Source organism: Marmota marmota, unplaced genomic scaffold (assembly GCF_001458135.2).
Source record: "Marmota marmota marmota unplaced genomic scaffold, marMar, whole genome shotgun sequence".
In the NCBI taxonomy this organism is placed as follows: domain Eukaryota; kingdom Metazoa; phylum Chordata; class Mammalia; order Rodentia; family Sciuridae; genus Marmota; species Marmota marmota.
In genome coordinates this window covers 9,637,297-9,757,352 of record NW_026000169.1, presented here as the reverse complement: position 1 = coordinate 9,757,352, position 120,056 = coordinate 9,637,297, and the positions used below count along the sequence as shown (strand labels likewise).

At 33.5% G+C, this 120,056-nt stretch overlaps 1 protein-coding gene across 1 annotated transcript; it reads left to right on the top strand.

The window, feature by feature from the left end:
• Positions 1-17,131: 17,131 nt before the first annotated feature.
• C2cd5 (C2 calcium dependent domain containing 5) lies at positions 17,132-109,647 on the top strand. Its single transcript, XM_048787188.1, is given in 28 exon segments — positions 17,132-17,329; positions 17,493-17,611; positions 28,859-28,945; positions 32,672-32,843; positions 35,169-35,264; positions 37,377-37,532; positions 38,565-38,763; positions 43,225-43,349; positions 49,456-49,541; positions 50,107-50,139; positions 55,777-55,885; positions 58,528-58,593; positions 68,295-68,409; positions 71,736-71,831; positions 75,387-75,578; positions 78,708-78,951; positions 86,310-86,468; positions 87,651-87,714; positions 88,103-88,164; positions 88,392-88,490; positions 89,140-89,229; positions 89,982-90,069; positions 91,123-91,209; positions 99,978-100,028; positions 100,892-100,993; positions 102,314-102,504; positions 104,542-104,688; positions 108,336-109,647. Coding segments are annotated over 28 exon segments (3,306 nt in total). The 5' UTR covers positions 17,132-17,190; the 3' UTR covers positions 108,468-109,647.
• The last annotated feature ends 10,409 nt before the right edge of the window (positions 109,648-120,056 follow it).

Below are 120,056 nucleotides of genomic sequence, written 5' to 3'. Positions count from 1 at the left end.
AAAAAAAAAAAAAAAAAAAATATATATATATATATATATATATATATATATATATATATATTAATCTTTGAAGTGCTGAGGATCAAATCCAAGGACTCAAATATTAGGCAAGTACTCTACCATTGAGTTACATTCCCAGCCCCAAAATATGTTTTTATTTTTAAGTGACACATAATAATTATACATATTTATGGGCTGCAGTGTAACATTTCAATACATTATGCAATGTATATTGATCAGATCAGGGTAACAGGCATATCTATTGCCTCAGACATTTATCATTTCTTTGCATTGGTACATTCAAAACCTTTTCTAATAGCTATTTTGAAATATTCAATTAATTATTGTCAACTATAGTTACCCTACTGTGAACATGTGGTATTTGTTTTTCTGTGTCTTATGTCTTATTTCACTTAACAGTTATTTTTGCAGTTTCTGAGTTTGGATTGATCGACCTAGGAAACTCAGTAAAGGGTACATAGAACCTGGGTGTTGGGGTGTGTAACTATTCCAGAGGCTGAGGCAGAAGAATTGCTTGAGCATTAGAATTCAGGCCAGATTGGGCCAGATAGTGAGAGTAGGTCAAAAAAAAGAAAAGAAAAAAAAAAAGGACATTGGACCTTTCTCTATTATTTCTCATAACTGCATGTGGGTTTAATAATTTCACCTCACAATTAAAATTTAATTTTAAAATATCCATTTGTTGATGACATATTACATATAGATGCCACATGTCAGGCGTCTAGAAATTAGGCAATAGCCTTGCTTTTAAAAAAATGGAAGCATGGGAAAGGTGAGGATGTGGCTCGGTGGTAGAGTGCTTGACTAGTCTAGCATGCTTGAAGCCCTGGGTTCAATTCCCAGCACCACAAAGTTTAAAGACTAGAAGCATGGGACCGGGGCTTGGGGTGTAGCTCAATGGCAGGAGTACTTAGCAATCATAAGGCCCTAGGTTTGATCCCCAGCACCAAAACACAAACCAAGAACACCATGAGTGGAGGCAGTATAGAATTGAAAGCCTGAGTAACCTAAGCAAGGAATAAAAGGTGAGTAAAAACTAGATAGGCCAGGTTTAGTGGCATACACCTGAAACCCCAGCTACTTGCAAAGCTGAGGCAGGAGGATCACAGGTTTCAGGCCAGCCTGGCAACTTAGTAAGACCCTGTCTCAAAATAAAATTAAAAAATCTGGAGATGTAGCTCATTGGCAGAACGCTGACCTAGCATTTCCAAGGCCATGGGTTCAATCCTGGTAACATAAAGGACAAACAAATAAAAAATCTCTAGATAGGCTCTTCTTCAGTTTATTTGGCAGTTTTTAGATTTCACCTAATTGGTGTTTTGTACTATTTTTTTTTTTTAAATATTTATTTCTTAGTTATCGGCGGACACACATCTTTGTTTGTATGTGGTGCTGAGGATCGAACCCGGGCCGCACGCATGCCAGGCAAGCGCGCTACCGCTTGAGCCACATCCCCAGCCCGTAATTGGTGTTTTGGCTATGCATATTTTAGAATCTGTGCCTCATTTAGAATATTAGAAATCCAAAGTTTCCATAATATTATATAGAAACTAGACAATAATTTTAAGCAAAAACATTGTGCTTTTATAATCACTTAGGGAATGATTTTTAAAAAAGATTCTGAGGAGCAAGATATTTATTTTCTCCTAGATACCATTTTTTAAGATTGCTGTCATCACCATGTGACTACAAAAGCCCATCAATGTGTTCTTTAAAGATAGGCTAGATCCTGGGTAAGGTGAGAATAGTACTGTAACAAGCCCTTGGTTCAGTTAATTATGATTTATCCTGGAAAAACTATTTAGGGATGGGGATATAACACTTGTCAAGCATGCATAAGGCCCTGGGTTCAATTCCCAGCACTGTCCCAAAGAAAAACTACTTAAAATAACTATTATATTTTAGCTTGATACATAGTGGAACAACAAAATAAAAGTATCATATTCTCCGATTAGCTTCAATTCCTAACTTGTGTGGACAGAAAATAACAACTTTGAGAAAATGGTTCATTTGGAGCCAACACAAATGACCCATCCCCTGGGAACACAAACTCAAGTTAACAACATAAGCTTCCAAAGGACATGGTTTCCCAAAGACCCAGTTCTTCCATGAAGAGATTACACGAGACTTTTACAGTCTCAAGAAAATAGGAGAGGTCAGCAGGTGAACTACAAAAAAGTGGGGAAATGGACCACATTCAGATGTTGTTTTCAAAAAAGCAGGGTAATTTCCTACAGGATTCTGGTGTTGTCTCTTCCCAGCCTTAAGATTGGGAGGGGCCAGAAGTCAATCAAGCTTAGCATACATTTATCCAGTGTTCACAAAAATGATAGATCCAACACAGAGGTGATTATAAATGGCTGTTAAAGGGGCCTAAAATGGCCCAATACAAGTCACGTTTCTTAATTTACAACAACTTCATCCGTCCATGAGGTCTTGATGCTCTAATTACTAAATTTCAAACAACCTCAAAGTTCCCAAATACAAATAAGCTTGCTTCATTTGACACCAAGTCAAAACTTTCCAGGCAAGTTCCAGATGCCACCTGCCAGCTCTTTTTTCCTTCTTAGTTATTAAACACTCATATTTGGTTAGTCTAAGACTATAATAATTAAGATCATTGACAAAGGTGACCTCACTCTGCTAATTCCTCCTTTTTTTCCCATAAAATTTCATAAAATCCTCAGGAAACATTTCAAGCCATCATGTATGAGCCAGAAGAACAAAAGGCAGAGCAAATTGTGGATGACAAGGGCCCTTGGAGCATTCATGTGCCATGTGACAATCTCTCATTTATCTGGAAAGTACCCCAAAGCTAGGATAATCTGATTTAAAAAAAAAACAATTTTTAAAAATAATAACAAGGCTAGCTGGGTGTGGTGGCACATCTCTGAAGTCCCAGATGGGAGGCTGAGGCAGGAGGATCAGTTGGGCCTATGAGTTCAAGACTAGTTTGGCCAACATTGTGAGACTACATCTCAAACAAACAAACTAACAAACAAACAAACAAACAAACAAAAAACCCAAAATAAAAGAACAATGATAACAAAGTCTAGGAGGAAAGGATGAAGAGTATTTTGTTTTTATATCTTATTCTTTTACCATGAAATTTTCGTATGCATTTAACATTTCTATTAGGAATTAAAGAAAGCTTACCTCTTAAGGCCCTAAATAAAATTTTAAAAATTTAATTTTATGTCATTTTACGCACCCAAACAGAGGGAGGTAACATTGCAAGGAAAGACATGACTAGGTCATGACTCTGGATCCTCACCATAGATGAAATTCTCAAACTCTGGAAACAATTAAGGCAAGAAATTTCACCAGCAGACTGTATTTGCTCTATTGGAATGCTGCCTGAGAACATCATGTGAGAGCAAATCTATCCCACCACAGGATGACAGGCTATGCAGAGGAGACTTGAAACCCCTACTTGACCAGTGTAGCCAAAACACCAGACATGTAAGGCCATATCCCAGCCTAGTCAACCCTCTATGTATTTGCTGATACATGAATGGGTAAAGCTGACAGAGCAACTGCCACCAACCCACACAAATGTGAGTGCAATAAATACTGTTAAGTCACTAAGTTTTGATGTGGTCAAAAGAAATCAGAATAGTTGGGGAGGATTTCATGGAACTCAATATGTACAAAACTGGACTCATTTTTTCAGATTTTACTTTTTTCTAGAAATACAATCACCATGTCTTCTTTATTCTCTTTCAAAACAGAGGCATGTTTTCTTCTTAATCTTCTTTATTTTCTCCTCTCTACAGTATCCAAATCTCAGCAATTTTTCCTTCCATTTATACTGTTGCCACATTTGTGTTAATTTAATAACTAACTAAACTACAACAATGATTCTCTGCTTTCCATCTTGAATTTATCTTGAATTCTCATGTAACTGTCATCATAGTAAAATATTGTTCTAATTAGGCTTCTTTCCATGCAAAATCCTTAAATGGCTTCCTCAGCCTTATCTATTGAATCATCTCCCTCCTAATTTTGTCTGTCATATATATTTCCAGGCATAACCTAGCTTTCTTCAAAGTTATCACTTTTTTCCACAAACCCAAACTCCAGTCAAATTAGTATTGTCAGTTTTTTCTAGACTGTGCCATATAAGTATTCTTTATTTTTGGGGGGAGGCAGGTACTAGGGATTGAACTCAGGGGCACTCAGCCACTGAGCTACATCTCCAGCCATTTTTTATATTTTATTATTTTATTTAGAGACAGGATCTCTCTAAGTTGCTGTAGGCCTCGCTTTTACTGAGGCTGGCTTCAAACTCTCAATCCTCCTGCCTTAGTCTCCTAAGCCTCTGGGATTACAGGCATGTGCCACTGCACCTGGCAATAAAAGCATTCTTTAATTTTTTTTTTTTTTGGTTGTAGATAGACACAATACCTTTTATTTTGGTTATTTATTTTTATGTGGTGCTGTGGGTCAAACCCAGTGCCTCATACATGCAAGGCAAGTGCTCTGCCACTGAGCCACAATTCCAGCCCCAGTAAAAGTATTTAAAAAAAAATATTTTTGCTCTTAATTTTTTCACAGCAGAATTCTCACTGGCTAGATCTTGGAAATCCAAAAATGTCTAATTCAAATTCTGTCTTTCGCGTCTCTGTGTGTGTGTGTGTCTCTCTCTCTCACAGGGAATAGTACCTGAACCTGGGAGTGATGGTAGGGGGTCTACCATTGAGCCACATCCCCAGCACTTTTCTTTTTGAATTTGTATTTTGAGACAGGGTCTGGCTAAATTGCTGAGGCTGGCATCAAACTTGCCAATCTCCTACTTTTGCCTCCCAAGTAGTTGGAATCACAGGTGTGTACCATTGCACCTATTTTTTAAAATTTATTTTTTCCTGTTTTTTTTTTTTTTTTCTTCTTCCAGTTGTAGGGATAAAACCCAGGACCTCCTTCAAGCTAGGAAAGTGAGCTAATCTTTCAGCCCTCAAATGATAACTTCCACCTGAGGCTTTTACCCTGTTTATTCCCACATTATTTTTTGAATGATTTAGTATTTATAAACCATTCAGTTAAAACTTAACATTAAGTCATTTTTTATACTTACTTTTTTTTAATGGGTAGATGTTTTAGTCATGCACCTAAGTTGCAAACATCTTGAGACTAAGTGCACATCTTTTATTTATTTATTTATTTTTAAAGAGAGAGAATTTTAATTTTTTTAGTTTTTCTTTTTATTTTGGCAGACACAACATCTTTATTTGTATGTGGTGTTGAGGATCGAACCCAGGCCGCACGCATGCCAGGCGAGCGCACTACTGCTTGAGCCACATCCCTAGCCCCAAGTGCACATCTTATACCTTGTATAATGTGTAAAATATTGTTAGTAAATGTAATTATATTGGAAAGGGCCGTAAGATTTTGGTAGAATTTGAGGAGGTGGTGAGAAAAGGGGCACTCTAAACTAGGAGAAAAAGAGCAACAATGAGAAAATGCATGGTTTGTTTCAGAGATGAGAAAGATAAAATCTAATAATGAGTCAATTTATCTCCTTAACAAGGACTCAAGAACAAGAAGCACTCAGCTATCATTCTTCCTCTTGCTTATTTTTCTCCAAGTTACAATAAACTTCATTTTTTAAAAAAAATTTTTAGTTGTAGATGGACACAATACTTTTATTTTATTTATTTTTGTGGTGCTGAGAATTGAACTCAGTGTCCCATACATGCCAGGTAAGTGCTCTACCACAAAGCCACAACCTGAGCCCACAACAAACCTCATTTTTGTCTCAGAACTTTTTACACTTGTAGCAGATATGATCACCGAAATAAAATTTTAAATTAGACTTTGCTTACATGTTACAGGAAGAGAGAGGAGTGTCCACAAAACAGAAAAATTATCACCTCAATTCAGTTCTGTAACATAAAATTATAGGATCTATTTGATATCTAAGACCCTCCTGCTAGAGTTGCTTTGTGGTTAGAGGGAAGGAAATGCTTCAGAATGCCAAGAGGAGTGGGAGAAGGGTGAATCCTTTGTCAGAAGTTCCTAAAAGGTTTGCAAAAGGAGTGACTATAATTAAAAGAGCCAAAAATTGGTCAAGTAAAGCACTGAGAAATTATTATTTAGGTGAAAACTTTACTTTCTTTACCAACCTTTGCCTTCATTCAACAAATTCATGTATTTGACAACATTCCTTATACTAAATGAACAAAAATTATAAACACAAAAGTTGCAAAATAAGAATAAGAAAAAAAATCTATATATCATGGTAATACTGTCCCAAAGAAAGCTGATGTAGCTATATTAGCACTAGTAATGTGTACTTTAGGCAAAAAAAAAAAAAAAAAAAATAGCCTAAATAGCTGAAAAGAAGAAAATTTTAAAGAAAACTTTTATTATGTATCTAAACATATTAGAAGTTAAAGTAACTATACTACTTTTATGCCTAAGAAGCTTAACAATAGGTATCAAATATCTAGTCAAGATTAAAATTTCATTGATCTAGGGGTATATCTCAGTGATAGATTACTTGCCTGAAATGTGTAAAGCCCTGGGTTCCACCCATGGCATCACCAAAACAAAGAAAGAAAGAAACAAACAAAAACCCTGATTGTTTCAGAAATGCTGTTTGTTAACATAAGGGTCCAATCAGACTCATCCAATACATTTGGTTGAATCAAGTCTTAAATCTTTCAAATGTATGACATTTCTTGGCTTCATTTTTCTTGTAATATGTTTCAGAAACAGTCATTTGTTCCTTACAAGTGACCCTATTTTAGATTTTCCTGATTTCATCCCCATTCTTATTGAACATTGTCTTTTCTATAAAATTGATAATGAGGGATAGAGGTTTGATCAGACTCAGGTTCAATTTTTTTTTTCAGGAATATTTCATATGAGGTGTTATGTAAGTCTTATTGCATCAATTCAGGTGACAAATAAACTTGATTGTTTTTATTTTTGTGATGCCAGTAAATATTGATCATGATTGCTTTACCCCAAGATTTCATTAGGAGTGACAGATTAGTGATACTTTTATTTGGCATTCCTTATTCATTTATTAACTGGAAAATTTCTATATAGAGAAAATTTCTCATCAACTGTACCTCAGGTCACCCTGCAGTACAGTTCTTTCAGGAAAAGCAAAATAAATGCTTGATTTATTCTCTTTACATATTCCCCTAGACTATTGAGTCCCAATAATCCAATTGTAAATTGGTAACACTGTAAATTGAAACTGCATTTAATAAATCTAACCTATTGAACTCCAGAGCTTAGCAATACAGTATACTGTAGAGTATTGGTTGTTTATCCTTGTGATCGAATGGCAGACAGGCAGTTATGACTTACTACTACTGCCCAGAATTATGAGAGACTATTATAGGGTATATCACTAAGCTTGGAAAAGATCAAAATTCAAAATGCAAAGTATGGTGTCCACTGAATGCATATCATTATCTCATGACATCAAAATATTCCAAGTTCAAATACTGAAACCTGGACCATCTATATTTAGTTTTTGTTTTTAGACTAATGTGTTGCTGTCCTCGCATTGTCTAGAGGGATCAGTGAGTTTTGTTTGATTAAATTTTTTCTGTTATTGTTGTTAATATTATTAAGGGCTCTGAATTTTTCCAAATTTGATGTGTTCTGATTTGTTGCAATACTGATCTTGAGGCTCAAATTGTTCCATCTTAGGCCACAGGGAGCCTCTTTTACTGGATCCTAAATCACTGTTATGACCCCAGAAATCTTTCACAGATAACTTGCTTTCAATTATGACTAGTGCTCTTACTCCAGACCTACAGTTAACTATTTGTCTAGGAAGTTGTCTTGGTTCTTTTCAGTGAAAAATGGTATTTAGAGTACAGACCACAACCTTGGTTCATTGGCATTGCTTGGTTAAAATTTCTATGGCATTTGAATGGACAGAGTTAGAAAAAACTTTTTATTATTTTTTTTTATTTATTTATTTTTTTAAAATATTTATTTATTTATTTTTAGTTTTCGGCCGACACAACATTTTTGTTTGTATGTGGTGCTGAGGATTGAACCCGGGGCGCACGCATGCCAGGCGAGCGCGCTACCGCTTGAGCCACATCCCCAGCCCAGAAAAAACTTTTTAAAGATAAAATAGATTATAAATTCATACTATTCATACTGATACCTTTAACCATGAATTAGGATTACTATACTATATTTTTAAAATTTTATACTGTATTTGTTTTCATTCTTATCATGAAAATCTTAGTTTCTGATGAAATTGAAATACATGTTTTCTCTCAATATACATATATCTATAGAACCACATAAAATATAGACCTATATATGTAGCTATACATACATTATTTCAGATATGTAATACCAAAATTATTACTAACAATATTATTAATATTGTTACAAAAAAGTTTAAGATAGCTTTGCATTTTTTTTTTCTTTAGGATATTTTCCATTAGGGATGTATAAACACATTCCTATGTTCTAAAGGTACTTGAAATAATTCTTTTTTGTATGGCAAATTTTCCATCTCTCAGCAAGTGTGGTGGCAAACCTCTATAACCCCAGCTACTTGGAAGGCTGAAGCAGGAGGATTGCAAGTTTAAGCCTATACTTGGCAATTTAGTGAGCCCCTGTCTCCAAATAAAAAAATAAAAAGGGGTTAGGGGAATAGATCAGTGGTAGAGTGCCCTTCCCTTGGGTTCAAACCCCAGTTCTGCCAAACAAAACAAAACAAACAACAACAACATCAACAAAACTTTCTTTCTGCAAATTGGGTTTATTTATTTATTTATTTTCAAGCAATCTTTTTGCTTTATTTTACTTCATATTTATGTAAATCATTTATATAGTTCCAAAGTAGATGCTACAGAACAAGATATACTCAGAAAAGTTGACCTTTATTCTTAACCTTTGTCCTCTCTACCTGTAAATAGTTAAACATTTTTATTTATCCTTTATTTATTTATTTATTTATTTTTTTAGTTATTGGCAGACACAACATCTTTGTTGGTATGTGGTGCTGAGGATCGAACCCGGGCCGCACGCATGCCAGACGAGCGTGCTACCACTTGAGCCACATCCCCAGCCCCTTTATCCTTTATTTAAAAATGATATATCAATATATATTATTTTTTCTCCTTTCTTAATTAAAAGATGCATGTTTTCTTTTCCTCAACATATATTTTTTCTAATTATGCTTGTTTTTTAATGTTTAACTAGTATATCCTGGTGATTATTCTATAGTGATATGTAAATATAGTCTTTATTAATGTTTTAGCTGTGTAGACTATTCAAATATGCAAAATAATGGTTTATTTAGTCTTTTTATGGTAGGCATATGTATTGGTTCTGGTCTTCTGCTGCTTCAAAGAGTGTTGCCACAACTACACTGTGTATACAACTTTTTGTGCTTTTATGTTGGTGTTTCTTTGGGACAGATTTTTGGAATTTTGGGGTCAAGCACAAATCCATTTCCAATTGTGCTAGATGTTATCAAATTCTCCTTAATAAGGGGTGTATTATTTTGCCTTCCCAGCAGAAATATTTGAGGGTATTTATGTCCCCATAGCTTTGTCAACTGAGGATGCTGTCAAACTTTTGGATTTTCACATGATATGAAAGAAATGACAAGTCATTATGGCATCATTTTGCATCTTTCTTATTATGCATCTCTACATATGGCAAAGAACATTTGACTTTCTTTTCTATGAACCATTTATTTATATTTCCTTTTCTTTCTCTCTCCTCTTTCTGCTAGGGACTGAACCCAGAGCTAAGCAAATGTTCTATCACTCAGCAACACCCCAACTCTATCTTGTATATTTTTTTAAAAGGATTGTAACTACTTTAGAATCTCTTTACAGGGGCTGGGGATGTGGCTCAAGCTGTAGCGCGCTCGCCTGGCATGCATGCGGCCAGGGTTCGATCCTCAGCACCACATACAAACAAAGATGCTGTGCCCGCCGAAAACTAAAAAATAAATATTAAGAAAAAATTCTCTCTCACTATCTCTCTGTCTCTCACTCTCTCTTTAAAAAAAAAAAAAGAATCTCTTTATATATCCGGACTACTACTTCTTTGTAATAGAAATTCCAAGTGTGACAATGCAAGGAACACATTAATTTTTTTCTTTTTCCCTATGGGGTTCCAGTTATCCTGGTATTTATTTATTCAATCTCAGGGATTGAACCTGAGAGCACTTAACCATTGAGCAACATCTCCAGCCTTTTTTTATATTTTATTTAGAGACAGGGTCTCACTGAATTACTTAATGCCTTGCTAAATAGCTGAGGCTGGCTTTGAACTTGTGATCTTCCTGCCTTAGCCTCCCTTGCTGCTGCGATTACAGGTGTGTGCCATCATATCTGGCTCTGGTTTTCATTATTTAAGGAAAGGTACATGGTGTTTTTTTTTTTTTTCCTGTTACCACCAAAATAGCTGGAATAGTAGGAGAGTCATGAGAAATAAAGCTAGTTAAAAAAAGGCAGGTGCCAGATCATGTAGAATCCTAAGGTCTACATTAGAAATTTTAGTTTTATTTTTGCTGTGTTTTTATTTGTTTGTTTTGTTTATTTGACACAGGGTCTTCTTACATATCATTGCCCAGGTTGGCTTCAAACTCTTGGACTGAAAAAGATACTCCTGCCTCAGCCTCCTAAGTAGCTGGAAATATAGGCATATGCCACCATGCCTGGCTTTTTAAAAGTTTATTTATTTTTTTCTTTATGTAGTTCTAGAGATTAAAACCACGGCCTCACACATGCTAGGCAATCACTCTACCATTGAGCTATACTCTAGCTAGTTTTATCTTAATAGCAGTAGACACAGAAAAGTTTTAAACGGGAAATATACCTACAGGGATATTTGAGGAAATTTCCCCTAGCTGGAGGTAACAATACTGGGTTTCTTGGCTCAAATAAGGTGCAAGACACAAAGAAGTGACTGAAGTACTGGGGTATGTGGCGGAATTTATACTTGGGATACTTATTCAGTCTCAACATTTTTAATATTAAAAGACATGTAATTGTCTTTCTGATTCTAACATGGTTCCTATAAATATTCCTACTTAAAGCTAACATTTCAGCTTTTCCTTATCTGAAGTTCAGTAGCTGCCTACCTGTATGGTACATAATATGTCAATCTACTTTCTCCTCTGGGAAGCAACACAATCTCAAGCAAGGTTAGAAACCTCTTATGCAGTTCTCTGGAAAGACTGAGTGGATACCACATCACCTGGTCTGTATAGGCAGACTGGCCATGGACTCAGCTCACTTTTGTTCTTCCAATCGATTGTAGCAATTTGTAACTGTCCACTTGTCTGCAGATAATGTCTTTAAATAATGTTAGCCTGGGAGCCATAATAAACTGCTCATTACAAATTTAGCAAATATATCTAGTTTTGCTTTCCAAGATACATTTGATATATTATCGGTCCATTCCTCTAACAATAGGAAAATGCTGGAAGTTAACAAATGAGTTGAGAAATTATGTGTCAATTTAATTAATCTAATTAATGTTACAGCTAGTGCTTCTTGAAGATAATGGCCTATAGAACTATAAAACTCTAAAACCATTAGTGTCAGCTAATAGGCAAAGGAAAAATGGTCTGTATAACATGAGAAACATTGTTGGGTTAAAATTTTGAAGTCAGGAGTTTAACTCAGATCCATGAACTGAGGTGAATAGAATCTGTTCAATTTGCAGATAATGTTAAAATCAAATAGAAGAATATAACCCTAGGTGACAAGTTGGAGAATCCACAGAATATGACTTTAAACGATCCCAAAAAGCAAAGCGAAATAATCAATCTTACTTTTGACTGATATTTGTCTTCTGAAGTTTTGAACATTTTTTACATTTTCTTATAAAGAAAGTTCTGAAAAGGGAATATCCCTGATCTTTGGGGAAAAAAATCCTAAAGAAAGCAATATACATTATCTATTTATAAAGATCCCTTGGACTACTTTGTGGTGAATGGATTAGAGGGCAAAAGTGGTAGTGGGAATACCACTGCTAGGTAATAGAAAACGGTGGATAATAGATGAATTTGAAAGATCTTTAGGAATTATAAACAATAGAATTTGGTGATTAATGGGTGTCAGGGGTGAGGAAAAGGAATAGTCAAATATAACGGTCAATTGTGCCGTGTTTTCCACAAAGTCCTTCTGTTAGTCAGTTAGCTTTTCATTGCGGTGACAAAAATACATGACAAGAACAACTTAGACAATGAAAAGTTTATTTTGGCTCATGGTTTCAGAGGTCCAGTGTATGGTCAGCTGACTCCAAGTTGGGGCAGAACATCGTAGCAGAAGGGTACTGTGGAGGAAAACTCTGCTCATGATGGCTGTGTGTGGGGGGAACCTCAGGGAAGTTGAAGCCTTCCAAGGTACACCAACCAGTGACCAGCTCCTCCAGCCATACCCAACCTGCCTATAGTTACCACATAGTTATAGTCAGTCTGTTCAAACTAAGATGGACTGATTAGGTTGCAGCTCTCATAATCTAATCATTTCACTTCTGAATATTCCTACATTAACACAAGAGCTTTTAGGGAACAACTCATATCCAAACCACAATAGCCTTTAAGTAGTCATAAATGGAAAATTCTAGGCTTTGTAGTATAGTCACTGATTTATTTTGCTTTTTCATTACTATGACCAAAAGACCTGACAAGAACAATTTTAAGGAGGAAAAGTTTATTTTGGCTCACAGTTTGAGAGCTCTCAGTCCATAGATAGCCAAATATATTCTTTGGGGCCTGAGGTGAGGTATAAAAGCAGCTAGGAACCAGGCACCAGGAAGCAGAGATAGAGCTCTCCTTACAACAAAATATAAACGGTAAAGGCACACCCCCATCAACCCACTTCCTTCAGCCACACCCTACCTACCTAGAGTTACCATCTAGTTAATCCATTCAAGTGAGTTAATGCACTGATTAGGTTAAGGCTCTCATAACCTGATCATTTCACCTTTAAGCTTTCTTGCATTGTCTCACACATGAGCTTTTTGGAGATATCTAATATCTAAACCATTAGGCCACTAATAAGGGGATCTTATCCTTGTGCTGGAACAATGAGGAAGTGCCTGCCCATTACATCTGGGTACTATGGCTCACTGAGTGCATTGATAGGTACTGATGTAAGGTAATGTGTTCTGCCTTAATAATCTTCCAATCTGGAGAGTATTTTATTAGATGTGGTTCTTATGCCCATCATACATTAGGCATGCCACAAGAGAACCAATTAGACATAAAAAAACCAATAGAAGATGAGTCTACCTAGCTGCCTACTTATCTCAATTTTAATTTTTACACAGCTGATTTCTTACTTTAGCAATAAATCAAAGCAAAAGTAACTGAACTGGGGGTTATGGATATGGCTCAGTGGTACAGTGCTTGCCTAGCATGCACAAGGTGCTGGTTTTGATGCCTAGTGCTGCCAAAAAAGAAAAAAGAAACAAAACAAAAAAACTGAATTGAGTTTAGCTTGTTGTTTGTATGTATCTACTCTTAAACTTAAATCAGTGAGTTTCTGGTTTGAGCAATTGACTATGTAGATGGTGAAGTTCAGTTTTGGACATTCTGTCTTTGAGGTCTCTTTGATAATTCAAATAGAAATAGGATCAAAATCCCACAAGAGATTATGGATTAAAAATAAAAATTGAGAGTTCTAAGCTAAATATTTCAAAATTGGAATCAATGGCATGGATGAGATCACCTAGGGAGAGAGTATAGTTAGAAGAGAATATGTCCAGGAAATGAACCTGAGAAAAACATATATTAAATACTTAAGGATACTGAATAGGCTGAAAAGACAGAAGTATATACCAGAATAGTAAGAGAAGCATGGTGTCTAAATAACAGGAGGAAGACTATTTTAAGTGGAACATGGTCAAGAGTGTGAAATGCTACTGAGAGTCATGTAAAATGAAAACTGAAAGTGTCCACTGGATTTAGCAACAGAGGTTATTGATGGCATTAGTCTGAACTGTTTTGGTACAGTGGTGGTGGTTAACTCTGAATATAAATAGTTGTTTCAGGTCTGTCTGGGAGGTGAAGAGAGGGCACTAAATACAGACAATCCTTGAGAAATTTAACTTTAAAGTGATGAAGAGAGTTTAAAAGCAACATTTTAGGAAGACAGAAAAGAGGAGAGAGCAAAGTAGTAATAGTTGGTTAATTTCTACTCAATTTAATGCATAAGAATTTGTTCACTGCACAAAGGGCACCGGGTAAAGAACTGAAAATTGAGAGATGAGTAAGAAGCAATCCTTTCCCTCAAGGTGGTCAAAAATTAGTAGGGGCAGGTTAAAGATGGATAATTACTACAAGGGAAGATGCTTTAGATTAAGTAGCAGCATAGGCAGGAATGGAGTATCTTTATTAGGAAGGAAATCAGAAGATGTAGAAGTGATGTTTGAACTGAGTTTTGAATTCATATGCATTAGTAAAATGACTTTGAGGAAGATATTCCAGGCAGAGGGAAAAGCATAGTTTACTGGAAAACTATATGCAGCCTTTAAAGAGCATGGATTCTTGGAATTATTGCCTAGATTTAAATCTTGCCTCCCTCATTATCAGCTCTGGGGCCTTGGGAAATCACATCTTTGCAAAGCTGCAGTTTACTCATCTATAAAATGAAGACTCAATCCTTGAGTTAAAAAACAAAAAGAAAAGAAGGAAGGCTGATAATTCCTATCTCATAGGATTTTAGAATGGCTACAAAGCTGCTGAGAGCTCTGAATTAAATATCTGGCATATAGAAAACATTCAATATGCAATAACTCATAATTATAGGATCTAAAATGCAAGAATAAGGGCAGGGTCTGAAGCTAAAGAAGGTAATCAGAGGTCAGATCATGATAGATTTGTCAGGAAGGACAGCACTGTTCCCAGCATTAATTAAAACAAACTAGTGCAATTATTAGGAAACAGTTAAACTAAAGTCAGGCTTAATTCCATTAAAAAACAGTATTCAGGAAGTTTCTTAATTATAATCTTCTGCTGATGAAGCCTAAGGCAACAGGTATGTACCTTATAGTCTAATTAGGAAGCCAAAGTTGCTAACCTTTCATTGTGCAATTTGCAAATATATTTTACATTACAACATCTTGTAATACAGTGCATTATTTTCCATAAGATTATTGCTAAACTTCAGTTTTCTTATATTTTTCCCAATGTTTTTTAAAAATGAACTAGTAACATGATGATTCTATGATTTCATTATATTAGAAAAAGCTAGTTCATGGGTTAGGGATGTAGTAGTGTAGCCTAGCATGTGTGAGGCCCTGGGTTCATTCCACCCCCAATTTCAAGGGAAAAAAAAAATTGTACCCTACCACAAAAACAACAAACACTGATCACATAGGGCAGGCCAATTTTTTGCATTTGGCAGAGGCATTTTAAGGGTAGTCAGACTGCAGCAAAAGCTACAGTTGGATCTAGGGAAATTTGCAAGAAAATTGGGGCCTCTTATCTTTTTGTAATAGTTTGAATGGACAAAGGTTTCATACTACAAAATCAATAATTTATCCTTTAGATTTTTTAAAAAAATATTTATTTTTTAGTTGTAGTTGGACACAATACCTTTATTTTTACTTACTTATTTTTATGTGGTGCTGAGCATCCAACTCAGGGTCTCCCATGTGCAAGGCGAATGCTCCACCACCAGTGAGCCACAACCCCAGCCCTATCCTTTAGATTTTTATTTTGAGCAAGTTGTTTTTCTCTTTGAGATAGTTCAACTTCTCACTCATGTTAACAGTATTCCTTCTGTAGGAGCAATTTCTGTCTTGAAAACATTTCTGGGTTACTAATGCTTGGAGTGCAGAACTCTATAGAACATTTTTCTTTCTTTTTTGGGTACTGAGGATAGAACCCAGAGGCACTCTACCACTGAACCACATCCCCAGCCCTTTTTATTTTTTGAGTCAGGGTCTCACTAAGTTGAGTAGGGCCTCACCAACTTGCTAAGGCTGGCCTCGAACTTGTGATCCTCTAGCCTCAGGCTCTTGAGTCGCTAAGATTACATAAACTCGCCACCACGCCAGTTGAGTATTTTTGAAGTTAAAAAGATCATGGGGGTATAGTTCAGTGGTAGAATGCTTACCTAGCTGTCTAGCACTTGCACGGACCTGGATTCAACCCCAGCGTAGGGGGGCCTGCGAGGCAAAAAAAAAAAAAAAATTATGCTGCTGATATCTTCATTTAGAAAACGTTAGTTCCTGATGATTCCTGTGTTATATATCTTTCCACAAGCATTTTTAATACTGATTTGGGCATTTGATATGAAGTATATTGTTAATGCTGGTTTTGTTATTTGGTATGAAGTGATTTTATTGTCTGGTTCCTGTGCCTCAATTTCCCTTATCGTTTTCTGATCCTCTGGACCTATAAATAATACGTCACTTTAGTACGTTCACGTATATGTAATTGGGTCAATTCTGAAAGATGTAATGGCTCTTCGGGTTCATTTCTCATGAACCCAAGTACAGTTGACTGTACTTTCCCAAGGCAGGTCTTCCCTTTCCGCTCCTAGGTTCTTGATAACCACACTGAGATGATCTATGCGTGCAGGGGTCTTTTCAGGGACTCTGGATTTTAGAGTGTTCCCTTCCCATTCCTCGCCCAAGGTAACATCTATGATCCAGTACACAGTACAAGCGCGGATGGCTGAACCAAACATTTCGGGAAACAATACTACCTGATATTTCTTTATTTCACAGAAAACTGAATCTAATCACACGCACCTGTACGCCTTCCACGTAGGAACCAGCTAGATTGGTTTTACCAACCACTAACGGGTGTTTAAAAGGCAGGCTCCTCTAGCAATCTTCACTGCAGCTAAGTCTGTCACAGCCCTTCCAGAAAGAGGCGCTTATGGCTTGCCAAGCCGCCGCTCACTGGAGGACGCGGGGTTCTCTGCCGGTTAGCAGCGCGGCACCCCACACAACGCGACGCGCTACTCGGTGAATGATGCAGGATTCGACCCGTTTCCCTGCCCTCCCGCTTCCTCGACGTCAGTCCCGCCCCCTTAATCTTTTCCTGGCGAATTTTAATTTCTCCTCCGCCAAGCGGGCAGAGCGCCGAAAGATCGATGCTGCCTCCACGCTCCGAGAGCCGCCATCTTTTTTTTTTTTTTTGGGCGGGGGAGGGGGGAATGGCAGGAGAAATACTTGTAGGTGCCGCACAGGCTCAACGGGATGCTGACTGGGTTTAGCTTCTTCTTTTCCCAGCACTGTTGTACCAGACCGGCAGAATCCACCAAGGTCCTCTCTCTGACTACCTCTCCGGAAAGAGGCCTCAGCGCCCGCGCGACACAACCGCGTTTTCTGTCCCACAGTGAGTGCAGCGCGGCGGCGCGGTACCCGTGCGCGCCTCCGCGCGCCCTCTGCTGTCAGTTGCCCCGCGCGTTCCCGCCGGCGCGCGCGCCGCTCCCCACACGCCCGCGCCCCTCCCCCGCCCGCCGGGCTCTCGGCGCAGGCTCGCTTGTTTGTTTCTGCAGGAGCTCAAGGAGAGGCCGAAGCCGAGACGATGCCTGGGAAGCTGAAGGTGAAAATCGTGGCCGGGCGCCATTTGCCAGTGATGGACCGTGCTAGTGACCTGACTGATGCCTTCGTGGAGGTTGGTGCAAGGTCTTGCCCCTCAAAATCCAGAGAACGCCAAGCCCAGTGAAGGATCTACCCACCTGCTCCCAACCCCTCAGTCCATTCCCTTTCCACTGCCCTGCTGTCGTGCTTGTCCAGACCTCCCTAGAGGGATGTCCGCCGAGGCCGAAGCCCATGTGATGGGTGCATGGCTGGCCGCAGTCCGCGGTACACCCCGCCGCGCGGAGAGGTTCTTACTGCTCTGCATGCCGGGTGACCCTAATGTCTGGACTCACAACAGGCCACCTGCCAGTCAGCACAGATCCCAAGGCGTGGCCGCGCGGCCACGGAAACACAAGCACGTCCTTCTCTAGGGGAAGGATGACTTTTGGCGCCTGTGTGATGGACCTCTGCGTGAGAATGTACATACAGCCCTTTATGGGCATTCCGAGTCCTATCCTACATTGTAGGATATCCACCTTTAGCCTGACATTTTCAGAACTATCAGTGTAAGTTCCAAACACAACTGGAACACTTTCTCTCTTGTATAGACTGGTAGGTCTGACGAGCTGTTTCAAGTGTAAATTTAGTGCCTTGAGGTAGGAAGTCATTAAGTGCTATGGATTTAAATTACAAAATTGCTTTTTAAATCTAATGATTAGTTTAAAAGTCATGCAAATTAGTGCAGGCGTACAGCCTGGAAAGTAATAAACCAGAGGCTGAAAGAAGCCAAGAAAATATTGCAATAAAAGTCGACGTGATGAGCCAAAGGATTACAGCAATAATCGTTTAGGCTATTAATGCTTAAAGTTAATAGATACATGATAATATACAGCCTGATTTCATCTCAATATAAAATATTTTTTGTATTCCTTAAATGTTCTCTCACCACTGTAGTTTACCTCTACTTGTCATGGTAATTCTTAATCCCAACTTCTTATTCATTTGAAAAAATTCTGTATGCTTTTGGCTAGATGTTAGGTAATAGGGATACACAGATAACCAAAGCATACTTTTTCCACACATTTTAGTAACTAATAGGTAACATGAATTGTATTTCATTATTGCCATATCTGTGCTAAGTACTTTTTAATTATTATCCCATATTACAGATGAGGTAACTGAGGCCCAGGGATGATAATATATTGCATAAGATTACTTAGCTTGTAAATCTCCATAGCCTGGCAATCATTTCTCCTAACCACTACGCTATTACTGCCTCTCCACGCAAGATGAAGAGTGTTAAATTCAAATATGGCAACTTAATTCTGTCTCTGAAGGTTTAGGAAAACTTGTAAGGAACTGACATTTGAAGCAACACTTGAATTGGGCCTTGAGGGACACCCAGAATTTTTACTGTACAGAAGGAATACAAAGACAAGAATGTGACACCTGGTATATTCAGGGAACCATCTTAATTTGAGATGTGTCTGGAATAAAAGGGGTATGTGAGTTTGAGGGTTTGAGGCTGGGCTGGTAGGTTTGAGTCAAATCTAATTTCCTATGATATTTTTCCTTTATAAATAGGCAGTGGTAAGCCAGGGGAGCTTTTTCAGTGGAAATAAAAGATTATATTTGTATTAGGTTGTTTCTCTTGGGGATTACCTGAATTTATTGATTTATTATTTATGGTGCTGGGGATGAAACCCAGGGCCTCGTGCATGCTAGGCGAGTGCTATGTCACAGAGCTCTATTCCTAGCCTGATAGGTCCTTGATGTACTGGACCGATGTGAAGCAGGAAAAGCAGTTAAGAAGATGGTAAAATTGTCAAGGCAATATGTGGAAATGGGAATAGATTAGTAAAGATTTGAGAATATTTTTGAGATTAAAATTCTTAGGCCTTGAAAACTGGATTTTGCTGGTGAGGGGGGAGATCAGGTTCAAGGGTGACTCATTAATTTCATTGTTCAATAAATAGTTGTTAAGTGTCAGCAATTTGCTAGTCCCTGTGATCCTTACTGGTCTAGCTGATATATGACAGTGAACAAGACAGACTTTTTTCTTGCTTTTAAGGGACTTATTTTTGTGACTGAGACAGACATTTAAAAAGCAAAGAAATTATTAAATATATGATTATAAACTGTGGTGAGTACCGTAAAGAAACAATAAAAAGGGAATAATAGGGAACATTTACCTTAGGTTGAATAAAATCAGTCTGAGTGTCAGGCAAGCAAAGACCGATTGAATGAAAAGGAGCCAACGGGAGTGCGTGTGTGTAAGCATAAGCATAAGGCAAGGGGACAGAAGAGAAGCTGGAAAAGGAGGAAAAAAGAGTCCCAGAAGAGGGAGGACGCTGAGGAGACTGGTGTGTTGTAGGAAGTGAAGGAGCATGTTTATGGCAGTCATGTTGTGAGTAAAGGGGAGAATGGTATAAGATAAAGTTGGAAAGTTGGTCAAGTAGCCATGATTAGGATTTGGAATTTTATTTTATGTTCTTTTGTGGTACTGGGAAGTGAACCAGCGGCACTCTACCACATTTCTAGCCCTTTTATTTTGATAGAATCTCACTAAGTTGCAGAGGCTAGCCTTGAACTTGTGATCCTTCTGCCTAGCTTCAGAGTTGCTGAAATTACAGGCCTATGCCACACACCAGGCTTGGAATTTTATTCTAATTTTAATCAGAAGCAGTTAAGCGAGCCTTTTTTTGCTATGTAGGGAATGGATTGAAGGGAAAACAGTGGAGGCAGGCACCTCGCTGTGAGATTCTGAAATAGTTCAAATAACAAGGTAATGTTTTGGTAGTGGAGAGAAGTGGATAAATTCCAGATATATTTTGAAAGTAGACTAGAGAAGTTGTTGATAGATTGGAGTCATGGAGAAAGGAAAGGAAGATTGAAATATGATTCCTAGCTTTCTGGAGTCAGTGGGGTAATATTTTGAGATGCTGCAGGGATGATAGAGACACATTGGAGATAATCAGTTTCCATTTGGGCATGTTAGAGTGGGATTGTCTTTAGGACCTTTCTTTGTGATTGTAAAGGAGGCAATTGGATTTGTTACTCTGGTATTCTAAAGAGAGGTCCTGGTTAAAAGTGTTTCTCAACCTTTGAGACTTAGTACCCCCTTAATATAATAGATATTTTGATGTCTACTCTTAATATTCTGGCATGATTTTCATAGCTAATATAATTTATCTGTGCTCATAATAAAAAAATCAATGCAGTGCTTCGATCATAGTATGACAGAGAAATAAAGGTATTTTTTAATGATTTCAATATTGAAATATTTGTCCATAAGCATAATAGAAAACAGGAAGTAATCAGATTGAGTCAGTGGATATTTATTGAACCCTTGTATGCATCAGACACTGTAGTGGGCAGTAAATAAAGTGAAAACTACTTTGCTCATAGAACTTACCTTTTCGTGGGAGGGGGAAGTGCATAAAAAATATAAGTAAAAGATGCAGTATGCTAGATGGTAAGAGTGTGCCCTGGAGAAAATAGAGCTGGAACATTCGATGGAGATTGCCTTACTTATGTGTAAAATCAAATGACTGCCCTTCGTGGAGTGAGGCAGAGGTGTAGTTCTGGCATCTCATAGATCTTCATTGCTACTGGTTATCTGATTTTCCAAAATACTCAACTCATGGAGAAGAACCAGAGTTGTCTCTTGATTATATGATGGCTTTAGTTTCTAAAACTATACTTTGATCTGTAAAACTGAGTTAAGTTCTAGGTAGATTTCTTAGTCATGTGCCTATGTGGTGGGACATTTAAATGTCATGACATGGGACAAATCTTCATTGTTGTGACTTTTGCCTTGTAGGACTCCTTCTATCTCTAGTCCTTTCTCATTAACTACTACTATTGTTTCCCCCAAAACACTACTAGAATTTCTAAAGCTTTCTTAGAAGTTGATTTTTTTCCTTTTGGCAAACTTCTAACTCTTAGGGAAGAGAAAAGTGAGATGGATCCTTGAAAAAAATATCAAGAGGTATATTAGAGGATGACTAGAGAAAGGAAGCTGAGATTGTCAGGCAGTGGGTGGGCAGGGGGCAAGGTGGGGGGAGAAAAATAAGGAAGTAAGTCCTAAAAGGCCAGAGGAAGTTTCTAGAAAGAAGAAACACTCATCTGTCAGATGGCACTGAGAAATCAAATAAGAGAACATAGAAATCATTGGATTGGACAATATAGAGGTTGTTATTGATCTTGATGAAAGACTTGATGAGGATGAAGCCCACACTGTAATGAGTTAGAACTAAAGTATGTAAGAAATAAGGAAATAGAAATAACAGGAGTAGGCAACTGTTTCAAGAAATATGGGTATGAAGGGAGAAATAAAAAATACTGTGGTACCTAAGTATGTAGGTTTTAGATATTTTAAAACATGTTAGAAAATACTAGAACATATTTGTGTTATAATAGGAATAATCCAGCAGAAAGGGGAAAATTAAAGCAGGAAAAAGGGGATAAAAAGGATTACCACATAATAAGGGGATAAATTTTGTAATATAGGCTATAAGTAATATAAGCTCACAGGAAAGGGAGATAATGAATCCTAGGCTGGCTCGCTCTCTCTCTCTCTCTCTCTCTCTTTTTTTTTCTGAAGAGGGAATCTTCCTGTGTTGCCTAGGCTGCCCTAAACTCCTGGGCTTAAGTGATTCTCCCTCCTCAGTCTTCCAGGCTACAGGTACATGCCACCAGGCCTGGCTAGTTAAAAGAAATCTTTATGCTGGGACTGTAGGATGGTAAAATTTCCATAGGCAGAAAGAAAAAGGAGCATTTTCAGATGAATAGGATGAGCCTGGTAAAAGCAAAAGGAGGAAGAGAGCACATGTAATTGAAAGAAGGGTTCTGTCAAATAGAAGTGGAAATAAAAGCAGTTAAAGTGGATACAGAGTGCTGAGTAGTCTGATAATCAGAGTAAGAAGATTGTGTAATAGAAGCTTTCTTAGCCAACTTCCATTGACTGACTCATTGCAGTCTCCAGTGCTCTGCATGTCTTCCATCAAGCATATTCTTAGATCCCCCCATATCATTAGATTACTCTAAAGAGAGTGTGCCCCCATAAGTTGGCTGATATACTTTACCCAGAAGTGGTTGTGTTTATTCCCAAATCTGTTTATGTCACTTGTTAGCAAATCTGTTTATATCAACCGTTGTTATTGTAATTAATTTAAACCTTATATAAATTGGTAGAATTCAGTTAATAAGGCTATGTAAAGACTTATAGAAATAGTCTATAAAAATTGATGTTGAATTAGGTGGAGAAAAGATTATGAAAAATATAGGATGCCACCCCCATCTAGTGTGGGAGGCTGAACTAAAGTCACTCGTGTGAACTTGGGGTGACACAAAATACCATACAGACACAAAATACCTTTTATATGAGCTTCAGGATGTCTTCCTTGTCTCCCGGGCTCAGGATCCCCAAAATAGGGCAAGAGAAGGTCACCAGAGGCTGATGAGAGAGAGAGGCGGGGGTAGGGGGAGAGGGCATGCATGTTTGCAAGGGGGCTTTTATTTGGCCGGGGTGGGGGGGTGGATGCTGTTTCTTAGAACATTCTATCCAAAAAAGGCAGAAGGGGTAGGATTACAAAGGAACAGGTGAGTGTAACTCAACCCCAGGGGTGACGCCTACACCTGGACCCACGCCTTGTTATCTGATCTGGGGTAACTGCCCAAGTTACTTCGGACTTATAGTCCTTAAAGTCGTGTTCATCCAGGGCTGTCCCCACTATAGGATACTTTATTATTATTATTTTTTTTACAAGTGATTTAAAATTCTGTCACTTTACAAACCCAAACCAGAAAGCACAGATGACATGAATGTGGTTTATGCAAAAAAAAGATATAGAAATCTATAGTGGACCTGTAAAAGAAGAGGCCTTTGCTTGTGTTAGAAGGCAGGAATGAATGTTTACATATTTTATATTAACATGTTTCAGCTTGTATTACAATTTTATTATATTATTATTTGGTACAGAGGATTGAACCCGGGGCGCTTAACCACTGAGCCACATCCCTAGCCCTTATTTATTTATTTATTAGTTGTAGTTGGACACAATACCTTTATTTATTTGTTTGTGTGGTGCTGAGGATCAAACCCAGGGCCTTGCACAAGCTAGGCGAGTGCTCTACCACTGAGCCACAACCCTAGCCCCCTTTTTTATTCATTTTTTTTTTAAATATTTTTTAGTTGTAGTTGGACACAATATCTTTATTTTATTTATTTATTTTTATGTGGTGCTCAGGATTGAACCCAGGGCCTCGCACGTGCTACGTGAGTGCTCTACCGCTGAGCCAGAACCTCAGCCCCCCTTTTTTATTTTTAAAAAATTTTTTGTAGTTATAGATGAATCGAGTGCCTTTACTTTGTTTTATTTTTATGTGGTGCTAAGGATCACACATACAAGGCAAGTGCTGTAGCCCCAGACTCCCTGCCCTTTTTTAATTTTTCATTTTGATACAGGGTCTTGCTGGGTTGCTGAGACTGGCTTTGAACTTGCTATCCTCCTACCTCAGCCTCCCAAGCCACTGGATTACAGATGTGTGCCACTGTGCCTGGCTTGTATTGTTTTTTAACGATTCTCTGGTTTAATCAAGTTGCTTGAGTAACTGGTTAAGTTCTGGTACTGGTTGATTGAGAATTTTTACTCTTTATGAATGTGAGGAGTTTGGGGAGCCAGTGAAGACCAGTAGTACTTAAAGATGATTCTTGCAGGAATCTTTAGGAAGAGTAAAATGGGGTTCTGAACAAGGGAATAATTAATGAAATATATCTCTATTAATGTGCATGTTACAAACTGTTTGGCTAAACTATGTTGTTACTTTGTGTTTATCTAGGAGCTTTTGAAGGAATACTCAGAGGGAAAGAAATTAATATTTAATGAATATTTTCTCTGTATCAAACATTTTGCTAGGTTTCTACATGCATTATCTCATATAATGCTCCCAGCAACCCTGCTTTTCAGAGGAGAAAGTAGATTTAAATAGCAGGTTAAATAACTTTCTCAAGGTAATTTAGCTAATGAGTGGGAAAAGAGAATGCCTTACTTTACTGGTGGAATCTGCATTAAAATTCCTGATGTTCTTTAACAAAGTTGGAAGACATTTAATTACTGAGTAATAAAATATCCTTTGAATTGAATAAGGCTAAATGAAATGTGATTCTCCTTTACTAGTAGAAAAAAATCATTACATTTTGGCAGAATGCATACTCTAGACTTTTTCTTTTTCTGAAATCTTGTTTTTTGTTTGTTTGATGTAGTTTGGGAACTATCAGATCTTTATCTAGAATGCACTGTTGTAAAAAAAGTTCAATATAGCAGAGCTATGGTGAGGAACAAAAGAGGGTGCTGAACTTAAAACATGATTTGCTTTTTTGGTGAATCAAACCCTTAAGTGTATTTATTTAGCATTTTAATGTTTTTATAATCCTAACAACATTTTACTTCAAAAGTTTTAGGTAAATTAAACAATAATTTATCCCAATAAAATATGTAAGATGTTCCTTAATTTATGATGGGATCTTATTTCAAAAAACCCATGGTAAATTGACAGTATTGTAAATTAAAAGTGTGCATTTAATACACTTAAACTACTAAATATCAGGGTTGGGGATGCAGCTCAGTAGTGGGTCACACATGCCAGACCCTGGTTTAATCCTCAGCACCACAAAACAAAACAACAAAAAAAACCCAATGACCAACCGTTATATCTTAGTCTAGCCTTCTAGCCTTCTGAACCCTTCTTTCAATTACATGTTCAGAACACTTATATTAGCCTATAGTTGGGCAAAATCATCTAACAAAAAGCCTATTTTATGGTAAAATGTTGGATATCTCATGTAATATATTGAATGCTGTACTGAAAGTGAAAAGCAGAGTGGCTGTATGGGTATGCTTTTGCACCATTGTGAAGTTGAAAAATTCTAAATTGAGATTAAAAACGATGGAATATTCTAAGTTTGGAGACTGGCTGTATTTCCTTCATGCCTTGAGTATTGAAATATAATGAAAATTAGATTAGTGAGTAAGCAAAAACCTCTCCCTAAGTTTCTTTTCCCCTGTTGAGTTTCATTTCTTTAACATTGTGATTTGAAAAGAAAAAAAATATGTAGTACGTGAATACCTCCCATTAAAAAGCATTTGAACACTCAGAAATATAATTTGGAAATTCTTATTCTTCAGGGAGAATTGCTGTTTTTTCTTTGGCTTGTGTTTGTATACCCTCCCTCTTCTTATTTATTTATTTATTTATTATTTATTTAGTGCCAGGAATTGAACCCAGGGGCACTCAGCCCCTGAGCCACATCTCCAATCCTTTTTTTTTTTTTTTATTTTGAGATAGGGTCACGCTGATCTGCTTAGGGACTTACTAAGGTCCGAGGCTGACTTGAACTCAAGATCTTCCTGATTTAGCCTCCTAAGCCGGTAGGATTACAGGCTTGCACCACTGCACCCGGCCCTTCCTCTTCTTTAAAAAAAATTACTTTTATATGCATATCACCTTTTTAGAAAGAGATGTAATTAAATTTTACATATTTTTCTGCTTGTTTTATCCCTTTTTCTGTCATTTATATCTTACTATGACAGTATATATAATCAACTCCATTTTTTAATTGGGATGCATATGATTTATTTAATTACTTTCTTTTTGGATGACTATTTAAGTTTTTATATTTTGGGGGAGGGCAATTTCTGTGGAAGTACTTCTCTAAGTTAAATTCCTGGAATTGGATCTGGAATTATATAATTTGATTAGAATAATGTTATTGCCATTTGAGTTTTTAATTTCCAATATTTTGGATTTTAAAATGATACATTAAAAATAGGTAATACATATTTATGGTTCATAATTCAAAAGATACAAAATGGGTCAACTTTCATTTTTACTGCCTTTACTTTAACCAACCCATTAATCTCTTTCTTATGTCATCATTAAATTTTCTTGTAAGTCCTTCTAGAAATAATCTGTATACTTTAATGTTTTTCATTTTTCTCTCCCCAAAGAATGCTATATGCACCATTCTGCAGTATAAAGTTTTTGTTTGTTTGTTTATTGAACTGAGGGCTTTTGGCATGCTAGAGAAGCAGCCTACCATTGAGCTAGCTACATCCCCAGCTCTATTTTATTTTGACCTCTGTTTCTTATCAGTATATAGGGAGCTGTTTTATTCTTCTATTTAGTACTTCATTTTGTGGCCAGGCTGTGGTTAACTCAGTCATTTCCAAATTAATGAATATTTAGATTGTTTCCAATATTTTGCTACTATAATGCTGATATGTATTATGCACCTCTTAAGCTCTCAAGAAATAGAATTGAGAGCTTAAAAGACATGGACATTTAAAATTTTGGTATATGTTAAACTGTTCTCTGTACAGACTTCTAAATTATACTTGCATCAGAAAATTATGAGAGTGCCTCATCAACATTGTTTTCAAACCATTTGATCTTTGCCAGCCTAAGTAAAAATGTTTTAATTTCCATATCTCTACAATGAGGTTGGTTATCTTATTTGTGGCAGGAGGTGGGAGTTGGGGGTGGTTCCTGGGAACTGAACCCAGGAGCACTTTACCACTGAGCTACATCCCTAGCCCTCAATTCTTTTTATTTTTTATTTTGGAGACAGGGCCTGGCTAGGTTGCCCAGACTGGTCTCAAATTTGTGATCCTCCTGCCCTAGACTCAACATGCTGGGAATATAGGTTGAGCCACCACAACCTGCTCTTATTTGTCTTTGGCTTCATGATTCTTTTTTTTTTTTTTTTGTGGTGCTGGGGATTGAATCTAGGGCCTTGGGCATGCGAGGCAAGTACTCTACCAAATGAACTATATCCCTGGCCCTGGCTTCATGATATTCTTTACCATGCAAGAAACTGCTATTTTTATTTGCTCTTTTTAATTCTTTTATACCCCTAATCAAACTGCTTATGTGCCAAATGGTTTATATCATGATAAATCAAACTAAATGATAAAATAATAGAAATATTCAGAGAAGAAAAATAATTGGAGTTTTAGATATTTTGCTTTTGGAAATTTTTTGGACCAATTAATATCAGCAATTATAATTTTTACCTGATTGAACCAGCATTTACAAAGCATATACACTGTGCCAAACTGCTGTGACCAAAGTGAATAATCCTTAGTGTATTTTGAGATTAGGAAAAATAATTGATGATGATAACTGAAGGAATCAGGGAAAGAGTTTGAAGAGATCAAATGTAGAAAAGGGAGGCAAGTGAAGAAGTAATTGTCTAACTGTTTTGCTCTTCAGCATCTTGACCACTTCCAAATCTGGTCTGAGGTTTCACAATCACCATTCTTTTTTTTTTTTTTAAGAGAGAGAGAGAATTTTAATATTTATTTTTAGTTTTCGGCAGACACAACATCTTTGTATGTGGTGCTGAGGATCGAACCCGGACCGCACGCATGCCAGGCGAGCGCGCTACCGCTTGAGCCACATCCCCAGCCCAATCACCATTCTTTGATGGAAACAAATCCCAGGGATTTTAACTTACTTTTATTCCTTCTTTATTTCCTTATTTACTTATTTTTGGGTCTTTGGGATTCAGTGCTTGCCAAGATTGTCTATGAAATAAGATAAGTCTCCTTACTCAACCCCTTTCATTTTCCCTGAAGATAGGAACATAAAACATAATAGTTTATTGCCTATCATATTGTGTGAGTACAGATAAGGGGTTAAGAAAATAACAAATATGGGTAAGTTAGAAAATAGAAAGAAATATTACTAAATTTTTCTAATAACGGGCTGTGCTTCTGGATTCTCTTGCTGAGAAAAGAGGATAGTGAGCTGGTCTTTACCTCTTGATTTTTATTTTAGCATGTCATCTCTCCTTAAGATTTTTCTTCTGTTTGGGGGTGAGGACCTTATTTATGCAGGGAAACTGCTTTACTACTGAGCAGTCAGTCTAGGACTTTCCTCTTTTTTTTTTTTTGTGGTGCTGGGAATTGAACACAGGGTCTTGTGCATGCATGCACAATCACAACTGAGCTAATTCTCCAGCCCAGGACTGTCCTCTTTCATCTCAGCATATTTAGTGACCGCACTAACCCCTTCCTCCATGCCAATAAAATGATCTATGATCTATGTTTTGTTTTTTCCTGTGCAGCTAGCTGGTCAAGCAGAGCAATGGAAATTAGGTGAATCTGCAAGCACCTTGTCAGAGCATACCTTTTTCCTCTTGGCTTAGGGGATAGTTGGCTTTTTTTCCCCTCTATGCTTAATTTTTCTCCCCTTGCTTGGCTGACATTAACATTTACTTTTTTCCACATTTCTGATGTCTATTCACATTTCTGAATGGTTTCTTATTTGTATTTAGGTAAAATTTGGTAATACCACCTTTAAAACAGATGTATACCTCAAGTCACTCAATCCACAGTGGAACTCAGAATGGTTTAAGTTTGAGGTAAGTTCTTAAATGCCCATGTTTTTTGAGTATATATTTTCTTAAGTGACTCTTTTCCTTTAGGAATGATAAAAGTATCTTTCATTTCAGGCATAGTAGATTTTCTACAGTATAAGAATATTTCTATTTCTGCCTCACTAGGAACACTGAGTTTTTACCTTAAAAAAAATATAGTATATGGTAATGCAGATGGAAAAAAAAAGCCTTAAAGTGTATTATTTTATTATTATTATTTTTTTTTGGATTTTAGCATATATAAAGAAGTACTTAAGAACAACATACACAATATTTTTTTGTGCCATTTTAGCCATTTTAAAGTATACAATTCAGTAGCATTAATTACGTGCCCAGTATTGTACAACCACCATCACTATTTCCAAAATACTTTTATACCCTGAATAGGAATTCTGTGCCTACTAAGCAGTAACTCACTAGTTCCTTTTCCTCAGACTTTAGTAACTTATCTATATTCTATCTTTTTGAATTAGCTTATGTTAGACTCTTCATTTAAGTGGAATCATAATATTTGTCCCTTTTTATTTGGTTCTTTCATTTCCTTATGTTTTCAAGGATCATTCACATTGTGGCAGGTAGCAGAATATTATTTTTTTAAGCTAATATTTCACTGTATTTGTGAATTTTGTTTATTAATTTTTTTGCAGTGCTGGGGATTGAACCCAAGACCTTCTGTAAACCAAGTGCTACTGTACACCCTGAGCTACATCCCCAGCCCTTTTAAAAATTTTTATTTTGAGACAGAATCTCATTAAGTTGTATAGGCTGGCCTTGAACTTGGGATCCTCTTGCCTTAGCCTCTCAGGTCACTGGAATTACAGGTGTATGCCATGATACCACTGCCCCCTCCCCCAGTTTTTTTTTTAATGGAGTTATTTATATTTTTGTTGTTGATATGTAGAAGTTCACTATACTAAATATCAACTCCTTATCAGGTAAATAACTTGTGAATTTTTTCTCCCATTTTAATAGGTTGTCTTTTTACTTTATTGACACTACCATTTGTATAAAAGTTTTTTATTTTGTTGAAATTTGAGGTATTTTTTGTTGTTGTTGCTTGTGCTTCCCTGATCCATTCCCTATGTTTTTTCCTGAGAGTTTTATGGTTTCAACTCTTATACATAGGTTGTTGATCCATTTTGAGTTCGTTTTTATAATAGCTTGAGGTAAGAGGCCAACTTTATTCTTTTATACAAAGAAGTCCAGTTGTTTCAACATCATTTGTTGAAGAAACTGTTCTTTTCCCGTCCTTCTCAGAAATCAATTTAAAGGGCGCGTGTGAGGTACAGACCACACTTATTGGTAGAGTGGCTGTGAGTTGGTGAGGGGTAACTTGGCTATCCCAACTGTATACCAAAAGGATGCAGTTGTAGAAACTATTATTCCTAATCTCCCAATGGCTTTTATCCAAAGGTTTCCAGCCAGATGGATCTTTCTAAGGAAGAAAATTTCTAGTTCCCATTAACTCCAACTCTTTTAAAAATAGAGTTCCATATTGTTTGGATAACATTGGTTTGGAAGTCAGTAAATTATTGTAAACTGTTTTCAACTTTACCTTTGAGATAAGTTAAAACAAATTAGTTGTACATAGAAGTATGGGAGCTATTCCATTGATCTATATGTCTGTCCCTATGTCATTACCATATTGTTTTGATTACTGGAGCTTTGTAATTAAGTTTTTAAATCAGGAAGTGAGCCTCCAACTTTTCTTTTCATGTTTAGTTGATTTTTTTTTTTTGTCATGAACTGTTTTGTCTCTGCATTTTTTCTTGTGGATATGTACAGATTTTCTTTTTAGCTGTTTTCAAAATGCCATTTTATATTTTGAAAAATGCATTATTGCACACATTCAATCTGTACCATTTTCAACTACATTATTAAGATAAAATGTGGACTATGTAAGTCAAAGAAAGTGAGCAGAGAAACTTGCTTACATGATTTCAGATTTATAAAATTATGAAGTGCATCTTTCTTGTCCTAGAAAAACATTTGAATACTTACATAGGTTTATTTTGAGACTTCCTTCTTTGAGACTTCCTCCTTTCTTATAACCTAGAAACGGTTAAAAAATATTAATTAATTACATTGTTATTGGAAAGCTAGGAGGAGGAAGGCTTCATGTGTTAGTTTTTATGATGCTAAGAAATTATCATTTTAGAAAATACCATTTTATTTTGTTGATGATTCAATACTGTTAATTTTTAAGGCTAAGGAATACTTCAGCAGCTTATTTTAAACAATATAGGTTCTATGGTATTCCCTATAATCTCAGCTACTAATGAGCTGAGATGGGAGGATTGTGTGAATGAAGCTACTATCCTGGGTAACATAGCAAGACCCTGTCTTAAAAAAAAAAAGTGTGTTTGTGTTTATTTGTAGTTTTTCTGAAGTAAGAGATTTTTAAAATATTAATGGTTTCAGAAACTATAGTCACCAGCCATTTTCTTTACAATTTAAATTGCTATTTTGACTAGTGCTTCTAGTTAATAGCATATATGATATCAAGAATATGCATAAACTTTGTGTTTATAGTTGATGTTATAAAGTTCTTTTTTTTAACTGTTGTTTATTTGTGTATGTTTTGAACACTCAAATATCTTAAAGTAGATGTTTTCTCTCATATAAAAGAAATGTTGAGACGGTCAGTATATAGCTTCATGTAGACATTTTAGATTCAAGACCCTTTCTGTCTTTTCTTCATCATCCATTCATGAGAATCATGTGACTTTAATTATTTTTTTGTATTTTTTATTGGTACATTATAATTGAACATAAAAGTGGGATTTGTTGTTACATATTTGTCTATGCACACAATATAACAGTATAATTTGGGCAGTTTCACTCCCTAGTACCTCTACTTTCCCTCCCTCTTGTCCCCCTTTCCTCTACTGGTCTCCCTTATCTTTTTATGAGAGTTTGCTGTGCTTTTCCCCACATTTTTCCTCTTTAGCTTCCACATATGAGAGAAAACATATGACCATTGACTTTCTGAGTTTGGCTTATTTCACTTCACATAATGCTCTCTCAAGTTCCATCCATTTTTCTGCAAATGACATGATTTCATTCTTCCTTTGGGTGAATAGAATGCCATTGTGTATGCGCACTTTGGCTTGTCTTCAAAGTGACTCAGAGTCACTTCAGGTTCCAAGTTAGCAGCTGGAGTTCCAGGCATCTTCCTAGTGTTCTAGGCTGGCAGAAGAAGGTAGAGAAATGGGGAGTACTGGAGGGACCAGTGAATTAACGTGCACTTTGAGCTGAGCAAACCCTTTGTTTGTTTGTTTTGTTTTGGTACTAGGGATTGAACCCAGGGCCTAGCACATGGTATGCAAGTGCTCTACCACTGAGCTATAACCCTAATCTCTAATTCCTAATCCTTGACATCATACTGTTTTTATGTGTGTACTAATCTCTTTTTATCTTTGTGCTTAGATATCTATTCTTTTACAGAAATAAGTCATTTTTAGCCAGGCAGAGTGGCGCACATTTGTAATCTCAGCAACTCAAGAGGTTGAGGCAGGAGGATATCAAGTTCAAAGCCAGTCTTGTCTCAGAACATTTTGAAAAATGACTCGCCCAGGGTTAGAGAGCCCCCGAGTTCATTCCTCAGTGCTAAAAAAAATTTTAAAAAGTCATTGTTTTCATTTGGTATATGTATTCATTTGTGATAGTTAAGATTTTAAAATTAGATTTAATTTCAAGGTATACTTTTAGGTGGATGATGAAGATTTACAAGATGAACCTTTACAGATCACAGTTCTTGACCATGATACTTACAGTGCAAATGATGCCATTGGTAAAGTGTACATTGATATTGATCCTTTACTGTACAGTGAGGCTGCAACAGTCATCTCAGGATGGTTTCCAATTTATGACACTATACATGGTAAGGAGTAATAATTTAAGAAATATCATAAAATTAATGTTTTATATTTATTCTTAAAGACTTTACTGCTACATGGTTTTAAAATGTATATCTTACATGCCTTTTTAAAAATAGACAGGTAGAAAAGTAATAGTAAAATATTGTTCATAGAATTTTTACTCCTGATCGGAAATTAAAATTATGCCTGCAAAATTTGTGCAACATAGTAAGTAAATGCATTATTTAAAAATTATCTTGAGGTACTGGGATGTAACTCAGTGGTAGAGTGTCTAGTATGCATGAGGGCCTGGGTTTGATTCCTAACACCTCAAAAAAGAAAATTAATTTTGCTGGTACTCTGTTTCTAAAACACATTTTCAAACTCATAATATTTGCTTATAAAATCTTAAAAAGTTTTTTTGTTGTTAAAGCAGGGTTTTCAAAGTATACTGTAAGAATAATTAAGGGTCTCCAAAAATGCTTTCATAGGGTCTGTGAGTTGAGAACTATTTTTAGCATAATATTCATACATATTTACTACATTTATTCTCACTTTATTCCAAGAATACAGTGGAATTTTCTGGAAGTTTTTCTGACATTTGATGTTACCACCAACTGAATGCAGAGCAGAAATGAGAATCTGTGTTATCATTAAGTAAATTATAGGTATTTGAAAAATGTAACAATACTTCTCTTAATACTAATTTTTTTTAGTATTAAGTGATCCCCAGCGTTGCAAAATAAATGAATGAATGAGTAAATAAGTAAGGGCAAATATAGAACCTGAGTTATACAGTCAGAAAAAAAAGAACACGTTTTCAGAATACAGTGCAACAAATGTGCATGATATATTATGGATTACAGAATGCATGTTATAAAGCATTCATTATATGATGATCTCAAAGTTGTTTAGAACCCAAAGAATTATATTTATATGATATCATTGGAGAAATTTGCAGAATTCATTATCAAATGTTTATCCTAGATAATTACTTTTCTGGATTATTTTTCTTGTTTGCCTCCCCTCCGCTTTTTTTTTTTTAACTTTTCCCCTATTTTCTATAACATACATATATAATACACGTACACACACAGACACACACACATATTTCCTTTATAAACAGAAATCTAGTCATCTTTTATGTTACCAATTAAGAAAATATACTGATATACTGCCAGTTGTGGTCTTATGAGCCTTTAGTTTCAGCTTCTCAGGAGTTTGAGGCAGAAGTTCATACTCCTTGAACCTAGGAGTATGAGACCAGCCTAGGCAAAACAGGAAGACCCTGTGGTGAAAATTAAATGAATAAATTAAAAAAAAAAAGAGGCTGAAATACTAATCTGGACTTGGATTAAAGGTAGTAAATAGCTATATAAATGAATAAATTTCCCCACCATTTACTATTAAATATTGTTTATAGGGAGTTAAATATGTTTATGGGCTCTTTGTTAGAAATACAATCTTATGATTTCAATAGATAAATTAATAAATGACTTTTCTTAGAAGGCCCTCTGCCATAAGTGAATTTGAAGTCAAACAGTCAAGTGAAAATATTTAGTAAATATTTAGAGCTAAGAGCTGGATCATTCTTTTTTATTAGACTATGTTTTGAAAACCCTTATTTTTGGAATTTTAAAATTGGTGTATTTTAATTATTTACAATAGTGGGATTCATTATGCCATATTGTACATGCACATAGAATAATTTGATCAATATCATATTTTCAAAATTTTTTAGTTAGCTTATTTGAAATTTTATTCATTGAAGTGAATACAACTTCTGTTGAATTATAATCTTGCATTAAGTGTTAAGAGTATATACTCTGAAATCATAAAGATCTTACTTAAATCCTGGAATCTTTCACTAACTAGCTAATGACACTGAATACATTATTTAATTTTTATTAATTACATGTTTCTTTCTCTGTAAAATGGGTATGGTACTATGACAGAAATTACCTTTTTGGGTTGATGTGAATACAGTGAGATACTATATGAAAAACATTTAATATGCCATCTGTCAGTACTCAGCAAATGTTATCACCACCATCGTTATCATCATCGTTGTCATTGTCATCAATTTAAATGGGATTCTTCTCCATTCAGTCTTAGTTCAAATAAATGCAGACTTTTGGTAATAGTGAAAATTATTCATTCTTGTGCATAGGTGTTCTGCTTCAGAAAATACAAGAAAACCACTGATAATGAAAGTAATTAAGATACAAAGTTAACATTATTATTATAATTTATACATTATTTTGAAACCATTAATTGCATCTGTTTGCTTCATTATTTATTGTACACTATTTTCTTAAGGTATATTGATTTTCCTTTTGAATATGTAGGTATCCGTGGAGAAATCAATGTAGTTGTCAAAGTAGACCTCTTCAATGATTTAAATCGATTTAGACAGTCATCGTGTGGAGTCAAATTCTTTTGCAGTAAGTAAATATATTGTCTTATTTAACAGGAAATTTAATGATTTTTAAATGTAGAAAAATTCAATTAATATTTTAGAAGGCTAATAAAAATGGTGTACTTTGATTTTAATACTAAAGAAAAAATTGTTAATTTTCCAGAAACAATTACTGTAGCTCTCTGGCTATTTATTTGATTTAAGAGTAAATGTTATCTAATTTTTACAAGTTTATTGAAATTTATTTTTGAAAAATCCAGTAATGTTTTATTGTAGTATAGGTCACTGAAGGATAGGAGCAGAACATTTTAGCCAAGCACTGTGGTACAAACCCATATCACATAGGCTTTTGCGAGTATGAAGCCCCAAGAACTCCTTGAAATATATGAGTCTGGCCTGTGCAAATTTGGGCATCTTCTAGCCAATCCTTATTAGTAGGGTTGAGAACCACTAGGTAGTTGATTATCTTTGATACATGAATGCTGTTTTAATATACTAGTTTGGTGTAGATGTTCTAAGATTCTACCCCTTAAGATCTTACATAAATTCAATGACATTTTATTTAAATATATATATATATATATATATATATATCTTTTTTTTTTTCAACACAATGCCTTTATTTATTTATTTTTTATGTGGTGCTGAGAATGGAACCTGGGTCCCGCCCGTGCTACGCGAGCGCTCTACCGCTGAGCCGCAATCCCAGCCCTGACATTTTACTTAAATGAGTCTTAAGTGAGCACATATTAAACAAGTCGATTATATAGAGCAATGACTGTTGGACCAGTTGACTATATGACCATGGATTATTAGAAACTACAGGGCTATTTGACTCCTTTGGTTATATCAGAAATGTAGTGGTCTAATTCTTAAAACTGCAGTATGTGGTATACAGAAGAACTTCTGCCAGGGACCCTGAATAATTTGTCTTAATAATAAACTAGTTAACTATAATTTTGATTTTTTTTTTTGCCATGTCACTGTACTTTTAATTCAATATTAGATTCATCACATTTTGTGATTCCCTTCCTGTGTATGTTTTTTATTTTTATTTTTTAAATAATTTTAATTTTTTAAAAATTTTAAAATTCTAAATTTGTTATATACAACAGCGGAATTCATTACATTTCATATTACACATAGAGCACAATTTTCATATCTCTGGTTGTATACAAAGTACCTTCACATCCTTCATGTCTTTTACCTTGTGATAAACAGAAGCTCTAATAGATAGTTTGTTTTAACATGTACTTTGGATAATGATGTTCATCTCATTCCACCATCATTTCTATGCCCATGCCCCTTCCCTTCCCCTCCCACCCCTTTACCCTATTTAGAGTTTGTCTATTCCTCCCATGCTCCCCCTCCATACTCCACTATGAATCAGCCTCTTTATATCAGAGAAAACATTCGGCATTTGGTTTTTTGGGATTGGCTAACTTCACTTAGCATTATCTTCTCTGACTCCATCCATTTATTTAATTTTGATTTTAAAACTTAAATTTATTTTAACTGATGTATAAAATGTATAAATTGTACAGGTTTTTGGAATACCATGATATTTTGATTTTTAAAACTTTATATGATATGGAGTGTTACTTAAGGTCTCTAGCTGTTTTCTTTTGTTTTTCTTCTTCTTTTATTTTTCAGTAGTACTGGGGAATCAAACCCAGAGCTTCATAGTTAGGCACTCTACCACTGAGCTACATCCTCAGTCCTCCTTTTTTTTGAAGTTTGAGGCGGGGTCTCACTAAGTTGCCCAAAGTTGCCTTGAACTTGGCAATCTTCTTACCTCAGCTCCACAAGTAGCTGGGACAACAGGCATGCACTACCAGGCCTCGCTCTGTAGGTATTTTCTTAATTGTAAAAGTACAATTCATATTTATCAGGCTTACATGAAAAAGTGAGGTGTGTCATGAGAGAAAAGTTATTTGTAAGATTAAAATGTGTCTTAGAAGACTTTTTAATTGGGAATATTATAATTACACTAGTAATTACATAATTACATTGAGATCATCATAATATAAAAGATGTTTTTGTATATCCAAAAGGTAAGAACTTTGACATGCATTTTTTTAAATTCATTTTTACCTTGTGATAAACAGAAGCTCTAATAGATAGTTTGTTTTAACAGCAACGTCTATTCCAAAGTGCTATAGAGCTGTGATAATTCATGGATTTGTAGAAGAACTTGTAGTCAACGAAGACCCAGAATATCAATGGATCGATCGAATTCGTACACCAAGGGCATCAAATGAGGCTAGACAGAGACTCATTTCTTTAATGTCAGGTATAAATAAAATAATTTCATTTTGATTAATACTGAGTTTTTGCTTTCCTTTTGTAATGAAGGCTAAGATTTTAGGTGACTGATTCCCTACTCTTGGCCCCATCCCGCTGAACATTTTTAACAAGTGGAAATCTGAATCAGAAGCTTGTAGTAAACTAGGTAATGAAAGGAAATTGTGTTATTGAAGTGGGGTAGTGGGTGGAAAGAGCCCTGAGTTAGGAGGTTCAGGAAGGAGTCCTGAGCAGGAAACTGGATTTTAGTTTTCTTTCCTCTAGCATTGGTTTATAGTCAGAACTTAAGTAAATCTTTTATCCCTGTCTCTGATACTCTCTGTTCAAATGATACTCTCTGTTCAAGACTTTTCGTAGTCTTTTCCTGAGAATTTGTTGTTTAGCTTCCTCTATCGCTCCTGGCACTTCCTTTGCCACTCTTATCTCATTACCTTTCTTTATTCTTCTTTGGAGAACTCATTTACTACTTGAAATTTGTATTTATTTTTGTGTGTGCGTGTGTGTGTATACAATATATATTCACAAAAGACACAAACAAGAATATATGTTATATTTAATAAATGTATTATATTTGTATTCTGTATATTTGTGCTGTGACATAATCATACTGTATTATAATAAAATTATGTTCTATGTATTATGTTTATACTTATATATTCTCTATAATATCTATTTTTGTTTACTTATTTAATTATCTTTTTATCCCACCAATGTTAAACTTCACTAGATTTGGAACTTTACCTTTACTGTTCACCCAAGCATCTCTAGCACTTTGAGGAAGGGAAGAATGCCAAGCACATAGCACAGAACCAAAAAAAGGTTTGGTAAATGAGGTGCATGAATGAGTCTCATTTCCCTGAAAGTAGGAAGTTAGACCAGATAATCTTTTAAGTTCCCATCAAGTTCTAAAATTCTATGATGTTTTTAAACTTGTTTTTTTGTCACTACCTTATCTAGCTTTATAGTATGTATTGTTGGGAAATGAAACAAAGCATGAGTTTTTTTCTTTCTTTTGTGGTAGGTGAACTACAAAGGAAGATTGGCTTAAAAGTACTCGAAATGAGAGGAAATGCAGTTGTTGGCTACTTACAGTGTTTTGATCTGGAGGGCGAGTCTGGGTTAGTGGTACGAGCCATAGGAACAGCGTGTACTCTGGATAAATTAAGTAGCCCAGCAGCATTCCTTCCTGCATGCAATTCTCCATCTAAAGAAATGAAGGAGTAAGTATGAATTAATGAAATTGTTCTTATGGAGATTTTTATCTCTTACCTATACATTTTCATTTGCTTTACAACATTTTAGTAGCATTGTTTGATGTGTATTTCATTTTCTTCTGTGATTTTTCTTATCAGAGATGACTGTCAAACTTTAACTTAAAAATATTTACATAATCCTAGTATTTTATTTATAATATAAAACGTGAAGTAGTATAAACTTAAACTATTCTACATATTTATTTTATTTTATTTTTTTTAGAGAGAGAGAGAGAGAATTTTTTAATATTTATTTTTTAGTTTTCTGCGGACACAACATCTTTGTATGTGGTGCTGAGGATCGAACCTGGGCCGCACACATGCCAGGCGAGCGCGCTACCGCTTGAGCCACATCCCCAGCCCCTATTCTACATCTTTAGACATTATGTATCTAAAACATAAAATGAATATTCATGCAATGTGTGGAATTTTATTTATTTTTTAGGGAATTATAATTAATTCAATTATAATTATAATTATAATTGAATTATAATCCAATTATGTTTGTTATTGGCAACATAGTATAGAGAGGAACAAGGATTGGCTTGTGCAGGAGTCTCAAACTCAGATGTCTACAGAGGCCAGGCAGTTTATTAAAATAAAATAATTGAATAGGAATACTGGGGTCTGTGTAAGGCTGAAGTTGGCAAATCCTCCCTCTTTCTTTTCTTTCTGCTTCTTTGCTTCCTCCCTTCCCTCCACCCCTTGTCTTCCTCTACATTTCCTTGTCCTCCCCCGACTTTTGTTTTTGTGATGAGGGGGTCTCACTATGTTGCCGAGGCTGACCTTGAACTCCTGTTCTCAAAGCTATCCTCTTGCCTTAGCCTCCGGAGGAGCTGGGATTACAGGTGCATTCCACTGTGCTTGGCTTGGCAAACTTAACTTTCAAAGGAGAGATGCTAAATAGTTCAGGCATTGACAATAGGGTCTCTATCTTTATTTATCAGAAACAAAACAGAAAAACCCATGAGTTTGCCCATCCCCTATCTAAGAGGTTAGAATCATAAATTTTTATTTCTAGAAACTATGTGTGGTGGTTCCTTTGGTTGGATTTGGTCTATGTGTTCTTATTTGTGTCAAAGGCAGAGATTCCAGTTTGGTGATGTTATATGTTGAACATCAGTAATTAAAAAATTGGAAATCCAAAGTGCTCCAAAATTCGAATGTTTTTTAGTGTTGGCACTCAAATGTTTCAGATTTTGGAACATTTTGGATTTTGGATTTTCAGAATAGGATGCTCATTGAGTAAAGTCTGTAAATATTCAAAATCTGAAAAAAAATCTGAAATCTGAACTCTTGTTCTCAAGCATTTTGAATAAGTGATTTGAAAAAGGACTTTCCTGTCATAGTGATTAGGTTAGTAGGTTCTTTTGTGGGCCAGAGATACTGACACAGCAAGGAACAACTTGTAACTACAAAAACTTGTTCCATCCTAAATGCCAATAGTATTTTCATTGAGGAGCACTGATTTAGAGATATGTCTAGATTGAGGATTGGTAAACTTTTTAAATAAATGCCCCCATAGGACAGGTAAATAATTTTAGTTTTTGCTAATGCAACTATATGACTCCACTGTTATAGCACCATAGCAGTCATAGACAATATGCAAACTAATTGGTATGGCTGAGTTCCAGTAAAACTTTATTTACAAAACAGATGGCAGGTGGATTTGGCTTGCAGGCTGGAGTTTACTGACTCCTGTTCTTGATTGTCTGGGAGTCAGCATTCTGTAGTCAGAAAACTTAAACCATTTCCCAGTTCAGCCATATTTAAGGGAGGTTGAATGGAAAACAATCACAGTCTTGAAAAAAAGTGTTCTAAAATCTGACCCTTTTTAAAATGACATTTTATCTTAAGCATATTCTTTTTGGTTAGCCATTTCCTTTTTTCTGGCCTTTAGTCATTTGGATTAAATTTTATTCATAAGAGGAAGCATGGAATTGCATAATTTTATTTGAAAACACATTGACAAATGAAGTAATTAAAAAAAATAAACTCAACAGTGAAGTTGCTAAAATAGGTCTGGAAGAACATGAACTGTCAGCTGCTAGAGGTAGAATCAGATTGCAGGTTTAACTTTTTGAGGGATTTAGAATTTTCCCCCTTCTTTTCATAGCAAGTTTAAGTGAAGACCTCCTTCTCTCCACTTGACACTCTCTAGTTTTACCTACACTGATTGAAGGGACTTGGCTTTTGCAGTTGTGATATCTGAAGGTCTTTTTCCACTCTGATATTTAGTGGAAAGAAAAAGCTGTATTATCTGTTGGTGTCTTAGGATGAGATATGAATAGCAGGGGAATATGTTTCACATGCTTTCAGGAAGAGATCCATTGATGTAAACCTTCTGGGATTGTATAGATATTCTCCTCTTCTAATTTGTCATAGCCATTTTCTTTAAATTATCAAACATTTACACAATGAAGAATTTAAGTTGTTTTATTAGGATTTTCTGAACAGCATCTTACTACCTAGTTCATGTTATTTAGAAAAACCGTCTGTATTCAGGCAACTTTATTTGAGCCAGCTTCATTGTATTCTTGATAGTTTGAGTGCTATTTCCAAACTTATTTTATGTCTTGGCTGATTATAATTATTCTAGTATTTAATTATCATATAACATTGCTGAGTCTAGATAGGAATTTGATAAAAGGTAGTGTAGATTGGATTTAATGGATTAAATGAATTACCTAAGTGAATTAGATATTGCAATGTATAGAATGGACTTAATATTAGAAATACCATAGGTTGTTATTGTGAGGCAGCCTTTCATGCAAAGACTGATAGAGTCAGAACTCCAAGAATACATTATGGTATGCTTCAGTGTATTTGAATTATAATTTGATGTCATAATTTGAACATTTTAATGGTATGTTCTACTTCATGAGTTTTTTTCCTTTTAAATGTTTAACATAATGCAAAATATAATACCCTTTTTCTTGCTGAACTCTTGGTGGTAAAAAGTGTTAAGTCTAGTGTATCACTTTTCTAAAAATGCTTTCTAAGAGACTTCAGCCATAATTTTTCCTATGTACAGCTCTGATTCTTAGACTAGACTTTTTCAGTGTAAGAATTCTCAGATTGTTTTCATGCTTTAGCAACAAAATACAAAACAAACAAACAAAATCTCACTTAGTTGTTTCTATAAAAATTGATTGCCAATAAGGTGTTTGATTTTCATCAGTTATACAAAACACATTTTAAAATTTATGTTAGCAACAAAAGCAGAAACACTTTTCCCATTGTAAATCAATAATATTTTCAAAAGGTAGCCTGTGGAAGCTGGTAAAAACCTTTGTGGCCAATAAGTGACAGCTCATGTTTGATCCTTGACAGGTTATGATTGGTGGGATTTTTCCCTGAGCAGTTAGTACACTCATTAAGGAAAGGCCAGGAAAAGTAGAACTCTTGCCTGTTTTTAATTTGACTTTTAAAAAATGGGAGATATGATAGTTTATTTATATAGGGTTCTTCCCCCCGTTGTACAAAAACAAAGATATTGTACAGTGAAATAATTGTTAACATGAAGTTCACGATTCTTTTTTATGTAATATACCTATTTATTACATTCAGTATAACTTTTTTAGCCAAATTCCTCTTGAAATTTAAAATTTTTAATATGAATTTACATTTATATATTTAATCTAAGTTTATTTCTATATACACAAAGATGTGTTCTATTAGAGGATATAAGTTAGTATCTTACAAAATTTCAATTCAGAATGTAGTTTATGTAGTATATTCAGTATGAGAACTAGACAACATTATTTACATTGCTTTATTAGTATGCTTGTAAAAGCAGTGTCCCTTTGTTTTGTTTTGTTTTCAGTGTAGCCTGGTTATAAGCTATATATTTGATACGTTGAAATACTAGAATGTGTGTATCTATTTATATACTAGAATGTGTATATCTATTTATATTCATTCAGTTCACTCATTTCTCTTTATGTGTCAGTTTTCACATTCTTAAATATTCTTTTCGTGAGATTCTAGACAGAAACAGTTGTTAGTTAAGCTTTCTTCATAGAAAAATATAAATATATTTGTGGTTTATATCTCAGTTTCAAAGGTAATATGAGAACTTTATATTTGACTTCTCACTTTTATAGGTGTTTCTTCCCATAAATATTGCATAGTAAGTTCCATTTTGATGAAATTAATATATTAAAGCAACTTGAAATCCAAATCTTAGTATTTTTTCTTATTTACAATCATAATTTATTAATCTGAACCTTTCAAACTACAACCATATCCTAACAAATTAATATTTAGATGTTCTTTTTGAATTTCATCTTATTTTTTTGCATGCGAGGGATTTAAAAATAATTTCTCTCCTTGAACTAAAGCTCCTTCAAAATTATTTAACATAACTTTGCAATCTGTTGTATGTATTGTTTTCTTTTCTTCCACTTTGACCACAAATTCCCTCAGGTCTCCGCTGGTCCATCCTCCAAGCCTTGGATGCCGCTCGACTCACAACAGCCCAATTCACACTGCTACTGGCTCACGACTTACTCAGAACTTCTCTGTGTCTGTTCCCACTCTCATCTATACTGGTACGAGACTGCTCAGACTCCAGAGCTGGGGAGAGGCAGGCCACGGGCAGAGTGGCTGCAGAGGCAGGCAGGCAGGTAGCGTAGGCAGGTACCACAAATCTTTGCTTCTTCATTTTCTTACTGGAAGTCCAGCTGCAGTGAAGAACTTCTGTATTTAGTTGCCGCAGAGGCTCACACATTATGGAAGTGAAAGTGTTCTTCCAGCTTCCAAAGTCTCTTCCACAGATCCTCTCAGAACCTTATCTTATATAAGTGTACTGTGAGTTTTGAGGAGAATCTCTCAAAATGTGTTTTGTGATTATTTCTATAATTTTTTAGAAATGAAATTGTTAATAAGATTCTAAATGAAATAGATACCAAACCTTCTAGTTTGCTTGTTTTCTTTATGTACTAAACCTGTTAACGGTAGGGTCTGTTTCATTCTGTGGAAGAGAGCTATTGGAAAACAGGTAAGCAACTATTCTGCATTAAATGTGATGTTTCTATGTAGCTATATTCATTTTCCTCTTTGATGTGTTTTTAGCTGTGGCACTCTTGATGCTATAGGATAAGGAAACATTTTTTTCTTTTGAAGATACCTGTGTGTGTGCAAATATGAAAACAATTATGAATATTTCCACACACCATTTGTAGCCATCATTTTTTCTTTTGTAACTTAAAAAATCATTTTAAAATATTTTGTCATTTTTTTAATTTCTCCTTTTAATATGTTTTAGCCCCTAAGTCTGTCATTTCATGCTTTTTTTGCTTTATCACTTGGCTTATTAACTGTTTCAATGCAGATAATATTTATCTGGAGAATGATGAATGGTTAAACAGCAATTGGTTGTCTTTGACCTCATTCCCAGCTCCACATTTAAGAAATGACTGCTGGCCCTGCCCCAATACTTTCCTGGTGTTTGGATCATGCTGCCAACCGTCAAGCCCTTTGGCACATGATTACTTATTTTTTTCCACCTTCTTCTGGCAGGATTCCCTTCAATGAAGATCCCAATCCCAATACTCACTCATCAGGACCCTCAACCCCTCTGAAAAACCAAACTTATTCCTTTTCACCTTCCAAGTCCTACAGTCGACAGTCCTCTTCTTCTGACACAGATTTGAGTTTGACACCCAAAACTGGTAAGGCGCTTCCACCCACCTTTTATTTTTTCTTTTTTTAAAAAAATTTGTTTCTGTTTCTTACTAGCTTTCCATCCAAATCTTTCCTCCTGTTTTTGGCATTTAAGTTAAAAAATAATGTGACTTGATTATTTTCAGTTATTACAATTAAAATATTAAGGTTTTTTTTAGTTCAGAAATTATCTTGTTTAAAGATCAACATTTTGTTAATTTAATCAGAGTGTAGCCATAAAGTCCAAAATTCATTTTTGTGTGTAGACTTTTTCATTTCATACTCAGGAGGAATAACATCTTAAAGCATTTGAATAGAAAGTAACACTAGTGGCTTACAATCAAACTCCTTGAAGTATTAGCATTTTTAAATTCATTGTTTGTGCCTCTCTGAATTTAATTCTGAGATTTGATTATAAAAATAATTTTCAGAACTGAAATGATTACCTTGGAGTACATAGCTATTCATCTATTTATTAATTTGTTATTTAAAATGTCTGGGTTTGCTAGTTTTATTCTCTAGCTTAGAAAATGCTATTTTTAGTTATACTTGAATATTTCTCAATTTATTAAACTTATAATTTTTTCCCTCTCCTATTTGTATTTTTATGAGTAATCTTTGTGGGTTTTTATGCATATGTTTATGATAAAAAGTTCATACAGATTAAGTTAGTATCTTACTCCCTAAAATAGAATTAACTTATATAAAGCATTAAATTATTGTTATTTCTAAGGAAAATTAAAAATAAGTTAAAACATTTAACAGTTTATAATTTTTGTAAATAGTATTTTTGTCTGGCAGTTTTCCCATCAGATTGATTAAAGTATAGTTCTTATTTGTATTACTTTTAAACTTACCATCTTTAATAGACTTACTTTTGTGTTAGAAAAGAAATTTATAAAATGATCCCAGATTTTGTGAAAACAATGAAAAGAAAGCTAATTCCAAACCAGTGCTACTTATAGAGAAAGGACTTTTTTTTTTTTTTTTAAAGCTCATAGCTTTAATTTCTATTTTTTATAAATGTCATTAAAACATAAAGACAATTATAGACTTACTTCTTTTTATAATAACTTTATTTTTACATATACATTAAGCTCTTCATTTTCCTGAGTTCCACTTCTGAATTCAACCAACCATAGATTAAAAATATTTGAAAAATAATTGGATCTATGCTAAACATGTACAGATTTAAAAATTGTCATTTTTCTCTAAGCAATATTGCTAACAGCTATTTACGTTACATTGCATTAGGTATTATAAAGATGATTTAAAATGCATAGTATGTACACAGGCTGTATTCAAATATGATTGCATTTTATGTAAGGGACTGGAGCATTTGTGGATTTTGGTATTGGGTGTGGTGGTGGTGCTTATCCTGGATCGGTCTGTTGCAGAGCTAAGAGATGACTGACTTTAATTATGAACAAACATCTAAAAATAAGATAGTATTTGACTATAATGGATGCTTTGGAATGTGACATTTTAACCATATTTATGCTATAAAAATTGAATCACTCAAAAGTACAGTAAAAAATGTTTTTTAAATAAAGAATAGGAGAGTCTGGCCTTCATATTCATGACAATCAGAATTAGACAGACTTAGGATAGTATTTAAAGGATACTTTTTGAAGCTTTTTTTCACTAACTTTGTATTCCAGGCCACTTTTCAATACTCTTATCTATTATCTTCCTTTGCCATATCACATAAAGTTTTGAGAGTATTTCCTTGGCTTTTTGTTTCTAAAGTCTATGCCTACTAAAGCAGATTGTTAAGATATAAATCAGTTGAACCATGCTTCTCTTAACTGATAGGCAATTAACAGTATTAGCAATGACAACTTTTTTGTATTATTAGTACTTAAAAATTTATTTACAAATGAAGTATTAATTTTCGTGTGTAAGCTTGCTCTAAATACAGTTTGTTTGCCCATAAATATTTACTACCTCAGTAGCTTATTTATAAAATATTAGCGGTTTTTAGTTTCTTGGCCTTAGCATGAGCCCTTAGATATCTGAATAGTTCTGAGGAGCATTCCTGTTTTTCATAGAGAAGTAATTTGGTAAAATTAAAATTGTTTTAAAATTCCTAGAACTATAATTCAGCATGTTTGTCATGCTTTTCTGCCTTCTAATTTATCCATATGTAGAATAAGTATCTTGAGAAATATTGGAATGAGATAATCTGATTATAATTGATTTATCATTACTAACTGGGAAGACAAAAGTAGAACAAAAGTAATAAAGCTTAGATAGAAAAAGTTGTTTTTTGTTGTTGTTTATAATTAATGTTCTTGCTTGTTTTTTCTGGTAGGTCTCCTCTTTTTTTAAAAAAAATTAACTATTTCTGTAAATTTTAACTTATGACATTTTATGAGGCTTTATTTTTTTCCCCAAGTAGTCAACTAATAAGAGTGGGATTTTCAAATGCTAGTGTTAGAATACTAATTCGACACCTGACTTGAACTAAATTTTTCTTTTTTAATCAGGTAGCTAGCTATGTATAGTTTCTGTGATCCAGAGGTTATCGGACCCTGATGAGGCTCAAATATCCATACTTCACACAGTACTGTGATCAGATTAAAGTGTGAACAATTTTAGAGAAAAAAGAAAAGTATTAATATATCTCAAAGCTGTACAGAAGAAAGTTGGTATTTATTTTAGATTAATAATGACAATTGCCTACACCTAATATGGTGCCATTTGATTTTATTTTTTAAAGTAGATATTCAATTCAGATACCCACAGTGCTATCTTTTATATTAGCTTGTAAAATTTAAAAATACTGTACTTTACCACTTTAAATAAGTGTTTATAGTTGAGGCAACAAGTTTCAGGCTTTAACACTTTGAAATGTGGTACATTTTAACCCTTTGAATTCATAAACAAGAAAAGGGTAGGTAATTTAAGTATTTTGAAGAAGTCGGTTAAAAGTAAGACAAAAATGATTAAAATGGCATTAAATCCTCAGTCATTAAAATTTTTTTAAAAGAATGTAGAGTTTGAAAGGTTTTCATTTAAGTTTTAGAATATACCTTTTATTTGTATTATATTGGATAGACAGTTTTGCTAGTGACTTTTCATATGCTTAGTATAACTTGTCTATACATTTTAAAATTCATTTTTACTGTTATGTTTGCTGCTTCATCATTGCTTTCCTTATCCTGTGTTTCCTGATCATCTTCTGAATCTGCATCTTTTCTCTGCTACTTTCCTCCACAGCACCTTACCCACAGGGACCTAGGATTTACCTGTGTCCCAGCTCCCCCTCTCTCTCTTGTGGTTCCCTTCATCTTAAAAAGTCCTGTCTCCTCCTCTCGGAATCTAGCCTTACCCCTCATCATTCTAGCCTTGTCAGCCCAGTTCTGAGGAAAAGTGTTTCTTTCAGTGAAGAGCTGTTCCTGGCTGCTTCTGGTAGGATCACATTATGTCAGCTTTTTAATCCCTTTAAACTTTGAAAAAGTTTAATTATTTCATACTATAAAGAATTATTGCATATTTTTACAGGATGTATTTCTATTATTTTTTTTACTGATAAAGAGTTGAACAATTAGATTTATCATAGGATATAATTGAGCATTACTTGATGGATAATTACGAATATTTGGTAAATTATTTTATACATTAAAAAAAGTTTATGTCTAATGACATAGATCTGGCTGTTCACAATAATTATTTAAGTTCTTAGTACTAGCATTTCTGTTTTAGATGCTTTACTTTCTTCCCTACATACCAATTCTGTTCACGTTGGACCTGTATCATCTCATTGCTAAACCATATGGTTACATTAGTAAATTATTCTGTTTGAATCAGTTTAAGTCTCATTTTGGTGATATTCTTTAATTATCCATTTTTTTTCTGATCATTGCATTAATCAAATTATTCTATATTTTTTGATTTTTTCCTTGTCACTACAAATTTACATTTTATTTTATGGCTTTTAATATGCTTCATATAAAGATCTTAGTTTAATTTCTGTTTAGCGTTGTATAGTCTCTTAAAAATGTTTAGGTTAATCTAAGAAAATTGAATTTACTTTTTACCTTTAAAGAACAGAATGGGACTATACACATGCTAATCTTTGTTTCCTTATCCAAGAACAGCTAAAAATGTAAAATTAAATTAGCTCCTTTTTAAGTTTTTGTAGTAAATTTGAAGGTATGCATTTTCAGTTTGAAATGGGTGGGATGAATTCCAATCTGTAGAATCCTGGGTTCTCACCCATCTCCTGCTTTCATGGATCATAGTTTATCCAGTGGTTCTTTCAAGACAATAAAATAAGATAGGAAAAGAAATTTAAAATTAAGTTTTAAAAAATACAGATACGAGCTTGGGAAATATAATTCTTACATCCATAATTATGTACATTTGTAATGTGTCTATTACATTTCTGTGACTTTTGAGTTTTTTTTTTTTTTTTTCCAAAAAATTTCTTTTTATTTTTTGGAATGAATGTTGACATATATCAAAATAATACCATTTTATATGATGTTATGTTTAGAAATGGGAAGTTATCAGAAAATAAATATACTAAATTTAAAAATTACCTAGATTTCATGTTCTTTAGAGAATTTTGGGATATTTTTAGTGATCTCAGCGTTTTTCTTTTCTGTATTTATTCTTAGTCAAACACTTACTATTTCTCTTTTTTTTAGTGTTCTTAAATTGTTAGCATAATAATAATTATCATTTTGATGATTTTTATTTTATTTATACAAATATTTATCATCTTTAACATAATTTCTTTTCATAATTCTTAAAACACATTGAGTCTAAAGCTAACCATGATCAGAACTTTGACATCTTGCTTCCAAAGAAAATTTTGCTAGTCTATTAGAGTAAAACATATGCTTTAGTTGCCATCTTGAATACTTTAAATGTGTGGATCATTTTATATTTTGACTCATGAGATTTATGAAGTTGAATGCAATTATACTTTCTGTTTCTATAGTTGGATTTTTTGGTTGTTATTTATGTGCTAATGTTCTGTAGGAATGGGCAGTGGTAGTGCTGGAAAAGAAGGGGGGCCATTTAAAGCTCTTTTAAGACAACAGACACAGTCAGCATTGGAGCAGAGGGTAAGATTTACCAGATATTCTTATTCTTACACTGTTAATATGAACTTATGATCTTATGCTTCTGTGTACATATTTACTTTCCAAAACCAAACTGTTTTTGGTCATATCTGAAAATATTATAGTTTTGAAATCCAACTTGTGTATGAATATTCACTTTTGACTTGGAGTAATTCTGTAACTATTTTATGTTTTCCTCTAATTATTTATTAGAAATATTTTAAAGAAATATCCATTGAATACTGAAGTCATTTTTAATTTTGTCATTAAAATTATAAAGAAATAACATTTTTGAAGAAACAATATATCAGTAGCATTTATTAAAAACAATTCTTTAGTAATATTTTTACTTAACAAAATTATTTTTTATCAGTGGTCAACCTCTGAGAGATAAGAAATGTATATTTTCTACATAATTTTACAGATTAATATAGTGTTTCATTAATATAATACATCTATTTTGATTGTTATGTTTAATGTTTACTTGCATTGGTTGAGTGGGAAAATGAGTAGTTATAGTTTTTGGATGATTTTTCTCTCTCTCTTTTTTATAAACTTCATTGCTAAGGGAGGATCGCCTCATAGGTTCTGTAGAAGGCGGGTATGTTTCCAAACATGTGTGAGAGCCTATTTCTTGTATTAGAAGCTTTTCCAGTTTTAATCTCAGTCATTTAAGTTTTGTTTAAGCTTTTAACAAATGTTGCCAGCTTTTTTCTTTTCCATAATGCAACTTTTTTTTTAATTTAATAGCTCCATTAGGTTCATGTTCTTTTTTTTCTACTAATACAGTGCATGATTTTATGTGTTATGTCAATTATTTTAAGACACAGTTTCATAGCTTTTATTATGTTTGATTTGGAAGCTATAAACATGTATAGAATTTTCTTTATTATCTTTTATGCCAACATTTGGGAGAAAAAAAGGTGAAGCATAGTAAATAACCTGTGAAAGGATGCGTTTTATAAAACAAAGGTTTTTTTTTTTTCCTACACTTTGACTGTTGAGAACAATGTTTTTCAGATTCTCTTATTACAATAATAAGAGAGTTTATTTTTCTAGGCTATTTTTCCTCATATTGAAGGTATCCATGTGTGCACAGTTTACCTTTTAGACAAGGACAGGAACGGCAGAGCTGAATTGAGCAGACCCATACGATGAGCTGTATCCAGTTCTTTGCTTTATACCCCATTGAACAGCACCTTTCAGCCACTCTCACATCTCAGAAGCATACCACCTGCTACCACCAAAAGGTTCATCCATACATTTAAATCACATGTTAAAACCAAATACAGCAAAACACTAAAACATGGAAGAGAAGCAGGTCATTTTTTAGGCCAGAATACTCTTATGTCTGCCTCTTCCTGTTTTTGTGTTCTCTACAAAGTCCTTCATATTGGTATATGATTTCTTGTAATCAAATTACCATTCTAGAATTCACATCAACAGAAAAACTTAGGTTGCCTTAAATTTGGATATAATGAATTTTGTCTGTATTATATGCCTTGTCCATTTTAAGAACCTTTAAAACTGTTTCACTTGAAGGGGAAAAATTAATGAAAATCATTTTGGATTTAATTAGCATGAATCTCTTTTTAAATGTGCTTTTAAACATTCTTAGAATCTTGGCACATTAACACATTGGGCATACATTACTGAACAATCTTCATGTAATTAAAAGGAAAGGTGTTGAGAACTCTAGTTTTCATTTATGACTTTGTAAAAGCTGGGTGTGTAACTGCTGAGGTAGTACATCTATATCATTTGTTATGCAGTGGTAGTTACTTAAGTTTACAAGACTACTTCTCTGCCCTGTATGAATAATAAATAACAAAACTTCATGGTTGTTGACTTTGTCTTTCACCTGTGCTGCCATTAGTATAGTTTTTGGCTTTTGCAGTTTTGGGGATCAAACCCAAAGCTTCGTATATCTAGAATGGCTTTTGTTTTGGGAAAAATTTGTACAGAAGTATGAAGAATCTTCCCATTTGTTTAGATGTGTCTTATATCATTTTGAATATTGTTTTTTAAAAAATACTCATTTCTATTCTTCGCTAAATCTCCCTTTCAAATTTTATTTAAAGAGATACTTCACTGCCCAACCTCATTTAATAGGTTAATTTATTTAAAAATAAAAATATTGTTTTCTTATACAAACATTAAGAGATCTTGGCAATAGATGCCAGGTTATTGGGAGATGAAAAATTAAAGTAAAAGTTTTATTTATATTTAAGTTGAGGAAAAAAAAAACCAAGTTACTTTTTAGGTTCTGGGGTGTATAATTTTCTATAGTATAAAAACCTAGTTAACTTAGTTTAACTCAGTATTTCCCAAATATATTTTATCATGGAATCTTCTTCTAAAATACCTATTTATGAGGAACATACTTTGAGAAACATTGATATAAAACACTGTCTTCTGGTGATTAGTAATCTTTTAATATTTATTTTTTAGCTGTAGTTGGATACAATACCTTTATTTTACTTATTTATTTTTTTGTGGTGCTGAGGATCGAACCCAGGGCTTTGCCCATTCTAGGCAAGTGCTCTACGACTGAGTCACAACCCCAGCCCCTGATTTATAATCTTTTAAAAGTAGGTTAAAATTGTACAATAAATTATTGTAGGAATCTGGCATGGAGTTTTATATCTAGAAAAATTCTCTTGGTAATAAAAAGAGTATATGATTTTAAAAACTATTTGTATATCTTTTTGAAAAATTCCATTTAAATCTTTTGAAAATAATCATGTTTTATTGATTTTTCAACCAGCCTATCTTTAATCATACACTGTTAAATATTTTTATGCTTCATACATATGGCTTATGCCAAAGCATCAAGTAAAATCCATGTCGGGACCACAGGGAAAGATCCTTTAAATATAAAGACTTCTAGAGAAAATATCTTCTATGATTGCTAAAATTCACATTTAGGCTTTGAAAGCAGGGTGTGCTTGGCTCATTTAAGGAAACTGTCCTTTCAGTGGAAGAAAAAAATCTATATATTTGTTGAATGGAATGAACAAACTATAGATTCAAATCAAGTCTTTCACTCAGTGTTTTAACCAGAAATAACAGGGGAACCAGATGATGAGGTTTGTTGTTCAGAAACAGTATATCAATCAAAGGTCCTCATGACCTCAGTTTTTCATCTAAACCTGGAAACAATAGACCCTTCTCTCAGGGAATGGGAGAGACTATAAAGCATAGTTTTGACATCCTTCCCACAGAGCAAGTGTAAATGTGCAACAGCAGTCTGTGCTGATGTAATGGAGATGATAGGTACTTAGGGTAACTCTTCTAATTAGAGAATAGTCTGAAGATGGACTTTTGATTAACTGACTTTAAATTTTTTTTTTTTTTTTTTTTTTTTTAGTTGTAGATGGACACAATACCTTTATTTTGTTTATTTTTGTGTGGTGCCGAGGATTGAACTCAGTGCCTCATACGTGCTAGGCAAGTGCTCTACCTGTTAGCCACAACTCCAGCTTCAACAGTGACATTTTTGCTTCCAATAGGTTAAGTTCTGTATTTTAAGGTGAATTGGTTTGCTAATTGAGTGACACGTTAGAGCTTAAGTTGGCAGTGAGCCTTCATGTTTCGGAGGGCAGCCACTACTACTATCCTTCTGCTCTAGAGTGTTGCTTTCCCTCTCATTCCTTTATCTAATCTCCCAAAATTTGGGGAGAAGACTAAAAAGTCCTGAATAGAGAAATCATTTAAGTTCATACTTTTAGTACTTATCTAAAATATTATATGCATATGTTTTCCAATGTGTTTAAATTTACCTAATTTACTTTTTAGCTTTAGAAGAAAGCAGTTTTCCATTTAGTTTCAAAAAAATTATTTTCAGTGTCTGTCATTTAGATATGTAAAAGACTTAAGTATAAAGATTAAGTGTAAAGTATTTTTTTTTGTTCTTTGGGACCATCACATACCTCATGTATTTTGAGGTACTTTTAGAATCTCAATTTTCCTAATTGGGGGAGGGGGTGGTGCACAGAGAAGGGACAAACCTAAAGACCCAACTTATTATGGAAAATACTAACATTTTTAATAACATAAGCTCACCTATACATGTCATTTAAAACTTACATTAATGAGCTGGCATCATAGCTCATTGGGCTAGGGTTGTGGCTCAGTGGTAGAGTGCTCGCCTAACATTTATGAGGCACTGGGTTTGATCCTCAGCACCACATAAAAATAAAATAAAGGTATTGGGTGTCCACCGACAACTAATATATATATAAATTTTAAAAAATTAATGATGATGATGATGATGATGTGTATTCCAACTAAATAGTTTATGATATATTTAAGTGATATATGCCCCCTCTATCCTCTTCCCTTCTTTCCCTCTGTCTGTTATTTGGACCAAACCTAAGCAATTCCATAACCTTGTTTTTTACTCTTTTCTTACATAAGGTTGTCTTTTCTTGCTCCTCTTCTTCTTCTTTTTTTTTTTTTAATTTATTTCTTACATACATGACAATAGTGGAATGTATTACTTGTTGTTCGTATATTAATAATTTCCTCTAAATTTTGACCAACTTTTTTTTAAATATACACACACATACATTTTTTATACTTTACTTTCATGGATTACTGATGTGTGCAGGACTGTTTGCCTTTATGTTAAATGATTCCGGATTGCTATGTTTTATGAATTATGCTTATGTGAGTTTGTATTCTCTATGCTTTAAGCAGCCAGTCAGAAATCTTGCTGCTATTTTATGTGCCTGCTTGTAGCAGTATTTTGTATCTTTTTCTGTCCCTTCTGTTTTATTTTTTGTATTTAATCTGCCATGGTCTAGAAAATAATATAAATTTTAGAATTATACATTCCTAACATATATAACTATGTAACTACTATATATAACAGTGAATACCATCTGTGGAGAGATCCCCTATGAATAAAACTGCATGAACTTTAATACTTGTAGCTCTGATAGTTCTTTTGACTATTAAGAGCTTTGTTTTGCATATTTCCAGATCTGTTACATTCAAAAATAGTTGAGGCTACTGGTAAATGACTTTTGGTTGAGGGAGCTACATTCATCTATTTTCTAGCCAGACAGGTCAGATAACAAATTCCCATTACTTGCCTCCATTTTGTATAATGTGAAGGGGGCCTGTATGTTTGAGCAGCCAACTAATTCCTGGGTGTAATTTCTTTTCTTTTCTTTCTTTGGTGCTGGGGATTAAACCCAGGGGTACCTTATCACTGAGCTACATCCCCAGTCCTTTGTATTTTTTGTTTTGAGATAGGGTTTCTCTAAATAGCTGAGAATCTCACTATGTTGCCCAGACTGGCCTCTAATTTGCAATCCTTTCTCAGCCTCCAGAGTTGCTGGGATTATAGGCATGTACACTGCACCCGCTCTGGGTACATGCCTATAAATGTCCTTTCCCTACTTTTTCATTTCTCTTTTGAGTTTTTCTCCTTGTCTCTCAAGTTGAGAGGTTTTCTGTCCTTAAGAGAAAAGGGGAGAATAAAGTTTGGAAGACCTTGTGGAATGGTATTGCCTCCTTAACTCTTACTACATATTTTTACCACATATTCTCCATACCTCTGCTTTTTGCCCTTCCCCCTACCCCCGCTTATGGTGCTAGGGATCAGACCCAGGACCTCACACGTTCCAGGCAAGTATTCCACCACTGAGCCACAATGTCAGTCCTCCTCTTTTCTTAATATATGTTTAAGTACTTGCAGTTGTTACTGCTGCTGACAGAGTGAGGATAGTAAATATTTCCACACTGTGATGCTTTGCACACCTTGACTTGGAATTTGTTTTTTTCCTTTCTCATTCCTCTTAATCCACACTGCTCATCCTCTTACTCCCCCTCCATTCATCCCACTTTCTTTCAGGTCTCTTTCCCCAAGCCTTTGGAATCCTTACCAGTATCTTATATTGTGGATGTGCTTGAGAGGGCAGTAAATAGATAATGGAATAGAGGGGTTGGCTTATTCTCTCATCTCATTGTAAAATTGTACTAGAGTAGGAAATGTGCTTTCCAGATGTCTCATGTTTGAACTCTTAAAAACATTTTTTTCACAATGAGATTTGATAAAAAAGGGTCTTTGGAGTCTGCCTAATATTGTATATGTGGAAAATTTTAATTACAAAATATTTGTAATGTATAATGGATAGCTTTTTATTTTAATGTATAGAATGTATTTAATAAACAAATTTTTTATACTTCACATGTGGACAGTTATATTTTTTCCCTTTCTTTCTACTAGGAATTTCCATTTTTTACCCTGACTGCATTTCCTCCTGGATTCCTTGTGCACGTTGGAGGTGTTGTTAGTGCACGTTCTGTGAAACTTTTGGATCGTATCCACAATCCTGGTATGTTCTTGCTTTTACTGCTTTCCTTTATTTAAATTCTGTTTATTAAAACTGATTTTTATGTTTTATGGACCAAATCTATCTGAAAAGAAAAAATGAAAAGAAAGTATAAACTGGCACATGTTACTTTAAAATATTTGTAGTAATCTTCATTAAAAAATGATCAAACTCAGTAAAAGTATATGTTAGTTACTTTTCTATGTAAAACAAGCACATCTTGATTTATTTTTGGCTAAGGAAATTCCTAAATGATTTTTGAATCAGCAATTTTCTTTGACAGGGGAAGATAGAAAATTTTTACAATTTGACCATTATGGTCATTAATTTAAGATGTTAATTCTTTTTACTAGCAATATGTTTTTATCATTAATTTCTTTGTTTCTAAAAAGAGGTATCCTTTTAAATATTGTGTACAGTATCTAAAAATTAAAAAGAACAAGAACAAACTAATATTTGGTTTTTTGGTTTCTTTTTTGTAACTATTTGTTCTATGTAAATGAACAAATGAGAATAGTAGCTCACTTTAAAACATGGGACCATAATTATTAAAGAAGATAGTCATCAAAGCCCCAGTAATTTCAGGCCCTTAGATTAGAAATACTCTGGTCATTTTTCTAAATCTAAAATAAGCATGAGAAATGGTAGGAACTTACATATGGAATGTATTTTTGCATCTCTCATTATCTAGATGCTCAATCATTTGCTCAAGTCACTAATTTTGATGACATATTTTAAAACTGAAGTTATATTAGTATTCTTATTTGGCATCTGTACATACATATTTTTGAAAGTTTTAATTTGTCACCCTGGGAAGTAATATCTTTGTGATGCTTATACTGAGAACTATGAAAAAAAGTAGAATCCTTTAAAATTATTGGGTGGAAAACATTGCAGATAATGATTTTGAGGATTTATAGCATTACCATTCTTTCAGCTTTTTCAATATTTAATCCATGTTGCGTGCTTTCATTTTGTGTGAGTTAATTTCAGAGAGGATGCAATTATTCAGGACCCTGAATACTACTCAGAGAAGAAGTGCTAGCTGGGTCTACTTAATTCAGAAGCTTAGCAAATACGGCTTTAAGCACCAGTCTTTTCTTTTTCTTCTTTGGTTTATTTTTTCCCCATTTTTTTTTTTTTTTTTGGTTAATTTAAGAACTTTTCTTCTTTGTAGTATTTGTGTATTCTTTGTTTCTTAGAGAAAAATTAAGACTAATGCTACTTTATGGTAGTAAGATATTGGGGACTGTCAAGTTCTATATCTTTGTGTTTAGGACTTTGAATTTTTTGGAAAGTTTAAGGAAATACTAGTTAAGGTACGTGACATTAATTGGGTGACACAATGCTAGTCACCTATATTTCTATGGATTTTTGACTCCAGTATTTTAATAGATGGTATCTACTAATGAGATTCCAAAAACAGCTTTAAGGTTATTTTCAGTCATTGGTAATATCTTCTAAAATGAAAACATTTTTATTTTATTTTGTTGCTTCCATGTACTCTGAATAAATGGTAGAGTCTGGGAGAACAAAGTTTACTTAAATAAACTTACATGTAGAGGTGTGTTTTAAATGCCACTTATTTATTTATTTATTTTTAAACAAAAGACTGTTTTTTTGAGGGGGGTTATCAGACCTGGCAATTTATTATAGCTTTGTTACAACTGTAAGAATCTAGGTCCAGTGAAGAACATGAGAATCCTGTTACAGAATGTTTTTTTGTGTCGTAATTAGCAGTCACCAGTTTCCTCCTTTCTCCCCACTTTCAGAATAGTTTTTCAGTTCAGGTATAGAAATTCTTCAGTTATTAATGGACTATTCCCAAAAGACTATGGGCATATACATATAAATGCTTTCAATGGTGTATGAGTTACATTTTCATTTTTTTTCCTTTTAGTTAAATACATGTCAATTATATATTCTAATGATTTCAATAGTATCTTACTTTGATTTAAAATATCATTCATTGGATTGTTTTATGTATGTATTATACACTAAAAAGGAACATTTACTTAAGATCATTTGTTAATCTCTAAACTGCTTAAATATTTTTTTATGAAAAAATGTTAATTTGTTGAGAAAATTAAACTCTGGATTAGCATCTACTATAATGACGATGTAGTAATTTTGTAACACTAAGTCATTCTGCTAATAGAAACTTGGGTAGTGATATATATGTATCAATGTTGAAAATACTGTTTTCACCCTCAAGTTAATCTTTTAGCTATTTTTTGACTAGTGAATATTGGAAATTTTTATTTCATTCTCAGTATACAAGGAAAAAAATAATATTTTAGAAGCACTACCACCTACCAAACTCTTTGGATTATTTGGCAATTTTCTGTTTTTGAACTTTCTCCTTTGCTAACTATTAAGTAAACAGGAGCATAAAGGTGAAGAATGGGGTGGTTTAAAAAAAATCAAGGTAATTAACTTAAACAATTAGACTAGTTAATGTTAGTTTACTATATCATGCTTCTTCTTTCCTTTCTATTTCTACTTCTTATTAACTCTGCTGTCTGTCTTTCCAGTTCCTGTCGAGTGGTATTGTCAATTGTGTTTTTGTTTATAGTTTTTTTTTTTGTTTTATCCTACTATTCTCCACCTAAAACTGATCTACTAATTTGCTGTTTTGAACTCAGCCTTTGTCGGAATTATGGGTAACACAAGATCTTACAAACTACTAGACTGGAATAGTTTCAATTCAGGTATTTTAATGGTCATTCAGTACTACATATGCTGACAAAAATTATGGCAGCTCAGTGAAGTTTTTAGAAGTGTTCTAGATTAAATAGGTTTAATATCAATTCAGTTACAAAGATATATTCTGCAATACATATGTAATAACTTGTAATTTCCATGGAAATGCAGATATAAAAATGTGTTAACTAAAATGAATTAATTAAAACCATAGAAATACCATAAATTATGAATGACTTTTCTTTTGTGACTAACTTTCAAATGAGAATTAAATTATATATTTTGGACAATTTTCATATCAGGGAGATTATACAGGCATTAATTTTATGATTAAGCAAATATTTGTTAAGTAATAACTATATATGACTAATTTGATAAATCTTTTAAAAAGTAGACTTAAACTGCATATATAGATATGAGTGGAATATACTTAGTGTTTTCTAAAGTTCTAAAAAATGTAATTGTTAGCATTTTTATTTATAATTCTAGAGCTGTTCCAAATTTGGCAATTCAAGAGCAGATTTCTTTGGAGATTAACAGCTTCTATAACATTTCCTCCTTCTCCTTCCATATGAGAATATAATTTTTCTTTTTGAGCCATTTAAATATTGATATAGTTTATAGCTTTTCAAGAAATCAAACTAAGAGAACTTTACAGCTGATGATGTGGTTTAGAGTCAGAACCAGTCAATTCTTTTTGAAAAAAGCATATTCTCTTACTAATATAAACATCTAAACTTTATATTACTATCTTAGAATTAAATTTAATTATAGAACTATTTTAGTTCTGTATCAAAGCTGATATTTTGCCTAAAGAAAAATTTCAGTTCTTTGGGTCCAAAAGTATATCTTACAGAAAATCAAAAACACCAAAGGGCTTAGTATTTTAGATAATATCCCATAATCTTTTCAATATTATAAACCTTTTGAGTTTGTAGGAGTCCAAGAGATAAACTCTAATGTAAGTAATGCATGTTTGACTCTGAAGCAAGTCATATTCATCATGTAGATTTATCATAATTCAATCTGCTAAACAATCTGATTAGGTCCAACCTTTACAGTAAGTAGACTGGTGTCAATTTGTAAATCTTTAGGGAAATTGCCTCTATTTTCTATTCATGTTTTTACCATCATGCTGTCATTGATTTTAATTAAAATTACCATTTTTAGTGTAGTATTCTATAATTAACTTTTAATGAGAAACTTAGAAATATCTTGTTGGATTTATTTCATAGAAGCTATACATTTTAAAAATATGTTCAGTTTAGTACAGTGGGTAGAGAACAAGGTTGTGTTTAAAAAATACATTTAGTGCATTGATCTTTAATAGTTTAAGGAAGGTCAGAGGTGTTCAGGGTGAGATATATGTTGGTCAAATGATAGAACAGTCTTAAAAAGTGGGAAAGGCAAAATTAAATCTTATAGACATGGGGACATTATTTCATGTAAGCAGAATTACAGAGTTTGACAAAAAGAAACATGGTTGAGGAAGGAATATATCTTGCCATCATTTAAAATAATGCCAGGTGAGAAGTATATGAAGAAAAAATATAGATATATTAATGAATGTTAAAAGAACATACCAATGATATTTTCAGTTAATTGTTCTCATCTCATTGATGAGGCATTAGGATTTGCCTGTAATAGCTGGTACATCTTCATAAATAAGGTTGGTTTTGATATTAGTTCAGGAAAAAGCACTTGATAATTCTGAAGAAAATATGATGTTTTTGGTAAATATATATTCAAATCATTTATGTATCCTATGTAATTTGGGACTGTTTAGCTGTTGCTATTTTATATTATAATAGAAAATCAAAATTGAACTTGTTAGTTAGAAAAGTAATTGTTAGTATTGTTTTTGTTATTGCTAGAATTGTTCCTTCATAATGAATTTCCAGGATTCTCTGACATCATGTATCATGTGATACATTGTAGCCTTCCAAGAGAAAGGAAAAAGAAATGATACTACATTAAGTATACTTATTAATTATTAGACAGTCTCATTTCAGAAACATTAAAATGTAGAAAGATATAGGAAAGCATGTTATGCCACACAATACTGTTTCATAAATATGGTAGATATGTCACATAAGCACATACAGTCATGCACTGCATAATAAATTTTTGGCTGTATATGATGGTGGTCCATAAATATATTATTGCCCAATTGATGATGTAGCTTAGTTGTGTAAGTACATGTAGTGATGTTTGTACAATGATAAAAATCCATCAAGGCATTTCTCAGAACATATATATCCCTATTTTTGAGTGACATATGACTATTTTATGCCATATAATTTGCTAGATACTAGAAGGCAAAGGTTGCCAATCCCCCTGCTTTCACAAAACTCATATTCTTGGGAGGTATAAAATTATTAAATGATATATTGTGTAGTATGGTGTTATACTAGATGAAGAAGACATGATTAACTGGGTGTCAGGGGGCTTACAGAGGTGGCAATTCTTGAGTTCAGATTGGAAAGATATATAGGAGACTCTCATAGACTTATATCGCAGGCAGCATATTCAGTTAATACATACTTTGTGCCAGGCATGGTGGTGCTTGCCTCAGCTCAGGAGGCTGAGGCAGGAGGATTCTAAGTTTGAGGCCAGCCTTAGCAATTTAGTGAGGCCCTATGCAACTTAGCAAGACCCATCTCAGAATCAAAAATGAAAAGGGCTGGGTGTAGTTCAGTGTTAAAGTGCCCCTGGATTCAGTCCCCAGTACCAGAAGGGAAAAAATATATACATTGTATGTGGTTCTAAAACTTCTAGCATTTAGCAGAACGGTATCTCAGCCAGTACTTCTTTGATGATGTTTACGTAGTTACATCATCCTTAACTAAGTCGTTTGCCACTGAGTTAAAAATATCTTCTGTAGTTTAGCTTATTCCCCTGTCTGTTTTTTTCCTGCTTTGCTATCTTAAGTTTGTGTTAACTACAGTAAAAGAAAATATGTTTATAGAGCAGGAAGAATTGACCCCTTCTTTTATTTATTTATTTATTTATTTTTTTGGGTACTGGGGATTGAACCAGGATGCTTAACACACTGAGCCACATCCCCAGCTCTTTTTATTTTTTATTTTCAGATGGGGTCTCATTAAGTTGCTGAGGGTCTCGATAAGTCTCTGAGGCTGGCCTTGAACTTGCAATACTCCTGTTTCAGCCTCCCAAGTCACTGGGATTGCAGGCATGCCAACCACACCTGGTGGTTCTTATGTTTTTGAGAAAGGAATGGTAAATCTTGCTGTTAGGAAGGAATATACTGTATTTATAATTCTTTTTCTTATCTTTCTTTCTTTCTTTTTTTGGCAGTACTAAGGATTGAATCCAGAGGTGTTCTTCCACACAGCTACATCCTCAGCCTTTTTTAGTTTTTATTTTGAAATGGCCTCACTGAGTTGCCAAAGCTGGCCTTGAACTTGCTAACCCCCTACCTTAACCTTTGGGGTAATTAGGATTATAGGCAGGTGCCCTGACTTCTGGCATATTTACAGATGTTGTTTGTGACATGCCAGGAACAGAAGCACACAGTAATAAGACAGGGTCTTCTAGAGACTTGGGAGGCTGAGGTAAAAGGATTACAAGTTCAAGGCCAGCCTGAACAACTTAGTGATACCCTGTCTCAAAATAAAAACAAAAAAGACTGGGAATGTAGGTCAGTGGTAGAGAGCCCTGGGTTAACACACACACACACACACACACACACACACACACACACACACAGAAAAATAACAGCAACAGCAACAACAAAACAGGCATCCATGGTTATATTTGCATTAGATCATTGACTATAGTCAATAAGACTAGAGATAAGGAGACAGGTGATTCACAAAAGGAGACTTAAAGGAGAGCTAACTTTATTGAGAATTTACTATGTGCCAGACACACTTCTAAGTGCTTTATAATAGCAGGTTGTTTAATTTTCAAAATGAATCTCTAAGGGAGACACTAATCCCATTTTGTAGATGATCAAAATGAAGCAGAACAGTTTCCTCAAGGTATGGACACCTAGAAAGTGACTTGAACTGTAATGTGAACCTGAGCATCCTGGCCTCAGAATCTATACTCTTAAACACAAATTAATGAAATATTGAGAATATAAAATCAACAGGACAGGTAATGAGTGGAATGTGGCAAGTGAAGCAAGCTAGTGTCAGTTTTCAGCTGAGAGAGAGAGAGAGAGAGAGAGAGAGAGATTATCCTATAATTAATTATAAGCTTTCAGTTAGCCATTGACTCTGTCCTTGGAAACACAAGTTTATTGGAAAGTTGAACTATAAAAAGTAGAGTAAATATTAATAGTCCCAGCCCATTGTTTTTCAAATGGGCATAATCTTTTTTGCTTTATCTCTTAATAAAGACTATTTCCGGATAGTCACACATAAAATTTTTTAATGAGTGATGGTCTCAGTGTAGTTGTGGAAAATATGCTATATTCTTTTTCTGTATGGGATGTATGTCAGCTGAGATGTTTTTTCAGGAAGTAGCAAGAGAGAAATACATAATAGTTATATAATCTGGCTTGAAAATGAAATTATATATTTTTGAAATGCTTTTAATCATTTAAGTCCTGAATTGGTAAAAACAAGTTGGATTTTATGAAAAACTAAATAACTTTTGTTTTGGAGAATATTTAAATAATTTTAAAGTATGTTTTTGACGAATCATAGATTTTAGGACATATTATACCTAAGTTTATTTTACTATACAATAAATTTTTACTAGGGATAAGGCAAAACTTTATAATAGTTGTTTGAAATTAGAAAATTTTTTTGTTAGTTATCAAAATATTTGTTTAGAAAATTCATCATATTTTGGAAGCAAAAATTTAGTTAAAAACTAAGAAAAGTATGAATATTTTCACAAAACGTTTAATTTTAACAATATTTATAGAATATGTATGTCAGTCTGCTTATCTAAATTTTTTTTCTTGTTTTTTAATTTTTGGTAAAATCTTTTTATTTAGTGAATATTTGTGGAGTGCCTGCAAGGTGAGGGAGCACTGTATTTGGTGCTGGGGAAGGAACACTGCAAGGCAGATGTCCTCTTCACACACCTGGTCTTGGCTAATTCTTATACTATTTTCTGGTGTGTGTTTGTGTGTGTGTGTGTGTGTGTGTGTGTATGCACACACATGTGTGCTAGATAAATGGAGTTGGGGGTTAGGTTCTCTTGCAACTTGAATTCATCTGATAATCTCAGCAATTATTATTTTTATTTTATGTTAGAGGTACTTATGAGCAGATGTGTAAAAACTAAACCTAAAGTAGTTGAGCAACTTTTGATTGTCAGTATTTTAAAAAGTTTTCAGGAAGAACGTAGAGTTCAAGAATGCATAAATGTACCGATATAATATATGAGCTTTTCTATATTACCCGTAATTTTGGAATAATGAATATGTAGTTGCACTATATATAGAAACAGTGAAATTCCACAGTTGAGTAGATTACATATCAGAATTTTTTTTTTTTTTTTTAAACAAGTAACAAAGACTCCAGTATAGTCCAACATGGGTTATGTGCCAGCTACCATCCTAACATCCCAAATTTCTAACTAGGTCTTGATTGCTCTGTATTTGCACATGACACCTTCCATAATGAGACTCCTTTTCTTAGTCTATTACTAATCCCCACCTCGTTTGAGGTTATAAACTCTTTGAACCTAAACTCTCTTATTTCTCTTTCATTAGGAGAAATGTATCTTTCTTAAGGTTATTGATTGGAATATTACTTTCGGGTATTTGGGAATATAGCTTTTCATGCTATCCTTAATGAGATAGATTACCATTGTATTTAAAACCTTTACTTGATCCAACCTAAAATCTCAAAGGGATTGAGTTTAATAAAGGCACATTATGTTGAGTTTACCAGTTTTTTACTTTCTGACATACAAACTATTAAGAATCTTTACCCGTTTCATCTGCACTTCAGAAATAAGATAAAATAATAAAAAGATGGCAAGATATCAAGCTGTGATCGGGCTCTAGAAAGTAATAGTAGTATAAATGAATTAATTCTGATGTTGGCCTGCATGTGCTAACATTATCCCTAAAAAAGACATCAAGGAGATACTGATTTAGAGCTCAGCTCATCCTGCAATTAAAAGGATATATTAAAAGATTTGTGATATTATCTATGAAGAGTTTAGACCCATAGAAAAAAACTTAAAATAGTGTGAAATATAATTTATATAATAATTAAATTTTAATTTTTCTTAAAAGGTATCTTATAAACAATTCTATAGTTTATTGGGAGGAGCATGGTATTTAAAGTGAAGATGTGTATATATATTATTTTTTAAAAATATCTTTGAAATGTCTATTCAAGATGAGCACACATCTCAGCTGTATATCCTTCAAATAACCAAATTGTATCCAGTTTCATATGTGGCAGGTATAGTTGCCATAAATTTTTGAGCCAAACTCTGTTTTGCTTTTATATTACTATGGTAGATTCTCAATTTTCTAACTTTGTAGGGTGAATTAAAACAATTCAGATTCAATAGTGTGTTTCCTATAAAAATATAGTTAGCAGTTTTTAAATTTAAAAATTCTATTATAGAATTAAATACTGTGATGTATCTCAATTCTTATTTTTAATAAATTAGTCTTAATTATAATTACTCTTGAGGATTCTCTGGATTATCTCTGGCCTGAGTGTAATAAAGGCTTTAAGATCAATTTCACTTTTTTTTCAATATTAAATAAATTGATTAATCTTAATTTTATTATAATTAAATAACCCCTAAATTTAATAGACACAAAATTCATCCTTTGGTTCCTTGTTATAGATTATTATTGTTAATACAATTACTAATTTGTGATTAAGTGCTCCCTACTGTATGCTTGCCTTGCTTTCACCTAGAATCTAGGGCCATTACTTTCTGTAACCATTTCAGTGAGCTGCCATAGTTTTCAGTCTGTACTGTCACCTGATCCAAGCATGCGCCAAAATATCACTGTTCCTGGCTCCTGTATGCTGAATCTGCTTTGCAAACCCTTCGTTCCTTGAGCTTTTGCTTTAGCCAAAAACCAAAGTTAACAAATTATCTGGATATGGACATATACCATTTGCTTCCTTAGCTCCCATGCTGTGTAACTCTCTAGCTTTTTATTAAACTTGTAAATACTTTATTAAATACAATAATGGCATTCCCATGTGCAGTTGTGTGGCTCATGTGTCAAAATAAAGGCTGCTTGTGAATTTGTCAGAAGAATATGAATGCTCCACTTGCGTGCGCTGCATTCAGCTTTTCCGTGTTTTTTTTTTTTTTTTTTTTTTTTTTAATCAACCACTTACTCTTTCATGGTGTTTGGTTTAATTACCTGGTTATTATATGTGTTATACCAAGGTAAGTTTGATGTAAGGTAACTTCTGTATTCTATGTGGTTACACGTATTTCATAGGAATTATTACATATTTTCCCATTTAAATTGTTGGCCATTTCTAAATAAATATTTTTTTAACTTACAATAATAAGTAGCTTTCTCCATTTTTAAAATTAATTTTTAAAGTAATGTGGATTATTTCCTGTAAAATTTGTTTTTAAACCAGAGAAGCTACTGCATGTTACTTATGGTATAGATGTAGGCAAACCTAATGTAAGAAAATCTATTCTTTTAAAAAATATAGTATACAATTATTGGGTTTAGGAAATAATATTTTAAACTTCCCAAGTGCTTTAAAAAGTAAGTAGCAGATTCTAATAGTGAGTTTAAGGAAGTTGGGCTTTTTATTTCATGTAGTCTTTTAGGAAAACACTTATTTTCTAAACTGAATTATGCTTCTATTGTTATTTGTGATATGTTTTTCTCAGCATCAGAAATAATTTGATAGATGAGGACAACAACTTGAGTAATTGTTTGTCTTATAAAAGATTCTCTTTTAGGAAAGGATGTTAAATGGATGTTCAGAGTGGTTCACAAGCACGTATGTCTTAGAAGAAAAAGCAAATTTGAGCTTGAAAGTCTATCTGTGCTGTTTATGTACACATTTCAGTTACGAATGTGAAGAAAAACTTTGACATGTAGTATTTGTGCAAAATAGGGCCTCCTAATTGTTTCACACATTTCTTAATTTCATAGTATTGAGTGCTAACAGATTGTAGTCTTTTCTATTTCTCTTCCTTCTTTATTTTATCGTGTACTTTGATCTTTCCTCAGTTTCCTGAAGTCTGTATTCTTTCTTTTCTTCTGAAAGAAAGTTTTAGGGTAGCTCTGTCTTGGATCCAAAACTTAAATTCAAGAACTGGCTGGCATAATTTTTAGTTCTGGCTTTTATCTCCTCATTTCTACCTTTTGCTGCTCTCCTCCCTGTGGAGGAAACAATCACTTCATAGGAATGTGACCTATAACAAGCTTCCTAATCTTTTTTACTTTGCTGTCTTCACTATTTTAATAGTGAGTATAATTCCACTTACTCTACTTATTTTGAAATGGATATATACTGCAATTTAAAAATAGAAAGTGGTGTTGGATTGTTTGGTTTTCAGTTTTAATAGTTCTTTTTCTGTGGAACCTTTTACAATAAGAGCTTAGCACCCTATTTAAAGTTGATTAAGTTTTCAAATTGTTCCCAGATAGGAATAGGCCACAAAAAGAAACAAATCAGGATATGCTAATTATAGACTGTTGAGTTCTGTTTTTAACATCTTTGCTGGTAAAAACTTAACTCTAATTTGCAGCTGCTGTTCACCAATAGTTTGCAGCTAAATGCAAGTGATTAGGAAGTATGTGTGACAGCTATCACTTTTAAAATGCTCCATTGCAAGCAATATTAGACTTCCCTGTGGCAATAAAATATAATTCTGCTAGTCTAAGCTTTTCTTGTCTTTTTTTTTTTTTTTTTTTTCAGTGCCAGGAATTGAACCCAGGCCTCCCGCATGCTAGGCAAGCACTTTACCACTGAGCATACAGCCTCAGACATAAAGAGCCATATAAAAGTTTATTACGTTCAATCTGAAATTTGTCCTTCTATACATTAGCCAAATATATATATAATCTTTTAGATGTATTTGCTTTCTTTTTTTATTGACCTATCCCCTTATTTCATGTCACTTGATCTAGCACCCACAACTCTGTAGAAGGATGGCTGCATATAGCTTTCTCTTTCTCTCTCCCCGTTTTTTTAAAAATATTTTTTCAGTTGTAGATGGACACAATAACTTTATTTTTATGTGGTGCTGAGGATCGAAACTAGTGCCTCACACGTGCGAGGCGGGCGCTCCACCACTGAGCTACAGACCCAGCACAACTTTTTTTCTTTAAACATTGACAAGTCTTTGTATTTGAAAAAACCCAGACTATAGTGGATTATAAAAAAAAAAAAGGAATGAAATCAGAATTTTTATTAACTTTATGGATGTGACACATAAGTCACACAGGTGAGACATAGGGTATTATCTTGGTGAAGGTTAGAATCTGGAAACTCTAGATCTACATTTTAAGTTGTATCTAATAAAATACATGCCTATAGGTGTCCCTTAAAGTAATAAAGCAAACAGCTGAGTGGTTTGCTTTCTAGCAACCAATTTAAAAATGTTAAATCTTATGCTTTTTGAGAAGTAGCATTTTAAAGATGTTAAGTTTAAAAATGTTGTAGAGCAGTACTTCTTTATCTCAAATAATATGTTTATTTTCAACATTGCTTATTCATAAAGACAATGTGCTGTTGAGTAGTGAACTGATTTAAAATTTATTTTTCAGATGAACCGGAAACTCGAGACGCATGGTGGGCAGAAATCAGACAAGAAATAAAATCACATGCTAAAGCCTTAGGCTGTCATGCTGTAGTGGGCTACAGTGAGTCAACCAGCATCTGGTAAATGATGACAACAACTTGGCTTTTTAGACACTGGAATCTAGTTTGTCATGTGAATGGAGAAAAAGCTTTATGCAGATGTAAAGCAAAGAATAGGAGGGTCAAGAGCTTGGGTCTTGGGGTGCTTTGGGCCACATTTAATGTGCCATCTTTCCCACTTAATCACTGTGAAGCTTAGGGAACATTGCTCAACTCCTCTGAGAGCTTCAGTTTATTCATTAAAATGGAGAAAACAAAACCTGTCCAATAAAAAGTCCTTCAGGGAGTAAATGAGAGTATTATACTGACATATAGCAAGTATAAACACTATTTTACTACAGTTCATGAGTTTGTAGACTTTTTCCTTACACTGAAATATTTGGAACTCTTGATCTTTTATAAATGAATTAGCAAGTGTCTTAAAAGTTTGTAAACTTATTCTACCTCCATTAACTAACTGGAATATAACTTTATTCTGCTAACAAATCATCCTTTCTAACTCTTCCAAGGTAGGAAGGGGCTTCCATATCCTCAGTTCTCAGCTCCTTTTTCTCTTTCATTTGAACAGCTTGCCCTCTTTTAAAATCAGAACCATTTTACTGTTCACAGCCCTACCTCCAAACATTCTTCTGCTTTTCATTACTTGTCTTCTATTTCTTCCAGTTACATATTCTTTCTAGTTGCCTGGGTTGAAGCTTCTCATGCCAGAGTCCTTTATTGCCATTTGACTTTCAACCATATTTCAGACCTCATTATCTCTCTCCCCTACCCCAGTGCTGGGGATAGAATGCAGGGGCACTACCACTGGGCTACATCCCCAATCCTTTTAATTTTTTATTTTGAGATAGGATTTCAAATAAGTTGTCCAGGCTGGCCTCAAACTTGCTATCCTCCTGCCTCAATCTTCTGAGTGGTTGGGTTATTGCCTCTTAAAACTATTTCATTAAAAAAATTTGAAATTCTAAAATTTTACTCTCAGATAATAATATTTTCCCACCAACTCATTTGCTCATTTATACCTCATTTCTTTTGACCTGTATTAAGTATTTTCTCATTTTCTTTCCTCAGTCTGACTTGATTTGCTCTTTTTGCCATCCTTGAACCCTATTTTCAGCCTCTTCAAAATTTATGATTAAAATTTATTCTGCTAAATCATCAAAGGATGATTTGTTAGCAGAATAAAGTTACATTCCAGTTAGTAAACGGAGGTAGAATAAGTTTACAAACTTTAAAGACACTTGGTAATTCATTTATAAAAGATCAAGAGTTCTAAATATTTCAGTGTAAGGAGTCTGCAAAGTCATGAACTGTAGTAAAATAGTGTTCATACTTGCTATGTGCCAGTATAATACTCTCATTTACCCCCTGAAGGACTTTTATTGGATAGGTTTTGTTTTCTCCATTTTAATGAATAAGTTGAAGCTCTCAGAGGAGTTTATCAATGTTCCCTAAAACTTATGAAAAATTTATGATTATGTCAGCTAGAAGCTGTTTTACTTTCCTATTTTCCATCTTCTATTCTTGGATAATTATTTTTCTTTTCTTTTTTTCTTTCTTTCTTTCATCCTTTTTTTTTTTTTTTTTTTAAGAATTTAACCTTTATTTTATTGTTTTTAATGTGGTGCTGAGAATCAAACCCAGGGTCTCACTCAGGCTAGGCAAGCACTTTACTCCTGAGCTATAAACCCGGGCCCTCTTGGATAATTCTTAATTCCAGATTCTCTGCTCTTGTGGCTATCATTATTTTAGAGAAAAATAAATGTAGTAAATGTGAGTATTATGGGGCCATGCTATTCACTCTTTGGTGGTCTTTTTCTTTTCTGTAGCAGACTATGTATTATACATTTGAACTATTCTATTCCTGTGGTAGCTATTCTACTCTAGGTAATTACCAGCTTTGTAATGCTTGTTTTGCTTTATTTTCTGACAGATGGTCTTACCTCATTCATGGATTTAGTTTCATAGGCTTTCAGGTTCAAGTGATATCAAGTGATATGATTTTAAAAGACATAGTTGTTACCATCAGATTTACATTTCCTCCTGGAGAATTGTGACATGTATAATCCATTTTATGATTTGAGATTTACCAGTACACTTCAAGATCCCAGAGGGCTGAAAATCAAAAAGAGGATAGAAATAAATATTAATGATGTAACTATTGCTTGAACTTAATCTTGAGAGATGAATATGCATTATGTAAATGAAGAGAAAAGTCACAGGGCATGTTCAAAGCTAAAGATATAGCAAATGAAGAATGCCAAAGGGTATGGCACGGCTGAAGATAGGTTACAGGTGCCTGAGTCTAAGTATTAGGCCATTGAATTAAGGAGGGATCACAGGTGCAAGAGTCTGTTTTATATATCAGTCTAGTGAATTTACCTAGAAGTTCAAATTCATCTGCCAGAAATTCCCTTTTTTCCCCCCAGACCTTAAAAACAAAAAATCTTTGTATTTATATACTATCTTGACTATTTTTTTCTGTTCTAACCCATCCTGTTTAGTGTTCTAGATTAAATTCTTTGAGGTGCACTCTGCTTTGGAACCTCTTGACTCAGAACCTTTGCAAACTCATGTTATTCGTTCTGAAATTGCCAGTGCCCTCGTACCTTTTATGCCTTGCATTCTTGTACTCACTCATGTTTCACATGACTATTTCTTTTGTATGTTTCTATGCTTCTGTTCCATTTACTCCTTGTTTCTACATTTTGTCCCTGGGCTGCTACTTGTCTTATTTGTTTTGGGTGATAGCCTTCAGTAGTTATGTTGATTTGTTTTATTATTTTAGCTTTCAAAACTGATGATATATAAAGAATTTTAAAAATTATTTTAAAATCAATTTTCTATCATATATTTTGATCTATATTAAGCTCCATTTAGTATATTTTGAATAATATCTTAGGCACCTTTATAATCATTCAGATTCAGAGTAAGCTATGGCAATATAGATATTTACATAGTTATACTTTTAGAATAGTTTTAATAAAACTTTATATGCATTAAGAAAGTATTCTAATATAATGTAGTGGATTATTATTGGATCCAACAATGTTGTATGTTACTGCTTACAGTTTGAAACATTTAAATCTTCCAGGTAGCTATTGTTATTAATATTATGCTTTACCTTGTTTTTCAATTTTTAATTTGTAGAGAATTCTTGCCCTCTCCATTTTAATAAAGTTACTTCCATTTTCTATCCCAGATTTAGAAGGTAAATCCTGTGGTATTATTCAATATTTAGTAAAGTCTAACTTGAATTTATCACTCTTGTAATAATTTTGATATTTAGCATTTTCCAAAGTTATATTGCCTGAAAATATTCACTTGTTTGTATTTTTCCTGTTTTACAGTGAAGAGGTCTGTATTTTATCAGCATCTGGCACAGCGGCTGTTCTGAACACTCGATTTCTGCAGGATGGCACCGTGGAGGGCTGTTTGGAACAGAGGTTGTCATGGCAGCCTGCCTTATTTTCTGTAATGGCAGAGAAGGGAGAAGTTGTCTCCTTTTTTTCCCCTCAGAACCAGAATAGTTGTCTATTAGGGTGGCTTACAGTGGTACAGTATAGAAATTGGGATGTGGCACTTTACTAATGTTTAACTAATCTTTGGTAACAGGTAAGTATGGGGTTCAGCACTGTATTACACACATTATTTCTGTCACGATAAGTGACATGTGTGACTATAGTTTTAGTCCACTCTTGCTTTGCTGTGACCAGTACACCTGATGAGAACAGTGTAGAGGAGGAAAAGTTTATTTTGACTCAGGGTTTCAGAGATTCAGTCCATGGTTGGCAGAGTCCATACCTCAGGGTTGGAGGGGAGTGGCAGAGGAAAGCGGTATAGAACATGTTAATATCAGAAAGCAGACAGAGAGCTGTACTCATCAAGGACAAAATCGAAACCCCAAAGGCATGCCTCCAGTGACTTACTTTCATACCCTGCCTGCCTACAGATACCACCCTGTTAATCCATATCAGTGGAATAATCCACTAATTGATTAGTTTACAACTCTCAAATCTAATCGTTTCATCTCTGAGCATTCTTGCATTGTGGCATACATGAGCTTTTGGGAGGATAGGACATATCTAAACCATAGCAACTACCAATTGAGGAATTTTTAGACTTTGTTATAATATACAAATTATTTTATTTGACTTTGCCTTTCTTTCCCCCTTATGCCTCCTTCAAAAACAAAAAAGAGGCCATGAAATAAGATTCAAAAAAAAAAAAAGTTCTTATTTCATAAAAATAATCAAATCACTATACTGTATAAAATTACAGATAAAAACTTCATGGAAAGTAACTGTAGTATTTGTAAAACAGAAAGTAAGAGTATTAGGTAAAATAAACTTTGTGACTGACTTAATTATTTAGTCCCTTTGAACTTTTGTTACTGTAAATATGAAAATGTTTTTCATAAACAGACAAAACCATCAGTTGTATATATAAACATATTCTTTTTTTAAGCATATACATGCATATAAGCTATTGGTTTGATATCAGAGTCTACCTGAATAAAATTTATTTTAATTATGCTTTATGACACAATGTTGCATGCTTGCTTTCTTCCCCAGTATTAATATATTAGTTATAAATTAAGTAAGGAAATGAAAATAATTCTATATTTGGTCAAATTTAGTATAAATTGGCAAATCTGAATATTACAAATGTATTTTAGCTCTAGTCAAAAGAGAACCTTGGTAAGTTCTTCTTTTGTCAATATTTAAATGGATGTTGGCCATTCTGTATTTCAGAACCTCAAAAGTTATAAATAGGTCAATTTTAAAGTGTGTTAAACAATTATAATATTCTGTTGAATATTATAATTCTGTTAATTTTCTCACTCCTGAAATATGGTTCTTAACACTTCAGTAGATTTAATTCCTTTTTTTTTTTAAATATTCTTTTTAGTTGTTGATAGACCTTTATTTTATTTATTAACATGTGGTGCTGAGAATCAAACCCAGTGCCTCATTCATGCCAGGCAAGTGTGCTAACACTGAGCCCAAGCCCCAGCCCAGATTTGTGTGTGATTCATGCTGGGGATTGAACCCAGGGTCTCAAATATGCTAGGCAAACGACATTCAGCTACCACTGAGTTACATACCCACCCCGCTAGATTTAATTCTTAAGTAGATAGAAGCCTAATTTAATAAATTATTTTTCCCATTTTTGGATTTTTCTGTTTTGTGGCTTAGGTATGTGTAGTAAATTTTCAAATATGTTAGTCCAGGACAACAGATGCCATCTCTAGTTGTGAACAAAAAAGCTTATCTTTTTTCCTGCTATAAAATTATCAGTGCTTTTGCTGAGGTTGATTCTCAGCACCACATAAAATAAATAAATAAAGGTCTATCAACAAGTAAAAAAAAAAATTATCAGTGCTTTCTAAAAAATTTGTTTTTCAAAGAATGTAGAATAAAAGGCAAATTTCAAATGCTTTTGGAAATTTTCATGCTTTTATTCTTATCCCTTATAATGATGTATCACTTATGTTCAAATTTGTGTGAAGTGTTTAGTTAAACCTTGTTATGGTTTACCTCTTCCTAACATGGACTTTGGGTTCACGCTGAAATTCAAATATGAGTTCTGCTACTTTGTATTAAGTGTGACTTAGCAAGTTAATTTTCTGGGTTGATTTCAAGTTAAGAACTAGTATTAGTTATTATTAGCATAGTTATTATTAGTATTATTTTTAGTATTATTAGTATAGTTAGGAACTAGTATTTGCTGCTGTTTGCTAGGTATTACATTGAGTTTGGGATATATGTTTAGCTGTAGTTTTCTTAATTGTCAAAAACACCCACAAACATTTCTAGGTAGGTATTACATTTTCATAGAGGAGGCTCTGAGACGTTAAGTAACTTATTCAGGGTCATACAGTTCACTCAGATCTGTTTTGACTTCCCTCATATTTCTAACATATGAAATGCGGTTTCTACAGTAGAATAATAATAACAACTAGGAGTAATGTAACGTGATTTACAGGGTTATTATGAAAATTCAATGAAAAAATGTATATAAGAAATCTATAGATTGCCTGTCTTCTAGTTTATATAGTGTGAGTTTTCCTTCTCCCCTTTTTAAATTTGTCTGCTTGCCATATTTAATCTAGTAGGCTGCCTTAGGTTAGAGAGATCTAGACACATCTTTCCAGAGCTCTAGAAGATATGGCTGTTGGAAAGTTTGGGGTTCTCTGAGGAGCTTCACACTGTTTCAGTTCTTGTCTTGATTTTCTCAAATTTAGTGACTGAAAACATGTATCATTATTTTAAAATGAATTCACAAATAGGCATTTTACAGTGAATGGGGAGGAGTAGATGGTTTGCTTGTGGCTTATTTATGATATGTATGTCATTTATGACATTGGCATTTGGTTTGTCAGAAGTGTTAGAATTTGGTCATTGGAAATTAGAAGTCTTAGGGAATATACCTATTTTTACCTTTCCTGCATTTCTTTGTAAATGCATTTGTTTTTATGTTAATGTTTTCGAATTAACTACTACATAAAAACATTAATATAAAATAAATGCATTTACAAATAAAAACAGGTATTTTTTTAAAACAACTTAATTAACAAGTAATTTAATTGTAAAATGTTCTTTTTCCCTAAGAAATTTTTTTGTGCTTACTTTTGTCAGTTAGTAGGAAAATGTCACCTTTATTGTCCATCCATCTGTTTTTATATAGTATCTTTGGAACAATGGTAAGCTGATGAGTCATCAAAGTTGGTACAAGATGGTTTTCTATTTTAAAGCTACTCTCATAGAAACAATGTACAGATCTGATTTTATGGTCATTTGTAATTCTTACCAGTCAAAGTGGTACTCTTACTCCTGTGGTAAAAGTTATATAGTTTGTATAGAAGTACTAAGTAGGTAATATTTGTTTCTGAAAAAAATCATAGGTTTTCAAGAATGCCTTTTTAATTTTTGGTGTGTGTGCTGAGAACTGAAAAATTCTTTCTTTCTTTCTTCATTTTTCTTAATGTATTTATATAGGCTTGAAGAAAATTTGCCTGCAGGCTGTGGATTTTGCCATATACCATATGATGAACTGAATATGCCATTTCCAGCTCATCTCACATACTGCTATAGTTGCAGGAAACAAAAAGTTCCTGATGTTCTCTTTACAACTATAGACCTCCCAATAGATGCAATAGTTATTGGAAAAGGTTGTCTTATTCAAGCAAGGTGTGTTTGTAAATACAGTATTTGTGTTCCCTAAAAAAATTATCAGGCATGGAGTTATAAATATTTATTGTTTCCTACCTACTTGATCCTGGATAGGCTGTGCAGTTCTACTGGAACCTTTATTCCATGTACTTTAGGAGGAAAAAATATCTGTATAAAACTCAAATAAGTTTATGTGCAGAAAGAGTTTTTAAATATTTAAATGCTGTACAAATGTTCATCATGGTTATTATTAACCTCTTTATAGGCTAGGGATATTACTAGCATAGATTGCTTAAATGACATTATATATATGTTTTAGTTAGCTTTTTTGCCACAGTTACCAAAAGACCTGTCAAAAACAATTTTAGAGGAGGAAAAGTGTATTTGGGGCTCATATTTTCAGAGATTTTAGTCCATAGAAGGCTGACTTTACTACTCTTGAACCAAGATGAAGTTGGACATCCTGGTGGAAGTGCTTGAAGGAGGAAAACAACTCAGGACATGGCAACCAGGAAGCATGGAGAACTGGGACAAAATATAAACCCAAAGACAGGGACTGGGGATATGGCTCAATTGGTAGAGTGCTTTCCTTGCATGCACAAGGCCCTGGCTTCAATCCCCAGCACCACAAAAAACAAAACAAAAATCCAAAGACAGGCCCCCAGTGACCAATCTCCTACAGCAACACCCTACCTGCCTATAGCCACTACCCCATTAATCCAATCAGTGAATTAATTTCACTGATTAGGTTTAGTTCTCATGACCTAATGGTTTCACCTCTGAAAATTTTTGCATTGTCTAATTCTTGAGCATTTGGGGGATACCTCCTATCTAAACCATAACAATGTATATTGTGAAAATTGACCTTTTCTTTCAAAAAACAGTACTATGTGGTGTTTCTTTTACTGCTTCACTTAACTGTTGAGAGTTTCTTCAAAAAATGCACTAGAGTAGGACATTCTAAATTGTGACATACAGCAAACAGCTGTAACTGTCTAGGTTCTCACCAACTGCAAGGTTACCAAGTCCTTTGGACATTTCTGTCCTCATCTTGCTTGACATCTCACCAGTTAGCGACACAGTTGGTCATTTTCTCCTTTTTGAAATTTCTCTTACTTAACAATGTCACACCTTCTGTTTTTTCCTACCTCTCTATGTGGCCTTTGGTGTCTTTGATGACTCCGCATTTTGTGATTTTCGAAAGCAATGGGTTTGGACCCTCTGTCAATTTGTAAATCTATATGCTATCTATATGTCCATGACTCCTAAATTTATAACTCTAAATAACATACTTCTGTTCTTCAGATTCATATACCTGTCTACTTCACATCCTGTTTTGATATATCACAGACATCTCGTGCTTGTTCCAAGTAGAATTGCTGATTTTCTTATCATCTTTCAGATTGTTTCTTTTCTTTTAAAAAAATATTTATTTTTTAGTTGTAGTTGGACAAAATACCTTTATTTTATTTATTTATTTTTATGTGGTACTGAGGATTTAACCTAGTGCTAGGTGAGAGCTCTATTGCTGAGCCACAACCCCAGCCCAGATTGGTCTTTTCTTTTTGAATAAAAACAAAACAAAACAACAACAACAACAAAAGACTACCTTTCTCTACCCAATTCTTCATGCCAAATTTGGTCTTTGATATTGTCCTCTTTCTCAACCTCTCCCTATCAAATTCATTACAAAGTCATGTTGAATTTTCTTCTGAAATATATTCCTAAGTAATTCTTTTAATGCATCTATTGGTGATGAACCATCTCTTTTGTTTGTCTGAAAAATGTGTTTGCTTTTATATTTAAAACATATTTGGGGTTGACAGTTATTTCCTTTCAGTTCATTAAAGTTAGTTTTTTTAAAAAATATAATTTTTAGTTGTTGATGGGCCTTTAATTTATTAATTTATTTATATGTGGTGCTGAGAATTGAACCCAGTGCCTCACACATGTGAGACAAGTGCTTTACCACTGAGCCATAATCCCAGCCCTGAAGATAGCTTTTTATTACTGCCTTTTGGCTTTTATTGCTACTGTTGAGAAATAATATATTAGTCTGTTGTCCCTTTGAAGGTAGACTTTCTGGTCTAAAATAGATGCTTTTATATTCTTTTTAAAAAAAATTTTAAATTTTATTGAATTATATATGACAGCAGAATGCAGTTAAATCCATATTACACAAATAGAGCATAATTTTTCATGTCTCTGGTTGAACACAAAGTAGAATCACACCATTCGTGTTTTCATACATGTACTTAGGGTAATGATACTAGTCTCATTCCACCGTCTTTCCTACCCCCATGCCCTGCCTTCCCCTCTGCCCTATCTAAAGGTCGTCTATTCTTCCCATGCTCCCCCCTCTCCATCCCCATTATGAATCAGCATCCTTATATCAGAGAAGACATTCAGCATTTGTTTTTTTGGATTGGCTTACTTCACTTAGCATTATATTCTCCAGCTCCATCGATTTACCTGAAGTTGCCATGATTTTATTTATTTTTAATGCTGAGTAATATCCCATTGTGTATAGACCTACCACATTTTCTTTATCTACTTTTGTGTTCTTTTATTGAGTAAAATAATTTTTTTCCCTTTGCTAGTCATCTGTCGTATGATCATTGGCAGTTTGGAATGTTAGCTTTTAAATTATATTGTCTAGTGATTTTGATTAATATTATTTCATTTAAACATTTTGAAATTTTTAATTTTTTTTTTCTTGGTGATGCTGGGGATTGAACCCAAGACCTGTGCATGTGAGGCAAGCACTCTACCAACTGAGCTATGTCCTCAGACTGAATTTTTTTATTTCTGTTTATTGAAATAAGACAAAATAAATTTTACAGTTGTAGATGGACAAAATGCCTTTATTTTGTTTATTTTTAAGTGTGCTGAGGAGCGAACCCACTGCTTCATGCATGCTAAGCAGGTGCTCTACCACTGAGCTAAAACCCATCCCGAAATAAGACTTACAGTGAGTTTACATAGTAATAAAAATGGCAGAAAATATTATTGATGTAACTTAATAAGCCGATTTGGAACAAATAAATGTTTTATTAAGTACACTTTTAGAAAGTTTTTAAACTTTTTGACATTTCTTAAGATAATATCAAGAATACTGTCCACTGACTGAATTATTCTTCTTTACAGGTTATGTCGCTTAAAAAAGAAAGCACAGGCAGAAGCAAATGCCACAGCTATCAGTAATCTCTTGCCATTTATGGAATATGAAGTACATACTCAGCTAATGAATAAACTAAAACTCAAAGGAATGAACGCTTTGTTTGGACTAAGAATCCAGATCACAGTGGGTGAAAATATGTTGATGGGCTTAGCAGTAAGTTTAGAAACTTTTGGTTTTATGATTTCTATTGTTGTAGTAGATTCTGTTTTATAGGAGTCAGTCTTTTAAAAAGACTTAGTTGAAGAAACTACCATCAAGACCTGCAATGGTTGGGGCATTTTTAGGTAGGGAAGACTCTGGTGTAGGTTTTCACATATTTTAAAGGGACTGTAACCATAACCATAGTAGTTAAATATCTAAAAATTATCATTTTTAACTTATTAGTAAGTTGACCACTGTGGATCCAGATTTTATTATTGTTTACAAATTACTGAAACAGGGTTTTTACCTCTTGGCACTGTTGACATTTGTGCAGGGTGACTCCTTGTTTCTGGGTGCTCTCTTCTTTATTGTAGATGTTAAGCACCATACCCACTGTATGCTAATGCACCCTTCTAGTTCTGATAACCAAACATGTTTGCAGACATTGCTAAATGTTTTCCTGCCTACTGTTAGAGAAGTAAGCTTTATCATAAACTTGTACCTATGGCTAACAGTGGAATGTGTAATAAAATATTTGTATGTATATCTTTTTTTCCCCATGCAGGGGATTGAACTCAGGGTCTTGCATATTCTAGGCAAACTCTGTACCACTGAACTACGCTCCAGCCTTTTAACTTTTTATTTTGAGATAGAGTTTTGATAAGTTGCCCAGGCTGGTCTCAAACTTGTGATCTTCCTGCCTCACTTTCCAAGTAACTAAGGCTACAGGCGTGCACCATCATGCCTGGCAAAATGTGTATTCTTAAGTGCCAGTAAAATGTGAGACTGGTTAAAACTCTGTTTCCACTTCATGTTCCCCTTGTTTTTTGAGAAAATGAGTTCTGTCTGGAAAGATATCAATGGAGAAAGTTAGTGCTACTTTTGTAAATTGCAAAGGACCCAGAGAAGTATGTGTTTGCAAAACATAATGATCATAGGAATCTAATCAGTATTTTTGGAAATTCTTTTGTTTTCTAGATACTTTGCTAGTCAGGATTTTTGTCTGTGTCACTGGCAATTTTCAAATTTGAATTCTCTTGGCATCTTTCTAAGACATGCATAGATGTTTAATTTTAAGAAATTTATGGAACTTGGAATTTTTTTTAGTATATCTTTTTATTTTGTAGATAAAATGCCAAATTGCTTACTATTTCATGTGTCTTTTCCATAAGAGCAAATATATAAATTTTTGTATGTAGGGGAGAATTGTTTTATAATATATAATTGTTTTATAATAAATGTACTTATTAGGTATCATAATTTTTTTAGCAATAGAAATTTGTAATAATGAAGTTAATCTGGTTTACATTAAGATACTTGATGTTTAGAGTAACTAGAGAAAAATGTTTAATTCAGAGGTCTAAAAATTTGCATGCTTGGCAAGACTGTAACATAAATAAGTAATTTGGGCTGAATACAAGACTAGCAATTGATGAATACCTATGGGAACTAAGAACTGGATTCAAATTTGAAGGTTTAAAGACTAATAACTAAACCAAACATTTCTGATGGTTGAGTCCTACGGAACCAGTTTATGTCCCTGGTATAATTTTAACTTTGACTCAAATACTGATTTTCTGGTTTCATACTCACGTTTCCCTTCTTGATCATTAAGTGACATTACAGCTATTTGATATTTTGTTCTTTGTGCTGTTTTATATTTTCTCTACTTAAATCTCAAGAGTAGCTTCTATAATAGCTAATACTCTCATGAGTGTCTGCTAGGTGTCTGGTCCTGCCTGTGCTAAACTAGAAGGAATGTAATACTGTCTTCACTTTATGAGAGAAAAGTACAAATGTTATTATAGGTTGAGACTACAAAGTGTTATGGTTATGTGTGCTGGAACTGGACTGCAAACAGCCCAGTACTCAACCATTCAAGGCCATTGCCTCATTAATGAATAGAGCTAAGAAAGTTGCTGTGCTACAGCTTCATGTAGCATAGTAGAGGTTCTGCAGTTGAGCATCAGACACTGGGTTATGGGTGTGGTGATGGATGCCAGTGAACAAATCAATAAAGAGCATTCCTGAGATCAGTTTGGTCTGCTCAGACTTCATTGTAGGCTGCCATGCCCCTTTTAGGGTGGATTTTGACAGAATTGTCAATTGATTAGTTAAAAATTAATTAAAAATTCAAAATATATAAATATTCAAAGTCAAAAGAATTATCTTCTCTTTCCCATTCTGCCTCTTCGATTTTAACAATTTGCTGTTTATACTTCTTATTTTGTTGCTCTGTGTATAGTAGCATAAACATAAACATATATGTAAATCTCATCTTGTTATTATTTTCCATAGTAGTTTTCCAGTACTGATAGTTTGTGGTAACTATTTTAAGAGTCTGAAATTAATAGTTATTTAATTAAGTATTTTAAATAAATCTACATTAAATAAAAAAAATTGTGGCAATTATGGTTATATAGTGAAATTTTCTTGAGTTTCTCAGTGAGAAATACCTGGATTAAATTTCTTTACATTTATTGAATGTGATCTTAACTAAGTGCAATGTCCTGGACTTCAGGGTTTTTTAAATTTCTTAACTTGCAAAACTTTCCCTTTTACTTTGCCACTGTTAAAAGTTGATTGTCAGGTCTGGGATTGTGGCTCAGAGGTAAAGCACTTGTCTAGCATGTGTGAGACACTGGGTTCCATTCTCAGCACTGCATATAAATAAATAAATAAGATAAAGGTCTGTCAATAACTTAAAAAAAAAGTTAATTGTCTGGCTTGGGGCTGTAGCTCAGAGGCAGTGTGCTTGCCTGGTATGTGTGAGGCACTGGGTTTAATCCTCAGNTTTTTTTTTTTTTTTTTTTTTGGTGGAGGGGAGTTTGAGGTCTCACTACATTGCCCAGGCTGGTTTTCAACTCCTGAGCTCAAGTGATCCTCCTACCTCAAATTCCTGTGCAGCTGGGACTATAGGTGTGTGCTACTGTGCTTGATTTAGATTTGCTCTCTTTTTTTACTTGTTCTTTCACTTCCCTTAACATCTTTACACAAATGTTTCCTTTTTGAGAAGTCCTACACTGACCACTGTATTTAAAATGCAATTCTGCAAACCATTTTTGGTGCTTTCTCTCATCCTTCTATGTTTTGTTGTTTTCTGTAACTCTTTTCTGTGTGTGTTTGTGACTTTTTGACACACACTCACATGCAGGCAAGTTTTTAATTTTGTCTGTTGCCTGTGAAAACCAGTGGAATGAAGCTCCATCAGGGCTGTATTTCTGATACTTAGAAAAGTTCCTTGTAGTAGCTTCTTAATAAATATATTTTTTTGCTTAAGATTATAAATGGTCTTTATTTTAATAAAAAGAAAGTGTTTATGGTAAAAGTGGAAAAGGAGATATTTCATTACAGCTGCTTTTTTACAATTTGCTTGTCAGTCATTTTCATAGTCAGTTTTCTTGCTAAGTTTGCCGTAAGTATCACAGTGCTTCCTCCTCTACAGATGCCTTTTCATTAGTGTGAATTGAAAGAAAGATGTTTTGGAGTTAGAATGCAACTGTTTTTATGAGTCTCTGATATGAAATACTTCCACAAAGGGAATATTTTGGATAGAAAAATGGACCACATATTTTTTGTGGTCTTCTACAGTAGTACATCTGAATTCTAACTTCAGACAGATAGCTTTTGTCAGATTAGCAAAATTGTGAAGTTGAGAGGAATTCTAAGGCTAATGCCTAGAGCTGTGCTGTTCAGTGTGGTAGCCACTGGGAAACTTGTTGTGTGATGAGTCTGACTGAGATCTGTTCCAAGCGTAGAGTACACACTGAATTTTGTAGACTTAATTTAAATATGAACGTAAAATATCTCATGAATATTTTTGTATTCATTACATGTTGAAAATTTAATATTTTGGATATATCAAGTTAAAATCTTTTATTAAATTGATTTCATCTTTTTTATTATACATCACAATAGAGGAGTGCATTACATTCATAATTTTTTTTGCATTACAATTCTTAATACACCTTAATTATTATGAATTATACTGCTATAAACATTGATGTGGCAGTGTCCCTGTAGTATGCTGTTTTAAGGTCCTTTGGGTATAGTCCGAGAAGAGGAATAGCTGGGTCAAATAGTGGTTCCATTCCCAGCTTTCCAAAGAATCTCCAGACTGCTTTCCATATTGGCTACACTAATTTGCAGTCCCACCAGCAGTGTATGAATGTATCTTTTTCCCCACATCCTCGCCAACACTTGTTGTATGTCTTCATAATGGCTGCCATTCTTACTGGGGTGAGATGGTATTTTAGAGTAGTTTTGATTTGCATTTCTCTCATTGTTAGAGATGATGAGCATTTTTTCCATAAGTTTGAGAAGTGTCTTTTCAGGTCTTTGGCCCATTTATTGATTGGATTATTTGTTTTTTTGGTTCTTATCTTGTTGAGCTCTTTATATACCCTAGAGATTAGAGCTCTATCTGATGTGTGAGGGGTAAAAATTTGTTCCCTTTATTGTGTGATTTGCTTTATATTTCTGTTGGGCAACACCGACTTAGAGCTTCTCTAAGTTGAATCAAAATGTTGATGTGTTAATATACTAATACTTGAAAAATAATCTTTGTAAAAACTCTCATACTCTACCATATGTGTGTGTGTGTGTGTGTGTGTGTGTGTGTATATATATATATATATATATATATATATATATATATATACCATATGTGTGTGTATATATATATATTAGTTTTCACACATATATATTTTAGTTTTCAATGGACCTTTATTTTTTATTTATTTATATGTGTGGTGCTTAGAATTGAATCCAGTGCCTCACACATTGCCAGAAAAGCACTCTCTCCCACTGAGCTACCACTCTACCCAGACTCCTCTTACTCCATCATAATGAATGATTGTTAGCTATACATTTTTCTTTTGTAATAGTATTTTGATATTTGAACATCTATTTGTAGTGTTTATGCCAGTTGGGGAGAAAGCCTTGTAAGTTAAATCTTAGAGCCCCATTTGTTTTGTATTTATTAGTTCTAATAAGTTGAATTCATTACTAAACAGTGCTTATCATTTTTTTAAAATCCATTCTGACCTGCCACAAAATAATAACTCTTCCTCCATTGTGTTCCTGTTATACTGTAATGTCTGCTAGTAAATTGCCTATTACATGTTATTGTCTATCTTCTTTTAATATAATATAGTCAGCCTTCTATATCCATGGTTCAAACATCTGTGGAATCAGCCAACCTTAAATTAAAAATATTTGAAAAAAAAATTATAGCTGTACTGAAAATATATATCTTTTATCTTCTTCTTATTCCCTAAACAACACAATATAACAACTATTTGCATATCATTTACATTATATTAGTTATTATAAATAATTTAGAAATAATTTAAAGTATATAGAAGGTACTGGGGTTGTTGCTCAGAGATAGAGCATCTGCCTACCATGCACAAGGCCCTGGGTTCGATCACCAGTGCTGCAAAGGAGAGACAGAGAGAGAGAGAGAGAGGGAGAATGTGAATGAATGAACACAGAAGGATATTGTAGGTTATATGTAAATACTGTGCCATTTTATATAGGGGCTTGAACATCCACAGATTTTAATTAATCTTTGAGGAGTCCTAGAACCAACTCCCTAAAGATACTGAGGATGACAATATAAGCTCCTTGAAGACAGAGATGTAATTAATTGAGTGTGAATTAGGTTACTTTATTCAGTAAGTACTTATTGAATTGTTATTACATGTCATACAGCTTATATTTTGAGAAGGGAGTGAGTCTATCACAATTAAAAAAAATCAGCATATATGGATTTTGTGTATTGAGGATGACTATATTTGCATAAAAGTGTTCATCAATTTATGAATCTGCTAATATGTCCTTATTTCAGATACTAATTGCATTATAATCCTTTAGAGTAACATCTCAGTTGTTTGACAAACTTAATAAACAAAATTAATTACCAGGCCACCGTATACATTATAGTTTTGTCTTTTTAATTGTGTACAGCAGTCAATATATTCCCATCCTGAAAATATGGATCAATGTGCCCCTTTTTAGGATAATAACCCCAGATGTGATGATCATTTGATTTTTTTTTTCTTAATGCACTGAAAAATGTTTCTAATGTTGAGATGTAGTACCACTTAATCAAACTTTAAGATAAGGTATTAGAATAAGATACAAACTTTTAGAATACTAGTATTAGTGATGAAACCTCAATATGAATCTTAAATATATTAAGTACTAGACAGTTATATTTATTAGATTAATGATGTAGTGATCAGAGGTATAATTCTCAACTACTATGAAATCATAAAAAGAAATGCATCTAGTGAGAAGAACATTGCACTAAGAAAAAAAAAGAACTATTTTAAACAGGGTCTTTACCTAGTCTTCAGACAGGCAAATATCTTTACCCTGAATTGCAGTGATTTCTTTTATTGTGTGTGGTTCTGGGGATTGAACCTAGGGGTACTCTACCTCTAAGCAATACCTCCAGCCTTTTTACTTTTTATTTCGAGACAGGGCTTCACTAAATTGCCAGGGCATATGCCACCAGGTCTGGCTCTTTCTCATTTTGTGGTCATTATATTGTGCATCTTATCAAATTTATATAGGACAGGTTAATTTGAAATGCAAATAAAATAAATGGATGTGAAAGTACTCCATAGATTATTATGTTATGAAACTGCAGTGGTCATCTTTTGTTTAAGATGTGTACTAGAAATGAACATTTAAAATTCTATTTTTGAAAAACTTTTACTTATAATTTCCTTGATTTTGTAAGATAGCTCTGGTATACCAATGATAGGCCTGTGCTCACATGTCCTCATTTTTCTGTTAATTCTTTGTAGCCAATAGTGATTTAGAATCTTTTGTAAGATCATTGACTGAGTAATAGGGAAAATCTTACTAATCCATGTGAGATTTCACTATATACTTATTTATTATCATTATTATAGCTATTAGAATTTATTTAGCTTAATAAGTTGCACAGCAAATATATGCATAAGTACATGTGTATATGTGTATTTGTTCACATATTCATGTTTCTGATACTTAACACCTTTGAAAATTACCTCTGGGTAAAAAAGGATATAAAAGGTGAGTAACTATTTTGGGAAATATTTCTTTGAATATTTATGGATAATTAAGACTTTAAAATGCTAAGTAGAAAATGCACATAGTCAGGAGTGATGGATTTCTGAGCTTATTTTAAAGTCCTCTCTGTCAGTTTTGCTTGTCTCTGTGACAGTTATATATTTCTAGGTTGGTTCATCAGTAAGGCTGTAATTATGGATAAAAAGAAATAACTATATCCCCTATAAATAGCTAAGAAGGGTATACTTAAATATAGAGTTAATTAAATATATTTAGCAGATTTTTTTTCTCTGCTTGGAAGTTGTGTATTAGTATGAAAGTTTAAAATCAGACTGAAAAATATAGCCTCATGTGATATAAAGCAATTATATTTCCTTTAGGAGATATCTGAAGAGATTATAGGATCACCCATCCCAGAACCTAGACAACGCTCACGACTTTTAAGATCTCAGTCAGAAAGTTCTGATGAAGTTATGGAATTAGATCTTTCACATGGGAAAAAAGATGCTTTTGTTTTGGAGGTAATATTGCTTCTAGCTTAATTCTTAAAGCTTTCAGAGATTGTACACTTTACAATTAGATACTAAATTGATGTGTTATTACAACTGATAAATATCAGTAAAGTTTTATTATAGAAATTGGACAAACCTGAAAATAACAGAATTTAATGACTGATGGAATAATGCATTTACTCCTGAAACAATTAGTGTATGGGTTGAAATAATATGAAAATATAGATTGAATGTTTCTAATCCAAAAATCTGAAGTGCTCTGAAATCCAAAGGAAAGGAAACTAAATGAGGGTGCAAGTTGAGAGAGAAAAAGTCAGATGTTTTGATCTCAGTGAAGCTGGAAGCTGGTGGTAGAATTATGTTGGGGTAGAAATGGAGATTGAGAGTCTGTGTTGGGAACAGTGCTTCAGATGTGGGCAGAGGACTGAAAGAAAAGGGGAGGATTCAGTAAGAGACTGAAGTACAAAGAAATTATGGTTGGAGAATACGTGAGATCTTGCAAATGGAGCATTTAGGGAACAGTGGGTTGAGGTATGGCAGTGGGTATCTAAGCTGTAGTGGGACTGAAAGTGAGTGCATTCCAAGTTTGATGTGAGGGGAAGGTCTTTGGGACAGGGTTATATAGGTTAATGTCAATATGTGTCCAGGTAGTTATTTTCACTATTATTCACAATGCAAAGGTTGTGAAAGAAGAACACTATGATTTAATTTATATATACTTATTTTAGATATGCATTGAAATTTTACCCTATTTAATTCCATTAAAAAGCAATTCTATATTTGATGAAAATATTCTTCTTAATTACAGAGAGATAATGATTGCTTACTTTTTTTGGAAAGTCTTTTGAAACATATTCTTATAGAAGCTTGAGAAAAGTCTGAGTTAAAAAAACTTATTCTAATTAGGATCCCATTCTTGTGGTTGTACATGGTGTTTCACTGGTGGTGTATTCATATATGAACATAGGAAAGTTATGTCAGATTCATTCTACTGTCTTTCCTTTTCCCATTCCCTTCCCTTCCCTTTATTTCCCTTTGTCACTCCACTGAACATCTTCTATTCTTCCTCTCCCCAAATTGCATTCTAAAGAACAAATAAATAAAAGAAAAAGAAAACATTAATTTAAAAATTTTGGAATAATTATGCATTCACTGCTAATATGACAACAGTTTTAATCTTTCTGTTTTCAGATTGATGACACTGATGCAATGGAAGATGTGCATTCTCTCCTTACTGATGTTCCTCCTCCTTCAGGTGAACAGAAGAAATTGAGTTTGAGATAAAACTAATTTTATGTATCAGCGTTTTAGTTCATGATTGTTAAGCGTATTAACTTTATTGTAAAGGTGTTATCATAGTGTGACATTCTGTCATATACTTTGTTTCTTCAAGGCTTAAAACACATAACTTAAAAATACTTGTGTTAGAACTTAGGTACAACTAATTTTAAATACTTTTATGTTTATATATGAAAACATCCCTGTAATTATTAGGATGGTTAAAAGGTTTTTTTGTAGGTAGAGAGTTTAGAAAAAAGAATGAAAAGGTTTTACAGTTGGAATTTCATATAATTAAAAAAATGTTATTCTTTAACATAAAATCAGTAATATTATCATGTTTTAATTATAATTTATTTTGGCAGGCTTTTATAGTTGCAATACAGAAATTATGCCTGGTATAAATAATTGGACATCAGAAATACAGGTAAACCCTTTATTAATTTTAAGCAGATAGCACATAAGTTATTTAATAAGTTCATCTAAATATCTATTTTTTTTGACATTGCTTTTGACCTTCTTTGCCATTAAAAGGACTATTCTTTTTCATAGCATATTAATTATTATTGTTTGCTATTTGGCACTTTTATCAATTGTTATAGTATGTAGTTAAAAATCATTAAATGACGTGCTGTTCTGTCTTTCCACATTTAGATGTTCACATCAGTAAGAGTAATCAGATTAAGCAGTCTTAACCTGACTAATCAAGCTCTCAATAAGAACTTTAATGATCTCTGTGAAAATTTACTCAAGGTAGGAACCTTCTGACTAAATTTTATTTAAAGGCCTTCAGAATCTTGACGTTACACAGTTGTAGGCTGCATTGTTTTTATATACCTAAAGATCATATCTCTGTCAGCAGGTGGGATGCTAAAGTTGTCCTCTTTTTCTTAAAAGCAGTTTAAATTAGTTAATGGCTTAAATCTCATAAAAAAATCTGGTATATATTTGTAAATTTTGAAAAGCACATTATTTTTTATTAAATCTTATTGTTTATTTAAACATTAAAAATTTATTCTTGCTCAGCACAGTAGCACATGCCTATAATCCCAGCTACTCTAGAGGCTGTGACAGGAGGGTTACAAGTTTGAGGCCAGCCTACGCAACTTAGTAAGACCCTCAGCAATTTAGTGAGAACCTATCTCAAAATAAAATGTAAGAAGACCTTGGAATGTGGCCAGCTTAAAGCACCCCTGGGTTCAAGTTCCAGTATCAAAAAAAAAAAAGAAAAGAAAAGAAAAAAAAGTATTCTTAATATTATACAAACAGAAGTGGGACAGTTTTATTTTACTCTTTTTAAATATTTTTATTTGCCACAATGTAGTGTACATTGACAAAATCAGCTTTTATAATTTTTAAAAATGAAAACAAAGTGACATAACTAATATTTTCTGTTGTGTAGAGCCTGTATTTTAAACTACGATCCATGATCCCCTGCTGCCTTTGCCATGTAAATTTCACAGTATCTCTGCCTGAAGACGAATTAATTCAGGTAATTAACATTCGATCTATTATTGAAGATTTCTAGCTTTTATCAGATTTGTTTTAATATTTTTTAAATTATTTTTTAAAAATTTATATATGACAACGAACGGAATGCGTTACAATTCTTATTACACATATAGAGCACAATTTTTTGTACACATATCTCTGGTTGTGTACAAAGTATATTCACACCAATTTGTGTCTGCATACATGTACTTTGGATAATTATGTCCATTACATTCCACCATCATTTCTAACCCCATGTCCCCTCCCTTCTCTTCCCATCCCTCTGCCCTATCTAGAGTTCATCTATTTCTCCCATGCTCCCCCTCCCTACCCCTTGTTTTAATATTATAATTTTGCCATAATTAAATAATTTAAACACATACTGTTTTACCTCAATATTTAAAAAAAATATGTCAGTTTTGTTTTTCTGAACTCTGATTATCTGAAGGTGGACTTCATATATGTGCTCCAGCATGTGAATAATAGATGAGTGCTTATTTTGTGGGATTTCACCAATCCCCATCTGTTAGAGAAGTTCCTGAGCTCTTTCTGGAACATCTAGCTATACAAATTGGGCTTAGTATAGTAGTTAGAATATCTGAGTTTATATATAATTCTCATTTGGGATCTTAACCAGGAAAGGCAAATTAACCAATTGACATAGGTTGTTTTCATGATATGGAAAACGATTTTTATGAAGTTTAGTTTTGGCAACAATTATTTTGCTAATCATAATTGTTTCTGCAATTTTAGGTCACAGTCACAGCAGTTGCAATAACTTTTGATAAAAATCAGGCTTTACAGACCACAAAACCACATGTTGAAAAGTCACTACAAAGAGGTAAACCTTTAATGGATGGGAAGTATAGTTCATGATTGTCTGCATTACAATTCAGTGATAAATATAAAGAGCAGGTAGGTTAAATGACTTTTTTAATTGAAGAGATATTTACCTCATTTTATTGAGGTAACTGGATAAACATGGCTGACTTGATTGTTTTTTTACACATGACTGAGTGATTAACTGGTATTCACATAGGGAATGCTGCTGTTTTTAGACTTGAATGATATCATGTGAATTCTGTAGTAATTTAGGGGTTCCATGCCAAGATCTCTGGTGAGGTCCTCAAGGCACCTGAGAATTAATTGATACAGTAAGCAAAATTGTGACCCTGTTTTTCTCAGGAAAATTTTAATTATAAACAGATTCTCAGACATGTCCTTAATCCAATAAAATTTAAGAAGTGCCATTCTTAAGATATTCCAAAGAAGCTGAATTATTAGAAATTGATATTATAAAAAAAGAAATATCTGGGGAAGAATATAATGCTTTCTAAAGTTTAAATGACTTATTGACTAGCTAAAATATTCATGATTAACCTGAATGTTTTAAAGTTGATTTAAATCCCACATAGATGAAATTGATAAGATTTGATCATTGAGTTAATTTCAAATAGATGTATTAAATGATTATGTGTTCAGATATTTATTGGATAAATTAAATAATGGCTGTTTTAAGCATCATATAAACTAGTAAGTTACACTATACAAGAGAACAATAATTGTTATTGAATGCTTACTATTTACAAGCCAGTGTGCTAAATGATTTATAGGTATTAATTAATCTTTTAAAATTTGACAACCTTCCCATCAGGAAAAGCAGCACCTCTTTCAACATCATGCAGGTGAAAGATACCCAGGGAAGAAACCAGGGATGAAATAGCCAGTATACATTTTGTGGGGGTGAGAAATATAACATGCACGTACACGTGCATGTGTGTGCATGCACACTCCCACACTCCCACAGAGTAGATATGCGGTTGCAAGTTCTTAATTTCTTAAAAAATCATAATAGATCAGTGCTGAATAACTATTGTTTTTCTTTCCTCTCCAGCTTCTACAGATAATGAAGAACTTCTGCAGTTTCCACTGGAACTCTGTTCAGATTCGCTTCCTTCACATCCTTTCCCACCATCTAAAGGTTGGTTAAGTAAGAAATTCAAATGCGAATCCAAGTTATAGTGCTTTCACTTTCCTCATTATAGTCAATCTTTCTTAATCTTGAGATTTATCCTTCATTTCTTCATTATGTGTTTCTCCATGTTCATTAACAGGAGAAAGTAATACTCATTTAATTTCTCAAGTAATTTCACCATAAGTTATTAAGGTAATTTTTTATATGATATTCCATTCTCAGACCTCAAATATATCAACATTTTATTTTTAAAGATTTGTACTTCATAGTATAACTTTTCACATGTAGTGTATTTGATATTTGTATTATATTTGGTAAGTTTTTTGTCCAGAAATAACCAAAAGTTTCAGACATCAGAATGCCTCAGAGGATAAATGGAAAAGTTTTAGGGTAGTACAAGGGAGACAGGGATGAACTTCCTGTCATATGTTAACTTTTGCTATAATTGAAGAACATTATTATGTATTTTTAAGATACTGCAGTTTTTTTAAGTGCAAAACAATTATCTGTAAATTTAATAGCAGTACATCTATTTTGATCTGTATAATCTTTGGAGAAAAATGGGAGATTTTTCCCATTTCTCTTCTGATTTCAGTGTAATTTTTAAAACTTTTCAAAACTATCATACCTAATTCTACACTATATAATCTTAATAAATGTAGTTTGCATTTTTTATAAATGCTTTTTCTGAGAAATGATGCATTTTTTATTTAAAGTCAAATATATTCTATTTTTATATTCTGTAACGAAAGTGAAGTTGTTTTGTGATTCCTACTTGTTAATTATTTTATCTGATATCAAATTATGTGTAAAATAGTTTTATGTTCACTTTGCATATGTATCAATAGAATCTTTACAAACCAATTCAAGGTTTATCTGTAGATAAATGGATTGTGACTTACATTTTGAAGATGAAAATATAAACTATTATTAGATTCTGAGCTTTCTAACCTAGTAACTTCGGTCATATTTTCTTTTTGTCCTCACCTAAAATTCTAATTTAGAACTCCATGAGAATTTTAGCATATCTCAATTTCCTTGAAAGAATAGAAAGGAAAAATCATATTTAAAGAATATGCTAAGTTCATATTTCTGAATTAAAAATAATTTCCCAAACAAAACATTATTGTCAAGATTCTTCCTTGAATCATTAGATAGCAAGTTTTATTTGTTTTAAAACACATATATTATAGGGAAACTTGTATTTTACATAGGGTTAATTCCAAATGACTTTTAGGTGTCATTTCATTAATCCTTACCCTACACTGTGGCAAAAACCCTCCAAGGCCTAATCAACACAAAAAGATTTGATTGCTCATCTCTAGAAACAGATATTTGTGGAGTCAGGCTATATTAGCTCAATGTTACCATATTATTAATACCTACAGAAGATTAAATTGTAAGTTTGCCTTATTTGTATTGATAGCTTTCAAAATGCTATCCAAGGTAGTTGTAACTAATGCTTATTTAGTCATTAGTGTAAGATGATACTTTGTGAACTAAAGAACGAGGTAAAACATTTGCAAATCATTTTAGTGAGCTTGGAGAGGGATCATGAATGAGGTAAAAAAGCAACAGATGTGGCCCTCTTTGCCGAACTGTGACAACATGTAAGAATTTGGGTTAATTACTTAACCTCTCTAAGCCTCAGTTTCTCTTGTGTAAAATGTGAGAGGGTTAAGATTCTCTCCAGCCTTTAAAATTCTGCAATTACTTGGGTTTGTGTTTTATAGTTCTTCTACTATAAACATGTTAAAAACTTAAAGAAAAGTCAAAAGCTGAATTAGTGCCCAAAGTCATACTGATCTTCTATACTTGTTATTTTAAATGTTTTCAAGAAACTTCTAATCAGTTAATCCAATAAGTTTTAAAGTCTGCTCCTCCAAACCATAGGGGTTTTCCAGAGATGCCTCAGGCTGCAAAGAAGGGTGAGGATTGAGAGGATAGATCTCTGGATGGACCTGCCTCTGAACCAGAGCAGCTTTGATTCAGTGAATTTTACACATTAGTTTTCTGTATTTTATTTGAAGAAAGGGTTTCAAAGATTTGAAAACCACTGAATCAGATCATGCTACCTTTATCATCATCAAAATTATCATGATCATCATCATCGTAATTATCAGTTTCATAATATCTAATACTAATATACATGTAAAGCTTTTTACTCTGAGTGCTTTACTATAAAACCTATGTACCTTTTGTTGAATATTACATTCTAAAATTATTAGTAAACACCTAAAAATGCATCTGTATCTCTTCATAGTTTTATAGTTTCTAAATTGTGATTTGTGATGCATGCTTATTTATTGTCTTTGCTTCCTCGAGTTTTTTCAGGAGGACATGAGTTAAATTTGTTCTTTAAAGGTTATTTGAAAGTAATTTGGAAGAATTAAGGGTAAGATGGGTTTTGAAAAGGTCTGAAAAATGTGGTAATAGAGCCTCATAATATGAATGGAGTAATTATGTGCTTTGACATGGTAGAAAGTGTTGAAAATTTAAGCTTAGCAATTTAGAGGAATTAAGCAGGAAAGAGAAAGTTAAGAGTGTTTAGGAGTGAACAATAAAAAATGTGTCTGCTTTCTTATATGTAGCCAGAAAGCTTAAAAGTCAACTACTCATACAGATAAATTTACTAAGTTGGTTAGTTAAGCTGATAAGTTTTTTTTTTTTTTTTTTAATTCTAATAACAATGGATTCTAGTTTACATCTCATGTCTTAACTCAAGTAGGGGATTGAAAAAAATTCTTACTTTCTGGTGTGTTGACAGAGTAGTTTCAAGAGCCAAGCTTAGTATGTTTTTTAGCACTTCTGTCTTTTCACTTGTAGATAAACCTTCCATTATCTTTTTATATTATTGAAAACGAGTAAATGTTTTGTGAAGAAATGATGCTGTTACATGTATCTTGGTTCATTGTGTTGAGTAAGCCTGGGCCTGAATTGTCCATCCATGTTCAATTTTTTCCCTCCATCATTTATTATATTTGGTTTTATTTCTCAAGGTACAAAAATAATTTTATGTATGTCTCAAATTTATGTTGATTTGGTGTTACCTTCCTAGTTATCTCTTTTTTTAATATTAAATGGTGCTGAGCTTCAATAATTTTCAAAAAGATATTATTCCATAAAGTCATCAAAATTCCTTACTGAATATGAATACTATGAGGAACATACATGATGTGGTATCAACATAAATTATTTATGTTCATATGAGGTTATATTATGAGAAAAAAATGACTATATCAAAATTTTTATAGTACTTTCCCCTCATCATTATTATTCATACCTTAATTTTTCTCTAAGTCATTTTCAAGATTCTTTAAAAATTATATATATAAAAAGATGAGAGAGTAAATGTAATAAGAATGGGGAGTCTGAGTAAATGCAGTCTGAGAGATACATAAAATACTAGTAGATTTTTCTCAGACTGCAGTCTGGCTAAAGAATTTTATGCATGTAGTCTTAATTTTTTTTTTAAGTTGTAGATGGGCATAATACCTTTGTTTTATTTTTATTTATTTTTATGTAGTGCTGAGGATTGAACCCCAGGGCTTTACACATGCCATACATGCATTCTACCACTGAGCTACAACTTCATCCCCTGCATATAGTTTTTAGAAAAGGTTAGCATATCACTTCAAAAGTCTAAAGACTTAAATTATACTATCATTTTACAGAGCTTATAAACTTAGATTAGACAAGTATGTATAAATCATGTACCATATATTTCAAGTACTTTATAAATATAATGTCTCATAAATTTTTATTAAACACTGATAGTTTAAATATTTTAAAAGGTTTAATTAGTATTATATATACAAATATATGAGTGAAACCAAATAGAAGAGGATTTTTTTTAATACTCATCTTGTTTTTTGCTTTCATTTTGCTTTATGCTGGATGATTTCTTTGTGTACAGTGATGTAACTATAGCCTGACGAGTGTAGCAAGTACTGATTAGTGTCTGGCTTTTGATGTAAAAAACAACAACAACAAAAAAAACCCAAATTGATTTGTACCTGCAATGCATTGCTTTCCATAATTAGGTCTACACACTAGTAGTTTTTTTAATCCTTATTTTTATTATAGACAAGTTTGTTTTTGTTAAACCAGATTTGATTTTAAAAAGATGGTTTCATTTTAATGATCTGCCTAAGATTATTTTAAACTAGCAATTAGAAATGTAAATTTCTAAAAACTATAAGAACTTTCATTTTTCCTACTAATTAATAGTTAACAAATATAATTCCTTTATACTAACTAAAAAATGTCTTTATATACTGATAACCTATTGCTTGTCTGCTGTTTCTGTTTTTGTTTTTAAAGTACTGTGTATTTTGTCATTATGACCAAATGGTAACAACAGTAAAAATAACAACTGATGTTCTCCATGTTATATTGGATGTCCAAAACAATCAGTGGCAGGCTTTGAAAGGAGAGAGATGATGAAGAGAATAAGGAAAATAGAAACCAAAATGAGGAAAATGTATGCAAATACTTAGCCAAGAAATAGGTTGGGAAGGGAGTTGATGAAGAAATAGAATACAGAGTCTTTACCTCTCTAGCTTCTTAAGGTACCTTGAGGACAGTGAAATTCAGAGGCAGAGGGATTAAAAAGCAAAGAAAAAAGTGAATTGGGCAACTGCCAGAAAACCCAAATAACTTGGAAGAGAAGCCATAAAGGGTAGTAGTAAGATGAAAAGTGGATGTATAGAGATGGAAACAGGAGCACATAAGAAGGGGATTGAAAAAGACAAGTGGCTTAGGATGTTGTACACCTTTGTACACCTTTAATCGGAAACATAAATTACCCAAATAGAGAAGTTAATTTTTTTTGGTCATCTAATGTATGTATGTATTGCCTATGTATATTGCTGTTGAATTTTTCTCTTTTGAACTACCCAAATTGAAGCTATTTCCATCTTTCTTTATACCTTAATAATTTATAACTACAGAATGGCAATTTCATTATCAATTCATCAATATTTAAGTACCCTTATGGGTAAATTTATACTGAATGTTCAGATACACCATTTGCTTTAACTTAGTCATTAAACCAGATTTTATAGTTACGAGGCATAGCCAGTCAGTGTCTTATGGATTGATGGGACTGCCTAAAGGAACATAAAACCCAATTTTGATCATAATAGCTTACTTAAAACTGAGAATGTTAAAATGGGAAAATAAAGTATAAAATTTAAAGACTCCAGATTATGTGTATTTTAATCTGCCAGAGATTCTTGTTTGTAGAATTTTTCTCAGTTTTAGGAATTTTTAAAGATGTGTATGTAAGATTGTTTCAAATACTTTTTAAAATTATTCAGAGCAAAGATGATCTTTATATTTAATGATATAAAATGAATCGTCAAAAGATTGGGTGATCTGTGTAGAAACTTTATTACAGCTGCCTTGGTCCACTTTATGTTGCTGTAACAGAATACCCAAGACTGAGTATTTTATTTAAAAAAAGACATTTATTGATTTGTTCTGGAGGCTGAGAAGTTCAATATCAAGGTATTGGCATCTGGCAATGACCTTCTTGCTGCATCATCACAGGAAGGAAGAGCAGAAAGAGAGCAAGGAGGGGCTGAACCACCCTTTTTTAATGGTACCAATCCTTTCCACAAGAATGGAGCCCTCATGGCTTCATCCTCTCTTAAAAGTTTCTAGCTCTTAATTCTGTTTTTTTTTTTTTTTTGGTACTATGGTTCGAACTCAAGGGCACTCAACCCCTAAGGCACATCGCCAGCCCTGTTTTGTATTTTATTTAGAGACAGGGTCTCACTGAGTTGCTTAGCACATTCACTGTTCCTGAGGCTGGCTTTGAACTCTTGATCCTCCTGTCTCAGTGTCCCAAGCCACTGGTATTACAGGTGTGCGCCACTGCACCCAGCTTAATACTATTTTGATGGCAATTAAATTTTAACCACAGTTTTGGAATAAACATTCAGACCATATTAACAGCTAGCCAATAGTTTTGAATTGGTTATAAGAAATTATTTAGAAGAATGAAGAAGTCTCAAACCTTAGAAACATTGGAGAGTATAAAATTGAAGGAGGAATAATCCTTGCCACATTTTTTTCTTTTGTCATCAATATGCTCATTACCACTAAAATGCTTTTAATCTGGGTTAATTTATCTCCGCACACCACTAGAAGTAGGGCTTCCCAGAGTGTGCTAAGAATAATTAAATTGTTGTCCTACTTACTAAGTTTCTAGGGTTATTTGAGAATGATGGGGTTTAATCTTTGTCTTTTATGAAATGGGAATAGAAATTTTGAGAGAATGGACTGCTGTATGGTTGGATTGAGGCTCTCTTTGCAGCTGGAATGGGGATCCAACATACAAAGTGCTCTTCCACATAGATATACAAATGGCACTCAACTGAGCATTAACTAATGCTCAACAAAGCCTGAATGACTTTAAATGAGATTTCTACCCTTGAATATGAAGTCTGCTGTCTTTTATTTAAAATTGATAGTGATTGCATGTTCTTCAGTTTATTTCTTTTTAACCAGAGTTACTAGTTTCTCAGTAAGTGAGATTTCTTATAACTGTGGTGCCTTTTCTTTTGAAAGGCCTATTAACTGGGAATCCTGATTTTAATGAGAAGGAACAATCATTGGGTATTTAAAGTATTCAAACTAGCCTGAGGTGCCAATCAGAGTCTATTTCCTGCCAGGATCTGCTCACCTGGAGTCTTTTCTGTTAGGAGAAAAATTAAGACCATAGGCAGTATGTTAAAATGTAACACAGCTCTTTTTAAGTGAGATTAAAGAAATTCTCATCCTTTCTCCGAAGAATGTTTCTAGTTTTAAAGCATCATTTTTTTCAGTTTTAATTCAAATGCATTTATATTTGAAGTCAGGTAATAAATACCTGCTCCTCCTCAGAGTCCCCTCTCTTCCCTACTCTTATAAATTTAGTTTTGGAAAAGTATGAATTATACATACTAAAAAGTTCAAGTAACATCAAAATCATGTAATCCAAAATAAAACTCCCTTCTCCCTTTATTTCTCTTCCCAAGAGGCAACTACTTGTAACAGTTTCATCGGTCTTCACAAAGATTCTCTTTTTATTCTTTATTGGAACACACATATTTTACAGATTATTGGGTACCTTGATTTTTCCACTTGTGACTTAGAGGTGGGAATAAATAACTACATATTTAAGTAAGTTCTGTCTATGTATTTGTCATTAAATTGTATACAATTGCTTCTGCAGATTTCTATATTACCCAGATAGTATTGAGTTATAACAGAGAATTTAATTTTAGTAATTTTTCAAAAATTATTTTAGTCATTCCTCTGCCTATGCATTAATTTTTTTTTCATTGAATTACTATGAATTATTGTACTCTCTGTAATTCTATACTGACCAAGTCTGTACTGCCCAAGGTAGTAACCCTGAAGAACCTCTGAATTCTCCTAGAATATATAAGCCTGGGGTAGGTTCATTGCTGTCCCAGTTTCTGCATTGAGTCCATTCTTGTCCTGAACTCTCTGTAGATATGTGATAAGTCTTCCTGCTGGCCTTCCTATGGGCTCCATCTTCTCCCAGACTGCAGAGCTCCTCAAGATCCTGTATCAGGACTGTCCCCAACTAGACTTCTAGGCACAACAGTCAGGGAATGTGCACAGCATGGTACCTTCGCAGACCTTTTGTGGACCTTACCTAGTGTTCCCTTTTATTTGTTATCTATCTATCCAGAGGATTGTCTACCACTGTATACTCTCTAGTATTCGCTACTGGTCACTTGCTTATAAAATGGTGGTGGGGTTGAAAGGGAGCTTCTTCCAATTTGGAGAAATGCTATGTAAAAATGACATTTTAAAATAAACTTTTATAAATTTAAGAATATTACCAAAGATCAATACATTAAGTAGAAATTAAAAAATATATTTAATTTATATTTTTTTAAAAAACTGACTGGCCCAAATTATTCTCAGTATATTTCATGTGTCATTTCTAAATTGGCAACACTATTCTTTCATTTGTTCCATACTTTGAAACAAAAATTCAAATATGCTAGTGTGGATAGAACATGGGCCTTAAAATTGGATTATGACTTTCTTATAGTACTACTTACATTTGCATGATACCTTAATTATCTTCACTAAACATAAAATATCAGGGAAAACCTTGGATGCTAACTTCCTGAGGTGCTGGAAAGGGAGTGATTCTAGTTTGGAATTGTTAGTTATTTCTCTGAATATGAGTCAGTTTTCGTTCCACAAAGTCTTGCTACCACTAGAGGGAGCTGTTGATAGTTCCAACAAATAAAAGAGGTTCATGGTAAGGAAGGGTAGGGGTAGGAGGCAGCATGTGTTGATCTGTGAGTCATAGCGCATTACTTTGTTTGTAATTTTTAATCTTACTGGCTCTTACTCCCTACAAACATGTCTCTTCCACGTTTCACGTCAGATATTCCTCCCAACACAGTGACCCTTTGTCTAGTTTTCTTACATTCTGCTGTCATTCTACTAACATTTGTTACTGTTTATATTTTCTTATGACTATGAAGTTTCTGAAACTCATTTTGTGTTATAGTAACAAGCAGTCTTCCTTACCATGTTATTTATTAACTGAGCTAGCTTTCATGTCAATAGAAACTACATTTTAAACCTAAATATTTCTATTTGGTTTGCTTTTATAATGAAGCCATAAAGATTTATTCCTATTCTTCTGGCTTATAGAAGATATTAACAAACAACAAAGAAGAGATGCTGGCTTGTACTTAGCATTCAAGCTAATGTTGTTCATATTGTCTTATTAGAACACCTGGAGAGTGCAAGTTCTAACTCAGGTATACCAGCCGCACAGAGAGGTGAGTTTGTTTAATTAAGCAAATAGTCACCAAAGGTGTGGAATTCTAGTTAGGTGGTGCATAAAATTTCAGACACTGAAGAAATGCACTGGACAATGGAATAGACACCACAATGTGACTTTATTGTAGTTAGCATTTGTATTTTTTATTCATTAAATATTTATTTTTTTAGCATTTTAATGGTTTCTCAATTTCTAAAAATAAAATTTTAGCTCTGACTTTTTTTTAAATTAGCAGTAGTGAATTATTTTTTTAAAGGGGGAAGTTATTAGACTCATACCCACTTCCCACCCCCTTTGTCAGAGGCGTTGTTACCAAAAATCAGGCATAGAAACAGAATATTGACAAAAATGATCCTTTAACTTTTATTACTGATAGTAGAAAGAAGATATTTTCATTCAAGATAAGTCAACTAGTAAGGATTTTTTTTTCCAAGTGTTTTCAACATTTTGATTCTTTTTATTTTTTATTTTAGGATAAAAATAGAGAAGGGGATTAGTTATAATGTTGAAATTGTAAATTAAATTCTAATAGGAATAGCTAAAATAGTTAAATAGAATGGAAAATAAAGTTATTTATGTGTGGTCCTCTCATTGCTGTTAGACCCCACTAACATTCTCCCCAAGAGACCATACAGCTGTGACATCACCAAAAATGCTCAGCCAGATGATCAAGAACTTGGTTTTGGACAAATCAGTGTCGAAAGCTTGACTCTTTACCACCTCTCTTATCTGACTTTAAAAGACCATTCTTTTTTTAAGTTGCAGTTAAATTACATCATCAGAAGGAGTGTTATGACGAGTAAGAGACGTCATCCATATTTTTTCTTTGTTTTTTCTTTTGTTTTCTGTCTGTGTTTTCAGCAACGTCAGTTGATTACAGTTCCTTTGCAGACAGATGCAGCAGCTGGATAGAGCTCATTAAACTGAAAGCTCAGACCATAAGGCGCGGATCAATTAAGACAAGTAGGCGGATGTTTCTACCACATTATGATGATCTGAGAAGCATATCCCTGATTTCGCAGTGATGAAGGCTAGACCTTACTACCTAGTATTAACATTGCCAATCAGTCGTGTGTTGGAGTGTGAAAGCTGCAGATTCTAATGGTCATGTAGGAAGAGTAAATGAAGGGCCTTTAGATTTGTTAATTTTAACAAAACAGAATTTTTAAAAAATATTACTTTTTGTGAAGGCATAACTAAAAATATATAAATAGATATGATCTCCTTCTAGATGGAAGGTAATCACCAGCTCTCTCATCAAAGAGGTAATTCTTCTAGGACCCAGCGTATTTTGTATATTGCATCTGTCAGCTTACTAAGCGTTATCCAGAGGGCTAAAAGAATAAGTATTTCTGGAGAGAAAGTAATTAACTCTCATCTTACTGCTAGACTCAGTATGTTTATGTTCTTTATCTATACCCCATGTGTTTTGGTAGATTTTAAAGTAACTATATTTGAGAAAAAAAAAAAAACTACATTAAAAGGGAAGGAACTACCTTTTAGAGTAATTAACAGAGGCTATGTAACCAGCCAGGTCTGGTTTTGAATTCTGGAAGTGCCAATTTAATAGCTGTGTGACCTTGGGCAAGCTATTCAATTTCTCTTAGTTTCAGCTTCCTCATGTGTAAAATGGGGATGATAATAACCTATGTTGCTGGGTTGTAAGCAATACACATACACATAATATGTCTGGCTGATAGCAGTTATTTGGCAAGTGGTAATTATTTTGTGTTACTTTATAAACAATAACCTTTTGATGGCCAAGGTCATTTGCTAAGTTTTTTAAATTATGAGTTTGTTTAATCAAAAGGTTTGGAAAGGAAATATATACCACTAGTTAACATAAGGTTTATCTACAAGTTGACAATGATGAAGTCGTCTGAAAAAGATGGAAATAACTGTACTGGGAAATATAACAACTTTCACACTCTCTTTGTAATAATTGGTTTCTACAGCAGATAATTTAATGCTCTGCCGCTTTTTCTTTTTCTTCACTTCATAACTGATCATTGTGTGTGTAGCTACTCCGCATCAACATTTTCTTTTGCAGGAATGCCATTTTTCTTCCAAAAGAATTCATTCCAGCATTTCCTCATGTGTTTTTCTTTCTCTCTCTTTTAATTGCATGCAGTGCATGATGATTTCTTTTCTTTCATGACATGGCTTAGCCTCACAGACAGCTGAATGTTGTCACCACTTACTTGGAAACCTTAGGGAATAAGTGACTGATATGCATGACCAGTATCTCTTCTTAATGTTACCTCTTCTTTTCTTCAATTTTAGCTGTGACAGTTGAAAAAGCAAGTCCAATGGGTGAAGGAAATTTCCGGAACCGTTCTGCTCCACCTTGTACAAATTCCACAGTTGGGGTTGTTAAGATGACACCTCTTTCTTTCATTCCTGGAGCAAAAATAACTAAATATCTTGGGATAATTAACATGTTTTTTATTCGGGAAACTACTTCTCTTCGTGAGGTAATTTTACTGAGGTTATTTTGTTGGCGTTTGGATTTTCTTTGATTGACTAGTAACAAAACCAAGTTTCAAATTATAATTTTTCCCTAAAATAATAAATATACATAAGTACAAATACATATTTTACTTATTTATTTCTATTTTAATAACTTAAATATATTGATTCTGGATTAAACTAATGCATTTCATACAGTAGCTAGTATTATTACCAGGAGTTTGTGTTAGGTTTAAACACATTTGTTGTTAGAAATTCTAGATTTTTATCAAGAGCTTTATTAAATCAAACAAATTTATCTATGTTTTATTAGATTCTTATAATAGCCCTGAAAGAACAGCTTAGTTTTTTCAGTAGTTATTTGCCTGAGATACATTTAAAGAGCAATTTTTAAGGGATCACCTTTAGAAATAATGGAGGACCATATTATAGACATATTTATGTAGATATTTTATGTAATTTAGCTTAATTGTTTCATCCCTCTGAAAAGAGAATGGAGCTGTTCATTTTCACTCAGTAAAAAGAAAATTATATTGAATCTTATGTTATAAGCAAATTAATACTGTGATATAGGGATAATTTTTAATTACTGAGGCTTGAAAGCAGGTAATTGCTTTATATTTTACTTTAGTAGCAGTTTGTACTTAATAAAGTATGCTTGTTATGGAAATGACTTAGTTGTGCTTCCCACCCCCCNGAATGGATTTCAATTCATATTATACATATAGAGCACAATTTTTTTTATATCTCTCGTTGTACACAAAGTAGAGTCACACCATTCGTGTCTTCGTACATGTACTTAGGGTAATGATGTCCATCTCATTCCACTGTCTTTCGTCCCCCATGCCTCCTCCCTTTGCCCTATTTAGAGTTCATCTAATCCTCCCATGCCCTCCCCACCCACCCAAACTCATTATGAATCACATCCTTAAATCAGAGAAAACATTTGGCATTTGGATTTTTTGGCTTGGCTAACTTAACATTATATTCTCCAACTCCATCCATGACTTTTTTATATTTTATTTTGAGACAGGGTCTCGCTAAGTTGTCCAGGCTGGCCTTGAACTTGTAATCCTCCTGCCTCAGCATCCTGAGTCACTGGGATTACATACAATTATGTACCATGACCCCTGGCAAATCTGTAAGACTTTATTTTCTACATCTTCTCTACTGCATAAGCTCCTGTACCCAAAAAATGTTGCTTCATAGTAGATTTCTCTTTAATGGAGACTTTACAGCACAGTATTACAGTTCTATTCACAGCCTGATAAATTATTTTCTTATATCAATGAAACTTTTTAAAATTAAAGTTCTATAGGTACTCTACCTTCAAAATTTCTTAATAGACAGAAGGAAACCAATAAGACCAACAAAAAAATGTACTGATCTGTGATTAAGTTGGAGGCAATCTGAAACAACTCACTTAATTCCTTAATTGCAAAAAGCAAGACCTTTATAGGACTATGTAGAATGCCCTGGCTTTTTAGAAAGATGTGATTTATTAAAATGATTTTCTAACAGTGTACTCAGCTTTTCCCTTACTTCCAATTTAAAATTGGAAATTTCCTCCTAGATTTAAGTAATCTCCAGGAGAATTTCTAGAAAACAGGTGGACAAAACAGTGTAAACTTTGATTGACCTTTAATTTCTGTTTTGTTTGTTTTTTGAACATGGAAAAAATTCCCTGAACTAATGGATTTTATTCCCTAACAAATATTTATGGAATACTTATTTTGTGTACCTGTTAGGTATAAGTATATAATGTGCAAAACAGATTCAGTCAGTACTACTTATGTGATTATAGTTTATCATGGGCAGATTACAAATTCTCTGAGCTTCAGTTAAGTTTAAAGTAAGGATAGTGAATCCTCATCCAGCCATGTTTGTAATTAAGTTTTGTTTGTTCATCCATACAGTAAATCCTATGAATTTTTGCCTGTTATTAGGATAACTTGGGATGATTTAATACATAATCTTTGACATTTTATGTACATTCCTAGATACATATAAATAATATGATTATTTTGCACATTGTTGTTTAGGAAGGAGGAGTCAGTGGTTTCCTCCATGCCTTTATTGCTGAAGTGTTTGCAATGGTGAGGGCTCACGTTGCTGCATTAGGAGGAAATGCTGTCGTCTCCTATATAATGAAGCAGTGTGTCTTCATGGAGAATCCAAATAAAAACCAGGTGAGATACAATTAGAAATCTCTGATTTAGGGGAAACCTGAGAATTTCCCTTATGGCCAGCCAACGACCTCATCACCCTCCCAGAATAAAAATGCTCTTCAGATTTCTTTGATTCTAGATGCTAAAAACATAGTTTAGTGAAGTTATTAATAAGTATGGTCATATATAGCTTAGGTGCTATTCTCACATCTCAGGAAACAAGTTATTCTTAACCATTTTTGGAACTTCTGCTCCTGAGCTACTATTTCTAACATCATCTTGGTGGATATTTGGAGTACAGTGATGTCTGACTGCAGAGAGCTAAAAGTACAGGTTAGTTTATCCTGTGGTGCTGAACAGTTTTAACTGCCATACAGTGCAGGGTATATCATAATAGTTTATTTCTGTTTATACTAGTTTATTTCTGTTAAATAATGTTCTGTTCATGGGGAATAAAAAGGGTCTTACTAGGTTAAATTTATAAAATAAGGTTCTTTTATCAGTTTTTTTTTGCATTTTTTAAAATATTTATTTTTTAAGTGTAGATGGACACAACACAATGCCTTTATTTTTATGTGGTGCTGAGGATCGAACCGGGTCCTGCCCATGATAGGCGAGTGCTCTACCACTGAGCCACAATCCCAGCCCCTCTTTTATCAGTTTTGAGTTAAGATAACTCACTTAAAATTGTAAAGGATTTATTTTTTAAGTAAATGGCTATATGAGCTGTGATAAAGGCAGTACTTCTCAACGTGCTCCTCTTGGCATACATCAAAAATCATATTATTTGAATGACATGCAGTGGTAGATGGATGAAATTCCTTATGGCTGTTGGTGATTGCTCCTCATTTCTGGCCCAGCAGAGGGGACCATTGAAAGTGATTTCACCTTTATTTTCAGTTTCTTCACAATCAGTTTCTTCTCAAGGGTGCTTCATTTACTTAACTTTCTCAACAATTTATATCTTTTTCTTATTGGAGTATATCATATTTCATTAATAGATATTGAAGAAAAAGTAATGCTGTGAGACTGGAAGACAACGTTCTGATAAATTTCAGCGATAGCTAAGGAAAGTTAAAAGGGAGAGAAGGAAGGGGACCTATCAAACATCCTAGGAAATTTTTTGGTAGATAGCCAGTGTGCATTTAGGGCTCAATGAGATTTCTTAACTGAAGTTGTATATTCAGGACCAGTTTATTGATCAGATTTGGAGCCAAGTAGATTGTATAGAATAGGTAAAAAGGGTATATAGTGGAGCAGAAAAAGGTAGAAAGAGAGAGGTAGAAAAATCAGAAGACGCTAAGAACTACCTCAAGACAGATCATCTGTAAGGAGAAGAAACCAGAGAAGGGGCATCCTGATTAGGATTAATAATTTGTTGTAAACAATCTGATATAATCTGATCATGAAGAAAGCATCTATCAGATCTTAAAAATAAACCTTGTTCAACTGAACATTTCTTTACAATAATTTTATTTAGTGTAATAGGATTTCCCTAGTTCTATTGAAAAGATCCTTTCTTGCTTAATTATTTTGTATTTGAGATTGAGATTTGTAGTTTTAGGTTTTCCCTGGTATTAGATTTATTCAATTTGTCACAATTACCACTTTGACAAGTACTTCAAAATCAACTTGTCCAAAACAAAATCTTTCTCTGTGCCTTAGTTTCCTCATCTGTAACAGTGGGATAAAAACTGGGGAAATATATGTAATATGCTAAAGTGCCTGGTGGATAGTAAATACCATAAAAGTTGTTACTATTATCTTTTAAATATTACAAAGTCTTTAATGAGAGTACATGATAAAATTTAAGGTTATTAGTATGTCATACAAGGTCTTCCAAAATTTGGACTCTTCCAACTTTTTTAGACTTATGTTTTTACCTTTTACCTCTTCCCAATGCCCTTAACCTATGTATTGATTTATGTAGTTTTCCACCAAATGAACTGTGCTTTTTTGCATTTCTAGCACTTTGTAACATTGGTATTATTAACTCCCTTCTGTAGGTGAGAAAACTGAGGCTTGCAGAATTTCATTGCTCAATACGAGGCTCTAAATAGAAAAGCTAGAGTATACTCCCACTTCTTTCATTCCAAATGCTTTGGGCCTTCCCACAGCCAGTCTTCCTGAATGATAACTGTTAATTACTGCTTGTCACTTAGGTGCTCAAATGTCGGGTGCTATACTTCATGTCATTTAGTTTTTATTCACTTTTAATTTATTGTGATATCTTGCATACCCTTAAAAAGTATAGAGAATTGTCTAACATAAACACTTTTAACCTGACAGTCAGCTTCAGAAATAAATATTAAAAATATGGTGGGAGCCTCTATGGACCTATTTCTTTTTGCTACCTAGTGGACCATCCTTATTTTGTTGTCATTTCTAGGTAGGCTTTTATATTTTAAAAATTATATATGTATGTAACTATAGTCTCATTTTGTGTTAAAATGTCTTAATGTATTTTTAAAATAGGTAATACATAATTCAAAATTCAGAAGGGGTATTAAAAGAATATAAACAGAAAATTTCTCCCTGTCTTATATCCACTCACTTTCTTCCCCTGTACAACCAAAGTTATTCATGTTTTTTTTTTGTATATCACTTCTAGAGCTATAACACTTCATAGCATGTAACATGAGAGATTTTAGATACATTCAAGCAAAGATATGCCCTTTTTCCACAGCTTGTTCTTTCACTGAATTTTTCTAGGCAATTGTTCCATTTAAGGGCAAAAAGATTATCCTCACTGTTTATAATAGCCACATAATGCTTCATGGTATGGATCAACCAGAATTTCTTTAACTAGTTCCCCACTGATGAATTTTTAGGGTGTTTCTAATAAATGTTATGCTAATACATACAGCACTGTAACGAATATGAAACAGAAGTGATTAGCAGAGGTCTGAATGTATCTGTAGGAAAAATTCCTTAAAATGAAATTGGTAGGTCAAAACATAGGCCTTTGTTTGTAGTTTTCTTAGATATTGCAGAAGTTTCCCTCCTTTGAGAATATTTTCCACATTCTATTTATTTTCATTAATTCATCATGACATTTATGAGTTCTATCCTAAGTTCTTAGAACTTTTAGTTCATTTATATTCCATTATTTATTTAGGCTGTTTTCTATTTTTTTTTTATTACAAACACACTGCAGTGAAAATCATAGTAATTTTTTAGTAACATGTTCAAGATTTTTTTCTAGTGCATGAAAAAAAATGTATATACAGTATGTGTATCTTATATACACACACATAAATGAGAGTAAGACTGGCAGATCACAGAGTGTCTACTTTTTTTTGCTTCATATCATCAAACTCCTTTCCAAAGTGGTTTCACAACCCCCACCCACCAGAAATGTTAAATGTGTTTATATTGCCCCATGTCTTTGCCAACACGTGGTAATAATGAAACGCTACTTTTTTTAACGAACATATGTATCTAAGTATTTTTTCATATGTTTCTAGGCTTTTTGAATTTCTTTTCCTGTGAATTGTTCTCTCATTCTTTTCTTATTTGTTTATTGAGTTAGTTGTTTTTCCTAGTGATTTGTAAGTCTGCATTTTGTTTTGTTTTGTTTTGGCTGTACAACACTATCCCTGTATAACAGAAGCCTGTGAGAGTATTGTTGAGTGTAACTGAACTGGTCCTGTTTGTTGTTCTTATAGGCACAGTGTCTTATAAATGTAAGTGGTGATGCAGTGATTTTTGTTCGTGAATCAGACTTAGAAGTGGTATCAACTCAGCAACCTACTGCCAACTGCCAGCCATTATGTACTGGAGAAGATGTTACAACCTGAAGAAAATAGGAAAGAAAGAGCTCACCTCATTGAGATTTATTTATCTCCATTGTTTTGTCATTATCGTCTTAGACAAAAAGAAATGAAATTAATTTGAAATAGTTAAGAAAGAATTGATACATTATGCGTAGATTTTTGTCTGGAATCTGTTGGAGGCATGAGAATTTCTAATCTTGATGTTTTGTTTGCCTAGTCTATATAGACAGGCCCCATGAAATATTCTGCCTTCAATAAGTTAAAATACATTTCTAAGTGAACTGTAGCAAAAATGAAAGTTACTTGTAATTTATGTTGATTTTAATAAAATCATAATTTAAAAATGAAATGGGAGGATTATCAGGAAACTAGAATAGCTACCTTATATAATTTAGAAAAACAAAGCAAGAAAGTCACATGTTGTTAATGAATAAATAATAGATTTTAGAAATGTGGGGAAAATGGAGAAGAGTTTTCAGAAAACTACTGTGTGGATTTCTTAATGTGTTTTATTTTGATGAGGAATTTGGTAATAACTCTCAGTGGGTAAGTGCTTTCAGCCGTCTTTTAGAAAGAAGTTAAAATTCTGCAACTTGATTCTGAAATACCTCTAACTACTGTAAAAGAAAAAGTAATTTATTAAAACTGATATCTTTTCATTGAAAAGTTTTAATATCTCCAATGAGGGAGGAAAATTTATAATATAATTTCATAACTGGCCACATTTGAGTTAGTATTTAATTTGTCTGAAGAGGCTTGGCTTCAGGTGGGAAGAAAACATTGGTGAATTTTATTGAAGTAGTAAAAATATAATTGATCTAGTAGGAACATAAAAATTATTTTCCAGTAAAATAATATTGCACTCCTACCAAATATACAGAATTTTAGTAGTATCTTAGAAATTTTTGGTAGTGAGTTGGAGTGTATTTGGCATAGAATTTGGAAATGTAAATTGAAGTAAATATGCTGCAAAATGTTGAATGTATACATAGAAATACTTTTTTGTCAATGCCAAATGCCCACTGTAAATGAATCTTAGATATTATATTTCTCCTTTGCACAATAAAAATTTCTTTATAAACTCATGATTTTGTTCTCCAACAAGCTGCCCTATGGATTAGTTATTTCCTTGTTATTACAGGTGTCAATATTTTTCTGTATTTTGTTTATAATTTTATTTTTTAAATAAATTTATAAAGATAAACTGAAATGTTCCTAAATCTCTTTTTTACCTTTTGGATATAGTACTGTGAGTTTTCTGAATCACTTAACCATCTTATCATCTCCATTTATTCCTCTGTCAACAAACATCCATTGTGTGCTTATTATATGCAAAGCCCTGGTCTTTCACCAACTGAGTAGTTGGCATTCATTCAAGAACATAGTTTTAGGTGGTGAACAAAAATAAGTTCTTGCTTTCATAGAACTGCAAATTTGGCTGCAAAACCAAATAATTTGTAAAATGTGTTATATATTATATTAAGCAATTACTAATGTTTATTGAATGCTTATTATATGGAAGCCAGTCTATTTTTTTTTTTTTTGTATTAACTTTTTAGTCCTTATAGAAGCCCTACTGTTAGCTCCATGTTGTAGTTGAGAAAGTTGAGTAGTTTGTGTGAGTTTCCCAAAAACAATGAATAATGGAGCCAAGAATCGAGCACAGTCAGTCTGGCTCTATATCCGACACTAAGTGAGAAATGTGAATGCAGCTTGGAATGAAGAGTTGAAAGAAGTTCAGTCAGGAAACAGTGCATAGGAAACAGTTGACTCTGGTCATAATTTCATTCATCCATCCATTTGTTATACAGTAGCTATTTTGTGATAGCCTTGTATATTCCAGAGTCCTATTTAGGCAAAGGAAAAATAATGCAGCTATCTCTAATTGAGTACTTCTTTGTGTCATGTCCTGTGCACATAATTGCTAATATTTAAAGGAAACCACTAAAGAAACAGTGACATCTCCGTTTTTAGTGTGACCAATTTGCTATTCATCATAGACCCAGACTACTTCTGTCAAAGCTGGAGTTTCTTTACTCAGACTTGTAGCCTGGCCACTTGGACTTGCACCGAGGCATTTATTGTCGGATATCTTTGAGGCATAATTGATCTGTACCAACGTTGGGTCTTTCCAGAAAGACTGAATATTACCTAGGCTCCACAAACTGCTTGTGTGGAACCCCCAAGAAACAATCATCTGAAATGAATGTGTTCATACTTAGTCTTTTGGAAATACTGAGGCCAGTGTTGGATTGCAGTATTGGACTACTGGCAAAAGTTTATGTATTTATAATAACTTAATGCATACACTTTCTTGATGAAAGTGCTACATAAATTATCTATGTGGCTTAATCTATTAAAATGTCAAGCTTCAAACTATACATTTAAAATAGATGAGTTTTACTGAATATATGCTATATCTCCAATGTTTTAAAACATTGGAGGCTACATAGTAGGTTATTAACAGCAATGGGGAGGTATGTGATGGGATTCGAAAGCTAGCCAGGTAAAAGGTAAAAAACTGCTTAAAAACTGTGTATATTGGGGCTGTGGCTATGGCTCAGCAGTAGCTCTGTTATTTGTTGTTCATCCACACAGTTTATGGTAACCCTTACCATATCCATACTTGAATTTGATTATGAATAATGTGACTATCTTTTCTTTTTTAGGTTCCCTTAGTTAAGATGACTTTCCTTCTCCTTTTGATTTTTTGGACCATCTTGAAAGTTCATCAAGTTTAACACATCCTGAATTGTTCTCATCTCAGTGGTTCAACACCAAATTAGCTATCCTTTGCTATTTCTTCTCCTCTTCCTCCCTCTCCGCCTGCATAAGTGTCATCATCCACTTAAGCAGTTTTAGTTTGGATCAGGAACATAGGAGATCCAAAGTCTATCCTTTTCCCTCATGGCATCCTATTTTATACTAAATTATTATTTTTTAAATCAATAGAAATAGTGCATTTTATTTATTTATTTATTTTTGCATTACAATTCTTAATACACCATTATACCATAATTTATCATATCTGATTATATATAAGGTATGTTAAACAGTGCATTTTATAGGCAAAAGTAGAGTGCAGTAAATTCGTAAACCAGTAAGTCATTATCATTATTAAGTACTAAGTACTGTGCATAATTGTATGTTCTATATTTTTATACAATAGGCAGTGCAGTAGGTTTGTTCACCCCAGCATCACCACAAATACATTGTTCTATGACATTAGAATGGCTAAAATGCCATTAGGCAATTGGCTCCCTGCTGATCTTATGGAATCCACCACCGTATAGGTAGTTTGTGATTGACAAATGTTATGCCAGCACATGGCCATATTTACAAATGCTTACATAAAATCTGATTCAAGCTCTGGACCTTTTTCCTAAAAGAAAAATAAGCATACACACAACACTTAGCATCTATTTCAGGAGGTTTATCGAAACTACTTCATCAACCCCAAGTCAAATAAGGAAATGGACTGAAGAAAATATTAGTAATGGCAGGGCAAATGCTGTACTAAAAAGTTTGGCATTTTTTTTTTCTGATAAGAAAGCCAAGGCATTTTGAAGACTACATGAATATACATATATATACATATATATGTAAAGTATATATTAAATTTAAGGTGTACAACATGTTCTGAAATATGTATACATTGCTGAATGGCTAAATAGAGCTGATTAACATGCATTGCCTTGCATTTTTTTAAAGTGAAACCACTTAAAATCTATTTCAGATATTTTAAAAAATATAACACACTGATACTAATTATAGTCACTACATGCATAATAGATTTCTTGAAGTTATTTCTCCTAGTTGAAATTTTGTGTCCTGGGACCAATATCTCCCCAACCCTACACCTTTGGTAACTACTCTCTCCTATGAGTTCAACTCTTAATTCCACAAATAAGTGAAACAGTGTTTTGTTTTTTTGGGTGCGTGGCTTATTTCATTTAACATACTGTCCTCCAGGTTTATCCAGGCTGTCACAAATGAGAGATTTCCTTCTTTTGGTAGTATTTCATTGTGTGTATGGACTGCATTTCTTCATCCTTTCATTGGTTGATGGACTCTTTAGTTGATTCCATATCTTGGTTATTGTGAATAACACTGGAATGAATATGGGAATGCAATGTCTCCTCAACATATTGGTTTCTTCTCTTTTGGATATATACCCAGTAGTGGGATTACTGGATCATATGGTAGTTCTATTTTTAATTATTTGAGAAAGCTCCATAGTGTTTTCCATAATGGCTATAATAATTTATATTCCTACCAACAGTGCAAGGCTTTCCTTTTCTCCACATATTCTCCAACACAGCCTATATTTTAAAGGCAAAGTATGAAAAATAAAATGATTCCTCTGCTCTTTGAAGTAAGAGTTTTAGGTCTGTAGGAATCAATTAAAACAAGCATTTGTTCATTGGAGTTTAAAAGATAATATTTTAAGTATTAAAAAACCTGAAACAATCTATAGAGGGCAGAATAATGGGTCCCCTCAAATCTTCTCATCCTATTCCCCCGTGCATATATTACATGATAGGATAAAATGCACTGTGGATGTGATCAAGGTTAAGGACCTTGAGTTGGGAATATATGGTTTATTTGGGAGGGCCCTAGAGTCTAATCACATCAATCTTGAAAAGTGAGGTAGAAGAGAAAGAGAAGAGTGTGTTAGGAGGATTCAACCTGCCATTGCTGGCTTGAAGAAGGGAAAAGGAAGCTACAAGCCAAGAATGTGGGTGCCTCTAGATGCTGGGAATGGCCCTGGCTGACAGCTGGAAAGGAAACAGGGATCTTAGTTCTGCACTGTAAGGAACTGAATTCTGCAAAGAAGGTGAATGAGCCAGGAAATGGACCGCCCCCCGCCCCGCCCCAGTCTCCAGAAAGGAACACACTCCTTCCAATGACTTGACTTTAGTCTGGCACACCCATATTAGTTCCAACTTACTGCAATAATAAATTTGTGTTGTTTAAGCCACCAAGGTTGTGGTAATTATGATAGCAGTAGAAAAATAATACAAATTCTTAAAATGTGGAAGAATGGAGATACGTAAAGTAAAACATTTCCATATAGTCATGCATTTGTGGTAACATTTAGTAGGAAATGTTTCATAAACTCAGAATATAATTATAGTAATGTTTCATATTTTTCCTTTTTTTTGTATATCTGCCTAATTAGCATTAGTTCAGAATCTCCCACCTTTGAGCTTGACTCTACTTATAGAATTCTCCCAAGAACTCCAGAGTCTCAGCACGGCTCTCAAAGGGTTAAATCCAGCCCCCACACCTCCTTGGTTTGCTATTTCCTTTGCTTCTCACTATCCTGTGGTGTCCTGTTGGAGTGGTCTCCACATAGCACTGAGAAGATACTGCACTCTTCATGCAGGGATGATGCCATTCTAGCCAAGACTCCCACACCGGCTTCCAGGATTCTTTAGACCATAGATACCGTTTTCTTCCAAGGAAGCATGCCCCAGTTCAATTCCTACTGCTCAGCTCTCTTACTTTTCAATTGTGGCTGCCTCCAGAGGACAGGAAACCTAAAGAGGTCCATCTTATATCTGGTTCTGGAATCTGCCGTATCCAAGCTGTATTCTCAGTGCTTCCAGGAAACCTTACGGCTACCTCCAGAAAAGCCATGAGAAAGGATTCCAAGGGAACTTAGGAATGTCAAGATGACCAGTAACAGCCATTAAACTTCATCTGTTCATGTCATTATATTTTGAAAAGGTCTTGATATGGTAAAAAAATTATTAACCTTTTAAGTATTTAATTTCATATGTCTTTTGACTTCTGTTTTAACAAATCTTTCCTTACTACAAAAGCATAATTTGTTGGGGTTTATGGAGGTATAGCTTACATACAAAAATTTTTACCTTTTTCGAATGTAAAATTCTATGAATTTTGAAAGATACTGTGGTTGTTCATCCATCACCACAAGCAGATACAGAACATTTCCATCATACTAAAAAGTTGTTTCATATTCCTTTGTAATTAATTTCCTCTGCCAACACTTTTCCCCTGGAAACTGATGATCTGTTTTTTGTTTCCATAGTTTTACCTTTTCAGTAGTGTTATATAAGTGGAATCATACAGAATGTAGCCTGTGAGTCAGCAAATGCATTTCAGAGTCATCTGTTATTGCTTGTGTTAGCAGTTCATTCTTGCCTTTTTTTTTTCCCCCTGATTAGCTTTCCATTGTATGGATGCTTCACAGTTTGTTTATTCTTTCACCAGCCACCATGTATTGGGTTTTTCCCAGTGTTTGGAGATTATTAATGAAAGTTTGGAAACATTATATACATTTTTTTGTGTGGGGGGGTATAAGATTCCATTTTTCTTGGATCAATTGCTAAGTATCTATGGAAGGCAGAATAATAGGTCCCCAAAGATGTCCATGGCCTATTCCCCTGTGAACATATTACATGGCGTGACAAAAGGGATTCTGCAAGTGTGATCGAGGCTTAGGACCTTGAGACAGGGAAAGCAAGGGAGGGATGACTTGCTGTGTCATATAGTATATGTATGTTTAACTGGATGTGAGAATGCCAGATTTTTCCAATACATACATATATATGTATATATATATTTCGCATATATTATGGATGCCAGTCTTTTTTTTAAATATGTGTTTTGCAGACATTTTTGAGGAAAAATTTTTAATTTTGATGAAGTCCAATTCATCATTTTTTCTTTTTCTTTTGTTTTTCTTGAGCTAACTTATCTGTTTATTAGAAAAGCATTAATACCACATTTTTTGAAATTACTGGAATTTTGTTGGACTCAGGCTTATGACTTGCAACCAAAGACTGTGCAAAGAAAGCAAAGAAAAAGTTTGTTTTAAGGAGGAGACAGTACACACTGGTAACACAGGAGATCATGTAGACAAAAGAAGCCATCTAGTACGTGATACAGACTGCAATATTCAAAAGCATTTTCAACAAAATGTTTTTTTAAACCAAGAACAAAAAAATTAAGCAATGTTTACAATAGACATAAATCTTATACAATTCCGAAAGCATTTGTTTTTCAGATCATAGAACATAAAATGAAAAAAAATGTATATGCCAGTGAAATTTAACTACGTATCTTTATCATTTATTAAAGTTGCTTTTATGTTCCACAGCGAAAAAAATGCCAGATAAATAAAATCTTAAAAAATTGCCTAATGAAAAATAAAATAACCAGTGGCTTTTATTTTTTTAAACATTTATTTTTTAGTTGTAGGTAGACACAATACCTTTATTTTATTTGTATGTGGTGCTAAGGATGGAACCCAGTGCCTCACACATGTTAGGCAAGCACTCTACCTCTGAGCCACAATCCCAGCCCCACCAGTGGCTTTTAATGGCTTCTACCCATTTTTTAAAAAATATTTCTTTTTAATTATAGTTGGACACAATACCTTTATTTTATTTATTTATTTTTTATGTGGTGCTGAGGATCGAACCTAGTGCCCTCACAGGTGCTAGGTGAGCTCTCTATCCCTGAGCCACAACCCCAGACCCACCTCTACCCATTATTAATGCTACCAAAGCTAAAAATCTTATCTGAACAGGTAGTAAACCCAGGCACAATCGAACCATTACCAAATTAGACCCACCCACAGAAATATACTACCTGCCCACATTTTTTGCATGGAAAGCTTTTGTTTTAATCTTTGATCTTTTTTTATTTGTTCTAATTAGTCACATACATGACAGTAGAATGCACTTTGTTACATCATATATAGATGGAGTATAATTTCTCATTCTTCTGATTGTACATGATGTAGAATCCCACCAGTTGTATATACTATATATGTACATCGGGTAATAATGTCTGATTCATTCTACTATCCTGCCTATCCCTTAGCCCTCTCCCCTCCCTTCACTCCCCTCTACCTAACCTAAAGTAACTCTATTCTTCCCTAGTGCCCCACCCTGCTATTGTGAATAAAATTGACATTTTGTTGAACATCGTTTGACCACATGTATATGGACCTATTTCTGGACTCTGTTGTGGGTCCATTACTGTACTTATCCGTGCTGTTTTAAATCCCACTCAGTCTGATTCCTATAAATTTTTCTAGTGACTCTGGCAACAAAGAGTGTGAGTTCCCCAACTTTGTTCATGTTTAAAAAAAATTTATGAAGCTATTCTTAGAGTTTCTCTGTTTTCTTTTCCTTATGTGAATTTTAGAATAGGCTTTTAAATTTCTATTTAAAAACAGTCCTGCTGGTATTTTTGAGTGCGCTTGGACTGAATCTACAGACCAGTTTAAAGATTATTGATAGCTTAACAATATTAAGTTTTTCAATTCCCATACATGATATTTCTCTTTGTTTATGTAGGTTGTGTTTATTTCTCTCATTAATATTTGTAGTTTTTAGTACACAAGTCTTGTGTATAAATATATATATATGTATATATATATATATATATTGATCTTGTATCTTGCATCCATTTATTAGCTTTATTAACTTTTTTGTAGAATCATTGGAGTTTCTGTGTAGATAATCACAGTCATAATTGTGGATAGGAAAGCGTTTATTTTTTCCTTTTCAAACTGAATGATGTTATTTATTTTTTCTTGTTTCTTATTAAACTGGCCTTATTAATAATTACTTTATTAAATTATTAGATATAATGTAAAATGGTAAGAGTGTATATCATAGCATTGTTCCAGCTCTTAGGGGAAAAACATTTAGTTTTTCACAATTAAGAACAATGTTTTCTGTGAGTTTTTCTAACATGCTCTTTGAATTTTGTCAAATGTTGCTTTGGGGCTGGGAATATAGCTCAGTTGGTAGACTTCTTACCTCACATGCACAAGGCCCTGGGTTCAATCCTCAGCACCACCAAAAAAAGAAAAAAGACCAAAAAAAAATGTTGCTTTGCATCTATTGAGATGTTCATATGGACTTTCTTCTTTGATGTGGAGAATCAAAGAAGTCAATTACACATTGACTTTCAAGTCCTGTATCAAATGTTCCCTCTTCTACTCTATGGAAGAGTTTATTCATAATTGATACTATTTGATCCACAAACGTGTGATAGCATTTGCCGATAAAGACTTCTAAGCCTTGAATTTTATATCTTGGAAGGTCTTTAACTAGAGTTAATTTCATTAATTGATACAGGGCTATTCAAGTTATTTTCTTTCTATATAAATTTTAATAGCTTGTGTTGTTCAAGGAATTTGTCTGTTTTTTCTAAATTGCTGAATTTGTTGATAGCTATTCATAATATTTGCTTACTTTTTAAATATTTACACGCTATATCTTCTACTATTCCTGATATTGGTAATCTAAGTCTTCTCTCTTCCTATCTTAATCAGTTTGGCTAGAAGTTCATTTCACCTGTTGATCTTTTCAAAGAATCAGCTTTGAGACTTATTGATTTCTATACTTTTATGTTTTAATTATCTTATCTTTATTATTTCCTTTCTTGAACTTTTAATTTAATTTGCTCTTATTTTTCCAGTTTAAGGCAAAAACTTAGATTGTGGATTGGAGAGATTTTTCCTTTCCCAATGTAAGCACTTAATATGATACATTCCCCTCTATGCCCTACTTTAACTAGATGCACAAATTTTGATTTCATGTTTAATTATATTCATTTCAAATTATTTCACAACTTCCATCTTCTTATTTGACACATGAGTTATTTAAAATGACATTATTCAATTTCCAAATATTCAGGGATTTTTCCAGATATATTTCTGTTGTTGAGTTTTAGCTTCATTTTTTTTTTCAGATAACATACTTCCCCTCTTTTTCTACTTTTCTCCACCCACTCCTTTTAATTTATTTATTCATTTGGGTTCTCACTTGTATTGCCCAGGCTGCCCTCAAACTCCTGGACTTAAGCAATTCACCTGCTTTAGCCTCCTGAGTACCTGGGTCTATAGGCATGCATCACAATGTTGGCAAAAGAAAAAGTACTGTTTGTGATTTCAACTCTTAAAATTTTTTTGAGACTTTTGATCAACTCATCCCTTCACAAAAGATTTCTCTGTAGCACACAATACTGCTTGATACCATTTTACCCATAATAGAACTTCTTCCAAAATAGCAATCAATCCTCTCAAATCTTGCCACTGCTTTATCAACAAAGTTTATGTAATATCACAAATCAATTGTTGTCATTTAACAATGTTCACTGCATTTTTACCAGAAGTAGATTCCATCTCAAGAAACCACTTTTTTTTTACAGTCATAATGAGAGACTCCTCAGCTGTTAAAATGTTATGAGACTGCCACAATTCAGTCACATATTCAGCTTCCACTTCTAATTCTAGTTTGTTATTTCCTCCACATATACAATTACTTCTTCCACTGAAGTTCCCTTGAAGAGCCTCTCAAATTCATCCATAAAAGTTGGAATCGACTTCTTCAAAACCCATGAGTATTTGGACCTCCTTCCTTGAATCACTAATGTTCTTAATGGCATTTGAAAGGTGAATCCTCTCCGGAAGGTTTTCAATTTACTTTGCCCAGATACATCAGAGGAATCACTATCTATGGCAGTTATGGTCTTATGAAATTTCTTTCTTCAATAATGAGACTTGAAAATAAAAAATCACTCTTTGATCCATGAGCTGCTGCATGGATATTGTACTAGCAAGCATGAAAACAACATCAATCTCATTTACACTGCCAACAGAGCTCTTGGGTGACCATATGCATTGGAATGAGGAATAATATGTTGAAAGATCTCTTTTTTTCCCTGGGTGGCAAGTCTCAACATGAGTTTAAAATATCCAGTAAGCCATCTTGTAAAGAGATGTGCTGTCATCCAGGCCTGGTTATTCCATATATAGGACACAGGCACAGTAGAATTAGTGTAAATCTTAAGGGCCATAGGATTTTTGGAATGGACAATGAGCATTGACTTCAACTTAAAGTCACCAACTGCTTTAACTCCTAAAAAGAGACTCAGTCCTTTCTTTGAAGATGAAGCCAGGATTGACTTCTTCTTTCTAGGAATGAATGTCCCATGAGACTCTTCTTCCAGTAGAAGGCTGTTTATACTTAAGATCTGTTGTTTAGGGCAGCTGCCTTCCTCAATTATGTTAACAAGATCCTCTAATTAGCTTGCTGCTTTCAAAAGAACTTTTCTTTTGGAATAGTCTACTTTTTTTTATTAGTGCATAATAGTTTTATATAATAGCAGGTCTCATTGTGGCATCTTTGTTTATGTACATAACCTACTTTGATTAATTTCATTCCACAGTACCCCCTTTTGGCCTCCCCTCCTCCCTTCTACCTCTACCTTACTCTTTTTCTAAGAATCCTCCCCTTTTTAAAACTTTTTTTCTCTCTACCTTCCACATATGAGTAGAAACATATGTCCCTTAACTTTCTGAATTTGGCTAATTTCACTTAGCATAATGCTCTTTAACTCTATGTATTTTCCTGCAAATTCCATAATTTCTTTCTTCTTCTTTTTTTTTTTTTTTTCGCTCTGGGAAGTGAACTAACTCAGAGGTGCTCTACGCCAGTTCCTTTTTATTGTTTTTTTTTTTGCATCCTTAAATTGTTATTTCTTTATTTTTTTATTTTTTTTTTGAAATTTTTTATTTTGTGGCTATGTTCAAAACATTATTCAATTAGTTCTTGATATATC